General features: G+C 38.0%; 1 protein-coding gene and 1 pseudogene across 3 annotated transcripts; one reads left to right on the forward strand and one right to left on the reverse strand.

Moving 5' to 3' along the window:
• Positions 1-6,131: 6,131 nt before the first annotated feature.
• PPP4R1 (protein phosphatase 4 regulatory subunit 1) lies at positions 6,132-94,849 on the reverse strand. 3 transcript variants are annotated; one of them, XM_090285810.1, is made up of 20 exons: positions 94,302-94,849; positions 94,053-94,097; positions 74,377-74,512; positions 73,491-73,597; positions 64,232-64,374; positions 63,624-63,770; positions 60,933-61,040; positions 60,748-60,813; positions 59,644-59,802; positions 54,414-54,541; positions 44,250-44,773; positions 37,174-37,346; positions 35,780-35,875; positions 23,548-23,733; positions 20,640-20,801; positions 16,272-16,372; positions 8,427-8,547; positions 8,196-8,330; positions 7,351-7,492; positions 6,132-6,385 (listed from the first exon to the last, which is right to left on the reverse strand). In XM_090285810.1, exons 1-20 carry the CDS (start codon positions 94,306-94,308, stop codon positions 6,222-6,224), a joined length of 2,850 nt encoding a protein of 949 aa, XP_090141936.1. In that variant the 5' UTR covers positions 94,309-94,849; the 3' UTR covers positions 6,132-6,221. The 3 variants fall into 3 exon arrangements, with proteins under 3 accessions (XP_090141936.1, XP_090141937.1, XP_090141938.1); XM_090285811.1 differs by having other exon boundaries at positions 74,377-74,461; positions 94,302-94,848; XM_090285812.1 differs by lacking the exon at positions 59,644-59,802 and having other exon boundaries at positions 94,302-94,848.
• Positions 94,850-129,204: 34,355 nt separating this feature from the next.
• LOC150002892 (large ribosomal subunit protein uL13 pseudogene) lies at positions 129,205-129,714 on the forward strand (annotated as a pseudogene).
• The last annotated feature ends 14,465 nt before the right edge of the window (positions 129,715-144,179 follow it).

Raw genomic sequence — 144,179 nt, forward strand, 5'->3', positions numbered from 1 at the left:
CCCAATGTGGAGGAGGGGCCACCTTGTTCCTTCTGACTCCTCCAGGTTCTCATTGCTATTGATTAGCAAATGTTTTTCACTAGGCTGGTCCAAGGTAGCCTCCTTGACCTAAGGAATCCACATAAAGAATCTATTTCTTAAACCAGAAATCTTGTATGTGACTGACCTTCCATTAAAAACAGAATGACTTAGATTGCTTGCTTGGGCTAGAATGTAAACTTCTCTTTGCCTGAATAAGCCATATATGATGTTAAACAGAAGTTCTCAATTTTCCACTCGTCTTAGTGAAACTGCCGATGGACTTCCTATTGACAAGACTGAGCAATAGAAAAAGGAATTCCTTTTAATGATAGCTGTGATCCGCAACCCCATTTTCTTGCTTTTGCAACTTCCCTGGTGACCTGAGGGTTCTGGGAGGCCAACTCTTGGGCACCTTTGTTCACTCACAATTTGTTCTGCCTGAATAAATGGCACCCATGAGGTAGATCAACTCTCATGGCTGTGAAGACACACAGTCAAGGTGATGGAAACAAACCCCCCATGAGGGCTCTGTCCTCTCCTCCTCCTAGTTAGTATTTATTTTCATCACCTGTTTGATGCGATTTTTATCCTCTGCCTATTGCACTGTTGTGACTTGTTGGCCATTATTTGATTTTTGTACCAAAAAAAGCTTTGTTATAGAAATCAGCATACTATTTTTTTAAACCTGGAGAGATGATATTATGGCGACTGAAAATATGGTCAGGTGTCAAATATAAATGTATTAAAAAAAGCCTTCTTGCTGTCCTGTTGGTCATATTACATTTATTTTATATTTGCTGGCAACATTGGAGGTTTCTTTTTGTTTGTGTAAACTCTTAATTTCTATCAAGGTGTCATGAATTTTTAAAATTTAGTATTTCATTACAGTTGTCTCAGTGTTGGTTAACTAATTTTTGCCAGGACTATTATTGATCAAGCAAATAAATTCAACAGCCATTTGAGAAAAAAAATGCTTCTCATTTTTTGTATGATTTTTTTCTTTGAAATAGCTCTATGGCTGTCAAGGAGTTGGTTTGATATTTCTTTAGGTCCCAAAGTGAAAAAAATGTTTTAACTCACTTTGTGTTCCTCACCCAGGCAGAGTTCGTGCCCACTAGGGTTCACAGCAGCACCCTCCACCCTCCCCACCTAAACCAGTGCTTGCCACTGAATGAGCACATTTGCACAACCCAGCTGACTGGGTCTGCAACTTCTTCCATGAGTGATATCCTGGTTCCAGTGGAAAGTGAGTTTTGCCCTTCTAGCATGATGCGCAAGTGGGCTGGCCCAGCTTGGCAGAAAAAGCAGGTTGGTTACTGCAACGTGGCTTTCCTTGACAGGGATCTGTCAGGCGGATTACCTAACTAATGCTGATCTGGTGATTCCTGAGTGACTGGTTTCAGATTCCATTTCTGGGAGAGCTGGGACTGTCTTAGTTTGGTGATGAGGGGCTTTATTAGCATAAGCAACTTCACGTTGGGCTTACTGTCTTGTTTTTCACAACAGGAAACTGAGGCTCAGAGCAGTGGTGTAACTGTAGGTGGTTGTTACTGTCTACATCGTCACCACACCCCGAGACTGAAAGGGAATGTAGCAGTGTCTATGCAGGTACCCTGGAACCAAAGTTCCAATGGGTTCAAAATAGATGGACATAGGGGAGGATAAACAAGTATGATTCCCATCTGAACCAGAGTGCCACAGCTCCAACAAAAGGCAAGAAACTGCTGACAAGTCCAGCTACAATAGAGAAAGCAAAAGCCATCTCTTTGGGTGGGTGTGTGTACCCTTCTGAAAAGGTTGCACCAATAATTTTTTGTCACATGGGAATGAAAAAAATGTATCACTGTTATTCAGATTGTGCCAATGACCTCTGCTATCAGCCTTCATAAGCAGGGAGCCAGTAGTATAGAGGGAGTGGTAAATTTTCTGGATGAAACATTAACTTGGGCCTAGTTGGTGCAGTGGCCCAAACACAGCTCCTCCAGGGATGATGAGACCCAAGGAGAAGTGGTATATAGCTCCCTGGGTTCAATCTCTTGACTTAGGCTAACCTTACTTTGGGGTCATCATGTGAAATAGACACCCTGTTCTATTTGAATTTAAGAGCCACAGTGACTAACTTGAGTACAAGGATGTCCCATGCAATCCGATTATATTTGAGAGTCCTGTTTTGGGGGGTGGGGGTGGGGTTGAGGGGATTTTTGAGTCCTTTTGCCTAAAGCAACATAACCCTTTTCTGGCTTTTCTCTCCTATATCTTTATTTTTTAGGCCTGGCTATGCTGACATAGTTTCTCAGCTAGCAACTGGGCTGATAATACCTACTACAAATGCTTAAATGATTCTAAGTACTGTATACATCAGTTACTATTACTTGAGAGACACAGAATAGGATCCAGTGTAATTTAAAGCTGACTATCAAGTAGGTGGAACTGGGGAGAAGGAAGGATTTAGAATTAACCAGATTTGGCTCCTTGCCCCAGTTTAAGTATGGTGTACTTGCTAAGCACATGCACATGTTCTGATGCTGATGCCTATGGCTGCATGTTATTTGGTCACAAATTGAAGCGGCTATTAAAGACAGCCCATTGGAGCAATCTGGGCAGCTGGAGTGGGCAACTACACTAATTCTATGACCCTGCTGTACCTGGTTGGCCCTCGCTGCTTCCGGGACCTGACCTGCAGGAAAGCTTCTGCTCTATGTCCTAGGCTTTGGGTTCAGCAACTGGTGCTGCCATCACAGCTGCTGTGGTCATGACCCTGTCACAATACTGTGTGGGCAGTTGACACTGAATGTATCTTAAAGCATTCATTTGCAACTGAGGGGAAAAAAATACAAATATTAGAGGCTTTAAAAATCTTTGATTACTGTGCTGTTGAAGTTAAGATATCAAAATAATGGGCCCTGACTGGTGTGGCTAAGCAGGTTGGGCGGCGTCCTGCAAAGCAAAAGGTTGCCAGTTTGATTCCTGGTCAGGGCAGGTCCCCAGTTGGGGCATGTGCAAAGAGCCAATCAATTTGTTTCTCTCCCTCTCTTCCCCTCTTTCTAAAAATAAATAAAACCTTAAAAAAAAAGGCTAATCAGTGTGAAAGGTTCATACGCTAAAATTACTGACTAAAAACTCCAAATAACAAATCTTACCAAATTTAAATCAGCAAAATTTGATCTAAAAAATAAACCTTGGTAGAAGTAAACCTATAACAGCACTGTATAATGTCACATAAACTAAAATCTGATCATTGAATGGAATATTTGTCAAGTTTTCTAGGAAAAGAATACCTAAGGAAAGTAATTTCTATAAGATAAAACTAAAACTAGTTTAATAATTCACTATAGAAAATGGATTCAGAAATTAAATTGGTTTCATGGAGTTCACAGAAAATGTATCAAAACATCACTGCTGGAATTTTTGTGTTTACACTCAAATGTTCTCTAGGTGAAAACCTCCATCGGGTAAAAACATTCCTATTCAAGGGATCACAAAATTACCTGTTTTGGAGTTCCTGATGGAGGGATTTGAGTTGGGCCTCCTTTCCCACCGTCACCTAAAATGCCATCTGGTTTTCTAGTGGGAAGGAAATACATGAATCTGCAGGCCCTGACCTATCCAGGTCACTTGAAAACCATGAAGGGCCTGGCCACCCTCCTCGTGGAGCCCCCACTGTGTCCATCCATGGACAGGTCATGGTGTGAGGCACATTTGGACACATTAAACCCAGCCAACCCCGTTCCTCCGGCTGGCACCTCTCCCCCATGGCTAGCTCCTCCTAGTGGTTCTACTAGAAGTTCTACATCTAGCATGATGAGTTTATAACGGCTTATGGTAGAAATTCAAAAATACAACAAAAACCACAAAGTCCTGCTTACTCATGTTTATTTCCAGACTCAGCTTTTCCTCTGGTTTGAGTCAGGATTATTCAGTTTAAAGAGGCCATTTGCTTGGCTGAGTTGTTGGGAGGGTCCTTCTTTTCCACCCTTTTGTTCACTGCTTCTCTGTCTCCCATGGAATTTAAAGAAATGTTACCATACATGGAAATGATCACTTTCCTGGAGCCTGTGACACAGCGCTCCTTCCTATAGATGATCAGTTTAAAACCTTGTCACCCCTCCTCGGAGCACTGCTCCAATGCTCCCCAATACACTAAGCACACACACCTGGTGTTTCAGGCATTCCATGTTCCCCAGGACAGCTGACACTGGACGGGACAGGACATTCAGCTCGTAGTGTGCCGAGAAATACTCATACCCATAGAAAGTGGGATCTGGACCCTAAGAGGTCTGAGAATAATCAGCAACAAGCAGTGCACCCAGCGCCTGCCTAGCAGACTAAGTCGCCCAGAACAGTTTTCCCTGGCAAGATGCTGGCAGCCTGGGCATTTCTTAGAGCGCTAACCTGATGGTGCTCCCAGGATCTCGGCACTTGTCCATTTCAGATTTAGAAGGCTCTAAAAACAACAGTGGTCCGGCACCACAGAAATATCCCTAAGACCTGGCAAAAAAGGGTGAGCCTCAGGCCACTCCACAAGCGGTCAAATAGGAAGTCCTCTGGCTGGATAAATTCAGTCAGTTGGGGACACTCTGAAAGCTCACAAACAGTTCTCTCTGACAAGGGGAGGGGCAGCAGAGATCACGTGGCATCCCAAGAGCTAGGAGTCAGGCAGGATGGTGAGGAAGGAGCCTGTGTGTGGAGGGGAGGAGGGACACCTGGCAATGACCAAGTATATGGGCTGAGAAAAAGGCAGTTCTCTTCACCTTGGTTATTCAAAAATCCTAAAATATTCAGAATATTTCCTAAGATTAGTTGCCAGTCTTTAGTCCCTATGAGGACATAATTGTTTTTCTATTGTGAAGTTAATAGTTTGAGTATGAACTGTTCTGCAGTTTTTGTTTTTGCCTCCTGGGAAATATCAAGGAACTGTTGAATCAACAATTTTCTTCTATATTTGCTTGCTTTTTTAACCGCCTCCGGAAGCCCATTTCTTTTCCCTTGGAAGATTTTGTGTAACAAAAGCTGCACGTTAGCAAGGATCCAACAGCCCTTGCCAACCTCAGAACTGGCTGCCACTAATCATAACACACCTGACAAAGAACAAGCCACACCTGGACCAGCCTCAGGGAGCACAGCACCCAGGATGCCCCTGCCACCTGCCAGGACAGAACCCAGCCCAGGAGGCGTGTGCACATTTCAAAGAAATTACTAAACTAGTTAAAAGACAAAATTTTAATCTAGTTTTCCCATTTTATACTAAATCATTAATACAGGTCACAAATTGCATTTATTTGCAAATAACTATAAAATAATCAAAAGGGTATATATCTCTCTATACAGGTCTTCTTAATAAATTTTATTGGACAAGAGAACTTGTGCCACACAGTTTTAAACAGCATGATTAAAGACTGCAACACTCCTAAGAGAGGTCACAGATATGTACAGTATAAGAAGAAAAAGTTGCACCTCGGAGCTGATCATGATCAAGTTAAAAACACCTGACGTACAGTATACGTGCTAATTTCATTCAGGTCATGACCAGCATGAAAAAAATTCAGGACATAGATAACTCAGCAAATGTTCTGTAAATGCATACAGCAATATGCTGCATTTATGAGTTAAAATCATATTCTACTTTAGTGTTAGCATCAAGCCCTTAGGAAGAATTTTTTAAGATCTCCTTTCCCATTAATACACATCAAAAACTATTCATGCTTAGGGCTGGACTGGGCAGCTAACCACAGAACCGCACAAGTCCTTGCTTGCAGGGAAACGGTGAGGGCTAATACTGAAGGTGTCTTTTACATCCTGGCTCACAGCCATCTTCTGGCTATAATTCCATCTATCAGTCATTAAATAAAACCAGGAGAAAGCAACACAGGTCTCTGGGAATCTCATCCCTTCCGTAAGGAAAATGCTCTGCCAATTCAAGTTTCACTCAGTCAGGAAGACAGAAGATTTAAGGCCTCGGTGACAATTATAATCCTCTGAGAAATTATTTTCCCTTAAAGTCAAGATAAGATAATAGTGTTTACTGTACTTTCTCTTGACTCTTAAAATCCCTGGCGTTGATGTAGGCAACTTGCATCTGCAATTCAGCCTGCAAATGAGGAAGGTCTCTCTTCCCAAAGCGTCCTAGATCACACATGTGTGGAGCACGTGTCGAACCTCAGCTTCTTAGGAAGCGGGGAAGACACCAAGGTTTAAGCTTTCTAGTAGGTTGAGGAAGCTGTGCTCATGGCATCTTCAGAGATTTTGGTACTGGCAGGGTGGATGCTTGCAAAATACTTGACATCACTGTCACGATCCATCTGAAGAGCCATGATGGTTTGTTCTACAGCTTCCTGATGACAGCTGGCAGAGGTTAGGAAATAATCTGGAAATGAGAAGTGCAGATTACAAACAGTCTAATATCTCAGCTTTGTTAGGTATACAAAGTTCTTAGTAATTATAAAATGATTTTTCTACAAGTTATAAAATGATTTTTCTACAAGTATAAACCACAAGGTATGCTGAATTATAAACAGTAACTCAAAATGATTTGTTATATCAAAGATCCCCAGATGTAAGAGAATTATCAGGTATATCTTGATTGACTATCTCATAATGATCAATGGCACTGAAACTAATAAATACATTAAAACTTACACTAGTTATAGCTATTAATTAGCTCAGTAAAAGGAAAAACAATTCCAAATACTAAACACACATGGAAAACCAGTCTTCTTTAGCCATTTTTATTATAATTGCCATTAAAAAAAAATGAGTTCCAAAGGAGAAAAAAAAAAGACATATTCATTTACTCATATCCTTTGAAGTATATTAAAAAACCTTATGTGATTCATTCATGAGTTCATACATTCAAGTGATATTAAGCATTTTGGGGGGACTACAACAAATAAAACCACCTGACTCTTGAGGAGCTTATAATCTGCATCCAAGGAAATAACGTGGAGCATTTGTCATTTGCTTGATGAATGAAGAGGAGGAGGAAACAAACACGCCTCCTGCCCCCAAACAACATAACAGATGTCAAGGGGGGTGGGGAGTACTCCAAAGGCAGTCATTTTTCATAGTCATAAGTGAATGCCCAATTTTCAAACTAGTAAGTTTTAAATTATAAAAAAATTCACCTAGGACAGAAGGGTAATAATTAAAAGTGCCTTTCTTCACCCTTTAATCTTCTGTGTCCTCCCACAGAGAGAACCACTATGAACAACTTATATTATTCTATCATATTCTTTCTATGAACACATTATACTGCTTAGATTCTTATCTGTTCATGTCGTCTATGAATCTCCTTCCCACCACAGACACTTTTCCCAAGAGTTGTGTACCTACCTTTTTCTAGTAGAGTTTGTCTTAATGTCTTTGCAAGTAGCACTCTAACGTTTGGAACCCTATCATTTGCTAAGGTTAGCAAATGTGGCATCAGATGCACAGCAAACTGGTCCATGGGAAGGCAATCATCTTCAATGACAGTCTGGGGAAAAGAAGTCACTGCTTTAGATTTGCCAATGTAGTCAAACTAAGCCATAATACTGGCTAACAAAGTCTTTTTGTAACAACATAATTGCTAGAGATTTTAGTACTGTTTTTTAAACCAGTATTCCAGGGACTTGGGAACTCAAAGCAAAAATGATACAAATCCCCACTGAGATACAGAGACCTGGAGTGTTCCTGATCACATTCATTTTCACACCTGTGCTATCGTCCAGACCCCCCCGAGTGCCCTCTAGGGGACTGTTGTGGATGTGCCAGCTTTATAAAGAGCTCAGTGCACTGGCTGCTGTGGCTCAGTGGATTGAGCGTTGGCCTGTGAGCCACGTGTCGCTGGTTTGATTCCCAGTCAGGGCACATTATTAGGTTGCACGTCAGGTCCCCAGTTGGGGGCACGAGTGAGAGGCAACCACACAGTGATGTTTCTCTCCTTCTCCTTTCCCCTCTCTCAAAAAATAAAATAAACAAATTAATTAATTATTTTAAAAAAAAATAGCTCAGTGGACTACACAGAGGACTTGGTAAACCAGACAGATACGCAAATGAGGAACAGAGGGTCCTATAACAACCAGGTGGCAAAGTTCTGTCCTTTAAGAATAAGGAAGGTGTTGACAGAGGTAAGGATGAAAGAATAAACCTAGTTCTAGATATAAAAATGTGTCACAAACGGCTAAGTCTTCATTTACCTGGCAGACAAAGACAAAGGCTTGACGACCAGACCACTTGGGACATCTACCAAAATTTTCTACAAGCTCATTGATAAGGTCCAATCCAAAAGTTGGTGGTGTTGCTGTGTGAAGCTTCTTCACCATCTCACTGACCTAGGAGAATGAACATGGAGAAGTCAGCAATATCTTCATTCTGTGATCTTATTAAATACTTTGCTGACCTAAAATTGTAAAAATTTTAAGACATACCAACTTGTAAGAAATCCAACGAACAGAAGAAACTTTATCTGCACACAGATTCAGAGCAATGGGGCGTAAATAGTCATAAACATCTCTGGGACTATATAATTCTAGAAGTAAAATCAGCTGTCTACAAAAATAAATTAGAAAAATATAGTTAAAATTTTAAAACAAGACAAATGAAAATAGACTGATCATCTGAATAATTTCTAATTCTGGATACTATTTGTATGATGAACACATGCAAAGACTAGTGATTTACCTGGTCTCTCATGCATAGCGTTACCTCTAGTCTTCGTAAGTCTATGTCCATAGGGACAGAAACAGAGCAAAGTATTTAACATGAAACACATTTTTTTTCATAGTAACTGTTTAGAATGTGCTAAGAAACCTTCATCTACAATCAGTTATCTAAATAAGAAAGTTCTAGCAGTTTAAGGTAGCCTAATGTGTACTTGTTAAGGCTCTAAGCAGCTTCTAAGGGAATGATACATTAAATAGGGATAAGATAAGTGCTTCTCCACCGCCTGTTCCTATTATGATTGATGAAAACCGAAGACTCACAGCATCTAACAGGTTAATTTGAGGAGATGCAACAATGCTCATGAAGAAATAACTTGAATACAAACAAGACTTTTGCCTTTCAGATTTTATGTTTTGAGATTATTTACATTTGTAAACAACAGGAATTGAACTGTGGTCATGGTTTTGGATGCCAGCTGTCAATCATGGTCCAAAAATATGAAATGGAAAATTCCAGAAATAAGCAATTTAAAAGTTTTAAATTGCACACTGTTCTGAGGAGTGTGAGAAAATCTCAAGCCATCCCATTCCTCTGGCCTGGGACTGAAGTATCCCTTTGTCTAGCAGCTCCCCACTGTACATGCTACCTCCCTGCTGGTCACAGTAGCTGACTATCAGATCAACCGTCATGGTATCACAAAGCTTGTTGTATCCAAGTAACCCTAATTTGACTTAATAAAAATCCCAAAACATGGCACATGGATTCCTGAACTGCTACATGGAGGCTGAAAACAGCACACCCCAGATCCTGAAGGACAGAGCTGCTGCAAAAGGATGGCAACTCTGAAACCCGTAAGTGCACATTCTGGAGGGGATGGAGATGTGTTTGTGTGACTGGCTAATGGACAGATAAGGAAATGGGTAACTTCTTGGGCATGGTTTGGCTTGCAGCCTTTTGGGGAGCAAGGGAAGTTCTGGGTCTTGTGGGAGAAGAGGGCTCTGAGTAGAAGTGCTCTCAGACCCCCCAAAAGGTTGGAACCTTGTTAATAAAAACCTGTATCCTTCAACACTAATTGTTGAGTCATGTACATTGGAAGCACCAAGTGGCCTGTTTTGCTTGGTTACAGTTTCAGTCATCCACTGTGCGTCGTAAGACATGTCCTTCTTGGATAAGGAGTCACTGCCATATAACCATCAATATAGATAATTAGCAATGACAAAGGCACCTGTATATATTCATAGAGAAATGCACACTTACTGACCCTATTTTCTGACACTGCAACCTTTTTCACTAGCCTCTCCTGGGTGTCCATGAGAAAGTCTAGGGTCAGGAAAGGAAACTGGACAGGTTTCTTAGTAGGCCGAAGGTGACTGACAGATACTGGGGACAGGCATGAAACCCCATGCAATCCCGTGGGCCCTTCTCTCACACAAAGCAAAAGCCTTAAGCTACTAGTGGAGACAAACTGTAGCAGGGGGCAGAGGAGAAAAAAAACTCTATTCCAGGGATAGGAGCAGCAAAATTTTCTCAAGCTAAGACCCTACACTAATACAGAAGTCTTCTTCTGATCAGGGGCAGTAACTCTAAGAAAGCCCAGGCATACAGGGCCTCCCCAAAACTGAAGCTGAACCAAAATAACAGTAATTCTCTCATATCCCAGAATAAGCCCACCACATTGTAAACAGTCTACAGCAAAGGGGAAGGGCAAGAGAAGAGACCCACTTGTTTCCCCAGGGGGCAGGAGCAGCTGAAAGCTGAGGGTGGACTAGTAACACATGAAAAGGCACACCAGCACTTCAGCTCTCACCCTCAGCCCCAGCAAGAGGCAAAGGCAGCCCACTGACAGAACACTTACAGCTTATGGTGCACTGAAGGTAACCATAGCAACATTGAACCTAAATCCAGCTCAGTCCAGGCTAGGTGGATTCAACGCTCCACACTAATGGAGAAGAGAAGGTGTGCCATTTCTAGTCAGGAACAAGGCAAACTGGGATTCAGTGGAGGGACATCTTTAACATCCTGAAAGAAAACCTGCTGGCTCCCAATTCTATACGGCCACTATGGAAAATAGTTTGGCAGTTCCTCAACAAATTAAACCAAGGATTACCAATGACCTACCATCCACCTCAAAGAAAATGAAAGTAGATGTTCAAATAAAAACTTGTATAGGAGGGGGTTCTCTGGCTATCGGGAGGTGGGGGAGGGGTCTTCCTACTCAAGGATGCCTGGATGATTGTGCTGCAGCTGCCTGAGTTTCCCAATGGACGAGGCCATGAAGAACTGGGTATGTATTTTTAAAAAATATATTTTATTGACTTACGTTGTTACAGTTCTCCCAATTTCTTTTCCCTTTGCTTCCTCCTGCCCAGTACCTTTATTTCCTCCAGCAATCCCAGCCCCCCTTAGTTCACTGTCCATGGGTTCTATGTCTAAGTTCTTTGGCTTCACCCTTTCCTATACTATCCTTAACATTCCCCTGGTTATTTTGTTCCTATCAGTTATGCTTCTTAATCCCTGCACCATTTCTCCATTCTCCCCCTTCCCCCTCCTAGCTGATAACCTTCCAAATGATCCCCATGCCTATGATTCTGTTCCTATTCTGGTTTGCTTAGTTGGGTTTTTTTTTTTTTTTTTTTGGATTCAGTTATTGATAGATGTGAGTTTGTTGTCATTTTAGTGTTCATAGTTTTGATCTTCTTTTTCTTAAGTAAGTCCTTTTGACATATCATATAATAATGGCTTGGTGATGATGGGCTCCTTTAGCTTCACCTTGTCTGGGAAGCACTTCATCTGCCGTTCCATTCCAAATGACAGCTTTGCTGGAGAGAGTAATCTTGATTGTAGGTTGCTTTTCATCACATTGAATACTGCTTGCTAGTCCCTTCCTGCCTGCAAAGTGTCCTCTGAGAAATCAGCTGATAGTCCTATAGGCACCCTCTTTCTTCTTGCCCCCAGGACCCTTCTCTTTATCTTTCACCTTTGGCATCTCAATCATGATGCATCCTGGTGTGGTCTCCTCTGGGTCCACCTCCCACGGGACCCTCCGTGCTTCCTGGACCTGTATGTCCATGTCCTTCGCGAAATTTGGGAAGTGTTCCTCATTTTTTTCAATTCTTGCATCCTTATTCTGCACTGGTTGACTGTTTTTTTCTTCCTTATGTTCTGAATCATTGATTTGAACCCCGGTTTCCTTCCTTACAACGTTGGTTTTGTGTGGATTTTCCTTAAGTTTCACTTAGCATAAGCTTCACTTCTCTTACATGTTTGCCATACTCAAGCATATCTGTCAAGCCTGTGAGCAGCTTTATGACCAGTGTTTTGAATTCTGCGTCTGTTAGGTTGTCTATCTCCTCATCTGTTAGGCTGGCTATCTCCTCGTCGCTCAGTTCTCCCACTGGAACCTTGATCCGTTCCCCTTTTGGGCCATATTTCTCTGTCTCTTCATTCTGACAGGCTCCTGTGTTTGTTTGCTTCCACATCCCAGGTAGAGCTGTTGCTCCAGATACATTGTAAGGGTCGGAGCCTTAGGGATTCGTCAGTACAGGGAGACCTGTTTCACCAAGTTGTGGCGCTGTATGTGGGGCAGGGGTCCGAGAGAGAACAATGCCACCTGCTCAGCACTCGCCCCTTTTCCAGGCACCTCTCCCACTTCCGCACTGGACTGGCGCCCCTCTAGCTGTTGCTCTGGCCATCGTTCCCAGAGTAGGTAGGTCTGTGGATGTTCTAGGACCGTGGGGGCCCTTTAAACAAGTGGACTCTGCTGAGACAGGCAGTTTCTCCCCCCACCCCAACCCCCACTGGTCTGCACAGTCAGAAGCAATGAGGCTTGATTTTCCCCGGTGCTGGGACCGTGAGTTGCGAGGTCCAGTGAGGAGCTGGGAACCCTCCCCAGGTGTCCCTCCTGACTTTTTAAAAAATGTGACTACGCTTTCCACTGGTGCGCCGCTGCCAGCCACCACACCGCGTCCTCTCTGCCCTGGCTCCACCCCTCCTACCTGTCTGGATGAGTATTTCTTCTTTATATCTCTGTTTGCTGGACTTCCTTGTAGTTTGATTTTCTGGAACTTCTGGTTGTCTCTAGTTTTGAGGTAGTTGTATTCCTTCTTAGTTGTGGAGGAAGATGCAGTATGTCTGTCTACACCTCCATCTTGGCTGGAAGTCAAGAGTTTGTTCTCATTTTAACGTTCATTGTTTTTATCTTTTTTCATAAGTAAATCCCTTTAACATTTCATATAATAATGGCTTGGTGATGAGGAATTCCTTTAGCTTTACCTTGTCTGGGAAGCACTTTATCTGCCCTTCCATTTTAAATAAAGCTTTGCTGAATAGAGTAAACTTGATTGTAGGTCCTTGCTCTTCTTCACTTTGAATACTTCTTGCCAATCCCTCTTGCCTGCAAAGTTTTTTTTGAGAAACCAGCTGACAGTCTTATAGATATCCCTTTGTAGGTAACTCCCTGCTTTTCTCTTGCTGCTTTTAAGATTCTCTCTTTATCTTTCACTTTTGGCATTTTAATTGTGATGTGTCTTGGTGTGGTCCTCTTTGGGTCTAGGTTGTTTGGGACTCTCTGTGCTTCTTGGACATGTATGTCTATTTCCTTCACCAAATTTGGGAAGTTTTCATTATTTTTTCACATAAGCTTGCAATTTCTTGCTTTTCCTCTTCTCCTTTTGGCACCCCTATCATTCAGATATTGGCATGTTTAAACTTGTCCCAGAGTTTCCTAAGCCTCTCCTCATTTTTTTCAATTCTTGTTTCCTCCTTCTGTATTGGTTGACTGTTTTGTTCTTCCTTGATTTGAAGCCTCGGTTTCCTTCCCTTCACCATTGGTTCTGTGTGGATTTTTCTTTGTTTCATTTAGCATAGCCTTCACTTTTCCCTTTCTCCATTTGCTATACTTAAGCATATCTGTCAAGTCCGTGAACCTCTTTAACACCAGTGTTTGGAATTCTGTATCTGTTAGGTTGACTAACTCCTCGTCTGCTGGGCTGGCTATCTCCTCGTTACTTAGTTCTCCCACTGGAACCTTGATCTGTTCCCGCCATAGGGCATACTTCTCTGTCTTCTCATCCTGACAGACTCCTGTGTTTGTTTGCCTCTGTCTTAGGTATAGCTGTTGCTCCTGTTACATTGTAAGGGGTGGAGCCTTAGGTATTCGTCAGTTTGGGTGACCTGTTTCACCACATTGTGGCACTGTGTGGGGGAGGGGTCTGAAAGGGAACAATGCCTCTTGCTCAGCACTGGCCCCTTTTCCAGGCACTTCTCTCACTTCCCATATGAGACTGGCACCACTCTAGCTGTTGCCCTGGCTGTCGTTTCCAGAGTGGGTGGGTCTGCGGACGTTCTAGGACCGTGGGGACCCTTTAAACAAGCAGACTCTGCTGAGAAACCGGCAGTTTCTTCCTCCGCCCCAACCCCCAGGGCCAGCGTACCCAGTGGACAGCTGCAGACCACATCGGAGCACCACTACCCTGTCCCTGCACAGCTGACTCTCCATGGAGTGTAAAGTTTGGTGGTCAGTGGTCTCTGCCAGTCCTTGCATCTGACTGGCCTGGGTAAATCCCTCCCATTGATCTGCCAACAGCAGCCAAGGCTCAACTACAAGAGGAGGGTGTACTCTGCCCACATGAAAGGCACACCTCGAGTATCCAGTTTGGATCATAGCGGAGGCAGTGTCACAATACCCTACAGAACACCTACTATATTGGGCCATACTTGGAATCGAAGCAGCTCTACCCAATACACAGAAACAAACACAAGGAGGCTGCCAAATTGAGGTTGCAAAGAAATATGGCCTAGATGAAAAAACAAAACTCCAGGAAAAGTACTAAAAGAAATGGAGATAGCCAACCTACATGATGCAGAGTTCAAAATAGTGGTGATAAAATTGTTCAGAGAAATGACTGATTACAGCTACAAAGGAAGAAGTGAAATAAAAAATAATATACAGGAAACCAACAGTGATGGGAAGGAAGCCGGGATTCAAATCAACAATTTGGAATAAAAGGAAGAAATAAACATTCACCCCGAACAGAAAGAAGAAACAAGAATTGAAAAAGACGAGAGATTAGGAACATCTGGGACAACTTTAAACATACCAACATCCAAATCATAGGGATGCCAGAAGCAGAAGAGGAAGAGCAAGAAATTGAAAACTTGTTTGAAAAAAATAATGAAAGAAAACTTCCCTAATTTGGTTAAGGAAAAAAGACATACAATAACAGGAAGCACAGAGAATCCCAAACAAGTTGGACCCCCAAAAGGGCCACACCAAAATACATCATAATTAAAATGTCAAAGGTTAAAGTGAGAATCTTAAAAGCAGCAAAAGAAGAGAGTACCTACAAAGGAGTTCCCATAAAACTGTCAGCTGATTTCTCAAAAAAAAAAAAAAAAAAAAAAAATGTTACAGGCAAGAAGCGACGGGTAAGAAGTATTCAATGTGATGAAAGGCAAGGACCTACAATCAAGATTACTCTATCCAGCAAAGCTATCATTTGGAATGGAAGGGCAGGTGAAGCGCTTCCCAGACAAGGTAAAGTTAAAGGAATTCCTCATCACCAAGTCATTATCACATGAAATGTTAAAGGGACTTATTTAAGAAAAAGAAGATCAAAACTATGAACATTAAAATGACAACAAACTCACAACTATCAACAACAAAACCCAACTAAGCACACCAGAATAGGAACAGAATCACAGGTATGGGGATCTTTTGGAGGGTTATCAGCTGGGAGGGAGATGGGGGAAGAAATGGGGAAATGGTACAGGGATTAAGAACCATTATTTGGTACGAACAAAACAGGGGAATGTTAATAGTAGTATAGGAAAGGGTGAAGCCTAAGAACTTATATGCATGACCCACGGACATGAACTGAGGGGGCACCAGTGGAAGGGAGGGGGGTACCATATAGAGGGGACAAAGGGAAGAAAATTGGGAGAACTGAACAGCATAATCTATAAAATATACTTTAAAAAAAGAAACCTCTATATGAATGTTCAGGGCACCATATTCGTAACAGTTAAAAGGTAGAAACAACCTAAATGCCCACCAGTGGGTGAATGGATTTTAAAAAGTGGTAATATTCACGCAATGGAGTATTCTTCAATTATAGAAAGTAATAAAGTGCTCATAAATGCTACATACAATATGAATAAATCTTAAAAACATTATGCTAAGTGAAGAAGCCAGACACAGAAAGCCACATATTATATAATTCCACATATATAAAATGCTCAGAATAGGCAAATCCAGAGACAGAAAGTAGATCAATGACTGCCACAGGCTGGGGGTGAAGGCTTCCTTTTGTGATGATGACGTGTTCCAGAACTATACAGTCTTTTTGGTTGTGTAACATTATGAACATACTAAATGTCACCAAATGCAACTTTGGTTATGTGTATTTTACCTCAATTTACCAAAAAAAAAAAAAAAAAAAAAAAAAAAAGGAGAGAAATAGACTTTACAAAAAGTTAAGAAAATTCACTGCATTGAAGAAACGTTAAAGGAAAAGGATATCGCACATAACTTGGATCTACAAAAAATAATGAATGAATCTGGAAATGGTAAAGATGAAGTAAACATATACCAATCAATTGTTAGAACTTACTCAGCCAGTTCAGCTCGAAAGCGCCAATTTCTACTATTATCTGTCACCAAAAACTCCTGAAGTTGATAAAGATATTCTCTTCTTTTGTCAATATGAAGAAGCTGAAATAACAAAAAGATTAACTAGGACAAGGTACAGACATTACTTCTTTTACTAGACTGCTTAAAAATGACTACAAATAATACGGTTAATTCTTCTAAAGGAGAATTATTTAGTAGCTACACTTAATTGTCTTAAAAATAGATATTACGTTTTTTCCCCCTGATAATCCCATTTACCTTCAAGAGTCACTATTGTCTTTTCAAAGATCTGTTTCTCGAGCAAGCGACTTCCACCAAACTCTACAGTACCTCGGCACAGCTTTATTATAGCACTCATTCACTTTATTCATATGACACCCTCATTATCACAAACTCTTTGAAGACAGAAATTATGCTCTGATTCACATATATGAGCCCAGCAGATGGCAATATGATGGTAGTACATAACAGGTGCTCAAAAAATATAGGGTGGAGCAAAAGTAGTTTTAGTTGTTCATATAGAAAATAATAAAATAATTAATAAATAATAATACAAGAATAAACTGTTTCACGTACTCATAACTGTAAATCTACTCTTGCCCCCCGTCCCTGGCTGGTTTGGCTCAGTGGATTGAGCGTCGGCCTGCGAGCTAAGTGTCGCTGGTTCGATCTTCCAGTCAGGGCACATCAGAGAAGGAAAACTCTGACTCCAAAAAACCTCCGCTGCCTTGCGGCATACCTCTTCAGGGGAAAGGCTAAGGGAGTAAACCCCGACAGAAAATCCGGAGCCGGAGTCCCTAAGGTGGTTTGACGTTGTAGTCAACACTGGCAACTCCTGCGGCGCACCTGAAGCCAAGCTGTATTGACTCCGTCTTTCCCTTGGACCCTTCAGCTGCGAAGAGAGGGGGGGTCTGCTGCATGGGCAACAGCAGACCCTCCATATCACCCTGCCCAGGCTCCGTAGCTTCAGCTTCACTGGAGAGGACACTCCAGCATCAACACGGGAGGAGACAGATACCGTGTCACTCCCGAGTCGGACTGCACAACCATTCTCGGCGGTGCAGATAGACTCTTAAGAAGCTACACCATCGTCTCTCGAGACGGACGGCTGCCGATGATGATGATGATGATGATGATGATGATGACTCTTGCCCCCCCATCTCAATAATTATGCTATCAATATTTAAAATTAGTTTATAGTCAACAAGGGGGAAACCCTAAAATGTGATATAAACAGAAGTAAATAAACATAACTATACATCAAATAAATAAGAATCACACAGGAAAAACACATCTAAGTTTGAACTTAGTACTCTGACCATACATCTTCATGGCACATGTTCTAAGGATAGAAAGTGCTGAATGAAATCTTCAGCATTACTTAGTTGACTCGATGTTGCAATTATTATTGATGGAGTAATTCTGAAACTATTTCATGTACACAGGAGGTTCAAATGACTAAATATATTAATGTTGTTAACAGAATTTTACTATGAGAGAAGAAAACATATAAAGTGAAGAAAGGTACTGGATTAGAAGTAGAGAGAACAATATGAAGCCAAAAAACCAAACCAAACCAAAACAAAACAAAAAAACCCAAAACTGTAAAACAAAAAGCCTTGCCTAGCTCCTGTCTCTAAAAAAGCCTAAAACAAATGACACCACAGGAGCAATGTGCACATCTAAGAGTGCCTGGATCTTGGCTTCTAAATACCACGCTCTACTGAAAAATAGCAGGGCTCTAGGAGAAATAGCTAACTCCAGGATGGAGCAGAAAAAGAAGGTGAGCCTCATGGTAAAGATATGTTTAAAAATGAGAGAAAAAACAAAAACAAAAACACTGGAGGCAGCTTTAAGGGGTTTCTATTAGCCAAATTTGATGCTCATGACAAATGTCAAAAATGCATCACATTACATTGAATAAAAAAATAATTATTGAGATCATACTGATTTTAAAAATATTTCCAAAAATGGGGAGAAAGAAAAGGGAAAGTTACCTTTATGTGACAAAGACAATTCAAAAATGTAGGAGGAATTATAAAAAGAGAAAATCAGTATTTTATAACCAACACAGTAACAACTGATTTAGGCAAGAACTGCATCAGATGCATGTATGCAAAAAGCACTAGGTGAAAGAATTGGGGCAAAAAGGGTGTTCAGAGTTTGAAAGCCTCACCTGCATTAAGAAGTTATTTATCATAAAGGCGAGGGGAATGTTAAGAACAGTGTAGGAAATGGAGAAGCCAAAGAACTCACATGCATGAACTAAGAGGGGAGGAAAGGGAGAGGGGGAAAAGGGGAAAAATGGGGATAACTGGAACAGCATAATCAATAAAATATATCTAAAAAAATAAATAAAGGTGAAACAGTCATTTTACAATGGAGGAAGTGAGCTGAAACCACCATAACCAAGTGACTGGACTCAGCGTCACCAGTAATCCCTAAGAGATAATATTGTATTAGCCCTGATGTGATGCACTCAGAAAACACCTGCTGACCTACATAGATAGGTAATATTCCTGCAAAGAAAACCTGTTTAACCTGAATCTAATTGTGTAACACCACTTGAACAACTTCAAATTAAGGGTCATTCTGTAAATCAGCTGTCCTCTCCCCAAAAGAGCCAACCACATTAAAGACAAAAGTCAGGGGAAATGTTCTAGATTTAAGGGAACTAAAGACACATATTTGAATTCAATATGCAACTCCTGATTGGAATCTGAATTGAGGAAAGAAAAGGCTACAAAGAACATTATTGGGGAAACTAGAGAAATTTCAAAATAATATGTATAAAATATAACAACATGTTATCAATGTTTTTTAAAAAGTAGGATTACAAGGTAATCCCTCCACTCAGGTACTCTGTACCTCAAATCTTCAAACTAAGAGAGAAACCAGACTGTTGACTTCCAGAGGTGTAGGAGAAAAAAGTGAAGGATTAAGAACTTCAAATTGGTAGTTAAAAAATAGTAACTGATATTTAAAGTACAGTACTGTAGAGAGTATAGTCAACAGCATTGGAATAACTATGTATGGCAGTAATTATCAACCTTTTTCATCTTATGGATACAATAACTAATTACTAAAATTCTGCAGCACACCAAAAAAACATTTTTGCTGATCTGATAAAAAACACAGGTATAATTTTGATTAATTCACACCATATGGCTATTGTTGTGTTGGCTGTGTCATTGTTTTTGACAATCTGAGAGAAGAGAGATCAGTGCCCCTGACTAAACAGTCAGGTAATGCATGTTTTAAAAATTCTTTTGGCACACCACTGGAAAATTGCTAATGTATGGTGCCAGGTAGGTACTGAAAATATTGGGGGAATACTTCATAAAGTATTTGATTATCTAACCACTATGCTATACACCTAAAATTAATACAAATATATATTTAATACAAACTGTAATTGAAAATTAAAAAAAAAAAAAAACTACAAGAGTGCCAATCTCAAGGCTAAAGTCTAAGAAACAATCGTATTCCAGGATTAAGCAACTTGTAAAGTCAGGGCTGTTCACCTTGGACACCAAAGACCCATCAAAGGAGTGAGGACTAAGGTTTAGTAAATTCTCACTTCTGAAACACCACATGGAGCCTCTAAACTTAATGTTAATGAAAAGCTTTTACATATATTTAATTCAATAATTTTGAAAAAGTACAAATATTTACAGACATTTTAAACATCATTTGAAAATAAAATTTAGCCCTGGCTGGTGTGGCACGGTTGGTCAGAGCATGATCCTGTAAACTGAAAGGTCATGGGTTTAATTCCCAGTCAGGGCACATGCCTGGGTTGCAAGTTTGGTCCCTGCTCAAGGAGTGTACAAGGGGCAACCGATGGATATTTGTCTCTCACATCAACGCTTCTCTCTCTCTCTCCCCGACTTCTCTCTCTAAAAGCAATTAAGAAATGTACTCAGGTGAGGATAAAAATAAATAAAATTTAGAATGATTACTTTTTAAATTAAAATGACACCAGCAAAATTGATCAGAATGTGAGTTTTTTGTTTTTTTTTAAGTCACAGCTCACCATCGACTTACGGATACAAGAAGAGAAACATTGATGTAAATAAGAAACATTGATCGGTTCCCTCTGATATACTCCCCAATTGGGGACCAAAACAGCAACCCAGACATGTGCCCTGACTGGGAATCGGAACTGGTGATCTTCTACTTTGCAAGATAAGATGACACCCAACCAACTAAACCATGCTGGTCAGGGCCTGGATACATTTTCTTATAAAGAACAAACAGAAACTGACCTTAGGAGTAGCAAAAAATCAAAATTTTAGATCTACAGTGGAATTTTAGTGTGCTTTTATGCACAAGAGTTTAAAATTACCTTCAGAAAATCATGCAAGTGTTTAAGGACACCTATCCTGACTTCATCGAGGTCTTTTAAAAAGCCATTAAAAATTGGAACCAGATCTGCAGCTGTCAGCTGATCTCCAAGAATAACCGCAAGCTCATGGATGGAGAAGGCTAACGTTCTTCGAACTTTCCACTGCAGAAATAAAAATAATTGCATTAGTAAGCTCAACACAAACTACTTTAACTTTAGAGAATACAGTGGTTCCCAGTATGTGCAGTTTTGCTTTCCAAGGTTTCAGTTCCTTTGGTCAACTGTGGTCCTAAAATATTACGTGGAAAGTTCCAGAAATAAACAATGCCTAAGTTTTAAACTGAGTATCATTCTAAGTAGCATGATGAAATCTCACACCATCCTGCTTCACGACATCCTGCTCCACCCCTTCTGGGACATGAATCTTCCATCCCTTTGTCCAGCCTCTCCATGCTGTGTGCTCTTCCAGCCTATGAGTCACTTAGTAGCCATCATGGTTATCGTAGTGACTGTCATGGAATTGCAGTGCTTGTGTTCAAGTAATCTTAATTTTACTTAATAATTGTGCCAAAGCACAAGAGGAGTGATGCTGGCAATTTGGACATGCGAGGGTAAAAGTTATTGACTTAATAAGGACAGAAAAAAAAAAAAATCATATGCTGAAGGTGCTAGATCGGTGGTAAGAATATATCTCCTATCCATGAAATTATGAAGGAGGAAGAAATTCATGCTAGTTTGCTGGGAGAGAGAAATCACATTCAAATAACTTTTATTAAGAGTATATTGTTTTAATGGTTCTATTTTATTATTGTTATTTATCTCTTACTGTGCTTAATTTATGAATTAAATTTAATCCTTGGTATATATGCATAGGAAAAAAACAGTATTTTCAGGGTTTGATACTAGCTATGTTTTCAGGCATCCATTGGGAGTCTTGGAAGGTAGCCCCCATAGATAAGGGGGGAACAATACTGTAAATAATGGCTGATTAACATCTGAGTGTTATTAATCTCAAAAAATAAAATCAGAATAAAAATAATAAACATTAAGTTTTAAGCACCTACTATGTCAAAAACTCAATAGAAAAATATTTAAATCCCTGCACAGTATGTATTACCTCCCTTTCATTTATGAAGGGAAAAAAAAGTTTAAAAATTATTAATAGCATAGTTTTTGTTATTTTCTGAACACTGGCAGCCCGATTTACTGATGTCCCTCACTGACCAGAGCATGGCTAGTGTCATTCTCTTGTTTCTGCTCCCCTTCCAATTCTTGTACAGTCTACTTTGGATTAAAAAAACAACAGAACTGGTTTTTCAGGAATTTGCAATTAAAGAAATACAAGACTATAAAAATCCTTTGTGGACTGCTCTGGAAAAGAACTATAAAGAAATGCCTTACCCTGGCCGGATGGCTCAGTTAATTGGGGCATCAATCTGCGGTTGGGGAAAGTAGGGGGGACGACCAATCAATAGATGCTTCTCTCTCACATCAATGATTCATTCTCTCTCCCCACCCCCTCTAAAATCAATGAAAACATATCCTCACATATCCTCAGATAAGGATAAGGAAAAAATAAAAAAAGGAAATAGCTTGCATTTACAGGAAACTTTAAGTTAAAAATACTTTTTCTTTATATTACCTCAATCAAAAATTTTTAATGTTTAAAATTTTACCTGCTTAGAAATTGTTTAGAGCAAATGTTTTATCCCAACCCAAACATTAGAACCAGTTCTTGAAAAAAATTATACCGATGTTCAGCATATTAAACAGAAGAAGGCAGGGATGTTCTGATGGAGGGGAGGGGATAAGAGGCCTGAAATCTGCCCATCCAGGGCCTTCCTAGTCACTGCGAGCCCGCAGTACCTGTCCCGCAAGAACTGTGAAAGATGTGGGATAAGGAAGGAAAACCACTAATAAAAAAGATAAAGCATTCTATGGCAACTGAGCCTTTCTAGGGAGAAACTAAATCCTATATTCTTAAGCATTAATCTACACATAAGCCCGATTTTACCACTGAAGAAGTGTGTGAACATGGGATAAATTCACTCTGTCCAGACTCTGGTTTCCTCACCTCCTAGGTCAGAGGGTTAATGTCAACTACGGTCTCTCAAGGTTACTTTCAGGCTGTAACTTGCTGAGTCAACTGATTCCTTAAAAACTGTAAAAATTACTAAGACATTTTAAAGAAAAATCATTCATTTCTCAGTATAAATTAGTCTAACCAGACAGCTTTCTTAAAAACTGAGATTTATTCCATTGAAGAAATGGGTTTTATGGAAGGCAGGCAAAATTTTGATTTAAGGAATTCATACCCAATGTAGAGGAAGTTAAGTCAACAAAGCCTAGGAGAAGAGCCACAGAAAAGTCAGATATTCAGACCAATGACCAAGGGTCAACGTTTCACCATCTGTGCTCTTTCAAAGGGTGTGATGGTGTGCAGTACAGGGAAGAGCACACACGCACACACACTGTTAACCTTCTCCCACCTGCACAGATACTCATAGAGCTCCAAGCTCCAAATTCAGCTGTGCCAATAATACTACAGTTCTGTGAAGGTTTTAAAATAGTAGAAGCATTTGTAACATTATTTCTAGGGAGAAAACTAAATCATATATTCTTAAGAATTAACCTATACGTAAATTTTAGACAATAGCACATTTGTAAATTAGGAACTTAGACATATCAAATGTGACCATTTTAAATTTTAGATAAAAAAGAAATCATCAAATTGTGGAACCTGGACCATGTGAAAAGATAACTCTTTGGTATTACTTTTAAGCTCTTCTGTACATTATTTTCCATAACACTTGCTAGAACATGAACAGAAACTCTATTAGGTTTTGAAAGGCAAAGCACTGTGCTTTCTACATGCACATTCTGTTAATTCCTTAGCTGCTTTACTCACCTGCATGTCTGATGCCAGAGTCTCGTAAGTCTCTCTTAGGCAGTGCCAGTTCTGCCTGCCGAGTGTCAGGGCCACGCCTGGAAGGCTATATGCACAGTGCTTAGCAATTTCAGTGTCCACTGTCTGTGCACGAGAGGGGTCAGTCATAGATAAATACTGATCTAATAGAGCCTGAGGCACAACGTCCTATGATGAGAGAGACAGGACAGAGATGCAATTTGAGCAGTTTAGATATAAATTAGGTAAATTTATTTTTAAATATATGAATTTAACATAGTGTTTGAAATAGTAGAGAAAATCCAATCTGAAATTTTCAGTTATCTAATAACTGAAAAGATAAGAAAAACATGCTGAGGGTAATGCATATATAAATAAAAACAACTCCAGGAGAAAACAATAAATAAGATCTTAAAATAGAAAACAGCTTAAAGGACAATTAGAATTGATTTTAAATTTAAAAGACACATCAAGAATACAGCCAGACCCTGGCCAGGTGGCTCAGTTGGTTGGAGCGTCATCCCATACACCAAAAGGTTGTGGGTTCAATCCCCAGTTGGGGTAACCACAGGAAGCAAAGGATCAATGTTTCTCTTTTATGTAGATATTTCTTTCTCTCTCCCCCTTCCCCTCTCTCTAAAAATCAATAAACATATTCTCTGGTGAGGATTAAAAGGAATATATGACCAGCATCTTTCAATGTTAGCAAAGATTATAAAAGTTGATATAATCTAGTGAATGTGGTTACAGATACTTTTGTGCACTATTGCTAACATGTATTAAAAAAAAGACCACCTGCCTTCAGATGGAAATTTAGTAATTATCTATAAAAATTTAAAGTGTGGGGGGGGACCAAGATGGCCGCGGAGTAGGGACAGTGTTCTCAGCTCGCTCCTGTTAAGGACAGAATCCAGGAACAAATGCGGAGAGGAGTGAGTGACTGAGTGAGTGTGATATCTGATAACGTGAACGGGGAGGAGATCGTGGGAGCAGCGTGGAGGGGGGTGGAGGGGTTTATCACAAACTGCAGGCTGAGTCATTCTGAGACTCCGTGCGTTTGCAGTATCAAGCCGGAGAGCTCACTAGCCCAGAGTGAATTCTTGTAGGGAGTTAGGGAGAGGATTTGGCCGAAAAAGCCAGAGGAGGGAGAGAACAGTGAACAACCAGGACTGGGAGAAACTGTGATCTGAGTCTAGAGGGAAACATCCTCAGCTGCAACCTCCGACCGAAAGCTCGGCACTCCGGGCGAGCCCAGCACTAGCGCTAGGGCCCTACAGAACAAAGGAGCAGTTTTGGGGCAAGGAGAACAGCAGCACAGAAAAGCTGCTGCGGAACTCCGGATCGGGGGAGAACTGCGTTCTTGAAACCAGTGTTTGCTCTTTAGTCGCGCTAGAATCCCACAGAACAAAAGGCCGGTCTGGGGCTAGGAGGGAAATAGGACGGGCAGGGTGTGTAAGTAGGGAAGAGAGCGGAGGCGGAGGTTCTGGAGGGGAGACGGTTTTAGGGCAGGGAGAAGGGGCCGCAGGGAAGGGCTGCTGCCGAGCTCCAGACCGGCAGAGAGCCCGGGGGTAGGAGAGCGCTGCGCTGACCGACCACACTAGAGTCCCACAGAACAAAGGGACAGTGCTGTGGCAGGAAGAAAGATAGAGTGCGCAGGCCGATAGACAGGGAAGCCAGCGGAAGCTGTAGCTCGGAATAGAGAAAGTTTTGGGGCAAGGAGAAGAGCACACGCGGGAAAGCCACTGCAAAGCTCCAGACTAGGGGAGAGGCCCTGGGCAGGAAAGGGCCACTGGGCCCGGCACTTTGACCGACTGTGCCAGAGTCCTGCAGAACAAAAGGACCATCTTGAGAAAGGGAGAGAGATAGGGTGCGCAGGCATATAGACAGGGAAGAGAGCAGAAGCTGTAGCCTGGGAATAGAGACAGGACTGGAGGCAGGGCGGGGATTGCTGGCAGGCACAGGCTGGACCAACAGAGGGAAGGAGTAGCTGGACAAGCCTGAGGAGGGCTGAGGCTGCCTCAGGAGGGGACAACTAAACGCAGCTCACAGCAGAGCGGTGGTAGGCCCACGAAAAAAAGACTAGCAATCCCAGAATCAAGCAGAACCCTCCCACAGCCAGCCAACCAACCAGAAAAGATTTGAAACTCATGGAATTTTGAATAGGAGCGGACTCAGGAAGGAAGCAAGGAAAAACCAAAAAACAAACCAAAAATACCCAGAGACTGTGCATAAAAGTTGAATTGAGTTAAAATCCTCATTCCTTTATCTCTCACTCTCTCTCTAACTACCCATACCGTCAGTCCCTTCTTATTCTCTCTCCTTTACTCTCCTCCTCTTCCCTCCCTTCTCTCCCCTTAGCATGTCTCCCCTTCATCCTATTCTCAGTTAATTTTATAATTTTAAGTTCTCTCCCTTTCTCACCCTCTCCTTACTCTGCGCTACGCACCTTCAACTTTATTAAAATTATTTTGTCCCCCTTCAGTCTACATTAGTTTTTCTTTCATCTCTTGTCCTTATTTTCCTTCTCTCCCTATACATATTCTCTCTCTCTCCCTATTCCACTTTATATTCTAATCTCTTAATATTCAAATTATAATTCTAATCTATCCCCCTCTCCCTTTACTCTCCCATTCTTACCCCTTCTCTTTTTCTACCTCATCCCCTCACTTCTTTCTCTACCTCTTGTATTTCTCTCCTTCATCCTATCTTTTGTCAAATCTTCAATTTCAATCCTCCCCTCCCTAATATCTCCTCTTCCTCCCGATTTCCTTCCCTCCTCTGAGCCCTTTTCCTCCCAAATCCTCTTGCTTTCCTATCTCCTATTCCTCTCTCTCTATATTCACCCTTTCTCTCTATCTTGCAACTTTATATCATGTTTTAATCTCCTAATCTTTTTTATAATATATAATTTAAAAAAGAATTTTAATCCAGTCCCCTCTCTTCTACCTCCCCTTCTTTCGTTCTCTCTCCTACCCTTCTCTTCTCTACTTTCTCTCTCTCTTTCCTCTCTCCCTTCCTGTCTTGCTATTTTCTACTCTGTATTTTTATTCTTAAAAAATTCTCTCTCAATCTGTTTCCTACCTTCTAACCTCCCCAGCCCTCTCTTTCAATTTCTGGCTGTGTGTCTACCTGGATGTCTGTTGTGTCTACCCTACCTCCCATGCTAATCATATAGTATATACCGATTATATAATCCTAATACTATACACTTCCACTTTCTCTCTCCACACTGTAACCCTCCCCTCCTTTTCAAACATACAGTGTAAGTGTTAATTGCTCTCTTACATAACCTTGATCCCAATTGCTAATATTAATACTCTATCAAATTCCAGCTCAAAAATTACCCTTCCTTCATTTAAAACAACTCCTATCTGTTTCTCCTACAAAATAAGAGTCCCAGTATCTCCACAATTATATTAACACGGGCTCATTTGCAGCCTATAGTGGGATTGTATTTGGGGGAGACATTGGAGGGTGTGGGTTTCTTGCCTGGGTTGTGTGATTATGTTTTAGCAGTGCCTTCACAAAAGATCTCAAGACAAGGTGGGCAGAGTGACTCTCAATCAACTAACCAGAGAAAAAGATCCACCAAAAAGTAGCTGAAATACAACCAGACAAATTAAAGAAATATCATCAAGGACAACGCAGACGGAGATCCAGGAGGGCGGAGGAGTAAGTGGAAGCTACACTAACCCCCTCCCAGGACCAGCCAGTGCAGACTCAGCCCCAGTACAGCAGACAGACCATTCCCCTCCAAGTGGCGTCAGACTAAGGGGAAATAAAAGCCCTGCATACAGGAATTAAGTTGCCACACCCACGGTCCTTAAGACTGACGGCCAACCACAGATTGAGTATAGTAACAACTAAAGAAGAGACAAAGGCAGTAGATCACTGGAAGTCTCCAATAGGCTGCCTAGGGCCAGTCTGGTACATGATCTGACGCTACCAGAGGCAGATCCAGGAAGAACAGATCATTCTAAGAAGCACCAACAAACAAAAGGAATCACAAAAATGGGGAGACAGAGAAACAACCCCCATCAAAAGGAAAGGCAGAATCCCCATAAAGAGTGCTAAATGAAATAGAGGGGAGCAAAATATCAGATACGGAATTTAAAACATGGATTATGGAGAAGCTAAATGAGCTCAGCGGAAACTACAAAGAACTCCAGAAAAACTACAGTGAACTCCAGAAGAACTATAAGGAACTTACTGAGAATTATACCAGCATCAAAAAGGACATGGAAGCTATCAATAAGAGCCAGGAGGAAATGAAGAATACGATCTCTGAATTGAAGAACACAGTAGAAGGAATTAAAAGCAGGCTAGAGGAAGCAGAAGATCGGATCAGCGAGCTGGAGGACAACGTACACAAAAACTCCCAGACAATGCAACAAAATGAAAAAAGACTGAACAAGACTGAAGAGGCTCTAAGACAGCTGCAGGACAACATGAAACGTAATAATATCTGTATCATAGGAATTCCAGAAGGAGAAGAAGAAGAGCAAGGGATAGAAAACCTCTTTGAAAAACTAATGACAGAAAACTTCCCTAACATGAGAAGAGAAAGAGTCACGCAAATCCAGGAAGCACAGAGGGTCCCAATGAAGATGAACCCCAACAGGCCCACCTCAAGACACATCATAATTAAAATGGCAACATTCAAAGACAAAGAGAGAATCCTAAAAGCAGCAAGAGAGAAACAACTAATAACATACAAGGGAGCTCCAATAAGGCTATCCCCAGATTTCACAGCAGAAACACTACAAGCCAGAAGGGAATGGCAAAAAATATTCCAAGCAATGAAAAACAAAGGCCTACAACCAAGAATACTCTACCCAGCAAGGCTCTCATTCAAAATGGAAGGCGAAATAAGGAGTTTCTCAGACAAAGGAAGACTAAAAGAATACGTCTCCACCAAACCAGCAATGCAAGAGATGCTAAAGGGTCTGCTCTAAGAAGATAAAGAAACAGAGAGAGACAGAGAGGAACACGAGTACAAAGGGGAAAAATGACAATGAATAAGTACTTATCAGTAATAACCTTAAATGTAAATGGATTAAACACTCCAATTAAAAGACATAGGGTAGCTGAATGGATTAGAAAGAATGACCCACATATATGCTGTCTACAAGAGACATACCTTAGAACAAAAGATCTACACAGATTGAAAGTAAAGGGATGGAAAAAAGTATTTCAAGCAAATGGACATGAAAAAAAAGCTGGGGTAGCAATACTTATATCAGACAAAACAGATTTCACAGCAAAGTCCATAAAAAGAGACAAAGAAGGGCATTTCATAATACTTAAGGGAAAAATCCATCAAGAAGATATAACCCTTATAAATATATATGCACCCAACTTAGGAGCACCCAAATATATAAGGAAAATTTTGAAAGACTCCAAGAAAGATATAGACAGCAACACACTCATCGTAGGGGACTTTAACACCTCATTGTCAACAATGGACAGATCTTCAAAGCAAAGAAACACCAAAGATATTGAGGCACTGAACAACACTTTAGATCAAATGGACTTAGTCGATATATATAGAAGTTTTCACCCCAAAGAAGCAAAATATACATATTTCTCAAGTGCACATGAAACATTTTCAAAGATAGACCACATGGTAGGACACAAAACAAGCCTCGATAAATTCAAGAAAATTGAAATTATATCAAGCATCTTCTCAGATCACAATGGCTTAAAATTGGAAATCAACCTCAAGGAAAAAACTCAAAAACATTCAAACTCATGGAGAATGAATAACATGCTATTAAATAATGAATGGGTCAACAATGACATCAAGGAAGAAATCAAAAAGTTCCTGGAAACCAATGATAATGAACACACAACAACCCAAAACCTATGGGATACAGCGAAAGCAGTCTTAAGAGGAAAGTTCATAGCAATACAAGCCTACCTAAAAAAGCTAGAAAAATGTCTAATAAAAAACTTAACCCTACAGCTACAAGAACTAGAGGAAGAACAACAAGCAAAACCCAGATCAAGTAGAAGGAAGGAAATCACCAAGATCAGAGCAGAATTAAATGACATAGAGTCTAAAGTAACAATTCAAAAGATCAACAAAAGTAGGACCTGGTTCTTTGAAAAGATAAACAAAACTGACAAGCCTTTAGCCAGGCTCATCAAGAAAAAAAGAAAGAGGACCCAAATAAATAAAATCAGAAACAAAAGAGGAGAAATCACAACTGATACAACAGAAATACAAAGAATTATAAGAAATTATTACGAACAACTGTATGGCAAGAAATTTGACAACCTAGAGGAAATGGACAGATTCCTGGAAAACTATAGTCTTCCCAAACTGAATCAAGAAGAAGCAGAAAGCCTGAATAGACCAATAACAGCTAGTGAAATTGAAGCAGTAATCAAAAAACTCCCAGCACACAAAAGCCCAGGACCGGATGGCTTCACAAGTGAATTCTACAAAACATTTAGGAAAGAACTAACTCCTATCCTCCTCAGACTATTCCAAAAGATACAAGAAGAGGGAAGACTCCCAAACTCGTTCTATGAAGCCAGTATAACCCTAATTCCAAAACCAGGTCAAGACACAAGAAAGAAAGAAAACTACAGACCAATATCGCTGATGAACATAGATGCTAAAATCTTCAACAAAATATTGGCAAACCGGATCCAGCAACACATTAGAAAGATCATACACCACGATCAAGTAGGATTCATCCCAGGGATGCAAGGATGGTTTAATATTCGCAAATCAATAAACGTGATACACCACATAAACAAAATGAAAGACAAAAACCACATGATCATATCAATAGATGCGGAAAAAGCATTTGATAAAGTACAACACCCATTTATGATAAAAACTGTCAGCAAAATGGGAATAGAGGGAGCATACCTCAACATAATAAAGGCCATATATGAGAAACCTGAAGCCAACATCATACTCAATGGGCAAAAACTGAGAGCATTCCCCCTGAAATCAGGAACAAGACAAGGATGTCCGCTCTCCCCACTCCTATTCAACATAGTCTTGGAAGTGCTAGCCACAGCAATCAGACAAGAAAGAGAAATAAAAGGCATCCAAATTGGAAAAGAGGAAGTAAAACTGTCATTATTTGCAGATGACATGATAGTGTACATAGAAAATCCTTTAGACTCCACAAAAAAACTACTCAACCTAATAAGTGAATTCGGCAAAATAGCAGGATACAAAGTCAACATTAAGAAATCGAAGGCATATTTATACACCAACAATAAAAACTCAGAGATAGAAACTGAAAGAAAAATCCCATTTACCATAGCAACAAGAAAAATAAAATACCTAGGAATAAACTTAACCAAAGAGGTAAAAGACCTGTACACAGAAAACTACATAACACTGAAGAAAGAAATTAAAGAAGATACAAATAAATGGAAGCATATACCATGCTCATGGATGGGAAGAATCAACATCATTAAAATGTCCATACTACCCAAAGCAATTTATAGATTCAATGCAATCCCTATTAAAATACCAGCAACATATTTCACAGACCTAGAACAAATACTTCAAAAATTTATATGGAACCAAAAAAAGAGCCCAAATAGCCACAGCAATTTTGAGGAAGAACACAGTAGGAGGAATCACAATACCTGATATCAAACTATACTACAAGGCAACAGTAATCAAAACAGTCTGGTACTGGCATAAAAACAGACATATAGATCAATGGAACAGAATAGAGAGCCCAGAAATAAACCCAGTTTCATATGGTCAACTAATATTTGACAAAGGGGGAAAGAACATCAAATGGAGTGAAAAGAGCCTCTTCAACAAATGGTGTTGGGAGAACTGGACAGGGACATGCAAAAAAATGAAACTAGACCACCAGCTCACAGCATACACCAGAATAAACTCAAAATGGATCAAAGACTTAAATGTAAGCCGTGATACCATAAAAATCCTAGAGGAAAAAATAGGCAGGAAAATTTCAGATATCCCACGTAGCAACATTTTCACTGATATATCTCCTAAGGCAAGGGAAATAAAGGAAAGAATAAACAAATGGGACTACATCAAACTAAAAAGTTTCTGCTCAGCTAAAGAAAACATCAGCAAGATGAAAAGAAAACCAACCATATGGGAAAATATATTCGCCAATGACATCTCAGACAAGGGATTGATCTCCAAAATATATAAAGAACTCATACGACTCAACACCAAGAAGACAGACAACCCAATTAAAAAATGGGCAAAAGACCTGAACAAACACTTCTCCAAAGAAGACATACAGAGGGCTCATAGACATATGAAAGTGGCTCAACATCACTAGCCATCAGAGAGATGCAAATAAAAACCACAATGAGATACTACCTCACACCAGTCAGAATGGCCATCATCAACAAATCAACAAACAACTTGTGCTGGAGAGGATGCGGAGAAACGGGAACCCTGGTGCATTGCTGGTGGGAATGCAGACTGGTGCAGCCACTGTGGAAAACAGTTTGGAATTTCCTAAAAAAACTAAAAATGGAACTGCCTTTTGAACCAGCAATTCCATTGCTAGGATTATATCCAAAAAATCCTGAAACACCAATACAAAAGAACCTATGCACTCCAATGTCCATAGCAGTACTATTTACAATAGCCAAGTGCTGGAAACAACCTAAATGCCCATCTGTAGATGAGTGGATCAAAAAACTGGTACATTTACACAATGGAATTCTATGTAGCAGAAAGAAAGAAGGAACTTCTACCATTTGCAACAACATGGATGGAACTAGAGAAAATTATGCTTAGTGAAATAAGCCAGGCAACAAAAGAAAAATACCCTATGCTGTCACCTATTACAGGAAACTAATGAACAACACAAACAAATGAGCAAAATTGAACCAGAGGTATGTAAACAAGAAGTAGACTAACAGTAACAAGGGGGTGGGGGGGAGGAAGAGAAGGGTATAAGAAGGGGAAGGGTCAAGTAAAAAAAAAAAATATATATATATATGAATGACCCACGGACATGGGCAACTGAGTGGAGACTAAATGTGGGGGAAGGGAGGAACAGAGTGCAGGGAAGCAGGAGGGGTAAAAAAGTGAGACAACTGTAATGGAAAAACAAACAAAAATTTTTTTTAGTGGGGGAAAAATGAAAATATGAAGAATGGAAATGCCAGTTCAGTGAATATTAGGACAAAGATTTTCCTTCACGTTGTATATTTTTCTCCCTATTTGATCCCTCCAGAGTTTGGCATTCTAAACAAGTAAGTAATGACATAAGTTTCTTTGCATAGAACTAATAAGACCAGTTGTTAATAGAGGCTCCTTTTTTTTTTTTTTTTTTTTTGACCAAGTCTGACTGGAATGTCAAGCCTAAAGGAAACATACTTGGGCTCAGAATGTTACCAAAAAGCCCTGAGGAACTGGGAATGACTTTCAAAGGTAATAAAAGCCCGTGAGATAAAAGGCCTGGTACCATGGTTGGTTGTGCGGTCCACAGCAATCTTTCCAGGGAAGGAATGAAGGTTGTTTTCCTGAAAGATGGCTAGAAGGGACCTTAAGACACAATGAAAAACCAGAAAGACTTGGAAAAAACAGGTGTGTACAAGCAAGGATGAATGCCAGATATGTGGCTCAGCTTCTGTGCCCTGAAGAACAGACTGAGGGTCACCCCAAATATTCCTTGGGTACGTTCCAGCAAAGCAGAACTAAAGATCATAAGTGATCATTTGCTGCTCTTGTTATGTTTATGCAAACAAACAGGATAAATTAAAAATGGACTTAATGTAGTGCCTTTAAAGACAAGGAAGTTAACCTTAGGGAGAAAAATTATTATTCAAGGAAAATCACAATGATCAGTAGTAGACTATAAAATAGGGCAACTAACCGTCTTAAAAGTTTCTTCTCATTTAAAATATGGTTTCACTTGAAAATTAAACCATGTCTGTGATATCATCAAAGATATTCAAGTTGCAGGCAAATAGAATTTCAAGTGCCTTACAACTGGATGTCTTCCCAATAAGACAGTCTTACAGATTTAGAGACTTGTTTGTGGGTTATGTTACATAAATTAACACGTGTTTTCTGTTTTCAAAGGACATAAGCCTATGATCGCATTACCTGAGTGATTGTCTGTACACATAAGCCTCACTTAATCCTCTCTGCAGCGCTGCCTCCTGAGACTCAACGGTTTGGCTGAACTAAATGGCTGGGTTGGTGAAGAATGGGGTGGTCTGTGGGCTTCACTTTAAAACTGGTTTCTCTTTCCTATCCTAATGGCTTGGACAGAAAAGGCCCAGAGGTCTGAGAGGGGGAAAACCTAAACTATTTACCTCAGCCCAAACTAAGTATAATGGGCAAAAGGGTTTTGGACAGGTGAGATGTGCCTAGCACACCTTCTTACAAAGAAGCCCCCTTTTTTTTTCCCTAATATGGAACATTGAAAAATTAATCCCTGCCTTTTGTCATCTAGTAGTTATGGAGTGAATGATGTCTTTTAACCCTTTTCGCCAAATCTGTTGCCCCCAGAACACAACAAGGACACCAGCCTGTTAAACCAAGCACGCCGTTGACCGGAGACAGCCAACTGACCTGGAGTCTGCACGATCCTTCCACATGGGGGAAGGCCACCCTCCCCTCCACACTCCCACTCTTATTAGGGTTTTCTGGACCCAAGGGTAGGTAGGACGACGACCATGTCCAGCTTGAAGCAGCTAGAGGAGCTTGAGACCTTCGCCGATTGTCCTTTACAAGATTACAAAGGGTCCTAATATTTGAGAGGGGGGGGGATAGTTAATTTTTACGAACCAGGCGTATGGACTTGGGGGGGATTGCTGGGGGAGGGGGGTGCTGGGTGGAGGAGAGCAAGGGGGAGAAAATTGGAACTGTTGTAACAATATAATCAATAATAAAAAAAGAAAAATTAAAAAAAAAATTTTAAAGTGTATGTACACCTAATTATTTGTATAAATGTGACAAAAAGAATGTGTATACAATCTTGGTTATGTATGTATAATATGGCTTTGGAAGGCTACACAAAAGAAAGTGAAATTGGTTGCTTTTGGGGGAAGCAAAATGGATAGTGTAGGAGAAACTTTGAGAAGGAAAATCACTGAATGCCCTTGTACCTTTTGAATTTTGAACAATGTAAACTTACGATCTACTTCTAAAAATAAATTAAAATGGAAATAAGTTTATTAAAAGAATGAGAAAATCTGTATGTACTGACTTGAAACTACATCTCCAATATATGTGGTGAAAGCATATATATATATATATGTTTTAATTATTTATTTTCTTGTTTATTTATTTATTTTTAGAGAGAGAGGGAAAGGAGAAAGAGAGGGAGAGAAACATCACTGTGTGATTGCCTCTCACTCGTGTCCACAACTGGGGACCTGACATGCAACCTAGTCATGTGCCCTGACTGGGAATCGAACCAGCATGAAAGCATATTTTAAAAAACTATAAACATTTTTAAAAAGCTATAATTTCATTTTTAATAAACAGAAGCAACGAAAATAAAGAGAACATACCATTTGACCTAGGAAATCCACTTATCCCAGAAGCAAATAACATGCATAATCATGATGAATGTAACACTGCTTGAAATGTAACAACAAAACTAAACCCAGAAGCATGTAAGGAACTATTGGAGTTATAGCACCTTCTAATGGAGTAGGACACTAGGCTATTGGGGGAAGGAGTCTTTACGTTTTCAGAGGGAAAGGTCTCCCACGCAGGGCACAAGCTATCATGTTCTGCTGAATCCTTAAGCATATTTTTCATATTTAAAACAAAACCTTTAAAATTGGCATGCAACTTGTTACTGATGGCACTTTACTGAGCCTTTTTCTCCCCATATTTTCATCTCTAAAATCAAGCTGTATGTTACTGGAGAATTCTTGGTGACTCAGGCATGATAAAATACCTTGGTATAATTCCATTTGTCTTTAAAAACAAAAAGGGGTACATATACACCTACAAAAAATTTTATATACCCACAATACATTTTATATATTCACAATAAGTTTATGGAGAAATACAGAAGGAACTATGACCTGTGGTTACTCTGAATGAAAAATGGAATAACAGGTGTGAGAAGGGAAAGATTTTTGCTTATATTTTATTCTACTATTTGAATTTCATTATTGAAAACATGATATACTAGTCTTAATTTTTAAAACACTCATTATAAAAAGGACAAAATTCAGTGAGAAACTGCTTTAGAAGAGCAATTAATAACCAAATAAAGCATTTTTGGTCACTTACTTGTACTTTAGACCTCCTTTCCTCATCAGGGCTGAAACTACTACTGGTGCTCAAGTCTGAATCATTATGAATGTAACGAAGGGCAGACTCCATATTCTGTTAAGAAAAAATATTTAGTTAAGAAATTAAACCATCTAACAAGTTTCCTTCATTTAAACTATCTTACTAAGGTACTTACCTTCCGAGACGGTCAAAGATATAAATACATATAAATAAATTCTTCGTGCTTTTAAAAGTTTATATACATAAGGCCACATAAAAAGTTCCCTTGCCTTAAATCAAACCTGCTAAATAGGATGCCATATGTATGAAAAAGAATTTCAGATTAAAAATAATTTAAAATTTGGAAGTAATTTTGAAATGACCCAAATATCTAAAATTAGCTCATTTATAAAATAGTACACAGAGAGAAGGTGCTTTCAGCCAACTATATTAAAAGCCTTGGGATGTCAATGTAGTTATTCTTCTACTTATGCTAGTCTTGGCTATTCCTAATTTCACAAATACACTTTTTTAACAGTAAACAAACAAACAAAACACCCAAAATAAAACAAAAATACCTTGCAAAATGCAAAGATAACATAATATTCAAGTCTCCAATGATAATTAGTGGTCAGGATTTCATTCTGAACCACCAATATTATACAAGATTTCTAATATACTAAATGTCACCAACAAAAAAACAAAACAGCCATCCCCAATGTATGCTTGTAGGAACTCTTTCCTGAGCTTTTCATTCAAGCTACTATGATCTCTGACCATTTGATTCTGGCATTCAGTGGTATATTCCTTCTCCCTGTTTATAAAAACAAGGGATCAGAAATAGTGATACCAAATGATGCTGGCTTGGTGGAATGTGGTAGGAAATTAAGGAAGGATCATACAGAACAGCTCCAAGTATACAGTGAAGATGATGCTAGTAACAGTACCCACCCTCACACTCCAGAGTCCAGATAATGCCACTGGCCCTCCGCAACATGGCCTCAAGTCCCGATCTTCTGCTCAGAATACTGTGTGGCTTGCTGCAGTGAAATGGTCCGATCAGAAACAAAGCACCTCTCCAAAAAGAAAAGGAAAGAGTTATTCTTGATAAAGGGCTTTGTTTCCAGTAAGACTATTTCACTGCAGTGAGCTACATTAACATCGAGGCTACTAACTAAAATGGTCATGTAGACAGGATTGGGATTTACTTTTCTAAGCACTGAACATAATACTAATGTCACAAAGATAGGATGTGGTGACAATTACTTTTACTTTATGCAAAGGGAGAGCTGAGAAAACCAGCAACAAATAGAATGTACTAACTAGAAAGTAATTAGCTATAATTAATTCCCAACAAAACACTTTTGTTTCAAACTGCTCTCACTTGATAAACACTTTACTGAATTTGTTACCTCAACCGCATCGCTGATTAAAGGCAAGGAGGCATCATGATTCATTTTACAGTTTGGTAGCTCACTGATGTCCAGGTCATCTTGACCATCACTTTTCTTCTCTGCATCGCTGGCCTCTTCGTGAGCATCCAGACTGGAAGCACGCAGTGCGGCAGACAGAACGTCCACTTGTGCTATAGGCAGAATAGGGAAAGAATGATAAGTGGTAGAATTACAATGTGCTTGCAAGTTTTTTCTCCACTTGCATTATATATTATCAATGAAATGTGTACTTTTTGACACTGCCACCAAAAAGCTGAAAACAAAACAAAACAAAACATTCTATCGTGGTAAATCATTAGTCCTTCAAGAGAAAAAAAGTATAAAACTAATATGCTTCCATTAGATTAAAAATGTTTATCCACTACTGTACATTATTCTGCGTTAGTATGAAAAGAAAAATGCTATCTAGTTTTGGAGGTACCTCCAGTTTATTAAAAGGAGTCAATTTCAGTGTGAGTTAACTATGTTTTGGTAGTGCATGAATTGAACTTATAAAACTTACTTACTAAGCTATTTTAGCAGAAGAGCAGTCACTTTACAAACCCTGCCAACATAAAACAATCGTAATTACAAAGATCTTTGTTACAGTTACATTTAAACATCTAATATCTTATTCCAGTTTATTTTTCTAATTCTTTTTGAAAATGAAATAAGTGACTTGTCTGAAACACAGGAATCCCCAATGAGCACTGTGTTGCTTGCAGCAAACCAAACTAACAACTTACCAAGTTCTCAAATCTGGCAAGTAACACTGTCTCCGTTTTGAGTTATATCTCATTATAAAAGTGACTCAAAACTGAGATAAAGCATTCTTCCTTCCCCACAAATGAGAAACTTAACAAAAATATTGCTTAGCATTACTTCAAGTAACAAGCCACTTGAATACTCAAAAATATAAAAATTCATAAATTTTAACTTTGAATTTATTTAATACAAAGCTTAGAAAATGTGCCCTAAAGCAAAGTACCCATTTAATTAAGATAACCTACTACTGTACTGACACATTAATGAAATTCTAGTCTAAGTACATGGGGTACCTGGCAATAGAGATACAAGAAACATATAGGATGAGGTTCTAGGTTATTAGGTCATTATATGCTAAATCAAGTATGCAAATTGAAGGTGTTTAATCATGAAGTTACTCATGAAAATATACTCATTCTTTTGAGAATTTCAGCTGCATTGTGTTCTAATCTTTTTAACCACTTTAGCTCCCTTTATTGGAATCTTTAGTTTCAAAAACAAAATCAAAATAGTACTAAAGTACACTACACAATACGTAAAGGTTAAAATGTTTTGTGTGTGGACGTGTGTCTGAGAGAGAGAAAGAGAGAAAGAGAGAGAGAGAGAGAGAGAGAGAGAGAGAGAGAGAGAGAGAGAGAGAGAGAGAGAGAGAGAGAATCCCTAATACATAAATCAGTCTTTCACAGAAAATGCCTTATATAGATCATTTATCTCTAAATGAACTACATACTCCTCTTTATGTTAAGCTTCATCTTTAAGTTTGTACATTCATAAAAGTTTAAATAAGTAACACTCAAGTTATTTTCTTCAAAAAATTGATACGAAGATCATGAAGAGAAAGACTAATGCTGATTTCTCAGGAAACATGATGCTTAAATTCTCCAGCAGAGAATGAGGTAGAATCTATTGCTTAGCTAATGCCGAAATTTTAGTAAGCTATACCACTACAACAAATTTAAGAAAAAAAAAACTCTTTGAGTCTTTATCAAGATCTCGATTTTCTAACAATCTAGATTGAAACCCCAGCTACCAGAGCTCATTTAACCATAGATTTGTGAAAAAACATAGTTTGTAGTAATTTGTGCTCAGAAATAGGGACCACCTGGGAACTTTGAGTTTTACTCCTTCCCTGAAGCAGCTGGTACAGCAGAGCTAGACCTTTATAACCTCTAACTTTTCCCAAAACTAGATCAGTGGTTAGTTACAAATTCCTAAGAATTTATTGATTTTGATCAGTGAACAATATGATTTTTCTGACCGTGATTGCCAAAAAGGCCCAATTCTTCCCCTGAACCTAAACTGGAAACAAATCTGTATTTTGTGAGCTAGGGCTATTTTTACTTCTGTAGTCTATGAACCTAGTTGTAGTAAATCAAGTTGGCATCAATCATTCTGCTCGGGCACTGCTCAAATTCAACCCTGAATCAGCCTGGCAACACCAAAGGCCAGGGATATGAAACTGTCCTGGACAAAGACAGAAAAACCTCATATTCCCTAAGTATTTTGGAAAAGAAGATCTCTTACACCTTCATATGTTGCCACTTCCCTTTTTGGCCTTTTATGTAGTATCTATTTCTCTTATAACTCAGAAAGGGCTTTCTTTTCCTGAAAAGGAATATCTCATTATATATAGGTCTGTGGAAACACTTAAGATTTTCTGACCAAAAACTCCCAAAGGGCAGGGGGTGGGGGTGGGGGTGAATCAATGCTTCAAGGAAGGTAAGAGTTAAACCATGAAGCAAAGACTGCCTTAAAATTAAAAATCCCTAAGTCTTACTTACATGACATGTGCCGCCCAACAGTGATGAGGTGAAGAGCAGGTGGCACTGAGGGCTGCAAAAGATGAGTTCACCTTGCAAGGGATTCATTCTCTGGGCAGGGGATCTTCAAGTCCTACTGCCCAACTGTGCAGAAAAAATTTACACTTGCAACATAACTAGTTTGGTCCCTGGTCAGAAGTTAAGTTTCTAATTTTGGTTTAAAGCTCTTCCTTTCAAAAATGTAGATATTTCCTGACAATTTGAAGAAAATGACTGCCCATGATCATAGATTACAAAAGAAAAAAGCATCTAGCCCTGGCTGCTGTGGCTCAGGGGAATGAGCATCAGCCTGAGAACCAAGTGTCGCTGGTTCGATTCCCAGTCAGGGCACACGACTAGGTTGCACGTCAGGCCCCAGTTGGGGGCATGAGTGAGAGGCAACCACACAGTAATGTTTCTCTCCCTCTCTTTCTCCTTTCCCCTCTCTCTAAAAAATAAATAAAAATAAATAAATTAATTAATTAATTTAAAAAAAAGCATCTAGAACTAAGGTATACCCTGTAAAAACTCAAAACACCTTCTAACACTATAGAAAATTAAGGCATAGTAAATTTTCAATTAACTATGAAATTAACATGGATTAAACATGCCCTCAGATTTCAATAAAATCAAATGCTTAAGAATTCTGTAGCTTAAGCAGAAAATCCCCATCAATGCCAATCTATGTTTTACTGTAGAATATTTGACACACAGGCAGTTAATGGACTATCTCACCCTTCTGTGCTCTCTTAAGGCTGGAATTTTTGTCTGGTTTGTTGCTGCAATATATTTAGTACATAGGAGAACACCAGGCACATAGTATGTGCTCAATAAGTTAATGTTAACTCAATCGATCAATCAGTGGATATGTTATGAAAGTTATCATACTAATGATCAGAAAGAACATGACAAATTAAAACCAGCAGATTTAAGAGGTAAATTAGAAAGAGAAGTGATTAAATCACAATATAGTATTTGTGTTGAAATCTCTCAACTGCAGCTTATAATTTTACAATACAATTTTAAGTCAAATATGGTAACTATTAGCCGTTTTCTGAAAATGCAAAGTCATATACTGAAACTTATATATACATGTAGGTATTTTTATTTTTATTATTATATCTTTTTATTCTCACTGGAGGATATTTTTTCATTGCTTCTAGAGAAAGTGGAAGAGAAAGAGGGTTTAGAGAGAGGAAGAGAGGGAGAGAGGGAGAGAAACACTGATGTGAGAAAGAAACATCAATTGGTTGCCTTTTGTACAATGCCCTAACAGGGACCAAACCCACAACCTAGGCATGTGTCCTGACCAGGAGTCAAACCCATTACCTTTCAGTCTGCAGACGACACCCAACCAAGCCAAATCAGCCAGGGCTGTAGGTCTTTTTAAAAAACAAAGCATGCATATCACTTTTAGCTTATTTGTTTTTAAAAAGTCAGTATTTTAAAAGTGCCTACTGTGTGTCAGAAAACTAGAAGGTACTGCATGTAATGGTCCTGGCTGGTTTGGCTCAGTGGATTGAGCGTCGGCCTGCGAGCTAAGTGTCGCTGGTTCGATCTTCCAGTCAGGGCACATCAGAGAAGGAAAATTCTGACTCCAAAAAACCTCCGCTGCCTTGCGGCATACCTCTTCAGGGGAAAGGCTAAGGGAGTAAACCCCGACAGAAAATCCGGAGCCGGAGTCCCTAAGGCGGTTTGACGTTGTAGTCAACACCGGCAACTCCTGCGGCGCACCTGAAGCCAAGCTGTATTGACTCCGTCTTTCCCTTGGACCCTTCAGCTGCAAAGAGAGGGGGGGTCTGCTGCATGGGCAACAGCAGACCCTCCATATCACCCTGCCCAGGCTCTGTAGCTTCAGCTTCACTGGAGAGGACACTCCAGCGTCATCGCAAGATGTCGATTCAACACGGGAGGAGACAGATACCGTGTCACTCCCGAGTCGGACTGCACAACCATTCTCGGCGGTGCAGATAGACTCTCAAGAAGCTACACCATCCTCTCTCGAGACGGACGGCTGCCGAAGACTGTATGTAATACAGTAAGAGCTCCCAGAGTAGGCTTAAAGCACTTTTTCAAAAAACTAGAGTGTAAGAACAAAAAGTATCAAAGTTACTGAAGTTTGATCAACTGAATAAAACTGAAGTTTATAAATAATAATAAAACTTAAACAAAAAGCTGAAAGTTGTAAAGACAAAAATTTATCAAGAATTGACTATCCCAGCCCTGACTAGTATGGCTCAGTGGGTTGTCCCACAAATCAAAAGGTCACTAGTTTGATTCCCAGTCAGGGCATATGCCTGGGTTGCAGGCCAGGTGCCCAGTTGGACATGCAAGAGGCAACCCATTGATGTTTCTCAAGCACACTGATAGCTCTCTCCCTCTCTTTCCTTCTCTCTAAAAATAAGTCAATAAAAAAGAATTGACTATCTTCATCTATGAACAATTTTACTTTTAGGTGTAATTCTGTCTCTCAGTTTTCCTCACCTGGGGGTGACAGAGAGTGCAGGGGATGGAGGGAGACTACAATATCAAGATTTTGACGAATATTTTAATTTGTCAAACAAAACAAAAACCTCAGTACTTGTTACATCATAAGTTGTCCAAAAATGCAGAATGCTGTTTCAATGGGGTAAAAAATAAATAAATGACAGAAGCCACAATTGAGGAATAAGCAAGGAAGTGAAGTTCTAAGGTAGTCAATAAAATAATCCACCATGCACCTGGGTCGGTGTGCTCAGTTGGTTGGATCATCATCCTGTAAACCAAAGGGTCGTGGGTTCGATTCCTGGTCAGGGCATATACCTAGTCTGAGGGTTTGTTCCCCAGTCAGGGCACATAGGAAAGGTAAGTGATCAATGTTAGTCTTTCACATCGATATGTCCCTCCCTCTTTCTCTCCCTCCATTCCCCTCACTCTAAAATCAACGAGCATGTCCTTGGGTGAGGATTAAAAAAGAAATCTTTCATGAGAGATAAAAAATAGGATATGCTATTGAAAATATTCACTCCTCTTCTGTTGCCCTTGTTTCAGAATATAATAAAAAGGAACGAACTACTGATACATAAGACAAGGATAAATCTGAAATACATTACGCTAAGTAATAGAGGTGAGACTCAAAAAGGTTTATGGCTTGATTCTAGGTATGTGGCATACTGCAAAAAGCAAGATCATAGGGAGGTAAAACAGATCAGAGGGTACTAGAAGTTGGGCATGGAAGAAAGGATTGACTGTAAAGGAGGGGCAAGGGAATGTTCTGGGGTATCTTGACTGTGGTGGTGGTTAAACACAACTGTAGGTGTTTGTCAAATCTCACAGGACTGTCCATTCAAAAGGCTAAATTTTACTGATATAAATTATGTCCCAATAAACCTAAAAAAATGAAACTATCTGCCAATTAAATTACCTTTCAACAACCAAGGATATGAAATTTGCCTTAAATCAAATCATTTTTCTCCAAATGTAAAATTATAATAGAAAATCTTTTAAAAATATGATAAATTAAAGCCAAGTAAAGATAACTACTAACTTAATCACCATTAATACAATTTTCAAAGTTTGAACACAAGGTTTTGTATGTTTTAGAAGGACACGGAAGGTTATTGCTTTATCTGCTTTAAAAATGGGTATTTACTTACACTGAACAAACCAATAGTTTATAAATTTTAGCTTTTAGAACAAGTCCCAGAGATATAAATCCTAAATACTTCTAATTATAGGATTTGTCAAATTATTTTTGTTTTAAATAGCATCTCAGATTTCACTGAATAAAGTTATAAGAGTCATTAGGAAGACCATAGTCTTCAAAGGAGCAGAAAGATACCATTTGTCTCAGGCTCTGGCTCCAGGGACTTGAATCACTTCCCAAACCCCAGCAAGCAGAACAATGGCAACTGCTTCAGGACCTCTCATTTCCCACACATTCAGAACACATATTCCACTTAATAAGAGGCAACTTTTGAGTTGAACATAGAACAACTTTCATCCAGGCTGTCATTCACAATGAAAGAAATCTAGGTGATCTACAAGTCAGAACTGAAAAGTAATCTAATCGATTCTCACAAACATCTACAGCTCTTAAAACACATCATATTCCACAGGAAAACAAGTATCTTTGTCTATTGTTAATAAACCATGGTCCTTCCTTGAAAAACATTGCATCCACTGCTATTTTATAAAAAGGCTAAAGAGACCCAGAGTAAAATCGTTAAGGCATGACAAGATTAAAATTGTAAATGTAAAACACTGTTTGAATGATTGTGAAAATTTCAGAGATTTGTAAATCAACAATCCTGTACCTGAGACAGTTAGGAACACAGTGATACATGTATCTAAGTGAAATTTCCTAAAAATCATATCATATTTATTAAGGTAAGACATGATGACAATGGTCAAATTTATATTTAATAAGGCAGCTATTCTGGAAAAGAAAAGGTTAGAAAATAACATTTCATACAAACTTTAGAATAAAGAACTTGAATGAATCTTCCATACCTCTAACATCTGGATCATCAATATGCGGCTCTAGATTTTCTATCATTTCTTCGAGTTCCTTCCTGGTCGCCATAGTGATGTTTGAAGAACCTGGTATGGTTACTTCAGGTGTTTCTTCTGGTCTCTCTGGGTTGAGTTTATTCCCTGAGCCCTGCTCAAGCTCTATATCTAGATCTATGTCAGGAAGAGGAGTCCTCCAGAAATGGAAGGAGTTGTACAATTCCTGATCTAAGACAGCTGAATGTTGTAAACTGGTGTCAATCTCTGGCCGTAATGTAGATTTGTAGTTACCAGGATTTTTATCATTCTCATTACTAGCTGCTTCCTGATGAGAGTCTGAGGACAAAGTACAAAGTAAAGAACTGTCCATGGGAACATTTATTTCACCTGGAGACTTCCTAGTAGTGTCGGCACGATCTTCCATTGTGTTTTCCAGTTTGACACTGGAATTACTAATATTGGGATCTGAAGGAATATCCTCTGGCCTGATTTGTACATCCTCTGGGACTTCTTGATTTCTGATCCTTTTAGTTTCATTTGGGGGAAAAAAATAAAAGTATAAAAATTACTGAAAAGAAATGACATATTACATAAAGCATTTAGACAAGCTAAATATTAAAAATTACAAATTATCCACATATATTGAGTTTATGTAAATTACTGATGTTTCTTTTTCCATCAGTTGTTCTATGTTCAGAGATGTAAACATCTGTTAAGCCTAAGTCTAAATATTAAAGCATTAGTTATTAGTTGGAGAAGATAACATTTAAGAATCCTGGGATTCTACAATACCATGATAATTTCGATAATTTAATTTTTTAAAAAAACCTAAAAAACAGTAGAAAGATACATTCCTACAGGGCATTTTAAGATAGACACATTTTTTAAGTCATCTGATTTTTAGGATCATGGTACTGCCACTCTCCTCCAATGATATATTTGCTTACATAAAACAGAAAAGAAGAAACCTCTGCACAGCATTACAAAAGATCTTATTTACTATGTCACAAAATATGTAAGAATCCACTCAACTGTCAAGTTACTTTTATTTCTTCCAGCTCTTCTCTTTCTAGCTCTACTCCCAGAGGTTTTCCCAAAATGGAGCCATGACTTAATTGATAAGGACAGACAGTACAAGTTCCTAAAGACCATTGATCACCACCATCCATTATGTAAATGTTTATCCCCTACATTTTATTAGAATCATTTAGTTGAACAAATATGTATTGAGCACCTACTAGGAACCAGGAAATAAAATGGGTATTGAGAATTCACATATGAGTATGAGCTGTAGCTCTTACTCGTGAGATTACAACTAGAAGCCAATTTAAAAAAAAACAAAGGAAAAAACAAACTTCCGGTCAAAATGGTGGCCTAGACAGACATGCTGCATCTCCCTCCACAACTGAGAAGAAATACAACTACCTCAAAACCAGAGACAACCAGAAGTTCCAGAAAATCAAGCTGCATGGAAGTCCAACAAACAAAGAAATAAAGAAGAAATACTCATCCAGACAGGTAGAAGGGGCAGAGCCAGAGCGGAGGGGATGTGGTGTGGTGGCGGTGGCAGGCTGCCGGAAAGCACAGTCACATATTTTAAAAAGTCAGGAGGGACACCTGGGGAGTGCTCACAGCACCAGAACAGATCATGCAGCTCACGGTCCCAGTGCCAAGGAAAATAAAGCCTCATTGCTTCTGACTGTGTAAACCAGTGGGGATTGGGATAGAGGAAGAAACAGCCAGTCTCTTGGCAGTGTCCGCTTGTTTAAAGGGCCACACAGCCCTAGAACATCTGCAGACCCACCCACTCTGGGAACGACAGCCAGACCAGTCCCATACAAAGTGGGAGAAGTGCCTGGAAAAGGGGCAAGTGCTTAGCGAGTGACATTGTTCCCTCTCTGATCCCCCCACATACAGCACAATGTGGTGAAATAAATCGCCCTGTACTGACGAATACCTAAGGCTCTGCCCTTAAAACGTAACAGGAGCAACGGCTTACCTAAAACACAGAGGCAAGGAAACAGAGGAGCCTGTGAAGATGAGTAGACAGGGAAGTATGGCCCAAAAGGGAGACAAATCAAGGTTCCAGCGGGAGAACTGAGTGACGAGGAGATAGCCAACCTAATAGATGCAGAATTCAAAACACTGGTGATAAAGATGCTCACAGGCTTGACAGATATGCTTAAGTACGGCAAATGCATAAAGGGAAAAAGTGAAGGCTATGCTAAATGAAACAAAGGAAAATCCACATAAAACCAATAGTGAAGGGAAAGAAACTGGGGTTCAAATCAATGATTTGGAACATAAGGAGGAAAACAACAGTCAACCAGTATAGAATGAGGAAACAAGAATTGAAAAAAATGAGGACAGGCTTACAAACCTCTGGGACAACTTCAAACATGCCAACATCCGAATCATAGGGGTGGCAGAAGGAAAAGAGGAGCAAGAAATTGAAAACTTATATGAGAAAATAATGGAGGAAAACTCCCCAGATGTGGCGAAGGAAATAGACATACAAGTCCAGGAAGCACAGAGTCCCAAATGAGCTAGACTCAAAAAGGACCACACCAAGACACATAATTAAAATGTCAAAGGTTCAAGATAAAGAAAGAATCTTAAAAGTAGCAAGAGAAAAGCAGAGCATTATCTACAAAGGGGTGCCTAGAAGACTATCAGCTAATTTCTCAAAAGAAGCTTTGCAAGCAAGAAGGGACTGCCAAGAAGTATTCAAGATAATGAAAAGCAAGGACCTACAACCAAGATTACTCTATCCAACAAAGCTATCATTTAGGATGGAAGGGCAGATAAAGTGCTTCCCAGACAAGGTAAAGATAAAGAAGTTCATCATCACCAAGCTGTTATTACATGAAATGTCAAAGGGACTTACTTAAGAAAAAGAAGATCAAAGTTATGAACATTAAAATAACAATAAACTTACACCTATCAACAACTGAATCTAAAAAATAAAAACAAAATCCAACTAAGCAAACCAGAATAGGAATAGAATCATAGGTATGGGGATCGTTTGGAGGGTTATCAGCTGGGAAGGGGAAGGAGGAGAAATGAGGAAATGGTGCAGGGATTAAGAAGCATAATTGGTTGGTACAAAATAGACAGAGGGAAGTTAAGAATAATATAGAAAAGGGTGAAGCCAAAGAACGTATATGCACGACCCATGGACATGAACTAAGGGGGGGTTGTGAGTGCTGGAGGGAAAGAGGGGGGAAAGGGTACTGTGCAGAGGGGAACAAAAGGGAAAAAAACTCAAACTATTGTAACAACATAATCAATAAAATATACTTAAAAAATAAACAACAAAAACCCTTAAAAGCAAATAACTGCCAGACAGAATGGTAAATACAGAAGTATGCATACTGAACAGAGGAGACAAGAGGTAAAATTAAAAGGCTTTAGAGAAAATGATATAAATTGTATTTAGAAGACCCAATAAATGTTTATGAGGCTAAGGAGAAGAAAATGTATAGGAAGAAGAAACATATGCAAAGGTAAGGGCGATAGAAGAGGTATAACAATTAGAAAACAGCAATGAGTTTATCATTGCTAAGAAAAGGGAATGACAGACAACAAGAATGAAAAACTGCAGAAATCACTGTACTCCATAACACATACCTCTGGAATTATCCTATGGGCTATTGGAAACAATGTAGGAATTAAGAGACTTACATTTTTAGATGTGTTATTTCTGAAAGACCATTCTGGAAGCAGTAAAGAAATTGTCTGGAGGTGAGAAAAGAGGCAGGAAACATAGAAGAGCAGGTAAGAGACAGTGATGACTTTCTGAATGAAGGCAGTGTCTTTGTGGCTACAGAATAAGTAAACACATTAAAATGATGGCAAAACCAGTACGATGTGTTCACTTACTGCATGCTGGGGAAACAAAGGGAAGAATCTGAGAAGATATCCAGATTTCAGGCTAGAGCAACTGATTAGATGCTGGTAGCACCAACTAAAAGTGAAAAATGCAAGAACAATTTAAGGAGAACATTAATGAGTTCCAGTTTGGATAGGCTAAATTGGGTATCTAGGTCAGAGGTGGTGGTGATGTGCATGGAAACTGATCAGACACCGGACACCGACCTGGAAGTCATCAACTCAGAGAGACGTATGTAGGGCTTATATGTGAGGCAAGAAATATAAATGAAGGAAAACACAATAGTCATATAGAACAAAGAGTGAAGGCCTTTTTCGTGTATAAAAGGATGGTAAAGATGAGCATATTTTTAGGCTTAGTGAAAGAGGATCATAAAAGATGAAGGAACTGGAGAAAGGAGACTACTGAAATAACAGATAAAGCAGAAAGAATAGGTGTTGAACACAGATGGGCATATGAAGAGATACCTCTTTTTAAGAAACATGAAAGAGAAGTAAGGATGGATATATACGCAAATTTGTAAGGTGCGTGTGGGGGAAAAGTTGAAGGTGCTCCCTTGAGTCCTGGCTAGTGTGGCTCAGTGGATTGAGCACTGGTCTGTGAACCAAAAGGTCACCAATTCAATTCCCAGTTTAGGGTACATGTCTGGTTGCAGGCCAAGTCCTCAGCTGGAGGCGTGCAAGAGACAGCCGATTGATGTTTCTCTTCCTCTCTTTCTCCCTCCCTTCCCCTCTCTTCAAAAATAAATAAATAAATCTTTAGAAATAAATAAATAAATAAATGTGCTCCCTTGAAATATTATGTGCCTTTACATATACACAATAAAAAATATTAAATAGGAGGCCTAGAAGGACTGTGTAAAAATGGAAAGTGACATTAATACCTATGTAATATCTCATGCATGCTAAATAGTCACCATATAAGAGGTCTGTCCAGAATGTATCCAGCCATGTAATATGAAAAAGAGACATTTATTGAAGAAGATACAAGATACAAAAAAACATTTTATGTTAGACAATGATATCTCAATCCCCTTCAACGTAGTCTCCTTGGGACCTCACACAGTTTTCCCAATAGCTATCAGCTGCTCTGTTGTATTTTTCCTGAATCTCATCGACAATTTGAAATCTCTTCCCTTTCAAAGGTGATTTGGGTTTTGAGAAGAACCAGTAGCCACAGGGCACCAAATTTAGGATGTGGGGGGCTGAGTTACCTGGGTGATTTGATGTTTCCCTAAAAAACTCCACAAGACATGATGCATAAGCGGGCACACTGTTGTGATAAAGCGGCCAACCACCAGTTGCCCATAGCTGCAGCTTTCTGAATCATTGGAATAGTTTCCGTGGAAGACTGTTCAAGATTAATGCAAAATCTGATGCAGATTCATTGCTCTACTCGCTTGGTCATTTTGAATGCAACGGCCACACAGTACACATGCTCACTCAATAGTGTCTACCGCCCCCACTGACTAGTCATCATCAGTGCTCATACATGTGCTTTCCAGTCCACTCTCCTTGGGTACCAGGTTACATCAATGTCATGTAAACTGTTCTTGTTATATTAACAACAGCTGGACTTTTTTCCAGACAGACCGCATATGTTTCCATGAAATTATCAACTTTCCTCTGATTAGGCTCTATCTAATGGTATGTCCACATTATTTTCAGAAACATTTTTTAAAAACATAATTATTTTTAAAAAGTTTTTAAATACAGATAAAAATATTTATTAAGTCATATGAAAACATAGCAGTGATAGCATTTTAAATTCTGGTGTTGTCCTTCCATTCTTATAACTGTAAAATATATAGTATGCACATGTAATAAAATTTAACAACAGTGAAAAGACTGAATTACAAGTACTTAGATTCTTATTCCAGCATTGGCACTACATAAATATAAAACCCAAAGCCTTTTAGGGACTCAAGATTCCACATTTACTCATTATTCATAAAAATGAGAAATTGTCCTCAATACCCTATAAGATCCTGTCCCTCTCCAAAACAGTGCTTGAAGCTAGTGCTATTACGCAAAACAAATATCTTCTATATGTGTATGAATTATATACTTTGCGATTTTGTTGTTCTTATTAGAAGTTCTTTCTTCTTTTGTTTTAAAGAACATTAGTGGAATAATTGATAAAATCTGAATAAAGTCTTTAGATTAGACAACAATGTTGAATCTATGTTAATTTCTTAATATTTGTAATTGGACTGATTGGTTATATATTAACGTCTATGTTTTGAGGAAATACAGTCAAATATTTTGAAAAGTAAAAATATCACGTCTAAAACTTGTTCTCAAAGAATTCAGAAAAAAAAAGAATAAAGCAAATTGGTAAATGTTGGCATTTGGAGAATCTGGGTAATGCATATATGAGATGCTTTGTGTTATTTTTGTAGTTTTTCTGTTATCACACAAACTGAATTTTAAAAATTATAGTAACGGTATTGCTTTGTGGGGGTGGGGAGCAAATGAGTAAAACTTGTAAGGTTTCATCTATTATCTGATAAATTTTTGAAAGCTTAATTTAAAATATACAAAAACAACTCAATTAAAAGGCCATTCGTATGTAAAACTATTCCAAGGACCTGAATTCCCTGATCACTATATTCACCTTAGCATTCAGATTAAATTTTAATATTAAAATTAAGAATATTAAATATTAATACTCTTAGCAGAAAAAACAAGTAATGGCCAAGTCATTCTATTTGACTAATGTAAAATTACTAGTTTGTTCAAACTTAAAACTCCTAGTACAGTTTTAAAGAGATAAAATAAAATTCCCTAGTATTTAATTCTGGGAAGAATTATACATGTATGAATAAGAGTCGCTTCAAAGTGTCATAAATATAAATTCTCTAAATACTAATATTTTTCCTGAAACTGGATAATAGTCAATCCAAGATCAAGCTGCTAAATGTCAAAAATTCTGATATTCTTAATTGTCAGACTTCCAAATGCCATGACGCAAACAAATATTGCTTTGAAAATTGAGGACACAGGATTCTGCATCGTGAGAATTATATCCTAAGAGATTGTAGGCAATAAGAGCACCAGACTGTAAGCCAGAAATTTTTCTCAAAAAGAACGCTATGTTTCCTTTAGTTTATAATTCATTTATAATTAATCTTCAGAGTTCCTGAATAGAGACCATGGATCAAGGACATAAGTACTCCTTCATGTATTTCAAGGATAAAATGACCTATAAATATCTGCTTAAAGAAGCACTGTATCCTGAAATAAAAGCAAAGAATACTTTCCAAGATACATCTTTCAAGAACTGTGAATTAACTAAATAAAGTTTTAACATCAGTGAAATACTTCTGAATTTGTAGCAATTAATTACAATTTTACTTTCACATACTGGGCATTAAGCTAAATGAACAAAAACTAGCATAAGCAGCTCAGTAACTTAAGGCTTTTGAAATTAAATCTATTTCTTTACAATAATTTATTCAAGGTTTACAATGTGCAAACCATGTGCCAGGCCCAGTGAAGGTATACAAAGATAAAACACTAGATTGCTACACTGGATAGCTTGTAGTCTACTGCAGATATACACAAACACACAAATGAAAAGATAGGATTAAAAATTAGTGTTCTCATTCCAGTTCTACTGACAGCCAAGATGCAAAAACTATGAATTTCCTTGAAAATATAGGGAAATATCCTTGGAGGTAGTGAGTTTAGAGACAGCAAACATCCTGACACTGATTTTGTTAAATGAGGTATGAATAGAACAGCAGGGCTTCCCTAATAAAAAGCAGGAAGAATAAAAAGAACAATGTATTCAGAGAATAACATATTGTTGGTTTGGCAAAATTTAGAAATGCAAATTTGAATGTTTAACTCTGCTTCTGGAAGTACCCTTTATTAACACCTTCAAAGAACCATTAATAGCCTAATCTGGGGTAAGTGAAAGATAAATTTTGTATATAAAGCCAGATATTTATAATCAATAAATGCTTCAAGCATGTTAAGTGATATAAAAAGTTTCCAGGATCAGATAAAACAATATACAATAAATAAGTAGCAGGCAGATATATTGCCAAAAACTGGCTTATTTTTTAAGATACTTGAGAAATCTGAATTCTAAGAAACTGAGAGGACCTTGAAAATAGGAACTAAGTTGCCTATTTCTATCTACAGTAACTGGTTCTTAGTAGGTGCTCAATTAATTTTTGCTTAACCAATCTTAAGTAATAGCAGTTTCAACAGCTTAAAACAAAAGCCAGTGCAATATTTAAGAGAGGGCAAACAGACTAATGGTTATAAGATTAATAATATATAGAATGACTCTTTTTGAAGCCAGAAAGTAAAACTATACAAAAGTCTTTACAATGTTTAACACAACTCCCTTACCAGGAACTTTCCCTTCCCTCCCCTATACCATTAACACAATTCAATAAAGTCAAATAATATAGTGAAAATCCAATGCTACAAATAGTACTGACTTGACATTAAGACATACCTCATTACAATGGAAGAGAAATTAAGGTTTCTAGCTAAAAGATAACTAACTTTAAATAGCTCTTCCAATAATGTCCTATACCGACCAGCAGTCCGCAAAACTACTAGCCCTGATAGCCACACCGACTGTTTTTGTCAATAAAGTATTACTGGAAGAGAGCCAAGCCCACTTGTTTATATATTGTCTATGGCAGCTACATATTGCAGAGGCAGAGTTGAGTAGTTATGATAGAGATTGAAAACATAATTATTTGGCCTTTAATGGAAAGTTTGCTTACTCCGTCCTATGCAATTCTGTAAATTTTTATTTTCATTTTACTAGACTAGCTCCAGATTTAAAAATAAATAAAAGTTACATCATAGCCTTTGTAAAATTAGATAGTGAAAAGATTCACTGACCTTAAAAATGAAAAACAGATAATATCCCCCCACCCCCAAGTCAGTATTTTTGCCAAATTTCTTGCAGCAGCTGTTTTTCAAAAGAATTCACAGACTGTGCTTGCTAGGAAGGCAGGTTTAGAGTGATTTTTCTTCCTTTACAAAAAACAGTACCTCATGTTTGTTTGGCTATTCAGCAGGACAGTAGGAGAACGGGCAAAAAGGTAAAACAAGGCAGCAGAGAAGAAAGGAAGAACTGCCAAATCAAAACACCAAGAAAGCAAATATCACAGTATCAAGACCTACAGAAGAAAATGTCCATTAGCATCATGATAAGGGAGGGACAAGACACTATGGTAAGTCAAGCATTATAGTAGGGACTGTTTCAAAAACAGGTATTCAATTATTTCAAGTGCACACCTGCAAAAGTTTGTGCTTATTTCCCATGCACTAAATAAGGTTTGAATTGTTTTTCCTAAGTATATATTATAATAAATTTTAAAACCTAAAATTCCATTTAATTTTTTAAATGCAAAAAAAATTTAAAAATAAAAATCAGAGTTGTCTTCTAAGTTTCATTTTAAAACCTGTTGCCCTATTAGATTAATATACTTAAAACTGATATTCTAGCCCTGGCTGCTGTGGCTCAGTGGATTGAGCATCGGCCTGCGAACCAAGTGTCGCTGGTTCAATTCCCAGTCGGGGCACATGACTAGGTTGCACATCAGGTTCCCAGTTGGGGGCGCGAGTGAGAGGCAACCACACAGTGATGTTTCTCTCCCTTTCTCCTTTCCCCTCTCTCTAAAAATAAATAAACAAACAAACAAACAAATAAATTATTTTTTTAAAAATTGATATTCTGGTTAGTAAGTAAACTAATTTGGAGCTAACCATTAAAATATGTTCCTCCTCAACTGAGATTACAATCATCATTTTGTAGCAGAGAATCCAAGATCCACAATTAAATAATTGACTGGAAGGAAAAATAATAGTAAGAAATGGACTATATATACTAAAACATATTCCTAAACTAGGTTTTAATCCTTAACAAACCACACCCTTTAAATTGCATAACCATTACCTCATATATTCTAAGTGTCAACAGATGACTTACTAGGTAAATAATTTATTAAGTAAATTTATTCTAAACTGTTATTGTAGCTATCATTTTATTTTACAGTGTTTTATGTGCCTGGCATCAAGCTAAGTGTATCTTATGCATCTCCAGCTAATCATTTACTATACAACTAACCAAAACAATGTTTAACAAATCTATTTAAAATAAAACTATAAAAATATTTACCCATTTATACAAGAGAAATAATAAACTCTCCAAAAAGAACACACTATAAAATAGTGAAAATGAAAAATAAAAGGTTCCCAAGCAGTAAAACTGGAAAGCAAAGTTGTAAAAAAGTATACCTATTTTTGTCTTCTACTGATGTATCTTCTGAACTTTTACTTTCTTCTTTAAAATATTGGCCTGAGCTAGACGGATTAGCAAAAGTAGATATGAAAGGCCCCAGGGACTGAAAAGCTGCTTGGCGAACCTAGGAAGAAAGAACCATCGTAAAACATAAAAACACAGGTTTATTCATAATCTACTTTCCATATACTGAATGAAGTTATGTTTAAGTCAGTAATAAAGTTTTCCTAAAAGAAAACCAGATTCAGAACTAAAAATCATTTTTCAGCTGGAATTTAAAATTCTTTTTAAACTATTTTCTCTTTTTTACTTTAAATATTTTTTTTCCTGGCTTGAATATTTAAACCATGAGAGTATGAATATGAGAGCCTATAAAACACATGGAACAAAACTAAAGAAAGTCGTGTTGTGGACTTATAATTATTATTTGTTTGTTTAGGGACTGGTGGAATACTTTAGTGGACTTTTATTTCCCCTTTCCAGGAGGCACAGCTTTGGGAGTGCCCACAGTCAGAACAAGATGCCAAATTGAAAATATAAAGCAATAAAATCCACAAAATGAGATAAATCAATTTAATGATTTCAGATAGGAAAGACTGTATATCCACACAAGGAAGCAAGAGAATTACATAGACACTCATCAGAAATGTAATATTGAGTTGAAGTATGTTTCACAAAAATCTGGAAGCAATAATTACTGTTATCAATGAATGTCTGAAGTAGGAGAGCTGAAAAGGTTATAGAATTTTACTTCATACTATGTTCCTGTTGTGTTTGTAATCAAGATTAAAAAACACAAACATTTAGAAAGGAGAGGTTTTATGACAGGAAGTAGAAGAATGGACAAAATCTAACATAAGCAACTATGATGGGAAAAACTATAAGCCAATTTCTCTGAGATTACACCTCTTAGACATAACAATACCTTTTCCAAGTTTAAAAATGAAGACTACATGCTGTGTATAAATTTTACAAAGGTAAATACATGTAAAGAATGCCTATTTTTGATATTTACCTGCTTGAAGAAGTTATGATTCAACTGATTTTTTTTAAAGGCTAGAATTATACATGTGATAGCAAAAAGATTAACGTATATATATTAACTTACAGATTTCTCCCCTTTATACTTCCATAAAAGCGTAACTTTTAAAATTATATGCATGCGTTCAGTATACTCTGAATATTGTTAAAACTCTGAGCTTGTCTCAAATAGGCATAGGATTTATATATAACTCCAACAACTGAGATTTAAGGAATCCTTCAGTTTAATATAGATCTATTCCCAAATTAACAGGAAATACTGCATGTCACTCTGCCAAAAAGAAGGTAAAGTAGTTAAAACTTCAAAATGAAAATTTCAAATAAGCTAGTCTTTTCCAATAATCTTATACAAGATAATACAAAAACATTAAAATAGTACTACAGCTCAACAGTCTTTTCCTTTACATAATTTTATTTTGAAAATGAATATGGTGATATCCTGAGATCAACTTCTGCACAACAGCATAAGAGCTCCACTGACCCGCACTCCCCAGTGAAATGTTAAACAAAACACACACACACACACACACACACACACACACACACACACACCCATCGTTGAATACCTCTGGAAAAGGCCCTAAGGGCAAACAATAAATTAAGGAATACCTTGTTAAGAAAATTCACAAATGTTCAGTGTCTGTGGTATCTGAACCAAGACCACAGCTTCCATTCCAGACTGCTGTATCCAAGAACAGTGGGCTCCCTCTCCTCATAATCTCAGATGGAAGCTTTCAGCATTTCTCCTTTTGCCCTCAACTACCTGTTGCTGAGGCCAGGTCCTGGGAAAGTGCAGAGGAGTGGTAGGGGCCTGCTTCTTCTACATAAGGCCACTAGAGTAATAGAGGCTGTACCTCAGATATGGCCCCAATAGCCCATGCCCCAGCTGGTGAGGCCAGGAGAGACAAACCAAGAGAACCTCAATTGGTGAACCTCCCACTCCTGCTAAAATGCTCTCATTCCAGGGTGACTGTGGGCATACCCAAAGCTGTGCCTCCTGGAAGGGGGAAGTAAGAGTCCACTAAAGTATTCCACTAGTCACTAAACGAACAAATAACAATTTTAAGTGCCCAAGAAGGGTACCAGTACCCAAATTTGCTACAATATATTAGCTAAAGTGTTCAGTGTCCAACAAAAAAATTACAGGGCATAAAAAAAGAACAGAACACACTGGAAAAAAAAATTAAGTAACAGAAATTGTGTGTTCAGAGTATAAGATGTTGGATTTAACAAAAACAGAAACAACTTTAAAGTAGTCAACACAAGTTGTTCACAGAACTAAAGGAAAGCATGATTAAAGAAATAAAGGTATGGTACTTCCAGCCAAGATGGAGGTGTAGGTAGACATGCTTCGCGTCCTCCCACAACCATAAGGATTACAATTACCTCAAAACAACAACAAAAAAGCACAACTAGAACTGCAAGAAAATTGAATGATATGGAAGTCTGACAACTAAAGACTTAAAGAGGTAATACTCATCCATACAAGTAGGAGGGGCGGGGACAGGGAGCCAGGGCAGAGAGGACACAGTGTGGCAAAGGCAGTGGTGGTGGTGGTGGTGGCACTGCTGTGGCCAGAGGAATGAGCTGTCACACATTATAAAAGCCAAGAGGAACATGTGGGGAGCAATCCCAGCCCCGGGTGAGACCACACAGCTCACACTGGGAAAATAAAGCCTGAACGCTTCTGGCTGTGAAAATCAGTGGGAGCTGGGGCAGCGGGAGAAACTGCCCATCTCTCAGAAGAGTTCATTAGAGGGCCTCCATCATCCTAGAACACATGCAAACCTATCCACTCTGGGAACCATCACAAGAGCAACAGCTAGAGGAGCACCAGTCACATACAGGAAAAGGGTTAAGTGACTGGAAAAGGTGTGAGTGCCAACCAAGCGGCTCTGTTCCCTCTTTGACCCCTCCCCCACATACAGCATCATAAAGTGGTGAAATGGGTCGCCCAGCACTGACAAGACATAAGGCTCCGTGCTTACAATGTAACAGGTGCAGCAGCTCTACCTAATACACAGAGGCAAACACAGGGAGGCTGTCAAATTGAGGAGACAGAGAAGTATGGCCCAAAAGAGGGAACAGATCAAGACTCCAGAGGGACAACTAACCAAGGAGGAGTTAGCCAGCCTAACAGAAGCAGAGTTCAAAACAGTGCTGACAACAATGCTCAGAGAAATAATTGAGTATGGCAAATGCTTAAGGGAAGAGGTGAAGGCCACACTAAGTAAAATGTAAAAAAATCCACACAGAACCAATAGTGAGGAAAGGAAGCCCAGATTCAAATCAATGTATTAGAACATAAGGAATAAATAAGCAGTCAACCAGTACAGATGAAGAAAAATAAATTCAAAAAACCAAGGAGAGGCTTAGGACAAATTTAAATGTACCAACATCCAAATCACAGGGGTGCCAGAAGGAGAAGAGGAAGAGCAAGAAATTGAAAACTTATGTGAAAAAATAATGAAGGAAAACTTCCCTAATTTGGTGAAGGCAACAGACATACAAGTCTAGGAAGCACAGAGTCCCAAACAAGCAAGACTCAAAGAGGACTACACCAAGACACATCACCATTAAAATAAAAAAGGTTAAAGATAAAGAGAGAATCTTAAAAGCAGCAAGAGTAAAGCAGAGAGTTACCTACAAGGGAGTTCCCGTAAGACTATTGGCTGACTTCTCAAAAGAAACTTTGCAAGCAAGAAGTGACTGGCAAGAACTATTCAAAGTGATGAAAAGCAAGGACCTACAACCAAGATTACTCTATCCAGCAAAGCTATCATTTAGAATGGAAGGGCAGATAAAGTGTCTCCCTGACAAGGTAAAGCTAAAGAAATTAATCATCACCAAGCCCTTATTACATGAAATTTTAAAGAGACTTATTTAAGAAAAAGAAGATTAAAACAATGAACATTAAAACGACAACAAACTCACAACTATCAACAAATAAATCTGAAACATAAAAAAACAAACTAAGCAAACAACTAGAACAGGAACAGAACCATAGATATAGAGACCATATGTAGAACCCTCAGAGAGGGGGGTAAGGTGGACAACAGGGGAAAAGGTGCAGGGATTACGAGGCATAATTGGTAGGTACAAAATAGACAGGGGGACGTTAAGAATAGTAAAGGAAATGGAGAAGCCAAAAAAATATATGCACAACCCATGGACATGAATTAAGTGGAGAGGATTCTGAAGGGAAGTAGGGTACTGGGCAGAGGGGAGCAAAGGGGAAAAAGACTGAGGCAACTGTAAAAGCATAATCAATAAAATGTACTTTTACAAAAAGAAGTAAAGATATGAGGCCAATGTCATAGCAAATAAAGAATATTAACAGAGACAGAAATTCTGGAATCAAAAAGTACAATAACTGAAATAAAAAATTTACATGAATTCAATAACAGACCTGAACTGGAAGAAAAGAAATTGTAAACTTAAGGTATATAAATATAACATAAAGATGAAAAACAAAGTAAAAAGAATGCGAGGAAAAATCAACACAGCCTCAGAATAATGTGGGATACCATTCAAGCACCATCAATATATTGTATGTGTAATGGGAATATCAGAAGAACAGAGAGAAAAGAAAAGACAAAGTATCTGGAAGAAATAGAGATGAAATTAGTAATAAAAAAAACTATACCCACAAAGAAAAGTTCAGACTCAAGATGATTCACTCCTGAATTCTACTGAACATTTAAAAGAGAATTACTACCAATTCTTCATGAATTCTCCCAAAACACAGAAGAATTAAGAAATGCTCTTCTACTATGCCAAGAGCAAAACCAAGCAAAAATTATAAAAAAGGCATCAACAAAAACTACAGCCCACTTCCTCATATATATATATATATGAATATAAAAATCCTTAAAATACTAGCAAAATCCAGCAACATATAAAGAATTATTACACTATGACCAAGGTGAGACATCCAAGAGATTGAAGGTTAATTTAAAATCTGAAAATTAATATACTACATCATAGCAATGGAATGAACATGTCTTATATGGGAACAGAAACTTTTTCCAGTTAAAAAAACGTTAACAGTTGTCTATTGTCTACTCCTAGAAGTACTAAAAAATAACATGCCTTAAGTTATAAATTATTTCTTAAATTATGAAATCCAAATCATGTTTGCTGTAAAATGTATTAATTTTACAAAAATGATAAACAAAATCCTACCCAACGTGAAGGATCACTGATCAAATTAATAAATAGTGCTGATAATTTAGTCCGTCGAATTTCTTGACATGTTGCACATGAAACCGCCATGAAGCATTCAGCACAAGCTTTCCGGACTCCCCATACATTATCAGAACAAAGCTGGAAAAACCTGGGAAGCTATGCAAGGATAGTGTTTTGTTAGGCAGACCTCATTTTATTGTGCTTTGCTTTACTGTATTTCTCAGATACTGCATTTTTTTACAAACTGAATGTCTGTGGCAACCCTGCAACAAGCAGGTGTATCAGTGCCATTTTTTCAAGGTTCAGCTGATGGTTAGCATTTTTTAGCAATGAGGTATTTTTAATTATGTACATTATTTTAGATACAATGCTAACGCACAATTAATAGACTACAGTATATTAAACTATACACAACTTTTATAGGCACTGGGACATCAAAAAACTCATGTGATTCTCTTTATTGTGATAGTTACCTTATTGTGGTGGCCTGGAACCAAACTTGCAGTACCTCTGAGGTATGCATGTAGTTTTATTTCATTTTCTACATCTACAATATTTCCAGGTACTAAACTTCAACAAAACTTAGAAGAATTGTTTAGTATTAACACTCAGTAATTTAAAATAAATTACACCTAATTCACAATACTATTGGCTATGAAAAGGGAAAGCAAATATAGTTTAACTTATGTTATCCAAGAGTTTGTACCTAAACTTATTTTGGATGATAAGATGGTTTTAGAAGCTCCTAAAGTATGTTAACTTGTACATTAAGCATATACATTCCATGAATTAACCATTAAAAAAAAACAAACCCTGCTATGGATTTGTCACTAAAAGACTTCAGGTTTGCTAATAAAGAGTAACTTGGATAAACAAGAATTGATTTGTTTAATAAAAATGGGATAGATAAAAACTGTATCAAAAACAGTTCAGATTACAGAAATTTAAACTGCAACTCAAAGTCCTATTATCTTTCTGGTTTATATTCATTAAATTGTGTTAATAATATCTGGGGGTAAATGTATGCATATTAAACTTTATGTGCTATTTTGTAATGTATTGCTTACTCCTTTACTACTCCTCTGTTTCTGTAATACTTACCAACATTTCCTCAGTAGCTTGCTGGCCAACTACACTGCAAATATCTCCAAAATTGGCAGCACAGACCTAACAATAAAAGCATCACTGAAATTTCAAAATATTAAAACATTATCTTTTAAATTTCACATATCAATATAATAACCACTAGAAATATGTGTTCTTAAACAAACAAAAATACTAAATACCTTTCGAACATGAAACATTCTGCAATCACAGCACATCTCACAAAACCTTGGGAGGATCAGGCGCTCTGTAATGTCCTTCCCAACCATGGGAGCCATTTTGCACATTATCTAAAATAAAAACAAAGACACACTGAAAATATCTTTAAAGCTTTAAAGAAGACTTTTCCAGTTAAATGTGCTAACTTACTAGAAGTATATAACTTAAGGATATTAAAATATGATATGGCATCATTATATCATATACATTACAAAGAAATTCATTTTATTATTTGAGTGAAAGACAGAAAAGATATTAATACCATCAATAAAATCAACCAATAATTACTAAATGTATAGTAAACTTAGGGGAAATTCTTAAAATTTCACTTTGTCTACAGTTTCAATCTTATTAAATGTTGACAGTTTAAAAGGAAAGATTATCCCTAAGAGGGATCTGGGTTTATCTGTATTGCTAAGAAAAGACTATAGGGGCAGTCCTTACCTTACAAAGTACTTTTAGTGAACTTGTACACATTGGAACCCTGTCCTTACTCTCTGCAAAGCCTAGGTTCCAAGGCAGGCAAGGACATAGTTTCAACAAGCACTCGTTTCAGTTAACACAGTACTAGGCAAAGTGAGGATGAACTGTTTGAAAACCAACCCAATGTTATTTTAAAAAATTGCCCCCACAGCTAGTATATAACGAAATCCTCAACGGTCACAGTTGGTATAGAAAGAAACCTGATGATTTATCATAATTAATCTATTCCATCTACTCCCAGGTGTGCAGATATGACAAGTAAAAGGCATACAGATTGGAAAGAAAACTACTCATATATGACTTGTCTGCACAGAAAATCCCAAAGAATCTACAAAAAAGCCACTAGAACAAATAAAGTCAGTTGAGGAACTTTGCAAGACATATGTCAGAATATAAAAATCAAATGCATTTCTGTAAATTAGCAACAAACAGAAAAATTTTTAAAGTTATTCAAAATTGTTAAAAAACATGAAATCTAACAACACATACATAACGTCTACTGAAAACTACAAAGCACTGATGAGATAACTAAAAGACCTAAATAAAAGGAGAGATCTACCATGCTCATGGACTTGTCAAGCTGGCAATTATTCCCTCATTGATCTATAGATTCAACACAATCTCTATCAAAATCCCAACCTCCTCAAAAGTGGGATAACACCTACATCTCCTAAACCTGAAAGCCAGTTTTATGTTTTGACTCTATACAGTTCTAAGGATTTCCAACCCCTAGGTTAAAGATCCAAAGTTATTCTGTATTACTGATCTATCGTAATTAAATTTACTAGCATAAATTATTCCTCACGTAGAGAATAACCTGGAAGCCAGGGAGTGCAAACCATGACAAAATAAACATAAACCAATGGTAAGAACATCACAGGTTTTATACTAGTGCTGAATATAGTCTTTTTACTGTAATTATGTTTTACTATTGTTAGTTCCCATTAAAAGTTGTAACAGCAAGTTAAACTCTGCTCAAGATAAACCAATAGTGATGCCAAAACTGTTTTCCCTTAATGAGGAACTTGTGAAATTAAATAAATAAAAAACTATGTTTTAGAACTTGTCAGAGGTGGTGGTTGTAAACCTTGTGAAAATATTAAATGTTATTCAATTGTATACTTTAAGTGGTTACTTTTATATTACGTGAATTTCACTTCAATAAAAATAATATTACTGGAAAAAAGTATCTAAACTTACTAACTGATCCTCAGTATATAAAAATAAAATAATAAAATCAAGAAATTTCCAAGGGAAATGGACTAGAAAGATTATCAAATGCATCCTAATGATTCAGAAATACCATAAAATTTTGATTCAATTTTTTTCATTTCAACAAAGATGCAATTTTATTGTTTTAGGTTTAAATACTAAACTCTCAGTACCCAAAGAGATTCGAATAAATTTTCAGATGGATTTATCAGTTTTCTAATTTATTATTAGAATTATTACCTCAACTTAGGAACTACAGATGTGAAGTACAACAGATATTACTATATATTCTAATTCATGCTTTATTTTTGATGGTTCTCTATAAAAATATTTGCTAACCATGTCAAAAAATAAAAACCCCAGAAAATATACTATTATACTTGATTTTATTATGTGTCCAATGAATTAATCTGCATATTGTTAATAATCACAATTTATATATCATATCATTGTAAAATTACTTGTCTATCCTTCCCCCAAAGATCATACTGTCAAGGGCAGGAGTCAAGCATTACCATTTTTTTCTACTGTGCTTACACAATGCCTAGAAAAGTGTTCAATAGCAATTAAAGGGGTTCAAAGGTTTCTTCATTCAATAGAGTTGTTTTTAACCGCACTGGTTATTTCTTTCACCTTATTTTTTCATTTTGACATAACAACAAGTTTGCAGTTCCTTATTCTCTTGCTGTATATCTTGCTTTTCCGAGCTCAGTGAGAGTCATCTAATTTCCAGTTGCTTGGCACAACAGAAGGCTCACAGAATACACAACTTTTCACTGTGAGCCTATGTCCCTTTCTAGCTAGTCATCTATTTCCAATTCAAAAATCTGTGGCTACTTTGAAATCTAATAGGTATAAACCCTATAGGACATAATGTAACATAATACTTACTGAGTACCACCTATTAATCAATATAGTGACTGATTTTTACCTAAACTGAAGAATCATATTCTACTTACAGCCACAGCTTCTGTTTTCACATCGTCATTGCTATCTGGGGCAGTTAGCTCTATGAGAACTGGGCACACTTTGGTCTCCACATCAAATCGCTCAATTAACTCTTGCTCCAACAGAGCCAGCAAAGCTGCCTGACTTGTTTTTCTTACCTAGGAAAAAATTAGCAGTATAAACAAAGTACATACATAATATAGCAAAACTCTATTGACTTTCACAAAAATGAAGACTTATCTCAACTGGGAAAACCATGCATATAAAAATTTGTGGCTATTTTCTTCAAGTATTGCAAAGATAGAACCTGATAGATTGTGGTATACCAGAAGTGTAACAAAGAAGCCATCTTGTAAAATGTCCCACGAAGAAACTTTTTGAGGGACATCTATGAGGGAGCCAGGTGAGGCTGCAGCTACGAGACACTATCTACAATGGCATTAAGGAAACCTCCTAGATTTGCCAAACTAAAAGCATTTTGTCTAAGACAAACAGTCTTTTGAAAAACAGTAACAACCATCAAACAAAAAACATTCAAACGGGACCACCTTGGGTATGCCATTCTATACACGTCATACTACATAAATTTCCATTAAGAACATGTAAATGGGACTCTTACCTGATTATTCTGATCTGCGAGATATCTAACCACAATAGGTAGTAAGTATTTGGAAAAAGCATATGGGATTGAAGGCCGGTTTTCTTGACAAAACAATGCAATATGAGGCACCTGTTCCATCAGCTCTGCTCTCACAGTTGGTTCTATTGAAATAATAGAAATGTGAGCAAACATTTCTCACAATAACAAAATCTTTCCCTGGGCTTGAGGCTATTTAGGAAAGCTTTACGCTTTCATTCTCAGTGTAAAAAGGGCTTACAAGATGTTCTCTTAACTCTGTGATCCTTTCCACCATCACACATAGGTCAACCCCATGATTTAAAGAAGGACTTTACCCCATACTATCTTCATAGTATACTTAGTATACATCATTTCTTACAATAACTGAATGAATTTATTCATCACCTACATCGTGCCACACCATGCTAGAGGTTAAATATGCAAGTCATATCAACTACAATGTGGTGTTACCTATAAACTCTACTATTTAAAAACCTCCTAGGACAAGTAATAAGGACTAGCTTCTAATCTAAGTTTAGTCAATGAATGGAGGATTTATAGTTAGACTTGACTAAGACTAAAAAGGGTATGTGAATATTAAAGGAGCAATAGATTTTTTTAAAATAACCTGAAAAGAATAGGGTATATATGGCATATTTAAATGTGACAGATAGGGCATTTCAAATCTCTAGGTTTCAAAAGGGACCTGAGTAATGGTAGAAAAATCAGTTATTCAGAAAAAAAGGATAAGATTCCTATACTGAACACCACACATTAATACCAAATGAACTAAAGTTCCAGAAGGTTTTTTTTAAGATCAAAATCACTAAAAGGCAATATGTTTTTTAAAATGTTTAATCTTGAGGCTGGAAGTCCTTTCAAGACGAACAGATCCAAAACCAACTAAAAGGCCAGCACGTTTCAGTTTATAAAGGCTTTGTTATAAACAACAGATACTACATACTCAGTTAAAAGGCAAAATCGCCTGGAAGAAAACACATGTACAACAAAGTTTTAATAGCTAAATATACAAAGAACCTATTGTTCAAATGAATACAAGAAAGAAAATAAGGATACAAACAGGCAATTCATAGAAGAAATGCAAGTGACTGACACACATATAGACATGATGGGTTATCAATACAAGTCATTATATCAGAACTAATTATAACTTTGGCACCTATTACTGATATTACCTTAAGGTAAATATGTTTGAATGTCTCCCAGAAATAGTTTGAAAATGCCTCTCTCCTCTCCACTTTCTTCCCAATTACAAAGAGGAACACACAAAAAATTAACATGAAATTACTCCTAGTTGCTAACCCTGAGCCTGGTAGACAACTCAAAACCACTTGAGGAGGGATATTCCCATAATACCAAATACCTATGAAGAACCACAAAAGATGAGTTCAGAGTCCAAAACTATGAAAAAATGACAAGGAAATGATCCTTCAATAGCAAAAATGCTAAAACACAACAGAATTATAACACCAAGAACTTTAGCTACTGTAAAAATCTTTAGAATTTAGAAAATTCTATTTTAAAGATACAATAAAAGAAAATATACTAAAAAGGAACATAATAGAGAAAGAAAGACAAGAAGAAATTAAAATAAAGCACTTAAGAGTCTTGAAAATGAAAAATGGAATTAATGGCAATGAAATAAATAGGAAAGTGAACAAAAAAAAAATGTAAAGTATGGAAATGCAATTTTAGTGATATTAGAAGGACAAGGATTCCCTTCACGCTGTATATTTTTCTCCCTACCTGATCCCTCCAAAATTCTGAAGAAGTAATGACATAAGGTCCTATGCATAAAACTAATAAGACCAGTTGTTAATAGAGGTTTTGTTGACCACGACTTTGACTGGAATGTCATGCCTACAAGAGACATGCTTGGGCTATGGTTGTTACCAAAAAGCCCCAAGAAACTGGGATTGACTTTTGAAGGTAATAAAAAGCCCACGAGAAAAAAGACTTGGTACCTTGGTTGGTTGTGCGGTCCATGGCAATCTCTCCAGGGAAGGAACGAAGGTTGCTTTCCTGAAAGATGTCTAGAAGGGACCTTAAGGCACAATGGAAAACCTGAAGGGCTTGGAAAAGACAGGTGTTTACAGGCAAGGCTGAATGGCAGGTATGTGGCTCAGCTTCTGTGCCCTGAAGGGCAGACTGAAGGTCACCCTAAATGTTCCTTGCATAAGTTCTAGCAAAGCAGACTTAAAGATCATAAGTGATCATTTGCTATTCTTGTTGTGTTTATGCAAACAAACAGGATAAGTTAAAACTGGACTTAATGCAGTCCCTTTTATGACAAGGAGGGTAACCTTAAGGAGAAAAATCGCAATTCAAGGAAAACCACAATGGTCAGTGGTAGACTATAAAGTAGTGCAGCTAACCATCTTTAAAGTTTTTTTCACTTAAAGTTAGTTTTCATTTGGAAGTTAAACTAGGTCTGTGGCATCATCAAAGATGCTTAATTTACAGGCAAGAAGAATGTCAAATGCCTTGCAACTGGATGTCTTTCCAATAAGACAGTGTTGCAGATTTAGAGACTGGTTTGTGGGTTATGTTGCATAAATTAACTTGTGTTTTCTGTTTTCAAAGGGCATCAGTCTATGATCTCATTACCTGAGTGACTGTTTGTATGTATAGGCCTCACTTAATCCTGTCTGCATCACTGCCTCCTGAGACTCAATGGTTTGGCGGAACAAAGTAGCTGAGTTGGTGAAGAATGAGGTGGTCTGTGGGCTTCACTTTAAATCTGGTTTCTCTTTTCTATCCTGATGGCTTGGACAGAAAGGGCCCAGAGGTCTGAGAGGGAAGAAACCTAAAATATTCCCCTCTGCCCAAGTAAGTATAGTGGGCAAAAGGGTTTTGGACAGGTGTGACATGCCTTGCACATCTTCCTCTAAAGAAGCCTTTTTTTCCCTAATGTGAGACATTGAAAAATTAATACCTGCCTTTTGTCACCTAGTGGTTATGGATTAAATGATGCCTTTTAACCCTGTTGCCAAATCTGTTGCCCCCAGAATACAACAAGGATGCCAGCCTGTTAAACCAAGCACGCCGTTGTTCGGGGACAGCCAACTGACCTGGAGTCTGCACGATCCTTCCCCATGTGGGAAGGCCACCCTCCCCTCCACACCCCCACTCTTACTAGGGATTTCTGGACCCAAGGGTAGGTAGGACAATGACCATGCCCAGCTTGAATCAGCTAGAGGAGCACGAGACCTTCGCCCATTGTCCTTTATAAGATTATAAAGGGTCTTAAGTCTGAGAGTGGGGGATTGCTATTTTTATTAAGAAATCAATTAATTTTTTTAAAAACAGAGTAATACAGGAAAGGGTGAAGCCAGAGAACTTGTATGCATGACCCATGGACATGAACTAAGGGGGGTGGGATTGCTGGGGGAAGGGAGTTACTGGGCAGAGGGGAGCAAAGGGGAAAAAACTGGAACTATTGTAACAATATAACCAATAAGATATACTTTAAAAAATTAAAAAATAATAATTAAAAACAAGCAAAAACAAAAACAATCGGCTTACAGGTTAGAATTTGTAGCAAATATGCTATGCTGAGAGAAATGACCAAAATGTAGATTGGAGATAAAGGACTGGAAAGTAAGAACAAATAACAGCCATGGAAAATAACATTTATATAACAAAAGTTCTATATTCGGAACCATGTACAAAATATATACTCAACAAAAAAATAACTTATATAACAAAAACTCTGTATTTCTAAACCATGTACAAAATATGTACTCACAAAAAATAAACTGGAATAAAAAGAAGTTTGAGATGAAAAAGAATGTTAAAGGTTGAAAATTTCCCCATCTGATGAAAAGATAAGAATCCTCAAATTCAAGAAGCAGGGCCAAGCCCTGAGTAGAATAAAAATAAATCTGTACCTAAACACATAACAGTGAAAATGAAGAATGCCAAGAAAAAGGAATCTTAAAAGCAATCAGGAAAGAAACAAGATTACCTACGAACACCAAACTATTAAGCAGGTTCTCAACAGTAACAACAGTAAGATGAGAATGCAATAGTATTAAAACTATCAACTAGATTTCATACTTAGCTAAATGATAATTTAAGAGTAATGGTGATATTCAGGGATCTTCCAGTCAAGATGGCAGCACAGGTAAAAATGGCTCAACTCCTCACACAACCACATCAAAATTACAACTAAAATATAGAACCACCATCATTCAGAACCGTCAGTTATCAAGCTGAATGGAAGCCTGACAACTATGTTATTAAAGAAACCACATCCATCCAGACTGGTAGGAGGGGAGGAGATGCAAAATGGTATGGTTGTGTCGTGGATAAAAATTCAGGAGGAATATCTCAAGAGCAAGGAGTCCCAGCCACTCACCAGGCCCCCTAGCCCAGGGTTCCAGTGCCAGGAAAATAAGTCCCCATAACTCCTGGCTGCAAAAACCAGTGGGGATTGAGTCAGGAAAGAAACTGTTGCAGGTCTCAAGCAGTTCCCTTTAAGAACCCACAACAGACTTAATCAGACACACTCCCTCTTAGTTCCAACACTGGGGTAGCAGCTTGAAAGATAACAGTGGCATACGGGGAGGAAATGAAGTGCCTGGCATCAAGGCGGGAGCTGGGGAACAGCTTTCTCCCAGAAAGGAAGGTGGCAGAGGCCATGGTCCCATTTTTGAACCCTCCACCCACAGAGCCACAGAGTTGACAGACAAGTGCCATATCTGAGACTCCATCAACCTGACTAACACACTATATGCCCCATCCTGGAGATCCCCTGAGACTCCTTCCCACTCAACTTACTGCCCCCCACTCCCCCAAAATGTTAACCATGTCTTTTCCATATGAATGGCTAGTCTAGGCTCATGCTTCACAACTTCATAAATCCTATCCAACAAGCAACTGCTGGCCTCAGTGAGCCCCCAGGCCCTGCACCACTTGTTAAGTGGCCCCATGCCTGGCACTAAAAGCAGCCAGCCTAGATTCACAGCTTGGCTTCATCTAGGAATCTTGAAGCCCAGCACAAGTAGCAGCCATCTCAGATTGCTTGAGAGCTCAGGTAAGGTGCCCCAGACAAAACACAGGTTGGGATTGACCCTGTCTTTCACTACCCAGGAAACCCCAGAGCCTGTGCATCCAGTGGACAGCTACATACCATATTGCAGCAGCACCACCCTGCCCCTGCACAACTGACCCTTCATGGAGGGCAGAGGTTGGTGGTAAGTGGTCAAAGCCTGGGTAAATCCCGCCCATTGACCTGCCAACAGTAATCAAGGCTCAACTACAGGAGGAGGGTGCAGTCAGCACACATGAAGGGCACACCTCGGGTACCTAGCATGGGTGATAGGGGAGGCTGTACCTCTGGACCCTACAGGATACCTACTACTTTAGGTCATACTACCAATACAGGGAGTCACAGTAGCCCTACCTAAGACATAGAAACAAACACAGGGAAGCTGCCAAAATGAGGAGACAAAGAGACATGGCCCAAACAAAAGAACTGAATAAAATTCCAAAAAAAGAACTAAACAAAATAGAGATAAGCAATCTATCAGATGCAGAGTTCAAAACACTGGTTATAAGGGTGCTCAAGGAACTTCGTGAGACCCTCAACAGCATAAAAAAGATCCAGTCAGAAACAAAGAATACATAATTGAAATAAAGAAAAATTTACAATGAAACAACAGTAGAATGGATGAAGCCAAGAATCAAATCAACAATTTGGAACATAAAGAAGCAAAAAAACAACCAATCAGAACAAGAAGGAAAATTAATAAAAAAAACTCGAGGATAGTATAAGGAGCCTCTGGGACAACTTCAAGCATTCCAACATTTGTATTATAGGGTTGCCAGACAGAGAAGAGAAAGAGCAAGAAATTGGAAATCTATTTGAAAAAATAATGAAAGAAAACTTCCCAAACCTGGCAAAGGAAATAGACATACAAGTCCAGGAAGAACAGAGAGTACCAAACAAGGTAGATGCAAAGAGGCCCACTCCAAGACACATCATAATTAAAATGCCAAAGATTAAAGGCAAAGACAATCTTAAAAGCAGCAAGAGAAAAGCAGTTAGTTACCTACAGGGGCATTCCCATAAGACTGTCAGCTGATTTCTCAAAACAAACTTTGCAGGTTTGAAGGGACTGGCAAGAAATATTCCAAGTCATGAAAAGCAGGGCCTACAGCCAAAATTGACCTACCCAGCAAAGCTATCATTTAGAATTAAAGGGAAGATAAGAGTTTCCCATACAAGAAAAAATTACAGCACTTCATCATCACCAAACCATTATTATATGAAATGTTAAAGGGACTTATTTGAGAAAAAGAAGATCAAACTAGGAAAAATAAAATGGCAATAAATACATATCTATCAACAACTGAATCTAAAAAACAAACTAAGCAAACAAGAACAAGAAAAACAGAGACAGAATCATGGTTACAGAGAGCATTTTGATGGTTGCCAGATGGGAGGGGGTTGTGGGAGAATGAGTGAGGAGATGAGGGGATTAAGAAGTACAAATTGATAATTACAGAATAGCCATGGGGATGTATAGTATAGGAAATGGAGTAGCCAAAGAACTTATACACATGACCCATGGATGTGAACAAAAGTGTGGGGATTGCCTGTGGGACTGGGGGGTGTTAGGTAGAGGGGGGCAAAGGGGAAAAAAGCTGTAACAATTGTAATAACAATCAGTAAAATATAATTTAAAAAACAGTTATGGTGAAATAAAATCATTTTCAGACAAAAGAAAAGGATATGTCATTGTCGGACCCTCATTAATGTCTTTTCAGAAAGAGGAAATTGAACCATAAGGTAGTCAGATGAAAGATGAGGGGAAAAAATTAGAAAATTTAGTAGTAAATCTAAACAAAGTTACTATATAAAAATCATAAAAATATAAATGTTAAATTTAGGGGAATAAAAAAACAAGATAAAAGTTGATAAAAATAAGGTATAACAAAGGTTTAAAGATTCTAAGCTCCTTATTTGTTTAAGAAGATGGATTATATGCATTAACTTTGAAGTGGTGTTTTTTTAATGTCTTTATCTTACTTGAACATCACAATCAACCCAGCCTACCATGTTAGAAATCTTAGGGTCAACTTCCTCCTTCTCTCACTCTCCTCAACTATCACAGTAGCATTGAAATCCCTCCCTAGCACTACTAATTTCTCTTTGACAACTCCTAACAATTACTAGTCTTCCTGTCACCCATTTTTTTACATCAAGTCAATCCATTCTGCTGTATTATTATTCTAAATCTCAAAAAATGCAAACTCTCTAAGAGGGCATAGTATAACCTTTACAATCTAGCCTTCAACTACCTTATTATATAACAGCCTCAGTTTTCTAAACTGTAGAGTAAGTAAACTCACTGTGGATGAAGTGGACCAACATCTTGAATTCCTCAAGCCTCTAGCTATCTTTTACTCCCTTGAATATGATTTCCCCTCTCTGCACCTCATCATTCTGTCAAATCCAACTCAAATTTCATTAACTTTCTGAATCCAGCTCTAATTCTTTCCATTATAATTTATTGTTGATGTGTTGATTGTATTCATTAAACTGTTAATTTGATGACAGGAATCTTATTTATTTTAGTAACTGCTCTAACATTTAATGTAGAACCTGGCATATAGTATGCACTGTTTTCTGTTTATTGAGTGAACGGAAGCATAAATGTCAATAGGGCTATTTACCATAAACTCAACAACTTGAGAACATTTAAAAAAATACATATACACATATATTTATAAAAACCAGCACTATAATTAATAAACAGGTAATAAATACAAATTCCTCCTTAAAGAATATTTATGTTTCTATGAAGAAAGGAGTAATCACGATGGGATGCAACATTACCAAAAATTTAAGTTAAATTGTGTCCATGCCAAATCAAAAAATAAATTATAATTATAAATTACAGTTGATGAGACTCTCCTAAAACTGTTCTGGAACAAGTGTATACATGAACAATTATGTACACAGAACCTCACAATGAAAAAAGTTATTAGTAAGTTTACATTATTTTTTCTACCTTAAGATAAAAATTATTTAAGGCTTATGTTATTAGTAAATAGATATTCCCATAAAATGAACTGCTTGCCAAAAGATGAGCTCAACTAAAAATTAAAAGGTATGCTGACATGCTAAAAAGTTCATTGGAAATTGAAAGGTAACACATTTTAATAAAGTTTTTAAGAAAAAAACTAATTTATTTTTGAATTGTTTCTAAAGTCAAATATAAAACTATGCTAAAACTTAGTGTTAGATTAAAATGGTAAACTTTATGCATATTTTACCACAATAAAAATATTTTTAAGAAAACTTAATATAACTGTTCTAAGCCTCAAATCAAGTTTACCTCTTTTAAGCAGACCCTCCTCTTTTTACTCTGGAGATAAAGAGCTATAGTTTTACAATGGGTGATTCACATTTTTTTGCAAGTGAGAAAGCATACAAAAAGAAAGTATTTTATATATGCCTAAAAATATTTACAGCCCATTCCATGCTTTTTATTTGAAATTATTTTTAAAGTTTATATTAATCCTAAAATATTAACATACATGAAGCAAGACGTTAAGATAGTTCCTTTTTTTAAAAATGGTTTTAAGTGGGACAAGTGTAATAGAAAAACAATAAATAAATTTTTAAAACTTGTTTTTATTTATTTAACAGAGAGAGAGGAATGGAGACAGAAAGAAACATCAAGTTGTTCCACTTATTTATGCTTTCATTGGTTGATTCTTTTTAAAAAATATTTATTTATTTTTAGAGAGGAGGAGGGAGGAACAAAGAGAGGGAGAGAAACACCAATGTGAAAGAGAAACATCAAGCAGTGGGGCAAATCCACAACCCAGGCATGTGCCCTGACCCAGAATGGAACTGACAAGCTTTTGCTTTGCTGGATGACACCCAACCAACTGAGCCGAGCCGGTCAGGGCAGATTATTCTTGTATGTGCCCTGACCAGGGATTGAACCTGAAACCTTAGCATATCGAGATTATGCTCTAACCCCCCGAGCTACCTACCCAGAGCCTAAGATTTTCCTACTGAGAAATTTCCAAAATTAAACTACACGCGCCTACCATAAAAGATCTGGATTTTAATAACAGATTTTTATTTTCTTGTTACTAATGTGTTTGATAATTGACTTAGAAAAAAATTTTTTTAACTTCTTATCACAGTAAGTTTTTCATTAGTTTTCAAAACACGAACTTGGTAAGAGAAAACTATCTCTGCATAAACATATACCTGAATCATCAGCTAATCTGCTAATTCTTTCCAAAACAGCAATACAATCTCTTTCATCATCGCAGACTTCCCTCAATGTATCCAGCAAACTCCGGGCCACCATTTGTCTACACACACAAAAAAAATATAGTGTTCAGTGGCTTCAACAGTTAATATTCAGAATTTCAAAAGGCACAGTCCATATAGTTTTAAAGAAAATGTTTTCTTATACATTTAATAACATATACTAAGCTTCTAATTTCCTAAGTGACAAATGCCAGTATGGATTTTAACAAGATGAAATTGAATGTTTACTAAAATATTTTTCATCTTTATCTAATTGATTTAATAAATTTCTAAGGTTAATGAAATTCCTTTTCAGTAATCTTCAATTATAATAATGGGAAAATTTACTCATTCTTTATTATATAAAACATCTTATTTTTACTAAATGAATTTAATGTCTATACTCAAAAGAGTTTAAGCCAAGACTTTCCCAGAAAAGTCTGATACAGGTGGTCTTGTGACTATAGGAGAAACAATGCATTAGAAAGAATATTATCTCTTAGTCAATGGCATGTCACAGTCCCCTTAACATCACCTGGCACACAGTAGGTATACAACATCATTTGCTGAAAGAGTAATATATCCCCCTCAGTAATCATTTTACACGAATATCAAAATTATGTCTAACAGCAAAAAGGCAAAGAAAGAGTGCTGTATAGTTAATAGGATCGAGGAGAAAACACCTATAAAAGAGGCTGCATTTTGAGTGTTAAGAGAACTTGGTGACTCAGACTGCACATGTTAATAATACCTACTTTAAATTGGGTAATATTATTTTCTCTCCTGAAATTAATGTAATAAAAACCACCCTTCCACTTTAATGAAAAGAATATGCACATACCTGTTAAATACGTTCTCACTTGCAGCATACTTGTCCAATCTCCCCAGTGGCGTCAACATTTCATCTTGTGAGACAAAGTCCAGGGCTGAAGGTATAATAATCACATCAGACTCTGAGCTGTAGTCATCCACACCAACTATCAGAGACATCAGAAATACTCCTTATAACACTCTGAAACTAAAAAGTACCCCTTGCCTATCTGAAGCAGCATAAGTAAAACTGCCCTGAATGAGTCTGGAGTGGTACAAAGAATCAGAGGAGAATCTTAGAATCAATTCAGAAACCATGAACAACTGAAGGATGCATCCTCTGCTTCTTTTACAGGTATTTTCCAAATTGCCTCTAGAAGCACAGGAATCAGAGGTTGTAGAAATTCAATATGGGGTGATCACAGAACAGAGTGATCAGAAAAGAGTGATGATCATGGAGACCTGAGAACTTACATGTTCAATCAAAACACAACCTGTAAATAAATAAAATGTCAAACACTGGTAGTTAATTCTGCAATGCAGTCAGAGAAAAACATAATAAGAATTACGGCAAACTTCTCCATCAGAAACAATACAAGCCAGAAGACTGAAAGAAAAAAGTGTCAACCTCCAACTCTACATTCTGTAAGTAGAAATCTTTCAAATATCTTTGATATTCGTATTTTTCAAATGCAAAGGTGAAATAAAAGACTTCTTCATTCATACAAAAGCTGACAGGTATCACCATCACCAGACCTGAACCGTAAGATTAAAGGAAGTCCAAGCAAAAAAGAAAATTATACCAGGTGGAAATCTGGATTTACAAAAAAGAAATGAAGAGCATCAGAAATGGTAAATATGCAGGTAAATACAAAACCTGTCTTGTTTAAAGTAAAAAATATGTACTATAAAATAAAAAGATAAAATATATATTGTGAGATTTACAACATATATAGTATGACTACACTAACACAAAGACAGGAAAAAAGTACAGTATACTGTCTTAAGGTTTCTTATACTGTATGTGAAAAGATACATATTACTCGAAGGTAGACTGTAATAAGTTAAAGACAGTATATACTATAAACTCCGTAGCAACCATTAAACATCAAAAACCAACCCAAGACATAGAGCTAGTAAGCCAATAAAAGCCATAAAATAAAATCATTAAAACATACTCAATCCAAAATAAAGCAGAAAAAGATAAAAAGAAGAAGGAACTGATACAACAAATAGGTGGAAAATAGTTAAGATGAGAGATTTAAACCCAATCATATCAATAATCACTTTAAGTACAAATGGTCCAAATAGCCCAATTAAAAGGCAGAGTGTCAAACTGAATTAAAAATAACACCTAACATGAAATAATTACTTACATAGTATGGTAAAATTTATACAGGTTACTCTGAGCTACAATTCATAGCACAGTACCTTAATTATGAATCCAAGAGCTGTAAAAACCAATCACTTTCATTTAGCCTCCGTTTTCTCCTCTGTAACTGAACACTGAAGAGCTAGCAGGACCTCAAAGGTACCTTATGCAGGCTCTAGAATTCTATGTTTATGACCAAACTGTTTGTCTCAACTCACACCTATTAATCTTAAAGATAAACATTAATAATATTGATTCTGATCTATGGAAATTAAGGGGCCATGGGGAAGACTCCTAAAGTGGTGATTGTCAAATATAACTGTGTTTAAGACAAGCCTGGAGCACTTACCTCTATAATGCACATTCCCAGATCTTATATGTAGACTCTGATACACAGATTTGGAGAGAGGCTCAGGAGCATTCATTTTTTAAAAATACCCCCACCTCATACTTGTATTACACACATACCTCTCCTCTCCTTGATAATCCACAAGTCCAACAATCAAATACAGATTGCTGAATAACCATATCTGAGAAACATACTCCTAGAGGGTAACAGAATCATATTTTGATTCAACTTTTGACACCCCTCTATCAATCATGGCTGATGATTATCTCTACATGAAGGAAGTATTCCACTCTGGCAGAGGCACTGGCAAGAAACATTCATTTTTATTTCCTAGTACTGCCCCATCACCTGTCAATATCTGTGGAATCATTCCGGCCTCAACCATCCTCTACAGATTCAAGATTTCCTCAGCAATTCTTGATCAGACTAATAAGGCTCTAACTTTCATCTTTGTGGAGGCCACGAAGATACTTAAGTCTTACCCAGGCACACCCTATAAATGCTTACCACAGGTTACAAAGACAAACAAAAAATATAATCAATAAAAAACTGTCACCGTTAATAAAAAAAATTCTACAGTGTATACTCTAAGTGATGGTACAGACAATAATATCCACAGATAAAATAGCACAGAGGGAGTAAATGTAGCTATATACTGTTATAAGGATTCTATAGCTTATGTAAAGTTGTACATTAATTTATGATAAGTTCAAGATGCAAATTATAATCCTTAGGAGTAGTCTCTAAAGCATGCAAGAAAGGATACCCTGACTATTGTGGGTTAGATGGAGCGTCAACCCATAGCCAAAGAATTGTGGGTTCAATTTCCAGGCTGGGCACATACCTAAAGTTGAGCGTTTTGTTTCCCAGTCTGGGTTTGCATGGTCTCCAGTCCAGGCACATAAGGGAGGCAACCAATCAATGTTTCTCTCTTACATCAATGTTTCTTTCTGTTTCTCCCCACCCATCCAACCCCCCCCCCCAACCATCTTCTCTAAAAACAATGACAAAATGTCCTTGGGTGAGGATAAAAAAAATTTTTTTTAAGCCAAAGAAGTATTAAAATTGCATACTAAAAAACAGAATGAGCAGGAAATCTTGCACTGTCCTTCCCGCATGCCTGGAAAGTGAGTCATCCCTTTGCCCAGCCTGTCCATTCCCTATCATCAGGTCAATAGTAGCTTAACACTAGGCCACAATTCACCTCACTTCATCTCAGCACGTAGGCCTTGTATCATCTCACATCATCACAAGAAGGGTGAGTACAGTACAGTAAGATGTTCTGAGGAAAAAATGAGAGACCCTCACGTTCACATAACTTTTATTACAGTATATAATTATTGTATTTTATTGCTAGCTATTGTTGTTCATCTCTTACTGTGACAATTCTCAGAAAATAAAGGAGTTTGCCAAGGAGGACAGAGGGCAAGAAGAGGATATTCTAAGCAGAGAAATCCAGAGACAGGGAGTCAAGAAAAACCATGTCATATTTATAAAACTTACAAGTAATTTAGTACAGGTGGGGCACAGCGACTTGTAGCTGGAGCAGTAGTGGAATGTGATCAACCAAAATCAACTTACTCTTCTAATTTTTAAAGAGTAACATTATTACATTTTGCAAAATCCTCCTGCCTAGCTAGAGAAATCTCATTACCATCCTGTAGTTAGAAATGGCACTTGAGATTTTCTAAGCAATAACTTAGCTAAATTCAACAATTATCTCCTTTAAGCAAAAGACAATTCCGGGAGTATCAACTATTAATTAAATCCATCATTTATTTTTCAAACATTAAGAAAAAGCAAATATTGTGATGGCTTTTCCAAGCTCAACAACCTCTCTGTCTTTACACAGCATTCTAAAGAGAACCTGAGGTCTCATTTCACTCTTCTTCCAATGATCCTACTCGTAGTTGTCAAAGAGCAGAGGGAAGGTACAGAGAAACCTAGTCCTCTCAAGAGCACAACATTCTAACTCAATGGAGATGGTTCTAGTTCTACCTGCATGAATGTTGTTAAGTAAGCCTCTTTTCTATTCCTCCTTAACAATGCTTGATATACTACAAATTCATGATGACTCAGTAAGAATTCTGAATCTATAATTGTCAAAGTGTGTTTCAAATCCCTATTCTAAGTCCCAAAACTACCCTCAAAACATCAACCTCCAGTCCTACCTTACTATCATACATGCTTTTAATGTGCTCTATAGTGCCAAGTCAGGGGGAAAAGTGCCAGCAACCAGGGAAACGACAGCAAGGAAGAGGACAGTTTCGTGGTGTATCTGACCACCGTTCTACTGCACAACCATACGTACATGCTACGGCATGAGGAGGAGAATAAAAAGGGCTGCAGCTGTTCTCATATGCTTCTCAAAATGGAGCATATCACTACCATTGCCTAAAGATGTATTTTCCAACGACATGGGATAACACCAACCACCTCATCTAGGAACAAATTACAGTTACAATGGTGGAAGAAAAATATGACTGTTACACTTGTACATAAATATAGTCATGTAAACCATACTTTATGAGCAATATATTGATAAAGGTGATAAAGGGCAATTACAACATGGGTGTTTCCCTGACACAATGAATCTGGAACTTAAGCTTGCTATTGTCAAAATGACTTTTTCATTAAACTTCTTAAAGGTATAGTTCATTTTGCAGCCTTTCACCTCTCCATCAACACAATTATAACCTGTCTTATTTTTCACTCTTGGGAATCTCTTCTCAAAGATTAGCAATCATTTGCCAAAATTGAGGGGCCCTGCTTAGACCTAATGCCTTAAATTCTTTATAGTATTTGACAAAGCCAACTCTATCCCAAAAGCCTCTTCTTACATTTTCTTTTCTTGTGTTCTCTGGAAGTACACAATCCTGAGTATTTTTCTACCTTTCTGGACTATTCTTGCTTTCTTCTTTCTGACCATTTACGTAAAACAGATAGCATAGAGGGAGTAATGTAGCTAAATTTCCCTCTACTTTTGTTCTCATACATGCATTACACACACACACCTCTCCTCTCCTTGATAATCCACAGCTTCAACAATCACTTATGATGCAGAAGACCACCAAAGATCTCCTGCCCTGATCCCCAGATCCACAGTTTCAAATACTTCACAGAATCGCCACCTCAATGTTACATTTGTTCTGAAAATTAAACTATCCAAACTGATCTTATAAAAATAAGATCTCCCTCATGAATTCAAATTACCATCTTTCTCCCCAGTAACCCTGAGTTCTCAAGCATGAGGTTTTCAGTTACTTTTTTGTTTTTTACCATACCTTTCTTGCCCTCATATCTTAATTAGATGCTAAGAACTATAAATTCTACTTTTATAAGTATTCTGTATTCCGACTGTTACAGAATAGGGGTCTCCAAAAATCCCCAGAGCCGCAGGTTGAGGGATGGGGCAAGGAAACAGCTTTTAGGATGCCTTCACATGCCTGGGGCTAGTGGTTAGTGTCTTTGTTACACAAATGGCTTTGATACTTCCAAGGCCCCAAGAAGATGGGAAGGGTTTTGACCATGAAATGGTAATGAAAGAGCATACAGAGTCTGTGCAAGGTTCTGTGAATGGTCAGAACTGGTTACCATGCCCACTGCATCAGAGGACGCAGTCAGGGATTTAAAAATAGGTGGCAGACATTTTAGGGGGGTTCTCCATTCAGTTTTGAGAAGGGAGAATACCATGCGGCTTTGAAAGGGCAAAGGGAGAACCATGCGTGATCCAGTGCAACATGGCACATGTTTTCCTGGACTGTATACGAAGGCTGATGACATTGTACCCCAGATCCTGAAGGAGATAGCTGACAGATAAGGATGGGGAACTTCTGGGCATGTTTTTGGCTTCTAGCTTTTTGGGAAGCAAGGGAAGTGCTGGGTCCCGTGGGAGAACAGGGCTCTGAGCTGAAGTGCTCACTGTCCTCCCCAGGTTGGAATATTATAAATAAAGACGTTTTCCTCAACACTAGTTGTTGGGTTTTACACCAAGGCGCCATGTGAAAGAACCCCCTTTCGCTCTGTAACACCACCACTCATTTCCCAGTATCCTAATTCAAAGGCTCTGATATCCTTTGCTTAGAGCAAATTGGGGTATTCAAACCCCCTGAGGTAGATGAAGGTTTTTTTGAAAATAAATCATATAGCTAACTTTACAGTGTATTCCAGTAGTCCATCCAAAAATGTGCCGGGGGATTTGGATCACAACCTCCGCCTTACTTTAGACAAAGAAAGGTATATCTCTAAACTATCTCAAAACTACATGCCAAACACTTGACATAAAAGGATACACTTGATGCACAGTAACATGGCAAAAAATGGCTCTAATGCCAAACAAAGGGACCCTTGGACCTACTTATCAACGTGTTAAGAAATTAATTCTCTAAAGACTGTAATAAATACTTCTGCAAATCAGGTATTTTTCAATCTGTTGCTTAAAAAAAAAAAACTGAAAATAACTTTTGGCACATAAGTTGAAAGAAGTGCAAGGAAATTAGCGGCAATGCTAGCAAGACCCTACATCAACTTATTTATGTCAAGAGAATTTCTCAGTGCTTATAAACCTTAAAATAAAAAATAGAAATCGATGCTAAATAGTCTCATTCTAGCAATAAATTATAGTCATCCATAAGTACCTAATTATTTGTTAAAGTCCTATCCACTTCATTAATTAATGCTTATTGAAGGGAACCAAGGTTTTTTGCCTTTTGTGGATATTGATTTTAAGCTGTTAAGAAAAATAAGAAGCAGAAAGAACTTCTGACCTTCCCCTCTTTCCTACTCAAGAGATTTAGACAGAGAAACCTGCATCAGGAAGTAGATTTAGGAAGTTTGCCTTAGCCTAATTTGAAATAAGTATGGTACATAAAAGGGTTGCAAGCAGGGGGCTGTGAGCTAAATAAGCACCCCCCTCCCCAAGCCCCATAGTTTCAGAGTTGCCTACCAATAATTTTCCTCTCGGGTATGCTCCACTCTTTCCTTAAGGAGTAAATAGCCCATTCTCACTTCTGAAATCTAACACCGTGCCCCACCCTTTCTCCTTTTTCCAAAAATGTCATATATACCCAGTCTTTCCTCACTGGCTTTGAAGTTTTCATGCTTATATTATTTTCTCCTGTAATCTGTCTGTTAATTTGATTAGCATAACTAGAAGAATTTAGAAGGTGGAAGGAAACGTATGTTTTTTAGCCCCCACACTATTCAAAATTTTTGTTTTCAATGAGTTTATCATCATTTGTAATACATTCTGATTCATCAACTGAGTAAATAATAGAAACCAAAAAATGTTTTATGGCCACAGAAAATTAAAATTTTCAACTTCTCTTTATATACATATTTTTGGTGCAAAGAAATGTCATAGGGTAATAATTAAACTTCTAAGCAAAAAAGTATATTGTAAAATTTTTGTATAAAATGAAAAGAGACTAAGTAGGAAAAAGAACAATGTAAAACTCCCAATTTAAAGAGTATATTCTTAAATTTTCGAAATTGGATGATATTGGGTATAAAACTGCTATGGTATTTAGATTCCATTTTTTAAAGTAATACAACAGTATTACTATTTTTTAATAACTTTAAATGTTAAAGTATATGAGAGAGTTTCCAAACTTATTTTAGGATGTATATAGTAATTAACTTTGAAGACCACTGCCCTAGACTATTACAACTGCCTCAATCCACCTACTCCAGTCTCCGTGTTACAGAATGGGGGTCCCCAAGGAGATGGGAGGGGCTTTGACTGCAGAATGGAGACGAAAAGTTTATGGGGCCTGCACAAGATTTCACAGGTGGCCGCAACTGGTCACCCTGCCCACTGTGTCACAGGCCGAAGTCAGGGATTTAAAAATAAGGCAGCGGCCATTTGCAGGGGAAGAACCATGTGGCTCTGAAAGGGAAAGGAAGGACTCCAGGCAGTTTGCAAGGAGGTAGAAGTGGAGAACCACGTGGGCTGAGAGAGAACCACATGGCTCTGGATTAAGAACTGAAAAATACTGCGACACAGGCAAAAACCCCCGATCAGGCATGAATGACTGGGAGCTGTCAGCAAAGCTGAACTGTGGGAAATCCACGGACTTCTATTTTCCTAGAGGGAAATGGTACCCCTGACTTTTCTATTCTAAAACTAGCCTGTTTCGGCAGGGGGAGCCAGAACTATGTGCTTCTGGGTGTTTTAAGGAAAGTAAGACTTAATAGCAGAAATCTGCCATTAATCTAAATCTGTATAACCTTTAAATAAACAATTCCTTTTCTTTTCACCAAACTCTGGTATTGAGTGTTATACTTTCTGGCAGCGGGCCATCGAGCCCTTCATAACTGAACAGCCCGTGGGTTGTTTCACCTCATTCAATCAGGTTTACATACCAGAAGCACATCAACCTCCCTTAAGTATTACTCTGCGCAATACTTTCCCTGCCCTTCCTCCCTCTCCCCCAACCATACCCCAAAACCTCCAGGATATATAACTTAGGATACAACTTTCTCCTGCTGTAATTCAAAAGTCTCCATGGTCTAACCCCAATCTATTTTCCTCCACTGCTTGCAGCCCCTGCTGGGATCCATTTTCTGCCACATGCCCCACTACTTGGCTGTATTATGTGATTCCACCTGTCCCAGTTCTGCCCTTTTTAGCATCATCTCAGTTTAAATTTAGCTATTTACAAAACCATCAAGGAAGCATTTTCTATTCTTTCTAATTAAGATAGCTTCCTCCTTTGAATTCCCTGTAGTCTTGGGGGCCCTTGCTTTTACTCTGCCAATAATTGCAGTGTTTGAGTTTTCTCTTTTTTTTTTTTTTTCATTTTCTTCTACTTCTCCCACCCCTAAAACAGATATATTCTCTTTGAAGGCAAAGACTGTCTTGCTAATCTTTTTATTACCTAAAAACCAGTTTAAGGCTTCTCTGAAACACTGCAAATTCATTAATATTTGTTAATGAAAAGGTAGTCCCTAGAGATACTTGAAGAGATAGGGTATTTTAACTATGCTTTATCCTCCCAAAATATTCACAGTATTAGCATATGAGAAGTACACCAAAGAGAAATGATCAATTTGTACAACCTAACTTTTCACCAAGCTTGATCAAAACAATCTTCTATTCCACACAGAGCCGCTAATAATGTCCTCTAAAGCAGGAAAATTCTGACAGTCTGACCTCCCTTCAATTTTTCCCTTAATATTGTTCAGGCCATATTAAAATTGCCAAAAATTCTTTTCTGTTTCCCAAGTCTTCACATCTTAGAAAATGAAAGACAATTAGATACACCATAGAGATTTAATCATTTTTATAAGATTTGGGACTTTAAAATAATGTTTTAATAAATAAACCAATACATGAATAGAGAGAAGACAAGATCTTCTGTAAAGCAGAATGCCAGCCAGGTTAAGAACCATCAACAACACATTCTAACACTACTGTATAGAAGTTCGTTTGGGAATGGGCTATTTTCCTAGTGTCAAATTATTTATTTCCCTTACTAATTACAAAAAGAAAAAACAGAATCTTGAAGTGCAGAAATCTGGATGACATCACCTTTAACCAAGTGGTTACAGTTACCACCACCAATAATGGATAAGAGACATCAGGTGCATTTTAAGGAAGCACTCATAATATCACAGTATTACAAAGTATTCCTGTCCAAAAAAAAAAAAAAAAAGCATAAACTGACACTTCAGAATATTAATACTGTGAAAGATAAAGGCTGAGAATTGTTTCAAATTAAAGATACGACAACTAAATGCAACGCAGAAGTCTGAATTGGGAATATGGTTGCTATAAAGAACATTATTGGACAACTGGTCAAATTTGAAAATGAACTACATATTGCATAATTCAACTGTATCAATGTTACCTTTTCTGCATTTAATTGGTGACTGTGAGGGTATGATCTTGCTCTTAGGAGACACAGACTAAAAGATCATGATCTCTACCACTTATTTTCAGAAGGTACAATGAAGAAGTTAAGATTCAGAAGAATGAATATGTAGCGTGTATGTGTATAAATAACTGTAGAGAAATAGAGCAAATTGGCAAAATGCTAATGATGGCTGAATTTTTAGTGTATGTTTGAAAGTTTTCAAAGTTTAACTTAAAGTAAGTTATTTAATTATTTGACTACTAGTTAGATTTATGGCCTTATTTAGTGTGGCAAGAAATTCAACATTCATCTCAGCAAGTATGTAGTGAAGGCCTGCTGTGCACTGGGTACTCTGTGATGGGTAAAGAATAAAAATGCTATTAGACCTTGGACTTACACTATAGTGCAGAGTCAGTAAACCATGGCCAGCAGGTTAAACTGGTCCATACCTGTCTTTGTAAATAAAGTTTTATTGGAAGACAGCTACACTCATTCATTTATGTATTGTCTATGACTGCTTTCATCCTACAGTGGCAGACCTAAGTAGGTGCAACAGAGAGAACGTGACCCACAAAATCTATTGTTAAATAGTTAGTATCTGGCCCTTTACAGAAACTTTCAAATCCCTGGTCTGGTGATGTAGCAGAAATGCAATTAAGTAATTGCTTGGGAACAAAAATTAAGAGAAAAAGAAAAATAAATTTGAAGGACCTTACAGTTCAAGCAAACAGGTCAAGTTTCAATTTGTACTTTGTGACAATATGTTAATCAGAAATCTATCCTTCAAATAGAGTTTACTAAATCCTTAGAAATAATCCTTTAGTAATAAGTATAAAATTGTCCTATAGCATATTTAATCTCACAATTTAGTTTAAGCAAGAAGAACTTGAAAGAAAAAGAGTATATACAAGGTCTGTTTGGAAAAAGTCCAGCCACTGTTAATATAATGAGAATAGTTTGCATGACATTGACGTAACCTGGCAGCCAAGGAGAGTGGACTGGAATGTGCACACATGAACAATGATGACTTCACTGTACTAATCAGTGGGGACTGTAGACTCCCTTGAGTGAGCACGTGTACTGTGTGGCTATCACATTCAAAATGACTGAGCGAGTAGAGCAACAAATCTGCATCCAATTTTGTATTCAGCTTGAACATTCCTCCACGGAAACTATTTGGATGATTCAGAAGGCCGCAGCTATGGGCAACTGGTGACTTGCAGCTTCATGACAACGTGTGCACTCATGCATCATGTCTTGTGCAGTTTTTGTCAAAACATCAAATTACCCAGGTGACTCAGCTCCCCCTACAGCCCAGATTTGGTGCCCTGCAACTTCTGTTCTTTCCCAAAACTAAAATCACCTTTAAAAGGGAAGAGATTTCAGACCGTTGATTAGATTCAGAAAAATACGATGGGGCAGCTGATGGCAAATGGGAGAACTGTGTGAGGTCTCAAGGTGCCTGCTTTGAAGGTGACTGAGGTATCACTGTTCTATGTACAATGTTTCTTGTATCTTCTTCAATAAATGTCTCTATTTTTCATATTACACATCTGGATACATTCTGGACAGACCCTGTATTTTGTGTCTAACATTCCCATAACAGAAAGGCTATGTAGAATAAAAAGTATTTTGCTCACCAAATACTTAAAGAGCATGCTATTACCTTTATATCCCCCTGAAAGTTTAGGAGGTTAAATTATCTAAATAAGTTATAAATCTAGGGAAGCCAAAATTCGAAGGCATTAAGAACGCAATAATAAAAAATAATAAAGAGGTAAATAAAATAATAAGTATGTCAGGTTTTAATTTAACCTACCAACTTCAAGTTAGGTGACTGAGCAAATTAACTGTTAGATAAGTCTCATGAAGTACCACTTTTATAAATTTGTGGGACTATATACCTCTCAGGGAAAATATTATAAGGTTACAGCACAACGTCCAATATACAATATGATAATAAATGGTGGTTTAAAAAATTTTTTAAATCCAGAAATTTCTCCCATCTTCCTTTTGTAGCAAGTTAAAGAGCTATGTTAGATAAAACCTAGGAAAAGAATATTAAAACTTACAAGGTGTGAGTTGTACTCTAGCCTCTGCCACCATTCCACCTTTATATTTGTGACACCTTGGGACCTAAACTTCCTCATGCTTAAAATGAGAAGATAAATATATAATCTGTCCTCTAGCTCTTGATTTCAATAATTCTGAAATAACTGGCTCACCAGAGGTATAGCACACCTCAAGTTTTAAAAGTTTATGTGATCCTATAGATGATATAACCAATGTAAAATATAAAATTAAACTTTTGTTTACCAATATTCCTTTGTTACCATTAAGGCTAACCCAAAAGGGTGAAATGTGCTTTAGGAAGATAAAAATAAGCAAGATGTTGCTTCTCTTAATCTGGTGATCAATATTATTAAAATAAAAGTGGATTTAGTAATCACACAGATGTGCTTTTACAGCAGAACCAGCGAGGTAAATGTCTAAAAAACTTAATCATTTAAATTTTCATAAATTACCAGACCTTACCATAACCTTAGATATCCTTCTGTTTATAGACTGTAACATCACACTTCAAGTATATCCTTGTGAAATATTTATAGTTAAAATAAAATGACACCTGGGATGTCTTTAAAGTACTATAGCTACACCCTCCCTTGCCCCTTTCCCCCAAAAGTTAGAAAGGGACAGGTAAAAGACGAAGCTAAGTGGTGGGTATATGTTGGCTCATTAGCTTTTGTATATATTTGAAATTTCGTACTAAAAAGGTAATAATATTTACTTTTAAAAGTCAATGTAATTCATCATATTAAAAAACTTAGTTTTTTTTAGATAAAAAATCACAGATACAGAAAAAGCATTGACAAAATCCAACATCCATTCCTAATTTTAAGAAAGCTCTCAGTAAATTCAGGGAAGTTTCTCAAACTGACAAAGGGGATCTGTGAAAAATAATTAAGTTGAACATCCAATTCAGAACTTCTGCGCTTTGAAATACACTGTTAAGGCAATGAAAAGACAAGTCACAAACTGGAAAATATTTGCAAATCACACATCTGAGAATAGACTTGTATCTGGAATATAAGGAACCCTCAAAGCTTAACATGATAACAACCCAGTAGAAAATGGCCAAAAGATTTAAATATTTCACCAAAGAGGATATACGGATGGTATATGAGCACATAGAAAGATGAGCAGTATTAATCATTAAAGAAATGCAAATTCAAACTACAGAAAAAACCCATTACACTCCTAACAGAATGCCTAAAATGAAAATTGCCCACACCAAGTGCTAAAAATGGTGTGGAGCACCTGGACCTTACACACTGCAGGTGGGAGTGTAAAATGGTACAACCACTTTGGAAAAAGTTTTGCAGTTTCTTAAAAAGATAAACAGCCATTCCACTCCTAGGTATATACCAAAGAGAAAGAATGTATATATATCCACAAAGACTTGTACATGAATGACCATAACAGTATTATTTGTAATAGTCAAAAACTGGAAACAATCCAATAGCCCATCAAACATTTAAAGATTATACAACGAATAACTGGCAAGGGTCAGAATTTGAACTCTGGTCTGATGATTTTATGAAGTTCAGTGCTCTTTCCCTCTACACAAAACTATATCGGAATATATACATATTTCATAAATACAGCATTATAAATGCTCAAATGTCAACCAAAATGGTATCAATTAGGCCAGAAAACAAGTCTGCTCCTAAATCTAGGGGGATAAGGAGCTAAAACTTAGGAGTCAGGGGATGGCTTTTGAGAGGGGGAACCCTAGATGATCGGCAAGCTGAAAGAACTGTACAAAAAGAGCTTCTCAGAAGTTACAGGTATTGGCAGTGGGGAAAATGAAACCGGCTCCAGGTGTTAGACCAGTGGAGTCAGACCAGACCTCAGTTCAGCAACCTCAGTGCTTAAGTTCTAAGAAAGACTTCAGAGCTAAGATTCAAATTATAGGAGAAAGTTTATTTAGAAAGTCACAAAGGTAAAAGATGTGAGCTGTAGAAGAAATGGGCTTAGGAAACAAGTTACAGAGGCCAAAAAATAAAAAATAAAATAAAGGGCCCTTGGAAGTTAGGAGAGAGAAAGGTAAAGGTAACCTTTTTATGGGGAAGAGAGGGAGGGGAGGTGGGTATGCTTTCCCCAGTACGCTGGGTCCTCGGTCCTAACAGCTTTTAAGGGTGGAGATTTTAGGGGAGGTTTCAAGGGGAGAATCCCAATAGAATATTTATCAGTTTCCCAGGTGTGTCCTTTCAGGGTCATGGTCTCCACTGATTGGCTGGCACCAGGCCAGGGGTCATTAGTCAATGCAGCTGGTCTGAGGCAGCCAAGGCACTGTTTATCTGGTTTTGCTGCTTTTCTGGGCCTGGAGCTTAAATACAATTGAGGCCTAGATGTATCTGATGTGGATCAGAACCTCATTGTCCTGGGTTCTTAATTAGTAAGGGCTATTCTCCAGCCCCCTTTTTCATTCCTTCTCTAAGAGTGTCTGGGGTCTAACCTGAATGACAAGCAGCCCACTAGGGAAGGAAGGCTACCCTGGGGACGGGGCCCTTGTTCTCCCAGTTTTTCGCAATGCTAGGCACCCAGGGCTTTCTGCCCTGGTGACCTTCTGTATCTGGCCTACTGTCCTTGCTCTGCTCCTGTCTAACTGCCTACTGCATAGGGAATGCAGGCCTTTCGACTTCCTTAGTCAAAATTCCATAGATATGCCACCTCACTTTTCTTCCCAAAACATTAAATTAGGTTTATTTTCAGATCCAAGCTAAAAACAATACCCTAATTTAAGTTTAGGGACTGCCCACTATATTATGTAATTGATGGCAAAAACTGTTAGCTATCAAGAAAGAAAAACACCAAAATAAAAAGGCAAATGTAGGTGTGCAGTAATAGTTTAATAAATTCTTTGTTTTGATGAGGTGAGGAACAGAGGTAAAAGGACCAGACATAAAATAACAAACCAGTGATCAAACAAATGTACCAGATTAATGAACTTTATCTAAATAAGAGCTAAGTACTTTCATAGGCAGGAAAAACAAACAAAAAACTATGTATTTAGATGGAGTTGCTTTTTGTGTGTGTGCAGTTACAATCCCAGGCAGCCAACATGTATATTTATTTACAAAGGGTTTCCCCTGCTTTTTCCTTTTTAAAAACAATTCTATATGGGGAATTGTTACTTAAGACATCATTAACTGATTCTTTACACATGTGGGTACCATGAAAACCATTTAAGCACTCTTCTGTAGGATATCAATTATACTCTACCTAAATAAAGATTTCTTCTGTTCAGTCTTGTTAGTAGCATTAAAACATGCTACTGAGTACCAAGACTCACTTTTCCAAATAATCATATAACAAAATATATAAATATCATGACTTCCAAGAATACCTTCCTAGGGTTTTTGACCGATTCCCACCCTCACTGGTACTTACCCATGTGGCAAGAACTCAATAAGGAAGTTTACCAAAATAAGTTGGAAGGCCAGAAACTCCTTGAAAGGAGTGCAATGTAGGTAGTTACATCCAATTAGTTCTGGATCCATGTAAAAGGATTCCAAAAATTAAAACAAATATGGACCATTCTGTGGCATGGCATATTCTATAATATAGCCGCCAAAATTCTTTAACATCATGCTAGTTCAGCTGAAAGAAAAGTTAACATAAAAATGAAATAAGCTATATTATATCCAAGCTCCATTCTAATTATTTCTATCTAGAATAAATTAAACCATATGCAGCATACTAATCTTCAAGGGTATTTTAAGCATGGTTCAAACAAATTACCTACACAAGAAACTTGGGCTGCTCAATGTTATAAACTGGGCAATTTAAGAAGAGACAATATTTAAAATACAATATTGAGAATCAGGAGGCCTACCTTAAAATTCTGGCTGGTACTTAGGAGTTTTCCATGAGAAAATAATTTTGTCTCTTTGTGTTATCACTTGACTTATTTATTAATATCACAGCCTACATACCACAGGGCTGCTATGAAGAATAATCCGTTTATGAAAGCTACTATAAACTATTAAGTGTTATATAATCATTCTTTTAAAATATTCTTCAATGTGTTCTTTTCATAAAAATTTGAATTTTAATCAAACTCCTTCCATGAAATTATTTTAACAAGCATTAAGCCTATCTTACCTCTTTTAGAAATTTAGCAACTTAAACGTAAATCAAAATTGAGTCTTTGGGAGATTGACAATAGAAATTTAAAATATCTTTCGCTCAAAGTATATTTGTCATTTTTTCATTGCCTCCCATTATTCAAGGAAAAGAAAGGGTTTACCCAACTCTGAGGTCATCTATTCAAATGAAATCACTGGCTTGCTTTTACTTCAAAAGCAAAGTCTGTTTCATGACAGACTATCACTTTTAAATCTTAAAGTTAATTTTAATAGTACCTAATAGTGATTTTACTTACATACCTTTATGATCTTTTGATATGTACATACAGGATGGGGCTAAAGTAGGTTCAGTTATTCATATGGAAAATAATACAATAACAAATAATACAAGAATAAACTGTTTCACATACTCAGAACTGTAAACCTACCTTTGCCCCAGCCTGTACAATGCACCATTTTCTACAGAGTAGGATTTTGTTTCTTTTTCTCCCAGCGGTATCAGTCAAGTCAGTTTTTGACCAACCCTTTCCCCTATTCTACTAATCTATACATAGACTTTAAAATAAAATCAAAACAAAAGAAGTAAGACTCTTACCAAGGTCTGGCAATTACCCCCTTCAAAGATCTAACCCTAACCAGGTCCTCTTAAGTCTCCATAGCTGCAGATTACCTGTACGATAGTATTTACCCCTTCTTCTGCTTTAGTCTAGGTTCTGTATTTAGGAAAGACTAATGAGATTCTACAGCTTGGCTAGAAAATAATTTCTTTCCACCTCCAAGGCCAATTTAACCTAACTTGGATGAAGTGGCAGGACCTGGTGCACAACTAATCTGGAGGCTGGCCTCTATACCAGAGTTGCCTGAGGCAGAAAATTCGGCTCATAAGATACAGTTTAGTTTTAAGGGGAGTCCAAAGTCCATTCTTGCTGACATCTCTGGTTCTCTATCTTCTTCAGTTTCTCCAGCTTTTTCATTCCCTTACCAAATATCTTGCCCATGTTGGCACCATGGGCAAATTTTTCTCTCTTCACAAAAGAAGATAAGTGATTCTTCAACTGGCTGTATGTTCAAAGATCCCTTGTTTCTGAATATCCTGAGCTCTCCCTGGGATGTGCCACCCTGGCATACAGATTATTTCAAGGTGTAAACAATTAAAGCCCAACAAAGTCAGGAATATTTTGTTTGTTTATTTTCTCCTTTCCACTTTAGCACATACAAATTAAGAGTGGTATAGAGGGGAAAGATCCATGAAAAAAAAATCTGTGCCCTAAATTTCCCTCTGTCCCATTGTTTGATAGGTAGCAAGAATGTGTTTGTCACATTCTCAGCTAAACTGTGAGTTGCCTATTTCCCTTTAGAAATCCAGACCCACTCCCACTTTTCCCCCCTTTCTCCAAAATGACATTTATACCTCCTTTTGCCTCACTGTCTTTGGAATTTTTATGTTACCATGCGCATGTAATAAAATTTGATTTTCTCCTGTTAATCTGCTCTATGTTTTTGACTTATTTGACCAGTCAGAAGAACTAAAGGGATAAGGAGAAAGTTTCCCAGGTAGTGACGGTATCATCTATAAAAACTATCACCTATAAAAACAACTGAGAAAAATAAGCAATTATTCTAACAAGGTCTTCAACAAAAGTACACATATGCAAATAAACCATTTGTGCTTTCAAGTGTCTTTTATCCTGAATTAAAACACAATGGGAACTAAGAGAACCTGTAAAAAGTCAACTGCAAGCATTAGAAACATTTATAAATATATAGTAATTCTGTAGTATAATGCTCAACATCAGTATCTCCCTCTCTGCTCTTTCTCATTTCTTCTTTTTTTTTTTTTCTTGAGAGACAGAGAGAAACAATCTGTTTCTCCACTTATCCATGCACCCATCAGTTGCTTCCTGTATATGCCCTGACCAGCGATGGAATCTGCAACCTTGGTGCATGAGGACGACGCTCCAATCAACTGCACCACCCAGCCAGGCTCTGCTCTTTCAAGCTTTCCCTGCACTTTATTCATAAAAACAAACACGTAATAGTCTCTATTTACCAGGTGCTATTCTAAGTGCTTTATATGCATTAATTTATCTAAGGCTCTGAACAACTCAATAAGCTATGTAATATTTATATACATATTTACAAATAACAAATCTTAGGCATAGACAGGTGGAGTCAAAGGAGTCTGTCCAAAGTGACAACGCCAAGATTGGAACAAAGCAGCCTGGCTCTAGAGTCCTATCCATTAACTACTGTGCTATTATGCCTCTGATACTTTCACTATCACATTTAACATTAAAATTGCTTATAAACCACTTGAGGGCATGGATTGTGACCATCCTTTGCACAGCTCTATCCTCAGTATGGAGCAGAAGTCTTGAGGTTCATGAATAAATAAATCATTGCTGAATTCTTCACAGATAGGTTTCCCCCTCTAGACTATGTTCCCTTAAGAGTCAAATACGACAAAAGTGATATTGCAGCTCATCCTTTAAGAGTGCACGGCATCTAAGTGAAAACAAATTAATACAAATAAAGTTCTTGCTCCAGACATTCCTGAAGTTCTTGCTCCAGACATTCCTGAACACCTGCTGAATGAATATATCTTCTATTTACAAAGTCTTGAAGCAAAATACAATGAGAAGCCCCATTCTGAGAGATAACAGAGCCACCCCTCTAAACCTAACTTTGCAAGAAATCAATAGCTGCCTTAAATAACATTTTAAACTTACTAGTAGGCAGATTAGCAGACTAAGGTAAAACATCAAACGAAATGTAAAAGCTGTCCTTCATTACATGAGTACTCCCTTTAAGAAAACTTTTTACTTAAAAACCATACTTAGCAAAGGTAAGATTAAATTATTTTTAAAATAACTTTTTGTAGAATCCTTCTATAATTGTAAATTCTCTTGATTTCACTCAAAACACCCAGGAATTAAAAAATGAAGCTTAATTTGGGCAAAGGAAACCAAAATAGACAATACTAAGGATTAATCACACAGTATTTAAAAGAGCAATTTCAAACTGTAGCCATCACTGGATTACTTATATTGGTATTAGAGAGAGTAAATCTCAGCATCAGGCAGGCCTTCCCCTAAATACACTAGAAATTCTACCGTGGCTATCATTTCAACTCAGAACAATTTCCAAATTACCTTCTGATGCTAGAAAAGCACTAGGAAAAGAACAATTCCTTTCTGACACTATTCTGGAAACAATGTCAAAGTTTTTGCTTAAACAAAAGTATCAACTCTTTTAAAACTTCAGTATCTCAAAGAAAAGCTGAAATTATAATACTTAAGGAGGTCTGGGTAATTCGTGAATATTTGCATTAAAGAAATACGTTCTCCAAATTTAGTAATTCCTGCCAATGCCACACCTTCTAACCTTCCCGTAATCCACAAGTAAAATGGGCACGGAGAAATGCTAAGAGCTAAAGCGAAATTACAGGTAAGTAAGCTCCATACAATCAGAAGTGGCGCAACTGAACCGAGGCGCTGGCAGGGACCAGACTGCCCTGCAGCTGGCCGCTGTGGGACACTTGCGAGCAACTACAAGGAAAAACACCTTTCTTCATTATAGCTTCTTCCTTCCTCAGGAGGGTTGAGGGGAGGGTGGAGGACTCTGGAAGGCACCCAAAAAGAAAAACACACCCCAAATACCTATTTCAAATTTCTGCCTAATAGTTTCTATTTCCAAAACGGACGGCTGGGCAGTTCCCGAGCACACAGGAGATTTGGGGGTGGTGAGATGGGTGGGTGATGGGGCAGAACCCCAACTGAAGCAATACACAGGGCATCTCTCTCCACCAGCGGAAAGCGCAATTTTCCCTCAAAACCGCAACCCTGGCCGGCCCAGGGCCACGCCTCGCCGAGCCTGTCCCCACGCCGGGCCGGGCCCAGGCCGACGACGCCCGCCCTCCCTTCCCGGCCGCTCCCCGCTGGCTGCCGGCGACAGCGACAGCAGACCGGACGCACTCACATCCGTCCGTGTCCTCCTGCAGGTCCTCTTGGAGCAGCGAGAGGTCTGCACCGTGGGGAAAAAAGAGAGGCCTGGTCAGCGACTCGCGACCCGGCACGCCGCCCCCGTCACCCCCTCCACCCACCCTCCCTCTCGGTCCCGCGACGCCTCCCGGCGCCGGCCTCTGCCGCACCCGGGGTGGTGGCGGACTGGAGGACGCCGGGAGGGGCCGCCGCCGCCGCGCCGCTCGAAGAACGAGGGGTCACGTACCCGCCATCTTGTGGTCGCCCCCTCCTCCTCAGTCTCCCGGGATCCGGGGCTACATGGAGCGGCGCGAGCCGGGGAGCCGGTGGACGCGCGCGGGAGGGGCAGCGAGGAGGAGGGACTGGCCGGGGGTGCCGCGCGCACGCGCGCGCGCGGGGCGGACCGTGGGCCTGGGACTGGGCCTCGGGCGGAGAGGCTACGGGACGCCGTGAATAGGCGGGCGCCGTGGGCCTCTGGCCTCGCCCCGCCTCTTCTGTCCGCTCCTTGCGGCTCCGGGACGGCTGGCGCTCTCTTCTCCCACCTCCCTCGCTCCCAGCCCGGCCCGGCGGCGCGCGCTCACACCCTCGGCCAGAGGCTCCCTCAAGCCGAGAGCAGCGGACGGAAGCGCGCAAGCTGCCGCCGGCCGGGGACTGTGTAGCTTGTGCCCGGAAACGGAGCCGGGCAGGGCCTCCCGCGGCCCAACTCGCTTTATTGGGTCACCGGCCTCGCCCACCACCTCGTCGGCCGCAGCCCTTCTTCGCGGGCGTGCCGTTCGCTGTCCCTCACCCACTCCCCAGGGCTGCACGTACGTCGGCGGCCATTCGAAGCCCGGCAGAGGCCGAGGATTGCACCCTCCGGATGGAGGAAGCACCGCCTCCCGTCGCGCTGGTAACAAAGCCCAGGGCTCGGCTGCCTGCTCTTGGAGTGACAAAATCATCCTTGTTCAGCCGGCACACCCAGCACCTTTAAGGCCTTAGATTCAGGTTATTATCCCTATGTCCTCCTAATCCTGAGCTGACAAAGCAGAAATCCCCGAGCAAGTGCGTTGGCAAGCCTGAGTTCATATTAATTCTGCCATTTACTTAGTAGGTAGGTGGCCCATTTGTGAAATGAATTATGATAACTGCCTCTTGGGGTTTTTGGAATTAATGAAGAATGTAAGGAACCTAGCACAGTACTTGATATCTAGGAGGTGTTCGATGAAGGATGCCTATGATTAGGTTTTTTTCCCTTTAAATAATTAATTTAAATACTTTTGGTAGCACATGAGGTGCGCAACTGAATTCTATATCACAGATCCCCCCCCTTTTTTTAATGTGTATGATCAGCTCAAGCTCCCAAGTGCAAAGTGGGGGCTAAACTTAGGGTTTTTTAATCCATTTCACACTGTCCTATCTCTACCTTCAATTCTATCCAAAGCCTCCAAAATGGTAATGTGAAGTGGAGAACAAAACAAAGACAGTTGATGCCACTTTGGGGGTCTGGTCTCTTGGGGAGAAGGGGGAAACTCTAAATGGTTAATCAGCTTGTTCTTCCTTTCTGCATGTGGTCTTAATCAAAGAAGGATCAGTCTAAAAAATCAGATTCACTGAAATTCATACTTCCCTCTCTGATAATGGGACACATTGTATAGTAAGTATTAAACTTCTGAAAGTACTAAAAATTGGAATACAGTCTGTAACTCCAGGTGTGTGTCTAATTTTCTCAAGTATAGAATAATTGAAGTCTAGACTCTCATATATCATTTTTCTTCCCTTGCAGAATGCCCTTATAATGAATTCAGCTGACACCAACTATCAAAATGACAAGGAGTTAGAAATTCACAAACTATCAACAGAAACCAGTCCCAGTTGATTCATCTGTGATAGTTTTGCCCTGCTGTGATACTTGTTGACACCTATCACTTCGGCAGTTCTGGGTGGAAGGAGGAGGGAAGAGGATTTGGCTCTTAACACTAACTGATGATCTCTATAGACAACACAAAATTTACAGAGTGCCAACTATTCTTTAGTTACATACTAAGACAAAACTGTTTGAACCATGTACCCGGTATAATTCTCAGTGACATGACAAAATAAATAGAGGTTATGTACCAAATGCTGGGCTGGGTACAGAATAACTGCCTTTGGTAGGTAGGCCTCAGTAAATTTTACCTCACTGTTCTCTGGGAAGGCAGGAAAGAGGAAGTCCTGTATAACTATACATATTGTTCAAGAACTATGCAATTTGGTTATCATCTTATCTGCATTAAACACCTCAGTAGGTTCCTTAGGCAGTATGGTTTTTAGACATTTCAGTGAGGGTATCTTCATTCCCAATTCAGCACAAGTACCCGTTTTTTACATTTGATTTTCTCTCCGTTTATACTCCTTTTTCAAAGATAAGATCAATGGTGTTTAAACCAGTATTTACTCTATGAAATGCACTCTGTTCCCTCTGTATAAAAAATGATACTTAAACAAAGAATAGCAATCATTATTCTATGTACCCTTGCTCCAAGTTCACTTACAATGTAGCCTGTGGATATACCAGAGGCTATGTGTTGTCTAGTGGTCAGAACACAAAACAATATCTGAATTCTTATCCTGTCTGCCCTGAAATCTGTAAAATAGAAGGATTGTCATAAGTCAACTTTTAAAAAAGTATTATCCAACTATGTGTCTAGTAAGGCCTGAATTTTTCAGAATAAGTCCTCTTTCAAATTATAGTGAAACATTTCATTAGTGGCCAAGAAAACTTGGAAATTAACTAATTTGTTCTTTAAACACAAACGTAATATCATGGGAAAATTATTGCTAATAAACAAAACCTACCTGGCATTGCTTGATGCTGTCCTATTTATTAATGTTTACATTGGTAATGGAACTCTACTTTTTTCTTCAGAATGATCATTCCTGAAGCTGAAAGTACATAAAAGGAAGATTATCAATTACTGTTTTGAAAAATAAAATCAATCTGAAAATGAAGAAATATGATAAAAATGCTTTTTAAACAAAATTTTAACATTTATTTACCTTGGTGTTTTTGTTTTGTTTTGTTTGAGACAGTTTGATGAGCTGTCCCTCACAGACTTTTATCCCCAAGTAAAAAGAACAAATATTTTTCTTTTTAAAAAATTTATTGCCAATCTCTTATCTAAACTCTCTATATAGTTTTCAGTAAATTTTATAAAAGTAAATATTTATGTGAAATTTGTTTTATCTTTCCTTTCTAGGCTGCTTCTAGCCCCTTTTAAAGTTCCATGTCAAGATGACATTCCAAAACATGAAATCTTAGCCTTTTGTAGAGCTTTCATAGTTTGGCTTTGTTTTTAAAAAACACTGGATCTCTTTTTATTGGCATCAACTAAAGATACATTTTCTCACAGCGTACTAGGAAAAAGAAAGGGAAGTGAATAAAGAAAGGGAAAGGAAGGAAGGAAAAGAAAGATAAGAGAGAAGAGAAAAGATAAGAAAAGAAATAAGGAGGAAAAATAGCTGCAGAACTGAGCTTTATCCAGAGTTATCCCTATTCAGGCTATTCTTTCTCCATTTATAGGAGTTGAAAGTGGCCCATAGAATGCAGCAGAACATAAGCTCTGTCTCACTTTCAGCCAAGGCTGCAAGTTTCTTAGCATAGGCTTCTTCTGAGCAGAACAGTTTATCCCGTTAGAGGCACCGCTATAAACTGAGTATAAAGGAAAATAAACCCTCTGTTCCTTATATACCACCATGTTAAGAACTCTAATGTTTTTCACTCTGCTCCAGGTTAGCAGAGCGAAAGGGATTCTCCACTGAGCAATTCTGTAGTTGTTTCAGCAGAGGTAAGTCATCCTATACAACTTGTTCCATGCATTTTAATTTTATTTTTAAAAAACTAAGATGTGAAAATAGTAAAGGTTAAATGGATTACAATGGCAGTGTTAATTTCTTTCTACCTTTCTCTTAATGCAGAAAGCATTAGTTGCAATCACATTCAAAGAAGGATGCATTTCTGGTTAATTATTGGAATGGGGAAGGAAACAAGACTAGGAATGGGCTATATAAAGCTTCAAGTTGTTTTATATAAAATTATATTTGAAGTGCGTTTAACAATGTTAAAAAGAAGTTTGTTACATTATTCTCTGCACATATTAACTTATGACTCAAAAGAAAATAATCTATAATAACTATTTGATTTTAAGTTCTAAAAACACTTTAAGCTAAGATCTTTTTTTAAAAAGTCCTATTTGAAAACTCTTGCCATCTCAATTTCATGGAGAAAAGAAGCCCTAAACAACATAAAATAAATTCATGATGAACTGTCTTTAATCCAAACAGATACACTATAGTGTAAAAACAGTAGGAAAAAAAAAGAAATAGAGAAAAAGTAGGTCTCCAAATTATATTTTGTTCCTTCTAATAAACTTAAAAATAGATGCCACAAGAACACTTACAGGAAAACAGTTTCTTATAGGTTTGTTCCTATAGACACTCAACATTAAAAGTGAAGGGGATCAAAGTTTTGCCACCCTAAAACTGCATTTTGGGATGTTGACTTAAAGCAGTTTATTAAGAAATAAAGGAATTGGAAAGAACGTTTGACTCATCCCCTTTCCTGTCCAAAGATTCAGATGGGAAGACCTGCTCCAGGAAGGAAATCTTAGCACATTCACCATAGCCTAATATAAGTTGAGAATGGTAGATAGGAAGGCTCTAAGAGGGGCCTGTTAATTAGGTTATTAGGTGCATCCCATTGTTTCTGGGTTGCCTAGCAAGAATTTGCCTGCGATGTGTGTTCAGCTCTTCCTCAACTACCTATAAATTTCCTATTTTCTTTGAAATCTCAGACCCCTGCCCCCTCACTCCTTTGTCCACAATGATGTGTAAACCTCAACTGCCCAGTGCATTTCAGGATCTCATATATTATGACACCCCCACCCCCGCATGTACATCCATAATAAACTTTGGACATTTTCTCCTGTTAATGTTTCTGTTAATTTGATTATTAGCTCAGCTAGAAGAATGTAGAGGGTGGAAGAAAAAGTGGTTTCTTAGCCCCATAAAATAAAAAAGCATGTCAGAATGTTTACTATGGTCTGCCAACCATTTTTTGGTAATTGAAGACATAGGTGTGGTGCTTTTTAAAAAAAACTATTTATTTATAGAGAGAGGGGAAGGGAGGGGGAAAGAGGGGAAGAGAAACATCAATGTGAGGGAGAAACATTGATCAGCTGCCTGTTTTACGTGCCCTGATTGGAACCAAACCCTCAAGCTAGGCATATGCCCCCACCAGGAATCCAACTGGCATCCTTTCATTTTCCAGGACAATGCCTAACCAACTGACCCACACTGGTCAGGGTGAAGACATAAGTATTTGGGGCATTTTTCTAGGTGCACAATTCCTTCAAGGAAATATGGTACTGAAATAATTTTCCTGAATTATTTTGTTATGCACAAAAGATGAGTGCCATTGTTCAATGTGCTAGTGATAGTTTAGTCTCATAAATGTGCAGTAGAACAACTACAAAAATGATTTCACAAATGAATAACATTGACAAATTTTGTTCCTGCACAACAATGTCAAGCTTTAAAATATTGATTACTAGAAAATTTAAGGGTAAAATTACAATCCTAACTAAATTTTTGACAACATACCATTTATTTCTGTATTCCAGAAGAGTAATCTGTGATATTCAACTTCTGCTTCAGCTTTAAGTGAATTTGGAGCTCTCCCATGTTTGGCTAACTATTGTATATAAGATGTGGTAACTTGGCATATATTCAGTGTGCTGCTCAAATGTACATCATTAATAAGTATGTTATGTATATGAATGTCACACGACTTATCTACAGTTTCTTTATATTTTTCCTCAACATCTCCCAAATCAATGTGGGCTGATAAGGAACACTAACCTGTGATAAGATAAAAATATTTTTATATATATAAAGGAACTATAAGAAATGAGTTTCCTTGAATGACAGCAAAAATTATTTTATATATTTAGTAGGCAAAGGACTTGAATAGACATTTCTGCAAAGAAGATATCCAAGTGGCAAACAAGCACTTGACAAGATGCTTAATATCACTAATTATTAGGGAAATGTAAATCAAAACCACATAAGATACTATTTCACACCCATTAGGTTGCATGTAATTTTAAAAAAGAAGAAGAAAGAAAATAACAAGCATTGACAAGGATGTGGAGAAATTGCAATCCTCGCATGTTGCTGGTATAAATATAAAATGGTGCACCACTATGGAAAACAGTACAGTGGGTCCTCTAAAAGTTAAATACAGAATTACCATTATAATCCAGCAATCCCATTTCACAATAGCCAAAAGGTAGAAGCAATCCAAATAGGCACTGATACATGGATAAGCGAATTATGTTATATATACAATGGAATATTCAGGCTTGAAAAGAAAGGAAATTCTGATACATGCTACATACAACATGACAAACCTTGAAGACATTATGCTTAGTGAAATAAGCCAGTCAAGAAAGCACAACTACTGTATGATTTTAGTTTCATTAGTTACCTAGACTAGTCAATTCATAGAGACAAAATAGAATGGTGGTCACCGGGAGCTAGGGGAGGGGAAAATGGGGAATTAGTGTTTAATGAGTGTAGAGTTTCATCTGGGAAGATGAAAAAGTTCTGGAGATGGATGGTGGTGATGGTTGCACAACTATGTGAATGTACTTAATCACTTTAGGTGATCCAAAACTGGGATGTCTTAGGGGTTCCACACAAGAGCCTTCAAGGGGGGTTTCCTAAACTGAAAAACTCGGCCACACTCTAATATGAAGGCCAAACAGGCCTTGATTGAATCAAGATGATAGGGAGTTAAATTGGGGGCTGGAAGGGAAATGGTAGACTGAAATGGTAACAAATCCAATCACGTCTGTGGTATATGTCAATGTATTAGTTCACTGTATGATTTTTTCTCAATCCTAAAACAACGGAATGTACTGAGAACAGTCATTAAAACCTAGCTGGAATGCCGTATTTGTCACCTCGACCTGCAGCTGAATCATGAGATTCTGCTGAAACTCAAAAACAACTGTACAATAATAAGCAGTCAATGAGGTAAGGACTATGGTTGTCCACATTTGTAAGATAAGGAAACTGAAGCTGAGAGACCATATGTAACTAGCCTCAGGTCTTGTTGGCCGTACTATTTAGTTCCTAAGGTGCAGCTAGAACTGGTAAGTCCTCCAGGAGAGCGTTGCCTGATTGCATAAGGGGGGAAGTGTTGCAGCTTTCTGCCCCTCCCAACAAACAAGACACAGAAAATACCAACCTTTCAGGTTCCCTCAAATTACAAGCTCAAATGTCAACAGAGAGCTGTAGCTGCATCAAAAATTTACGCAGTTTTTCAGAGTCACAGTCACCTGACATTTCTGAACAAGGGAGATTGAAGTAACTGAAGACTCCAAGCCAGATTCAGATGAGCAGGTAGGACAAGTACAAGAAAGGCCCTCAAAGCCACTGTGAAAGATGCTGTCACATCTCTACTTTATCAGACGGATGGTGTGTGTGGGCACATAGAGCTGACTTAAAGGAGTCAAACTGGGCTGCTAGAAATTATATAGACTTGTTCTAATCACAGCTCCCCACTTATTGTGTCACTGATCAACTTGACTCGGATGTAAAATGGCAATGCTACTGTTATTAGAGTTGCTGTGATAATTAAATGACCTGATTTATGAAAAGAGTTACCTGGCACCTGGTACACAGTAAGTGCTCAATAAATGCTAGGTTTTGTATTCACGTGCTTCTGTTTCTGCCATCTCTCTAGTAATGGTGTCAGTGTTGTAGTGTTACCTAGAACAGAGAGGGTTACAATCTGTGTGAGATTGTAATTTGGTCGATGTTTCACTTCCTCATTAGCTTCTTCTAGGCACTACCTACAAAGGACATTTAATACATATGACTGCCTGAGTCCAGAACTGCCAAGTACCCATTAAAATAATCCTGTTTTTCTTTTTCATTTTACAGTTTCTAAAGTCCCTTCATAAGTTATTTCCTTTATTAATCAAAACAGTCTTGTGAGATCAAAGGGCAGGTGTGAGTTCCAACTTACCAATGATGGGCCTGAAGCTTTGAAAGGGTAGAAACTTAGGTTAGGCCAGCTGTGTAGTCTGTGGCAGAGTCAGGGCTGAAACCCAGTCCTTCTGGGCTTCAGACACCCAACCCTTCTGACTCAGTTGGTACACAGGCAACATTGATGAGAAAAGGAATCTTGTAATTTTGAATTTTAAATAATTGTTATAATTTCAAATTTACTTTTAATGTGTGTTCAGTGTACATGGACCCATGAACCCATTTGTGTGTGTATGCATGTATGTATGTGTATATATATATATATGTGTGTGTGTGTGTATGTATATATATATATATAAGATTTTATTTATTTATTTTTAGAGTGAGGGGAAGGGAGGGAGAAAAGAGGGAGAGAAACATCAATGTGTGGTTGCCTCTCATGTGCCCTCAACTGGGGACCTGGCCCACAACTCAGGCTTGTACCCTGACTGGGAATTGAACCAGAGACCCTCTGATTTGCAGGCCAGAGCTTAATTCACTGAGTCACACCAGCAAGGGCTACATATATTTTTTAATGTGATTTTTTTCACTTTTGTTTCACAAACCATTTCCATGTAAGCTAATTCAAAGTGACTGAATGGGATTCACTGAGGGCCTGAATTCTTTCCCTGTCTATAGATTTGCCTCTAGGAAAACAGTTCAGCAAAATGAACAGATTCCCTATTAAGACATCTCTGTTAATCCATTACCGCTGACTTGTAGTCACAGCCCACTGTGAAAAGTCTACTGAAAGACCACACCTGGAGTTTGTCTGCAGGTCTGGCCATGCAATGAACCTGCATGGTGGATCACTGGTCCTGGGCTCCTATTTCTGTGTCCAGCCCTGCATCTGCTGGCCGCTCTGCCACTGACCGTTCTATCACAACTGTCTTTGGCCAGAGGAGTGGGACAGGAATGTGTACGAATGGTTTCTGTAGCATATTTACTTAAATTGCATTTGTTGACTACAGAGATGATGTTTATTTAAGAACATAATGTCTTTCTACAAGTATCATCTTGAGAAAATAACATAATTGACCTTTAGTTTACCATGAATTCAATTGACCCCTTAGGGTTTAGGGAGTTTAGCTGCCTGCTGAGCATGTTGCATGATACTTCTATCAGTGCTTCCCAAACCAGTTTACCAGCTTTCTTCTGAATCCCCTGGAGGGCTTTTCAAAGTACAGGTTGTTGGGCCACACTCAGAAGTCTCAGATTCAGGGACCTGAGAATTTTTATTTCTGACAAATCCCAATGCTGCAGGGATGGAGACAACACCTGGGGGACCACTGACATAGATAAAACTTATAGTGCAAGCATGTACAGATCTCACAAATTTGCATTAAATAAACATTGCTTCTTTTCAAATCTCCTTAAATAGAATACACACACACATATATATATATATATATATTACACTGTAATGAGAAAGTTTAGAAATAGAGGGGGTAGCATTTTGAGAGATTTTCAAATTTTATTTAACAAGAATTTATGATTGTTTCCACAGAAGACAATAAACTGAGAGGCCTACGTTCTGAATCCTGTGACCCCGGCTAAATAGCCCCCAGATCAGACAAGGCTGGAGAGAGGCTGTGAGATCTGGTCAGGGCACTGTGACCAGTACCTTCTTCTTTCCTGACTAGCAACAGTGTTTATAGCATGACATCAAGAATTCTGGACTTGCAGCCAAGATGGAGGCCTAGACTGACATGCTCTGTCTCCCTCCACAACTAAGAAGGACTACAACTACTGTAAAACCAGAAATAACCAGAAGCTCCAGAAAATAAAGCTACATGGAAGTCCAACGTATGAAGTTATAAATAAGTGCTGCTCGTCTGGACGGGTAGGAAGGGTGAAGCTGGGGTGGAGAGGTCAAGCTGTGCTGGTGGTGGCAGCTGCAGCGATGGTGGCGGGACTGCAGTAAGCACAGACACCCATATTTAAGGGGAGGCGAGAAGCGCCTGGGGAGCACCCCTGGCTGCAGACCAAACCCGTCAGCTTGTGATTCCAATGCTGGGGAAGGCAGACCCCCATTACCTCGGACTGTGGTGGCTGGAGTGCGTGGGGATGGAGGAGTAGGCTCCCGGTCTCTCAGCGGAGAGTGAATGGTAGGAATCCATCTTGGACCCCTGCCCCCAAACAAAGCACCACTGTGTGGTGAGAAGGGTCACCTGGTGTTGACAAGTGCACGGGGCTCTGCCCCCTATAGCGTAGGAAGTGTGACAGCCCCTCAGGAAGCAAAGGTAAACACAAAACTGTCAGGATGACACAGATCATGATAGAGATCCCAATCACGCAGCTGACCAGACAGCAAATATATGATATATCAGACCAGCAGATAGATAATCTTTCTGAGGCACAGTTCAGAGCTCTGGTTATAAGAAAGCTTATAGACCTAACAGGGACCTTAAACAAGACAGGGAAGGAAAGAAGGCTAGTCCTGTTGAAAGGAATGAAAACACATATGAAAGAACAAGTGGGGAGGGAAGGAAAACCTGGGACCAAATCAACAAATCAGAACATAGGGAAGGAACAAACAGTCAACCAGTGCAGAAAGAGGAAACAGAAAGTGAGGAAAATGAACAGAGGCTCAGAAACCTATGGGACAGCTATAAGCGGGCCAACATCCGAATCATAGGGTTGCCAGAAGGTAAAGAAGAACTAGAAACTGAAAAATTATGTGAAAAAATAATGAAGCAGAACTTCCCTAACTTGGGGAAGGAAATAGACTTACAGGTCCAGGAAGCACAGAGAGTTCCAAATAAAGTGGACCCAGGGAAAAACACACCAAGACACATTATAATCAAAATGTCAAAAATTAAGGATAAAGAGAGAATCTTAAAAACAGCAAGAGAGAAGAAGAGAATTATGTACAGAGGGGTCCCAATAAGACTATCTGCTGATTTCTCAAAAGAAACTCTGCAGGCAAGAAGGGACTGGCAAGAAATATTCAAAGTAATAAAAAGCAAAAACCTATGACCATGATTACTCTATCCAGTGAAGCTGTCATTCAGAATAGAAGGGCAAAGAAAGTGCTTCCAGGACAAAGTAAAACTGAAGGAGTTCATCAGATCCAAACCGCTGTTACATGAAATGTTAAAGGGACTGGTTTAGGAGAAAGAGGATCAAAACTATGAACATTAAAATGAAAACTGTATCACAACAACCAACAACAGAAGCTAGGGAATCGAAACAAAGGCAAACTAAGTAGGCAACGAGAGTGGAAAAAATTATAGGTATGGGGAAAATTTGGGGGGGGAGGTCAGCTGGGAGAGGGGAGAGGTGAAAGGGATGGAGATGGTACAGGAATTAAGAAGCATAGTAGGAGGGAGTGGAGTAGATAGGAAGATGTTGAGAAGAACCATATGCACAACCAATGGGCATGAACTAAGTTGGGGGGGGCAACTGGAGGGAGTGGGTTCACTGGCTGGAGGGGAACAAAGGGAGAAGAAATTGGGACAACTGTAATAGCATAATCAATAAAGTATATTTTTAAAAAAATTTTTTTAAAAAGAATTCTGCATCGTCACCTCCTGAGACTCAATGTTTGGCTGAACTGAGTGGCTGGGTTGGTGAAGTATGGAGTGGTCTGTGGGCTTCACTTTAAATCTGGTTTCTCTTTTCTATGCTAATGGCTTGGACAGAAAGTCCCAGAGGTCTGAGAGGGGGGAAACCTAAAATATTCCCCTCAGCCCAAATTAAGTATAGTGGGCAAAAGGGTTTTGGACAGGTGTGACATGCCTTGCACACTTTCCTCCAAAGAAGCCTTTTTTTTTTCCTAATGTGGGACATTGAAAAACTAATGCATGCCTTTTGTCACCTAGTGGTTATGGATTGAATGATTCCTTTTAACCCTGTTGCCAAATCTGTTGCCCTCAGAATACAGCAAGGATGTCAGCCTATTAAACCGAGTGTGCCGTTTTCCGGGAACAGCCAATTGACCTGAAGTCTGCAAGATCCTTCGCTATGTGGGAAGACCACCCTCCCCTCCACACCCACGCACTTATTAAGGGTTTCTGGACTCAAGGGTAGATAGGACGATGACCATGTCCAGCTTGAAGCAGCTAGAGGAACACGAGACCTTTGCCCATTGTCCTTTATAAGATTATAAAGGGTCTTAAGTCTGAGAGGGAGGAACCGTTACAGAGTGGAGCCTGCCCCAAAATAAATAAATTAATTAATTTAAAAAATAAAATAAAAAAAATAAAGAATTATTATTCAATTTTTACATGAATTCAATGTTAAACCTTAAAGACAATTAGAAAAATTAACAGAAATTATTAAATAAACACTATTAAAAGAAAAAAGAATGCCAAGTAGATGGAAAGGACAGCAATTAAAGACACTGAATTATAATTCTAAAAAGCATCTGTATTTTTGGGAATGTTTAGGTAACACCTAAGATATGTCTTTTCTGATCTTTTCTCCTTTCTTGCAGGGGAGGAATAAAGTAATCTCCATTTTTACAAAATTAAAAAAATGATATTGAGTTTTTTGGTAAGGTTCAAATGTCTGAATTGAATCAATAATTTGTGGGTTAAGTTCTTAAGTCAAGGAAGGAGAAAAGTCCCTGGAAGCTCCCCAGATGGCTTATCTTATCTTTGATTAAAAGCCTTCCCTTGAAGTCCTGCAAATAAACAAATGGAGGTGAGTTATTTGCTATTTAAATAAAACAAGCAACCTTCTGATATGCTCATTTATAATAAGCATGGAACAAAGAAATATGGTAATGAGAGGTGAGCCAGAATGTACCTTATCTTTGCCACCTATTAGCTGTGTGACCTTAACGTCACTCACTCATTAATTCAGAAAACAATTATTAAGGGCTCATTATCTGCCAGGTGCATAGCTTACAAAAAAAGACTTAAGTTTTTTTCTTTTGTGAAATAGTGATCATGCTAGCCTACTTCCCCATGCCAGGGACCACATCCCCAGAACCTCCAGGGACTCTGTCTCCTGACCACATCCACCTCGTGAGAACCACATCTGGGGTGCTAAGCTTATTCTGTGTGGCATCTGGTGATTGTTGCCTTCTTCACCTAGTGGGACCTTCCAAACTTGAGGTGCTTTGAGAACCAGATGAGAAACAAAGTAGTGAAAGTGTCTGGAAACTGCTTCCTCAGCTATAAGACATCAAACACATGAAGCCATTTTAAAGAACTCCATGCACCTAGAAGGTGCTACAAAGAGTGCTAAGCAAGAAATATATGCTTGCTTATTTCGTCTTCACCCTTGCTTTTGCAATGAATCAGCTGAGCATCATTACATAATTAAAGCCCTTTTGCAGGCTCTGCCAATGCCCCTAACAAAGTACCTTACTTAGTGGGAGCTCAGTTCCTTATTGAATTGAACCAATCATCCTCACATTTCATACTCTTAAGCGGTTGTTGTCGAAAGGATCTTGTTTTTAAGAAGTACCTAATTTTCTCTCCTGTGGCATTTCACCTCTCCATATTTGAAACAAATGAACAAACAAAAACATGTCTCTTGAATTAAGCATAGAATAAACATCTTCCATCTCATGCTGACTCCATCTTTAGAAGTAAAATTACAATAGAGAAAAAATTATTTGTAGTGGTACAATTAAGGGGAAAGATGTGAAAGGTTAAATCCTTAAATTCCAGAAATCATCTCTTTTTAGTAAGTTTTTTTTGTAAACAGTGGTCAACTCAGCTGATTGGAGAATAATTTTAATAAAACCAGACCACAGGTTTCACCCTTACACAGTAACTTCTCACTTAACGTTGCCAATAAGGTTCTTGGAAACTGGGACTGAAGGTGAAACAACACATAATTAAAAACCAATTTTACCACAGGCTAATTTATATAAATAAGAGTTAAGCTCCTATGGCATATTTCTGGCCACCCAAACACCAAACTTCTAAATAAAGAACCAAAACATTTCTAATATTAAACATCAAAATAAATGTGGGATATACATACACTTAAGAAAGATTAATGCAAACAAATAAAATAATGATTTTCCGATCTGCTTATTCCAGCACAGGGTCATGGGTGGCCAGAGCACACCCTGGCATCTTGGGGTGAGAGAAGGAACCCACCCTGGACAGGACACCCTTCAATTAAGAGCCACTCTCACACCCACATTCCTGTAAGACAATGTAGACACACAAATTTATCTAACTGCATCACACAGACAGGCAAATTCTACATAGACTGTGGCTCCAGCAAGTAACCATTTTTTCCCCCTTATCAACATAATAATGATAAAACATTGAATGGAACGATGTTATTCTAGGACCTGCTCTATAGGGTCCATGCAGCTATGCAGTGGTCACAGATGCTTCTTTACCCTGAGCAGCTGTCAGTCACTGAAAGAGCCAGGCCAAAACTTGAGCCTGCAGCTATGCAGACCACCATGAATGTTTGGAAAAAGGACTAAAGTTCTTTTGGCTGGCAAATTAGTAGCACTTTCTTTACATCCTCATAAGTGGAGCCTTATTCCTTTAATACATAAAGTGATTAGGAAGTGAGTAGTCTTCAGATACTCACTAGGTTGTTCAGCCTTGCCTTGTGCATAATGCACCAAGAGGGAGAGAGCCCTTCTGATGTGAGTCTATTTAACCACTGAAACCTGCCGTAGCATGCCCAGTCTTCAGTAAGAATTATTTCCTGGTTTCTCAACTTCCCAAAACAAAAAAAGTCACTGACAAAACTAAATGAATAAATATCATGGATAAAATTTCTCTACAGAGAAATCAGAGTGATATAGTCAAGTGAGAATATATTTAATCTGAATATAATCAAGTTTTACATTTAATTTCCAGATTACAAGAAACACAGGGGAGAAAGGAACAAGCTAACCAGCATGTCAAGAAAACAGAGAGTTCTTGAAAATGGAAATTAAAAGAGGACAGCAGGTCACCTCAAGTCATTGTCAAGAATAAAAGTAGAGCAGAGGAGTACTGTTCTAGATTAAAAGAAAAAAATTTAAAATGACCAAATTTTAGGCATGATCTCAATTAGAGATTGGTTTGAATAAACCAGTTGTCAAAGTCAATTTTGGTGCAATTGGGGAAATGTGAACATAGATTGGATATTCACTGATGCTAATTAGGTTTGGTGTTATGTCCTTATTTTTCAGAGATACATTCTAAGTATTTAAAGATGAGAGAACATGTCTGTAATAGAAAACTTCCCCAAAAAGAAAAAAGAAAACATGTTGAATATTAATTGTTAAGTCTAGGTAATGGGCAGCTTATATTATATTTTTCTTTATAGTTTTCTGATGCTTAAAAATTTGCAAAATAAAAGGTTAAAATTATTAGATTTTAAATTTTTGTTTAAAGAATTTGTTGGCTTTTTCATTTATTAGCTGTATGAACCCGTGCAAGTCATTTAAATTTTGAGTAGAGACTAATTTCTAAATTAGAGATAATAATAAATTCAGGGGAAGGGTCTAGCCAAGAAATAAATATAAACGATCCATGGACATGGACAACAGGGTGGGGATTGACTGTAGGGGAGGGGGCAGGGCAGGGGAGAGCAACATGGGAAAAATTGGAACAACAGTAATTGAACAACAATAAAATAAAATAAAATTTAAAAATAACAATAAATTCAAAGTTGCATGAAGATTTAATAATATGTACATGAAAATGCTTAATAAGTAGGCAAAGCTCACAAGTTTTGCTCCTTCTTGTTTTTATACATTGCTTTTTAAAGTCTTCAAATAAACTCTGGTTTATCATCTCTCAAAGTGGTGTAGGTGCTTGAATTAATCAGGGTTCACCAGAGGAACAGGACCAATAGGATTCATATATATATAAGCACATACACAAATGTGTATGTATATACATATGATATCTGCACAGTTCTATGTGAGTTGATTGCTAGATTGAGTTGATTATTGCTGAAATACTAGAATAACAGTTTTAACATATTATTCTTTGTGGTTGCTAGGGTATTCACCATCGAATATAAATAAATAAATATAGAGAGACAGACAGACACAGAGAGGCAGAGAGAGAGAGAGAGAGGGAGGGAGAGGGGAGGGAGGGAGGGGGGAAGGAGAGAGAGGGGGGAGGGGGGAGGGAGGGGGGGAGGGAGAGAGAGAAATAGAAATTTATTTTAAGGAATTGGTGATTATGGAGCCTGGCAACTCCAAAATCCCTGGGACTGGCAGGCTGGAGACCCAGGGAAGAGATAATGCATTTTGAGTTTGAAGGCAGTCTGTTGGTAAAATCCCCTCCTCTCTAGAAGACCTCAGTCTGTGTTCTCTAAAGACCTTCTATTCATTAGACGAGGCCTACCCACATTTTGGTGGGTTATCTGCTTTACTCATCTATTGATTTAGATGTTAAGCTCATCTAAAAAATACCTTCACAGTAGCATTTAGAACAATGTTTGACTGCCTGGGTACTATGGCCTATCCAAGTTGACACCTAAAATTAGTTATCACAGTATTTAATAAATAATTGATTAATGAGGTATCTAGTGCTTTGGTCTGCAGAATTCTTTGCAGTTACACAAAAGTGATTTGCTGTTTGTGCTATTCTGAGTCATTTGATGTCATAGCTTTTCAACCAGCAATAAATATTTAGAGGTTTAAAAAATACACCTAAATGTAATTGATGTCTTTCTTAGAACTGCCTGTCTAAAATTTACTCTCAAACAGAATACAGTAAATTTCTTATTTTCCATGATAATTAAAATGTAAGACTCATGAGAATAAGGGTCTTTCTGTCCCTTTACGGTTATACGCTTGGTAACCAGGACAGTGCTTGGCAGAGGTTGGGCACTCAGGAAATATTAATGAATGAATCCATAATGATGAAACTGAGAAGATATCAAAGGTGTAATTAGTGAAGTGTAATCAGGATATCATATGTATGCATTCTATGATAAAATTTAGCATCAGTTCACATGCATAGAAGAAATACCACTTCAGTTTAATCTTAAACATTTTACTTTTTCCCTGGACATTTGGAGATCAGGCTTACTGACTTAGCAATTGTTAAGTAAAATATAAAGATCACACTCAAATATATTCTGCATGGGATCTTTCACACGGATGAAATGACATGCCAGACATTGAAATCGTTTAACTGTTTCTAGTGAGAATTTTCAGTGGAGAAAGCCCTGGGGCTTATTAGTAGGAAACTATGGGGTGCGGGGCTGCCTTTCTCAAAATATTTCTCTGTCATCTCAGAGCATAAAATGCCTGAAGTGCCACCCTTTGGTGTGTATTACTTTTAATTTTGAGGAGATTTTTAACTTTGCAGCATTCTCAATCAAAACATAAATACCTTACAAAGGATATTAAAACTGTCATTTTAGTTCTTCAGCAGGAATTAACTGAATCTAGGGATCAACCCATCTGTTAGTGGTTGTTCTGTGTTTCTTTTCCTCATTGATGACTTTTCCCAATTTTGACAATTCAGAAATAACCATAATCAATTCTGCTCTTATAATTATAGAGGAATCAAATCCCATGAAAGCCATAGAATTTATATTTAGTGTATTCCTTTTCCCTCCTTGCACATTTTATGTCTATTTACATTAGAAATCATCTAACTGTTTCCACATTTATGAAAGGGAAGGGCAATGTTGCAAGCTCCTGATGCCCAGGAGGAGTCATAGCTGTGGAATGCTGTTGGGTGACTTTCTGCTGACATGCTCACTCTCTGCAGTTGCTACGGTATTCACCCATATGTTTATGTCGTCGTCGTCGGCGGCGGCGGCAGCCGTCCGTCTCGAGAGACGATGGTGTAGCTTCTTAAGAGTCTATCTGCACCGCCGAGAATGGCTGTGCAGTCCGACTCGGGAGTGACATGGTATCTGTCTCCTCCCGTGTTGAATCGACATCTTGCGATGACGCTGAAGCTACAAAGCCTGGGCAGGGTAATATGGAGGGTCTGCTGTTGCCCATGCAGCAGACACCCCCTCTCTTCGCAGCTGAAGAGTCCAAGGGAAAGACGGAGTCGATACAGCTTGGCTTCAGGTGCGCCGCAGGAGTTGCCGGTGTTGACTACAACGTCAAACCGCCTTAGGGACTCCGGCTCCGGATTTTCTGTCGGGGTTTACTCCCTTAGCCTTTCCCCTGAAGAGGTATGCCGCAAGGCAGCGGAGGTTTTTTGGAGTCAGAGTTTTCCTTCTCTGATGTGCCCTGACTGGAAGATCGAACCAGCGACACTTAGCTCGCAGGCCGACGCTCAATCCACTGAGCTAAACCAGCCAGGGCTTATGTTTATGTACTTATATAAAAATGACCTAAGAGATGAAGAACGAGCACAAGTACTTCAGGGATTTGGTGATCATTTTCGCAAACCTCTTAGATTTTTCTTTCATCAGTCCTTCCAAAGTCAAAACTGTATATTTACTAGAGAACATGGCCATGAAGTTTTGTATAAATTCATGGTCATGCTATTGAAGAAATATAACACTGAGAAATGTAATTTTAAAAATAAGTAAGGCAAAAACATATAGGTACAGTTTAATGCTCCCCAATCATATGTTAAGGACTATAATGAATGTATCCAACTCATAATACCTGTCATTCAAGTTATATATCAGTTGATACACAAAATATATTAAGATTTACAAAAAGATGATACACAAAAACTTGCATTTTGACTAGAAAAACTCCTGTTTGGGTCCTTTTTTGGATAATATTTTACAATATTATATTAGTATTAAAATCACTCAAGGTACAGGTGATTTAACAATGATACAGTCATATTCTCTGAGTAAAGAATTTCCATGCCCTAATTCTGTATTTTTGGTAACAGACATTTATATAAACAAGTGCCTTATCTTTGATATATCCAGAAGCAGTACAACACGTTCTCTGTGGTAGCTTCTAACCACATATCTCCTAGAGTTATGGTGAAAATTAAATAAAACGATGTGTTAAAGTTCCCAGCAAAATACCTGGCATATTTTCCACACTCTCCAAGTGCTAGTTTCCCTTGCTTATCCTAAGGGATTTTAAATTTGTATGTAGAAGACTTGAAAAGTCAAATGTTTATAAATCCAGCAAAATTCTATTATAGGGCAAGTAGTTTTCTTGTGTTTATATTTTAAATCAAATCTATTATAGCATTTTTTTTAAATGAAGAGACTGAAACCCTTTCCCTCCCTCTTCTAAGAAAGCCAACATTGTTGTGTTAAGATGCTGCGCTTTTGTAAGGATAAAGAATACCATGTATGTTACATGTTCAACAGTGCATCCAGAAAGAAAATGTGCCTGTAATTAGTATGGCAAACATTATTTGGTAGGCAGAAATACCACTGTTTTGTCTTCTAAACTGATACTCAGTTGTTTTGGGAAAAGATGTGTTTAGAAGGTTAATAAATCACTCACAGAATTATATACCCATTTTAAGTCAACAAGACTGTCTTTAAAAATTTAAAACAATTTTAAAGTAGAATATCAGAATTCCTAATTATATTCATACTTACGAAAAGCCACAGGTATTTGAGGAAATCTCTTGCCCTTTGCAATTCTCTTCTCATACTTCCTTTTACGCTAATTTTTGGTGCGATTCTGTTCTGATGGATGCATAGTCTCCTAAAAACCTACTCCGACTCCTAACAATTCATTCCACTAAATAAAGATTTGAAACCTTATTGGTTACTATGATTTTGCCTCCTGTTATGGAGACAGCGAGCTAGCTATCAGTGCCCTCTCTTTTACAGATGACCATTGTTTCTCGCTGTCCAACCCCCAACCTCTTCTTCCAGAATTCAGGTCCAACAGTGTCGGAACTGTACTTACTTGTAGTTACCTAGGTAATTTCAAGATACCCGTCTTTTAGAATGTTCAAAAATGTAAATTCCTAATATGAGATTCTCTCAAATAACAGATAAAAAATTAAGCAAGATGCACCTTCTCAATTTCTGTAAAATAAAACTTAGGCATTATCATGGTTGGTAGACTGGCACCAACATGCTGTAACCTGGGACAGCAAAAACAAGCCATTTATATCATCCATAAAAGAATATTGACTCTTGTTCCTTTAAAATGCATGATACTATTTGGCATGCGCACTATCTGATTTGTCCTCTGTGTTGAATTTTTCTTTTGACCTATTGCACTTGTTTATGCATCTTTGTCTCTTTTAAACCCTGGTTGATAATGGTTCTTTGCACAATTTTATCAGGTTTTTGCTGCTCCAAATGCGTCAATGACAGAAGACTGCAAAGGTTCACTGAGCTTGGGCACCAAGGACAATTAAGTTGCTGGATATCTTTTGTGCCTCATTTACTTCTTTCCGGCCAGGAGGATATAAATGCTTGGCACTAAGTGTGTTCAGGGAAATTCTAGTCTGTTAGGAGCAGTACTGAAGGCCATCAGGCTGTGCCATGTGTTGCTGTTCTGTGAAATCTCAAAGTCCAGGGCAAATAATATGAATGAGCAACATTGTTACTCCTGCATCTCTTATCAGAAAGTCAAACTTGAAGTGACTCAGAATTGGCAATGAACAATAAATGGGCTGGAGAAACTGAAAAGGATGATGGAAATGAAGGGGAAGTCACAGCAGCTGTTTCAGTCCCCTCCTGGCTCCCACAAAGGGCAACTTGTGCTCATGCACTGAAAGATGTGATTCTGGGGCTGTGCGCCACTTCTTGATACCCTGGAACCAAAAATCCTTCCAGGCTAAAGATTTAATAAAAAATATAGAAAGCTAGATGCTATAGGATGTATAATCCCAATTTGAAATATCATTTGGACATGACAAGATAGAAACATCAGTTACTGAGTCTTAATTGTAACTCAGACTCAATGCCTATTACATTTAGTGCTCATAATAATACTGTAAAATGTACTACCTCCAATTATAGAAAACTGATGACAAAATTGAACCTTAGAAAGACTTAAGTAGCTGGTCCAAGGTTTCAGAGTTATCAAGATTCTCACCCAAATCTGTCTAATTATGAAACTTTAATAGCTTTAATCACTATGAACATGACTAGGAAGATGGAAAAGGCAAACCTCAAATGAACAGAATTTAGGTGGAGCTCCAATTCCCTCATCCATCATTTATCCTTCGTCCCCATATCCTCTTGCCCTTCTCTAGCATCGCCAATGTTCAAGCAAGATCTTGAGCCATGACTTGTGTTTTCTGGGCCTGACTTTCCTTATATATAAACTGAGGTGATGGGATGGCAGCACTAACCTAAGGGAAGGCCTGCTGTGTTGGGGTGCACACACTGTTTTGCTTTGATATGGAAAAGCTACTGCTCACACTCTGTCTGTGCACTGATTCAAGGGTTCTTTTTTCTGATTTGACTTCATAGAGACCCTCATATGGGTCACTAAACGTAACCCCTGGAACACTAATACAATCTGAACTGGATAATTGTTTATCTAGCTCTGATCTTGTTTGTAAAAATGCAGGGAATTTCTCTCTTTAAAAAGAGCCACTTTGTTCCAGACCACTTTAAAGCAAAAGAATGTTCTGGTAATGGATTTGAGACCAAGTGATCCAGCCCTATGGTCACAAGCCCTGTGTGCCCTTATCTTGCCACTATAACTAAGAACCACACCTGTTCTTGTTCAAACAGTAGGAGGAGGAGCCTCAGGCAAGAACCAGGACTTCCTGTGCTGTTTAAGATTAATAAGACACGAAAAGGAAATAACTTCTGTCAACTCCTTACCATGTCTATGGGGATGAAAAACTCAAGTGTCCAGCCCTTACAAGAAAAGTATCAATTCCCTATAAGAAAAGCTTCCAATCTAAGATAATGCTATAGACCAATATAAGTGTTCTTTTGCCTAAAAGTTTCTTGATGTTGGATTTTATTTGCTTTTTTCATTTTGATTTCATTTTATTCAATTTTTTCCAGCTTTGATTTCATTTTCATTAAAGGAGTTATTACTCTTTTATTCTTAGCAGTTCAAGAGGTTCCAGGGCAAACTTGCAGCAGAACTGGTAGTAAAGATATTTAATTAGGATGGGAATACTCTCATTATACCAATCAATATTAAATTTCTGGTAGCTCATTTTTCCTGAGAATGAATGAATGACTGATATATCAAGGACTACTTATGTTAAATAATTATATGATTCTACATATTCTAAAGTACCAATCAATATATACCAAACTCCTACTCTGCACAAACCCTAGTGTTCATTACTGAGGAATAAACAAAAAATGGAGGTCACGATTTCTTGTTAAAGAAGCTTAATTTCTTCTTGGAAAAAAAAAGTGAACAAACCAAGAGCTATCATAAGGAATACGTAATAAAATTAAATGCTGAAGGAAAAATGCAAATGTGTTTTGGAAGTTTAGAAGAGAGATGGACCCCTGACAAATTTCATTCACTCAATCACCAATTTATTTATTCACTCAACCAATGAGTGTTTATGGACTCTTTTGTTTAGGTGCCAAGGGGATTTCAAGATAAATAAGAAAGGGACCTTCCCATTGGACTTGTAGTGAAGTAGACAAGCTATGTCATGTACACAAATAACTATAATTCAAGGAAGAATGTGATATGTAACACAAGAGAAGTAGAGATAAATGTGTTGGAATTTCAGAACATGAAAAGATAACTCAGCCTAGAGCCATTCCAGGAAGGCTCACAAAGCAGATATTTAGACTGAGCCTTGAAGAATGAGCAGGATCTGTACATGTGGAGTTGACAAATCATTTCCATTAGTGGTGCATAGAGAATTTTTTTCAAGTTGACCATTGACATTTGGAACATATTTTGCATACAAACAATCTGGTCTTCGGTTTCTTTGGTCATTGAACACTCATGCTCCCAACACCACTGATTTTTTTCACACAGCTTTTCCATAAACTCCAGATTTCCAGGAAGAGCACCTGGTAATTTTGAGTGAACTCCTGATTCTTATGATGCTGCCTTTTAATTTACAGAATAAATGACATACACTTATTTATTGCTGTTGGCCCAGCACAACTCTGGACTTTGTCTCTGTTCAGCCCAGGGCACCAGCTGTACTGTGTGAGGGCATGCGTTCCAGGGACATGATTTCAGTGTCCAGCATGGTCTAACCTAAGTCATAGTGTCCAGCACTGTGATGGGTACAGCAGACCCATAGGCAGAAAAGAGAACTTTGAAGCTATAAGGAAACCTAGAGATGATTTTTTTTCCAGCTTATCTTATAGTGGAAAAGAATGAAATCTCAGGATGCTAGGTAACTTTAAAAAAATATATAGGTAGTGTCAGAGACCAGCACCAGAAGCAGATCTTTGAGAGGCCAGAAAGAAACCACCCTATTTTCTTCCCAAATCACCACTGGTAATATCCGTAATTCTTTTAGAAGAATACTTTCTTTTAACAAGAAAGTCAATATCATTTATGTGTTACAAGACTAGAGCTCTATAATAACAGAAGGAAGAAAGTGCTTTGTTCCAAAAGTACAAATGAGATAAGATGTGATAAAAAGTAACACAGTGAAGATTATGATTAAACCTGTATTTAGAATAAGCTACTGTCATATGCTCAGGCCAAGCTTAAGAAGGTGGTACATCCTCCTAAGAGTTTTCCCAGATGTGGCAGTGGGGCCAAAAATGGGTTTGTTCCTCCCCGCAGATCCTGGTATGAGGTGGTACCCCAGCACTGGTGTTCCCAAATGCTGGCCCAAGGAAACAATGACACGCAGATTATCCAAGTACTTCTCCCCATGCCCCTGCTCATGCTGTCTTAATTCATTCATTCATTCATTCATTCATTCCACTCATTTTTAGTCAAAAAACATGTAATAAATACCTGCTCTGAGAGTCAGTGCAGTGGAGACTGAAGAGAATGACAGGACAAGATGAATCACCCTGTGGGCAATGACTTCACAGAGCCTACTGTCCAGTGAAGCTGTTCACTGTATTTAACTTTTATACTGCTGAGTTCCATCAAATAATCCACAGAGGTAAACACAGCCTCAGAAGTTCTGCAGTTGGAAGAGTTTGAGTGTGCAGAAGGCAGAAGGTCCTCTCCAGGGTAAACCGAAAGAAAGCAGACACTGGCTCAGACAAATACCCTGAAAGAATGTATCAAGTAGACCAGGGCAGAGGCAGGAACATTGACCCGATTTTTAAAATTTGAGTTTGTCATGCTGCTTAGGGCTACTTCATGGTCCCTGGAAACAACTCAATGACTATTTTATAATCTGTTCATTTTGCTTTTTTGAATGAGTAGATTCTACCAATCCTTAGGCAAGCAATCAATAAATACATGTTTACTGCTGTATTGGGTCCTGAGTTTGGAATGTGCAGGGTACCTCCTTGTTTAACAATTCCATTTGTAAATTAACCCAAGTCTTAACAAAAGGGAAAAGGAGTACATTTACTTTGTGGCATTTTTGAAGGAGAAATTCATGGCACAACTTTTCTTCTTAAGTTGTGTACTTCATTGTGAGGCATTCTCCCTAACAGGACTGGCAATTTAATTCAACAGCATTTTGTCAGTTAGTTCTCCCATGATCAGACATCTGAGTAAGCTATGTGTTATATAAAGAAAGAGAAATATGTTTCCTTCAAAAAGGATATTTTGATGATTTATATGTTTTTAATGCATAAAAGTGATGTCTAGTTGAACAATGTATAATTTTATGTATTAAACAATACAAAATGGATTTTGAAAAATAAGTGTCAGATTTAAAAAATATGTAGGCTATGTGATTCAGTTTTACATCATTTGGCCTTGATATTCTAATTCATTGCCACATAAAAGGAGCTCTCATGAGAGGAACTGATTATTACTATTACTTTTCTTCCTATTTTTTTTTTTTTTTGGCTTTTCCTTTTTTATAGTACTCCTGAAAAAGGTGTAGAGAGTTATTTTGAAAAACAGCTCTTTATCTGTGTCTGTTCAACATCAAAATAATTCAGAATTTTAAATGAAGTAAATTTGAGGGTCCTTACAAACCTCACCAAGGAGACCAGGGAGTGAATTGTTACCATGGAGACATTTGTAAGTCCACCTCACCTGGAGTTATGATTACCACATGTTCGGATATTAGCATGAATCAGCATGTGCAAAACATTTTAAGTTCCTCACTGAAAGCATGGTAATGAAGGAAATAAATATTAAATAGAAATCAATGCACTAGAAGTTGCCTCATCCCTGGTACAGGAAGAGGAAATCCATGGCTCCCAGACCTCACCCTAAGTCCTGATTCAGTTTGTAATGGAGGCTGAGCAATCCATATTTTAAATAAGATGTTGAGAATCAGCGCAGTGTGAGAATCTCACAAACAGGAGTTTCTGGGCAGTTAGTCATCATGAATGCTGTCTTGGTTAAATAAGAGCTTTTGCTGATCTTTCAGGTGTTTACTCTGATGTTAAAAATCATAAAATTTGTAAGACATCTAGTTCTTTCTTAAACATTTACATTCAATTTGCATATTTTACTCTATTAATTGGACACAGTATAACCATTACGTTTAAAAGAGCTTTTGTAAATTTAACTCCCTTAGATATTTCAATCTGTTTAATAAAAATATACTTGATTAAAAAATATATATATATATATACTTGATTTTTGGAAGTACTTCAAACTTTAATGAAACAAAATTTTCTTAAGTTCTTAAATAGCTAATAAAACTTGAAAAACTAAATTTATATTTCCTTTGACATTCAGATAATAGAAAAGCATAGTGAGATTTCAAATAAATAATCACAACTCAAATAATTATACATTTTGAATTTGGCTCACTATGCTAACTTCTCTGACTCTAATAACATTAATTTAAAGCTTTGGAAGTATATAAAATTAAAATTCCATAACATAAAAATACAATACACTTAAAAAACTCCGCAGATTTGATTTTCTTAAATATTTTAGACTTAGTTCTAAATCTTCTCAGGGAGAAAATTTCCTCCTTATCAATTGGATGGGATATGCTGGGCACAAGTTTTAATCAGTCTGCATGTGTGTATGTATGTGTGTTTTAGAGTTTTTACCCAGAGCTCTTAAGTGGCAGTCTTCATTTGGCCAGTGATAATCACCATTGCTGAAGATGGTGATTTGAAGACTTAGAACCCAGGGTTTGGGTATACATCTAACAGTGGGGCTGTATGTCTGAGCCACCTGATCTAGGTACAGAATATTATAATTTTTCAAATTGTATATAGGTTATCTTTTTATTTTGAAACAATGCTAGACATTCAGAGATGGTATTATAATTTTAAACCAGAGCTTTTTAACATGGTCATACATCTGAATTCATGCCTGGGGAATGAAATGGGGAAAGCATGAAAAAGGGAGGGAGGGGAGAGACACTAAGGGTCTCACCTGGTAAATGCATCTTCTCAGAGAAGATAATAAAATGTAAGATTTCAATAGGCAGCTGATTCCCAAATAACCAGAGTCTGAGAAGCAATTCCCAACTTCGATTTGGTGAAAGAGAGACATGAGTTTATGAATTCACCTATTGGTGGTCTCCATTAATTAGGATAGTCTAAATTGCTATAACAAAGAGACCTGAAATAGGATGACTCATCAAAAATAGAGGTTTATCTCACTCTCACTTAATAGCCCTGTGAGACATCGGCCAGACTGATAGAGGCCCTACTTCACATGGTCATTCTGGGATCCAGGTAGTTCCATATATTTGCTCCACCATCCCTCAGGGCTTCTTAACTTCTGTTCTTGGACCTTCAAAGATCCTATGGATAGAGTTCAGAGGCTCCATAAATTTGAATGGGAAAAATATTACACCTTTATTTTATATTTAGCATTTCCTTTAATTATGAACGTAGGTAATAAACCATAGTACTATTGGCAGTACTTGTGAATTTATCACCAAAACGAATAAGAGATATTTTATCTCATTTTCAATTGTCTTGAAATATCAATTATATTCATCATTACTTTGAATTATGGTAATTATTATACCTGCTGCTACTTATTTGATACATCACTGAAGAAGAATATATGAGGTCTGTCTGGAGAAAGTCCAGCCATTATTAATATAACAATGATTTGTGTGACATTGAGGTAACTTGGCAGCCAAGGAGAGTGGACTGGAATGCACATGTGTGAGCAATGATGACTTTAATGGACTAGTCAGTGAGGGTGGTAGACACTGCTGAGTGAGCATTTGTGCTGTGTGGCCCTCACATTCAAAATGACTGAGTGAGTAGAGAAACAAATCTGCATTAAGTTTTGTGTTAAGCTTGAAGATTCTTCCACAGAAGGTCACAGCTATGGTGATTGGCAGCTTCATCGTGACAACACATCCGCTCATGCATCACGTCTCGTGCAGAGTTTATTGATGAAACATCAAATCACTCAGGTGACTTAGCCCCCCTACAGCCCAAATTTGGCACCCTGTGACTTCTAGTTTTTCCCCCAAACTGAAATCGCCTTTGAAAGGAAAGATATTTGAGACTATTGATTAGATTCACAAAAATATGATGGGGCAGCTGATGGCAATTGGGAGAACAGTATGAAGTCCCAAGGTGCTTACCTTGAAGGGGACTGAGGCATCATTGTGCAGTGTACAACATTTATTATATCTTCTTCAATAAATGTCTTTATTTTTCATATTACATGGCTGGATACCCTCTCGACAGACCTCGTATATTACAATACCACAAATTAGCTTTTAAAACGTTTGTAATAAATATACAAGATTTGGAAGCAGCCCAAGTGTCCATCAGTAGATGAGTGGATAAAAAAGCTGTGGTACATTTACATAATGGAATACTACTCAGCTATAAAAAAGAAGAAACTTTTAACCTTTGCAACAGCATGGATGGACCTGGAGATCATTATGCTGAGTGAAATAAGTCAGTCAGAGAAAGACAAGTACCATATGATTTCACTCATATGTAGACTCTGCTGAACAAAATGAACTAACAAGCAAATAGAGGCAGACTCATAGATAGAGAGCAGGCTGACAGCTACTTGGGGGGGTGGTGAGGGGTGGGCTGGGCAGGAAGAATGGAGGGACTGAGCAAAAAAGTAAAAAAAAAAAGAGGAAGAAGAAGAAAGAACTCATACTCATGGACACAGACAACAGCATGGGGTAAGAATGGGTAGGAATATTGAAGGAGACTGGGGGGTGGGGGCAGATACATGATGATGGATGGAAACTTGACTTGGCATGATGAACACACAATACAGTGTATAGATGATGTGTCATAGAATTGTGCACCTGAAACCTTTATAATTTTGTTAACCAGTGTTGCCCCAGTAAATTCAATGAAAAAGAAAAAATATAACATCTGTACTATTTTAATAATGTATTTAAAAATAATTTCTTTATAATTGTAAGAATTTTATTTTCTATTTATTTGCGTATTCTACTTTTTCACTGAGTTGTAATATATACACAGTAGGGTGAATAAAATACACACAAATTTTAAGTGTACAGCTAGGTAAAACTATAGTTTTCAATGCCATCAAACTGTACAACTTTTTCATCACCCTAGAAAGTTTCCTGTGGTCTTTCTCAATTCTCTTGTGGTGCTTCTCTCATAAGGTAATTACTATTTGGACTTCTGTTATCAGTAAGTGGTGTTATCGGTTCTTTATATCCATATAGATTAATTATATCATATAGTGTGTATACTTTTTAAAAAACAACATACTTTATTTTTTAAAGAACTTTTAGGTTTACTGTATAACAAAATTCAGAGGGAGGTACAGGGATTTCCCATATACCCCTGTTCCCACACATACATAGCTGCCCCATTCCAATCTCACTCTTCAAAATGGTACATTTTGTACTAAGGATGAACCTACACTGACACATCATAATCACCCAAAGTCCATAATTTACATTATGGTACACTCTTGGTGCTATACATTTTATAGATTTGGACAAATGTATAATGACATATAGCTATCATTATAATATAGAGAGTATTTTCATTGCTTTAAAAGTCCTCTTTGCTCTGCCTATTCATCTTTCCCCTCAACTTCGGAATATTATTTTTATTTTTACTTTTATTTTATTTTTAGAGAAAAAGGGAAGGAGAGAAAACAAGAGGGAGAGAAACATCGATGTGAGAGAGAAACAACTATTGGTTACTTTCTTGTATGTGCCCTGACCAAAAATTGAACTCGCAACCTGGATATGTGCCCTGACTGAGAATCAAACCCAGGACCTTTCAGTCTAGGGACAATGCTCCAACCAACTGAGCCACACCAGCCAGGGCATATTATTTTTTATTGAAATATAATTGACATACTTGTATAATGGTTTCAGGTATACAACATAATGAGTTGATATTTGTATATATTGCAAAATGATCACCACAATAAATCTAGTTAACATATGTACACTTTTGTGTTATCTTCTTTCAGTCAATATAATGGCTGTGAGATTCATCTAAGTTTTTATGTGTATTGGCAATCCCTTCCCTTTATTGTTGGGTATTAACAGCTGATTTATCTATTTTCTTATTGATGGACACAAGTTATTCCTGTCTTTGACTATTACAAATAAAACTACTATAAACATTCTTGGGTATAAACCTATGGGTGGGATTGCTTGGTCAATATATGTTTAGCTTTAATAGACACTGCCAAACTTTTTCAAAGTATGTGAATGAGATTATACTCTTACCAACAAGCAATGTGTAAGAGTTCCAGCTGCTCCACATTCTCACGAATATTAAAGATTATTAATCTTTTAAACTTTAGCCACTCTAGTGGGTGTTTTGTGGTATGTTCTATTTTATGCACTTCAAAATATTTTTCTGAGAAGGGATCCATATATATGTCAATAGGCTTTTAAAGGGCTACATGTGACCTCGGCATTAGATCACAGTCTTGGTCAAACTATGACCTGTTCAAATGCCTGGTCAAATTCAGGCACTTTGGTTTTACAACTTGAGGTCAGAACAAAATGCATAAGTTCAAGACAGCAATTTCCTCCTCATTGCATTTCCTTTCAGGCAATGAAGAGGAAGTTGCTTATGGCTTAGTCACTTAGTAAGTTAGTCACTTGGCCACACCTAGCCTCATGGGTATCTGGGAAATGTAGTTTCTAGTTGGGCAGCCTTGTGCTCAGTTTAAACTCTATTAATATGGAAGTAAGGGTGATTGACTAATAGCACTCTCCACCACAAGATGCTATTGACAGTCATGGTGATTTTTGGTGGGGGTAAACATTCACAGCCGCATAAATGGACACCCACCAAGGTGAGGAACTACTGAACCACCTAGCTGTTTTTTCCTACCTTTCAGCAGTCTATTTCCAGGGTGTTAGATAATCTCCTGGGAGAAATAAGACATCGGTTTCAGGCCCTCATGCTGAGCTTACACCTTAGGCAAATATGAAAGGTGATCAGGTCCTTGAGGTTCTCCAACAACAGAGATATAAGACATGATATTTTAGATGTGTCAATAAGTAACTGCATGAGCCAAGGGTAAGAGGGGTAGTTTTACTGGGTCTTGGAGAAGAAGACTTGGTGTAATGGTGGTATGAGCCATGCCTTTGTTAAATACATTGTGCGTCATTTTACTCTTCAACAGGATTGCCAAAAACGTATTGAAACTTTTCAGGAAGTTGTCATAGTGTCTCAATCAAGGCCTCTTGGGTCAACTATGAATGTGGCTTTTACCCACTTCTCAGATTGGTTACAGAGGCTACCTAAAGACATCTGTGGGCTAGAGTCAGCTGCCTCAATTTCTTCACTCTATGCCCTCAAACAGCAGTCATAGAAGGGAGCAAATGATGATGTGAGAAGAAGTAAGAATATGTCTTTTAGTGGAAATATATGAACAGCATCAAAATTATGTGGTAGAATTACTCAGGAAATAGGGAAGGGTCTTTTGGCCTGGTTCCTACCAAGGCCGAATTGATAGAAGAAGCTCTGTTATATAATTCAAGGTCAGAGTGGAACCAATACTCTTTTCACAGTAAACTCACACATGCTAGCAGGGGTTGGGATGGAGATTTGAGTCCACAGAAAACCCAAAGAGGGCAATGATAAAGAAATTAAAAATTGCAGTGTGAGCTATGTGTAATTAAATATATATATATATACCCTCCCTGGCTGGTTTGGCTCAGTGGATTGAGCATCGGCCTGCGAGCTAAGTGTCGCTGGTTCGATCTTCCAGTCAGGGCACATCAGAGAAGGAAAACTCTGACTCCAAAAAACCTCCGCTGCCTTGCGGCATACCTCTTCAGGGGAAAGGCTAAGGGAGTAAACCCCGACAGAAAATCCGGAGCCGGAGTCCCTAAGGCGGTTTGACGTTGTAGTCAACACCGGCAACTCCTGCGGCGCACCTGAAGCCAAGCTGTATTGACTCCGTCTTTCCCTTGGACCCTTCAGCTGCAAAGAGAGGGGGGGTCTGCTGCATGGGCAACAGCAGACCCTCCATATCACCCTGCCCAGGCTCTGTAGCTTCAGCTTCACTGGAGAGGACACTCCAGCGTCATCGCAAGATGTCGATTCAACACGGGAGGAGACAGATACCGTGTCACTCCCGAGTCGGACTGCACAGCCATTCTCGGCGGTGCAGATAGACTCTTAAGAAGCTACACCATCGTCTCTCGAGACGGACGGCTGCCGACGACGACGATATATATATATATATATACTTGAAAACAACCAAAGAGAAGCAAAAAGCGAAACTACATCTGGGAAGTGGAGAATCACCCCAAACCCCTTCTTTCCCACACTTTTTAATCTTGAGCTCGTGTTTGTACTTTCCCTCTATATAGCAGCAGATATAAGCAGAGATGAAAATAGCTTTGATTTATAACTCATGGAGGGAGCTGGGAAAATTTCTGACATCAGATGAGGTTTGGCATCTGCTAACAACTTGGGGGTAAGGGGGAATATGGTGCTACTAAGAAATAGGAAGGTAAAATTTTTGGAGAAGAAAAGGAATTAAAAGAACAAATGGGACTAAGTGAGGATAAGTGGGGCTCGTGGAAAGAAAGTGTGTTTACCTGGTAAATTTCTATTAAGGGAAGTCTGGGCAGTGAAGTCGGCTCTCTAGTATGAAAAAAGGGATGCATTTGTGAAAATAGCTAGATCACACTTCTCTCTAATGCTTCCAAAACTTTGTATCATGTGCATTTTGATACTGGAGATCTTGAGTTGCTTGAATCCTGTGTGATGTGCATGAATGCACTAGACATTTCCCCCATATGTGCCCTAACCCAGGAGGACTCAGGACACGATTTGTGGGTTCTCAGGTGTGCTTTGTGGAAAACTAAGTTCTGAATGTTATGGCTCCTTAGTTGGTTACAGGGGTTGTTTAGACCATACCTCTGTGTTGAACCTGTGAATTCCATTCAGATATATTCAGAAATTCTAGTTTGGAAAAAGTTATAAACACTCATGAATACTTATGAGGAAAAAACACACAAGTAAACCATATCCATTGGTTAAGGCTCTGCAGACAGATCTGAACAACAACTTCTTGGTTGGCACAAAATACACTGGAATCTTTTGAAATAAGCTTCATGCTCACTTGGCAAAACATGAATGCTGACAGTGTATTAAAAAGGCATATTATCCTCACTTGGCAATACACACAAAAAGTGTGCTTATTGGACAATAAAATTCTTAACTTAATACTCCTCCCCCACTTACAATATTTGGTTTAATTAGTAAGTGTAATTGTGAATGTTTTCTTGGCAATTTGATAACAAACATGGATATCTCTTTGCATTTAAAGTTTAATTTGGTATTTGGGGGCAAAGTTATAAGTTCATTAATGTAGGGCTAAGTTTCTTGGAAGGTAAATGAGGGTCACTGTTGGGATTCAGCCTTTTTCTTAGACATGGCAATGTGCTGGGCTTGGCTGAAGGGAAGCAGCACAGGTACTTGGTCAAAACTCTTCATCAACTGGGCAAGAACACTTAAGAAGCCCATGCACAGGGAGGAAATTTTTGATAGCATCAGAAATCATTTCTAAGCAATGGTTCATGAGCAGTCTTCCTACAGCTGCAGACATGGAAGGAACACAGCCTCCATTAAAAACATAACAGAGGCATAGAAAGTAAAGGGAGGAATAGAGACGAAGCCAAAAAACAGTATTTATTCATTTGTTTCAAATTCTTCACTAAAAATGAAGTGCATTAGAATTAGAAGTTAAGAAAAAGATGGCAACCATAGGAAGAGTAGAAGAAAATAGAACTGCATGTTAATCAAACCTCTGGTGTATGCACAATACGTAAAGGGGCATTTTAAGTTTAGGAGAAATTACATAGAAAAAAGATAGATGTAATTGTATGATGTTTTGAAATTCTGCATCTGCAAGTAACAAAAAAGGCAAAAAAGGAAGAAAGTAAGAAAGAAAGAAAGAAAGAAAGAAAGAAAGAAAGAAAGAAAGAAAGAAAGAAAGAAAGAAAGAAAGAAAATGGAAAATAATCACAAGTCAATGAGAAATTAGGTTTCCTGGCAACAGGCTCAGATGAAGCTTTGTGCACTAGAAGATTTTTAGCTCTAAGTGTCTGTCAATGGATGATTAGATCAAGGAAGTATAGTATACACACAATAGGATATCAGCATCAACAGAAGAAAAGTGTCATTTGCAACAATATGGATGAAAGTGAAGGGCATGATACCAAGTGAAATAAGCCAGAGAAAGACAAACATTTCATACTATCACTTGTGTATGGAACTTTTAAAAAAGTAAATCAAACTCAGAAATGGAGAGTAGAAAAGGGACTACAGGGTGAGAAAATAGGAAGAGGTTGCTAAAAGTGTCTAAACTTTCAGATATAAGGTGAATAAGGTCTGAGGATATAATACAGGGTGTAACAAAAAAATGTATCCACAATTTTAACGATTATAAAGTCTGTATTTAGTAGCATACAGTTTCCTTTCAATATTCACAATAAACTACATAAGAGTACTTTTTTATACTTAGCACCTGTTTTCAAACTGATGACCATTCTGGTCTAGACATTGCTGACAATGTGAAGCAACAGAATCACAAACATCAAGAATCATTTCATTTGGTATTTGGGCACATTCAATGGCTACTCGTAATTCATTAATGGTTTCAGGTATTTTAGCACAAATATTATTCTTTAGAAATCCCCAAAGGAAAAAGTCTAGTGGTGTGAGGTCTGGTAAATGCACAGGGTAATCTGTTTGGTGGGTTCTTATTAAGATAAGCCCTTACATCACAATGGTAATGTGGAGGTGCACCATCTTGTTGGAAATAAAATTTTTTATCATGAAAATCTTTGTGAATATGTGGCATGGCTGATTCCTGCAGTAAATTCAAGTAAGTGGCACTAGTTACATACCTGCAAAAAAGAAAGGGCCAAGTAATCCATGCATGATGAACCATCAGTCCTGTCTCTGCACTTCTACTGTGTTTTCGTACTTCCAGTAGCACTTCAAAATAAACTTTCTTTGTTCAAAACTTAATCTGGTTTTAGCCATTATTTCTTAACAGTTAAATCTAAAACAACAACAAAAAAAATTCAGCAAGTTACTAGCTATTAAACTGTGGATACATTTTTTTTTGCAACACCCTATATGTAAGATGATGACCATAGTTAATAACGTATTGTATGATTGAAATTTGCTGAGAGTAGAACTTAAATGTTCTCATCCAAAAAGAGAAAAAAAGATAAATATGTGAGGTGAGATGAGATGTGTTAATTTGATGAGGGGATTCTTTCACAGTGTATTCATATATAAAAAAAAAAAACATATCTTACAATTTTATTGGTCAATTATACCTCAATAAAGCTGGGGAAAAATGTTTATTAAGAAGGGTTCTAGAAACAGCACCCATGAGGGAGAGAGGGTGGCAGGCCTGGGCAGAGGGAGAAGCTGACTGGTGATGCAGCAGCAGCTGAGGCCTCAGATGGCCCGTCAGAATTGTCTCAAATTATGACAAGGAAGCTGGTCTCCACTGCACTTATTCTTTGGTGGGCCAGAGAAGAGGCTAATTTCAGGCAAGGCATTACCTTCCCTGAAAACCAGAGAGGGAAGCAATTGCAAAGTGTTAGCAGCTAGGCTGCCTCACAGTGGGCAAACGAGAGTTCCCATCTTCAACGGGGTTCTGGGTGGTATACCATAGCATGTACTATCAAGAGCTAAACACTCAAGAACTCCCAAACTCAGGCTTTTCCAGGTGGCTGCTGAAGATGGCCTACCAGCAGGTCTTTGCGCTCAATGGCCGAGGCCATCGCCTGGCCAGCTGGCGACCATTGTGGCCAAGTAGGTAATTATTGGGTCGTAAGGTTGTGCTGTGAGAGCGTCAATATTTCTGGCATTTCATACAAAAACAAGTTGAAGTACCGGTGCCTTCCTCCGTGGATGAATACCAACCCATCCGACAGGCGTTACCACTTCTGAGCCCCCGGGCGCATCTTTTGGCGGACCCTGCGAGGCATGCTGCCCCACAAGACCAAGTGAGGCTTGGTCTCCCTGGGCCGCCTTCGGGTGTTGATGGGATCCCGCTGCCTTCAGACAAGAAATAGCGAATGGTGGTTCCTGCTGCCCTCAAGGCAGTACGTCTGAAGTCTACTCGGAAGTTTGCCTGCCTAAGGGCTCCTGGCTTATGAGGATGTCTGGAGGTACCAGGCAGTTACAACCACTGTGGAGAACAGGAAGGAGAAGGCCGAGATCCCTTACGGGAAGGAAAAAATAGTTCCTGAGACTAGGAAAGAGGTCTTAAAAACGTGGAGAAGAAAATTAACAGATACACATGTGTCCTTAAGACTCATGGGCTCCTAGTCTGAGTCCAATAAAATTGACTGTTAATTCCTAAACAAACAAACATACTTCACAAAGTTAGTAATAAAGATTTCAATAAATTAATAAAAAACAGGAGTAGACAATCCATAATTCAGAGATGGTAAACTGTCCAACATCACTAGTAATCAAAGAAATACAAATTAAACTAAAATATAAAATAAAGTTGTTTGCCAATTAAAATGTATGAAATATAACAGGCAGTTCTAGAGTAACCGTGATGTTATCTGTATACATTACTAGTGGGGAGTGTAAGTTGATATAACTTTTTTGGAAAGAAACTTGGCATTCTGTACCAAACCCCTAAAAATGCTCCTACTACTTTGACCCAGTAATTTTCATCTCAGAAAAATTACCCTAAAGAGGTAATCCACTATTTGAAAAGATTATTTGCATAAAGATATTTGTTATAGAAATATTTAAATTGAGAAAAAATGAGATAACTTAAAGCTACAATAATAGAATTTAAGTAAATATAATCATGAAACTATGTAGCTATAGAAAAAAGTTTTAAATATACTATTTAAAAAGATTTTAAGATTCTATATAAACATAGTTACAACTATAGTAATAGATTCTAAGAAAAGAAACTAGAAAGAAGTAGGAATGGAATGAAATAATTCTAAAATTTGTGGGATGAATGAATAGATGAAAAAAGTAATGGCAATTACAAGAAGAAATGAAGGACTACTTAAAACATATTATAAAGTGTTCTGGTGATGTATTGCTGCAAAGTAAGTCCCCTCAAATACAATAGTTTAAATAACAAAAATCATTTTATTATCATCTCATGAATTTCAGGGTTGACTAGGTTCAGACAGACGGTTCTTACTTGGGGTTCTGCATGGTGTTGTAGTCAAATGGTGGCTGCAATGTCTAAAGAACTCACTGCCAGGTCTGGTAAGTGCTTGCGCTGGGAAGACTCAAACCTCTGAGGTTGGGACTGTGGGGCTCCTGGGCATTTCTATCTGTCTCCATGTGGTCTTCCCAACCTGGCACTTCTTACATATGACTCAGACTTCCCAAGGCCAGTGTCTCTAGAGAGCCTAGAAAAAGCTTCATGGTTTTCTCTATTCTATTCTCAGAAGTCACTCAGGGTCGCCTCCATTGCACAACATTCTTTGAGGCAGTCACAAGAGTCTGCCCAGTTTCGAGGAGGCAACCTAGCTTCTACATCTTAATGGAAGAATGCTAAGGTTCTAAAGACAACACTATGGTGATCACCAGCGGGTAAGGTGGGTGGCGAGAGAGAGAGAAGAGGGTAAAAGGGGGATAAAGGATGATGAAAGGAGACTTGATTTTTGGTGATGAACACACAATGCAATATACAAGTGATGTATTATAGAATCATACACTTGAAACTTCTGTAATTTTATTAATCAATGTCATCCCAATAAATTCAATAAAGATTTTTAAAAAGAATACTAAGGCTCTAGAAGACCATGTGTAATGGGAAATATTATTGCAACCATTTTTTTCACTGCAAAATGCACTCTGCCTCATAAAAGTGCAATAATTAAGTAGGATTGTAGTGATGTACGTAAAACAAAACACCCTAATCAGTGGTACAAAATAGAAAGTCGAACAACTGGATTTATTGTACATTTTAATTTATTATAAATTAAAACTGTTAATATATGATTAAAGAATCATCTCAAGTCAATAAGAAAATTATTCAGTTGATTTTGTTGTGCCAACTGGTGAATTAATTAAATGTAAAAAATAAACATAGAAAAAGCTGAAAAAAATATCTAAACACTGAGGGTGGTGGGACACTTCAGAACCTTAAAATTGTGGGAGAAATCTCAAAGGAAAAAATTTAAAAACAACCACATAATTATGATAAATTTCTAAGTTTCAAAAAAGATCTCATTTCCTAACTAAAAAGAAAATAAATTATTAATTTACTTTATAAAAATATGAAAGAAAAATATTTAATATACCCTAACATATAAATAGTTTATTCAAATGAATGAACTAATGGGCAAAGACAAGAAGATGTAATTTCCAAGAGAAGGAATACAAAAATAAATTATTTTTTAAAAAGTTGTGATACAATACATAATACATAAACTTTTTGGTTGACCAAAAAGTCTGTTTAGTGTTTTCTGTAAAATAAAAGACATTTTTTATTTTCACCAATAGCTATTGATTTGGATATTTTAAGTATGTCGGCTATCTCCTGCTATTGGCTTCTAGTGGGTAGAGACCAGGGGTGCTGCTAAACATCTTCCAATGCATAAGACAGTCCCACAGCGAATAATTATTTGGCCAAAATGTAAATAGTACCAAGAAACTTTGCAAACCACTTTTGACAAATTCAATCAGTCACAACACCTTCTCTCTACACTGCACAAATCTCTTTTTGAGTTTCAGTTGCGTTTTTACCTTTCTTGAAATAACATGCTGAAAATGTTGTGTGTATTCTTCTATCCTCTATATTAAAATTGCTGCACAAAAATTCACCGATTTTGATATTAAAAAAATGCATGGTGGTATGACAGCTGTCACAACACAATTTAACAAAATGGTTTCAAATGAAACCAAAGACAACTAAGCATTACTGGAGCCATCATACAGAAAAAACTTAACAAACTTTTTGGCCAACCCTATAAAATTTACCATTTTAACTATTTTAAGTACATTCACATTGTTGTACAACCATGACCAGTATCAATCTCCAGAACTTTTTCACCTTCCCAAACTGAAACTTTGTACCCATAAACAACAGCTTTCCATTTTTCTTTCCCCAGCCCTGATTACCACCATTCTACTTTATGTCTATAAATTTGACCATTCTAGGTACCTCATATAAGTGAAATTATGTAATATCATATTTTTGTGTGTGTGTGACTGGCTTATTTCACTGAACACAATGTCTTCAAGGTTCATCTATGCTGTTAGCATGTGTCAGAATGTCCTTTTTTAAGGCCAAAGAATATTTCGTTTTATGTATGTATCATATTTTGTTTATTTGTGCATCTTCAATGGAGAAAACATTTTGAAAAATTATGAAACTAATACATATTTATGTTTAGAAGTTAAACAATTGAGAAAACATAAAAGAAAAATAAAAGTTTTCTTTCACACTACTCTTTGTTCTTCACATTCACTGTAATAACTCTTGTTTGCACTCAATTGTGCATCTATTCAAAAAGTTTGTGTTTGTAGAAACACACATAGATGCTTACCTTGTCTTTCCTTCTTTGGTCACAAGACTGTCCTCTAAGTCTAGTGCTGAATCCTGAAGGCTTTAAGTATAAAACTGACTGATGCAACCTGATTGTAGTACAATGTTAGTAGTACTATGTTTATAGTACTACATATGTAGTACTGTTTGCAATGTTTCAGAAAAAATATATTTGTGGGGTACTTGTCCTGATCAATACAGACTTCTGAATGCTTGCCTATGCTTTTTTATTAAACTTCGGAACATTAATTAATTAATTAATTAATTAATTTTAACCCCCTCAGAGTCAAGAAATTCTTCCCATTGATTTCCAATCCCTTTTGCTGCCATTTTCCCCTTTAAAAAATTTATTTATCAATTACTGTTTACTTTCAATATATACATTTTGTATTAGTTTCAGGTGGATGGTGTAGTGGTTAGGCAATTATACATTTACAAAGTATTCTCTCCGATATTTCCAGCACCCACCTGGCACCATGCATAGTTATTACAATATTTTTAAGTTATATTTTATTGATTATGCTATCACAGTTTTTCTGATTTTTTTCCCTTTTGCCACCCTCCACCCAGCACTGCCCCCCTCCCCAATTCCCTCAGGTAATCCCCACACAAATGTACATGTCCAAGGGTTATGCATAGATGTTCTTTGGCTACTCTATTTTTTTTAAGTATATTTTATTTATTATGTTGTTACAGTAGTCTCAATTTTATTCCCTTTGCTCCCCTCTGCCCAGTACCTCCTTTCCCTCCAGCAATCTCACCCCCCTTAGTTCATGTCCATGGGTCATACATCTAAGTTCTTTGGCTTCACCCATTCTTACATTATTCTTAACCTCCCCCTCTCTATTTTGTACCAACCAATTATGCTTCTTAATCCCTGCATCATTTCCCAATTCTCCCTCTTCCCCCTCCCAGCTGATAACCCTCCAAATGATCCCTATACCTATGATTCTGTTCCATTCTGGTTTGCTTAGTTGAATTTTGTTGTTTTTTTTTAGATTCAGTTGTTGATAGTCGTGAGTTTGTTGTCATTTTAGTGTTCATAGTTTTGATTTTCTTTTTCTTAGATAAACCCCTTTAACATTTCATATAATGGCTTGGTGATAATGAACTCTTTTAGCTTTATCTTGTCTAGGAAGCAGTTCATCTGCTTTTCCACTTGAAAAGATAGCTTTGCTGGGTGGAGAAATCTTGGTTGTAGGTCCTTGCTTTTCATCATACTGAATACTTCTTGCCAGCCCCTTCTTGCCTGCAGAGTTTCTTTTGAGAAATCAGCTGATAATCTTATAGGCACCCCTTTGTAGGTAACTCTCTGCTTTTCTCTTGTTGCACTTAAAATTCTCTCTTTATCTTGAACCTTTGGCATTTTAATTATGATGTGTCGTGGTGTGCTCCTCCTTGGGTCTAGTTTGTTTGGGGCTCTCTGTGCTTCCTGGACTTGTATGTCTACTTCTCTTGCCAAATTTGGGAAGTTTTCCTTCATTATTTTTTCACATACGCTTTCAATTTCTTGCTCTTCCTCTTCTTCTGGCACTCCTATGATTCTGATGTCAGCATGTTTAAAGTTGTTCCAGAGGTTCCTAAACCTCTTCTCAGTTTTTTCAATTCTTGTTTCCTCATTCTGTACTGGTTGACTGTTTTTTTTCTTCCTTGTGTTCCAAATCATTGATTTGAACCCTGGTTTCCTTCCCTTCACCATTGGTTTGGTGTGGATTTTCCTTCATTTCATTTAGCATAGCCTTCACTTCTTCCCTTATGCATTTTGCCATCCTCAAGCATATCTGTCAAGCCTGTGAGCATCTTTATCACCAGTGTTTGGAATTCTGCATCTGTAAAGTTGGCTATCTCCTCATCTGTCAGGATGGCTATCTCCTCATCGCTTAGTTCTCCCAATGGAACCTTGATCCGTTTCCTCTTTTGGGCCATACTTCTCTGTCTCCTCATCTTGACAGGCTCCTGTGTTTGTTTGCTTCTGTGTCTTAGGTATAGCTATCGCTCCTGTTACATTTTAAGGGGCAGAGCCTTAAGTATTCATCAGTACAGGGCGACCCATTTCACCACATTGTAGAACTGTTTGTGAGGGAGGAGTAAGAGAGGGAACAATGCTGCTTGCTCAGCATTTGCCCCTTTTCCAGGCACTTCTCCCATTTTCGTATGGGACTGGCACCTCTCTAGTTGTTGCCCTGGCTGTCGTTCCCAGAGTGGGTGGGTCTGCGGATGTTCTAGGACCATGGTAACCCTTTAAACAAGCGGACTCTGCTGGGAGACCAGCAGTTTCTTCCTCTGTCCCAACCTCCACTGGTTTGCACAGTCAGTAGCAATGAGGCTTGATTTTCACTGGCGCTGCAACCTGGAGCTTTGCGGTCTGGTCAGGAGCTGGGAATGCTCCCCAGGTGTCCCTCCCCACTTTTAAAAACATGTGACTACGTTTTCCACCAGCCTGCCACTGCCACGGCTGCCACTGCTACCAGAGCCACCACACTGCATCCTCTCCACCTGGGCTCCACCCCTCCTCCTTGTCTGGATGAATACAGTATTTCTTCTTTATATTTTTGTTTGTTGGACCTCCATGCAGCTTGGTTTTCTGGAACTTCTGGTTGTCTCTAGTTTTGGGGTAGTTGTATTCCTTCTTAGTTGTTGGGGGAGACCCAGCATGTCTGTCTAGGCCTTCATCTTGGCTGGAAGTTTGGCTACTCTATTTCTTATGCTGTACTTTATATCCCTGTGACTATTCTTTTACTACCAATTTGTACTTCTTAGTACTGTCACCTTTTTATCCCATCCTTATGAACCCCCTCCCATCTGACAACCATCAAAACATTCTCTGTATTTATGATTGTGTTTCTATTCTGCTTCTTTGTTTATTTTGATTTTTAGATTAAATTGTTGATAGATATTTATTTGTTGTCATTTTATTGTTCCTATTTTTTAAGTTTAGTCTTCTTATTAGAGTAGACCCTTTAACACTTCATATAATATTGGTTTGGTTTGATGAACTCATTTAGATTTTTCTTGTCTGGGAAGCTCTTTATCTGTCCTTTGATTCTAAATGATAGCTTTTCTGGGTAGAGTAATCTTGGTTGTAGGTCCTTGATTTTCTTCAGTTTGAATATTTTTTTCCAATCTCTTTAGCTTTTAAAGTTTCTTTTGGGGGCTCCCTTGTAGGTAACTAAGTGTTTTTATCTTGTTGCTTTTAAGATCCTCTCTTTGTCTTTAACCTTTAGCATTTTAATTATGATGACTCTTAGAGTAGGCCTCTTTGTGTTCATCTTGTTTGAGACTCTCTGTGTTTCCTGAGATTGTATATCTATTTTATTCATCAAGTTAGGGAAGTTTTCTATCATTATTTTTCCAAATAGGTTTTCAATTTCTTGTTCTCTTTCTTCTTCCTCTGGCACCCCCATCATGCAAATGCTGGTATGCTTGAAGGTGTCCCAGGGGGTCCTTACACTCTCCTTATTTTGGGGGGATCCTTTTGTTCTCGCTATTATGATTGGGTTATTATTATTATTATTTTTTTTTGCTTCCTTATATTCCAAATCGCTGATTTAATTATTGGCTTCATCCACTGCACTATTGATTCCCTGTAAATTGTTCTTTATTTTAATTAGGATTCCCTTTGTTTCTGACCGGATCTTTTTTATGCTGTTGAGGTTCTCACCAAGTTCCTTCAGCATCCTTATAGCCAGTGTTTTTGAACTCTGCATATAGTAGCTTGCTTCTCTCCATTTTGTTTAATTCTTTTTCTGAAGTTTTGTTCTGTTCTTTCGTTTGGGTCATGTTTCTTTGTCTCCTCATTTTGGTGGCCTCCTTATGTTTATATCTATTACTGGGTAGAGCTGCTATGTCTCCCAGGCTTGGTAGAGTGACCTAAGGTAGTAGGTGTCCTGTAGGGCCAGTGGCACAGCCTCCCCTATTATTTAAGCTGGGTACTCTAGGTGTTGTATTTGAGCCTTGATTGCAATTGGCACATCCAAGTTCAGCCATTGTCTTTGTTCTGTCCAGGGTCACACAGCATAAGATATAAAGCAATCTGCAGATGGCTGCTATTTGTGCTAGGCTTGGAGGTATCCAGATGAAGCTAAACTGTGAACCAATGCTAGCTGCTGCTAGTGCCAGGCCTAGGGAAACTTCAGAACATTTAATTGACACAATAATCATGAATATTCTTAGCTTAAATCACTATATACTTGTAAATTTTATTATTATTTTATACATATATCTTTATTTAAAAAACTTTGTCAATGATCAAAATTTAAACTATTCCATATTTCTTACTTCCACAATGTGTTTGTTAATTTTTTTACCTTAATATTATTATCTTATATAAAGTTCTTGTTAATTTCACCTTTGCTCCAGTCAAGAAATAGAAGGATATATACATAAAAACTCACTCGATGTGCATGCTTATAGAGTAAGAGGTGACAAAATTAATAGAATACTGGGCCCTGTTTGGAAATCTGATTCCTATCCTCAATTTGGTAAAGGATTAGCGTGTGCAAATTTGGTTAATTCACATCAAGACTTTGGTTTCTTTTTTCTTTTTCTTTTTCTTTTTTTTAGGATACCACTCTACTCAAAACAAGCTCCAGTCAAGATGGAGGTCTAGACAGACATGCTGCATCTCCCTCCACAACTAAAAGGAATACAACTACCTCAAAACTAAAACAACCAGAAGTTCCAGAAAACTGAACTGCATGGAAGTCCAACAAACAAAGATATAAAGAAGAAATACTCATCCAGACAGGTAGGAGGGGTGGATCCGGTGTGGAGAGGACGCCGTGCAGTGGTGGCAGCAGCAGCAGCAGCAGCAGCAGTGGCAGCGGCAGACCATCGGGAAGCACAGCCACATGTTTTTAAAAGTCAGGAGGGACACCTGGAGAGCACTCCCTGCACTAGATCAGACAGTGCAGCTCATGGTCCAAGTGCCGGGGAAAATAAAGCCTCATTGCTACGGACTGTGCAAACCAGTGGGGGTTGGGGTAGAGGAAAAAACTGCTGGTCTCTCAGTAGAGCTTGCTTGTTTAAAAGGCCCCCATGGTCCTAGAATGTCCACAGACCCATCCACTTTGGGAATGATGGCCAGGGAAACAGCTAGAGAGTTGCCAGTGCCATACGAAACTGGGAGAAGTGCCTGGAAAAGGGGTGAATGCTGAGCAAGCGGTATTGTCCCCTCTCAGACTCCTCCCCCACATATAGTGCCACAACATGGTGAAACAGGTCACTCTATACTGATGAATACCTAAGGCTCTGCCCCCTACAATGCAACAGGTGTGACTGCTCTACCTAATACATAGAAACAATCAATCACAGGAGCCTGTCAAGATGAGGAGACAGAAAAGTATGGCCCAAAAGAGGGAATGGATCAAGGTTCAGTTGGGAGAAGTACATGATGAGGAGATAGCCAACCTAACAAAATTAGAGTTCAAAAGCTTGACAGATATGCTTGAGGATTGCAAACACATAAGGGAAGAAGTGAAGGCTATGCTAAATAAAACAAAGGAAAATCCACACAAAACCAAAGGTGAAGGGAAGGAAACCGGGGTTCAAATCAATGATTTGGAAAAAACGGTCAACTAGTACAGAATGAGGAAACAAAAATTAAAAAAACTGAGGAGAGTTTAGAAACCTCTGGGACAACTTTAAACATGCTAACATCCAAGCCAGAGGAATGCCAGAAGGAGAAGAGAAGGAGCAAGAAATCGAAAGCTTATGTGAAAAAATAATGAAAAAAATAACTCCCCAAATTTGGTGAAGGAAATAGACATACAGGTCCAGGAAGTACAGAGAGTCCCAAACAAGCTAGACCCAAAGAGCACCACACCAAGACACATCATCATTAAAATACCAAAGACTAAAAATAAAGAGAATCATTTTTTAAAATATGTTTTATAGTTTATGCTGTTACAGTTGTCCAAATTTCTTTTTCCTCTGCTTCCCTCCACTCTGTGGCCCCCTTCCCTCCAGTTGTCCCCCCTTTTTAGTCCATGTCCATTGGTTGTGCATATAGTTCTTCTCGACCTCTTCCTGTCTACTCCATTCTCTCCTACTATGCTTCTTAATTCCTGTACCATCTCCCTCCCTTTCCCCCTTCCCCCTCCCTGCTGACCTGTCCCCAATATGTTCCCCATACCTATAGTTATTTTTTCACTATTATTGCCTACTTAGTTTGCCTTTATTTTGATTGCCTAGCTTCTGTTGTTGGTTGTTGTGATGCAGTTTTCATTTTGATGTTCATAGTTTTGATCTTCCTTCTTCTAAAGCAGTCCCTTTAACATCTCATATAATACTGGTTCGGATCTAATGAACTCAATCAGTTTTTCTTTGTCGTGGAAGCACTTTCTCTGTCCTTCTATTCTGAATGACAGTTTTGCTGTAGGTTTTTGGTTTTCATTACTTTGAATATTTCTTGCCAGTCCCTTCTTGCCTGCAGGGTCTCCTTTGAGAAGTCAGCTGATAGTCTAATTGGGACCCCTTTGTACATGATTATTTTCTTTTCTCTTGCTGCTTTTAAGATTCTCTCTTTATCTTTATTTTTTGACAATTTGATCATAATGTGTCTTGGAGTGGTTCTCCCTGGGTCCAGTTTTTCTAGAACTCTCTGTGCTTCCTGGACTTGTAAGTCTATTTTCTTCTCCAAGTTAAGAAAGTTCTGCTTCATTATTTTTTCACATAATTTTTAAATTTCTACTTCTTCTTCTTCGCCTGTTGGCAATCCTATTATTTGAATGTTCATTTGCTTATAGGTGTCCCAGAGGTTTCTGAGCCTCTCCTCACCTTCCTTACTTTTTGTTTCCTCTTTCTGCACTGGTTGACTGTTTGTTCCTTCCCTATGTTCCGATTTGTTGATTTGATCTCTGGATTTTATTTCCTCACCACTTGTCTCGTATGTGTTTTCATTCATTTCAGCAGGACTAGCTTCCATTTATTCCCTGTCTTGTTCCAAATCTTTTGTTAATTTTGTAAGCCACCTTATGACTATAGCTCTGAACTGAGCCTCAGAAAGATTTCCTATTTGTTCGTCTGTCAGGTCCCACATCGGCTGCCTGGTGAGCTGAGTCACTGGGATTTCAATCGTTGCCTGCTTCATTCTGACAGTCTTGTTTACCTTTGCTTCCTGGGCAGGATATAGGGGGCGGGGCCCCGTGCACTCTTCACTACCTGGCGACCGGCAGTGATCTGCGACCTTTTTTGCCGCATTATGGCACTTTGTGTGCAGGTGGGGATCCAAGATGGATTCCTGCTGTTACTCTCTGCTGAGAGATCGAGATCTGTCCCCCCACCCTCTGGGCCTCACCATCCAAGGCAAGGGGGGGGAGGCTTCCATTCCTAACTTTGGAATCACAAAACTGCGGGGTCTCGACTGCATCTGAGATTGCTCCCCGGTGTTTCTCGCAGTCCCACCACTATCCCCACTGCTACCATAAACAGCACCATGGTTTCTCACCCCTCCTACCTGTCCAAATGAGCACCGCTGGTTTATAACTTCGTATGTTGGACATCCATGTAGTTTTATTTTCTGGAATTTCTGGTTATCTTTTGTTTTGAGGTAGTTGTGTTCCTACTTAGTTGTAGAGGGAGACCAAGCATGTCAATCTAAGCTTCCATCTTGGCCTGAAGTTAAAGAGAGAATTTTAAAAGCAACAAGAGAAAAGCAGAGTTACCTACAAAGGGGTGCCTATAGGACTATCAGCTGACTTCTCAAAAGACACTTTGCAGGAAGAAGGGGCTGGCAAGAAGTATTCAATGTGATGAAAAGCAAGGACTTACAATCAAAATTACTCTATCCAGCAAAGCTATCATTTAGAATGGAAGGGCAGATAAAGTGCTTCCCAGACAAGGTGAAGCTAAAGGAGTTCATCATCACCAAGCCATTATTATATGAAATGTCAAAGGGACTTACTTAAGTAAAAGAAGATCAAAACCATGGACATTAAAATGGCAACAAATTTACAACTATCAACAACTGAATCTAAAAAAAAATCCAACTAAGCAAACCAGAATAGGAACAGAATCCTAGGTATGGGGATCATTTGGAGGGTTATCAGCTGGGAGCAGGAAGGGAAAGAAATGGGGAAATGGTGCAGGGGTTAAGAAGCATAATTGGTTGGTACAAAATAGAGAGGGGGGAATTAAGAATAATATAGGAAAGAGTAAAGCCAAAGAATTTATATGCACGACCCATGGACCTCAACTAAAGGGGGTGGGATTGCTGGAGGAAAGTGGGGTAATGGGCAAAGGGGAGAAAAGGGAAAACAATTGAGACTACTGTGACAACATAAGCTTAAAATATACTTTAAAAAACACAGACTGGTGTTCATATTTTTAAAATTATTTATTTATTTTTAGAGATAGAGAAAGGGAGGGAGAATGAGAGGATGAGAAATATCAATGTGCAAGAGAAATATCAATTGGTCGCCTCTTGTATGCCCTGTGCTAGGGATCTGATCTGCAACCAAGACATGTGTCCTGACTGGGAATTAAACCAGTAAATTTTGGTTTGCAGAACAATGCCCAGCTGAGCCACACAGGCTAGGGTGAGGTCTCTCCTTTCAGAGAAAACCAACCTGCCTCTCTGGTATTAGGTGGTAGGTCCTTAATCATTACTTATTACACAGTCAAAGTGAAGTTTGCAGCAGGGACACAATGCTGATTACATTGAGTTAGAAGATGAAATGGCAATCTAGAGATTCAATGCAATTCCTGTTAAAATATCAGTGACAGATCTAGAGCAAATATTCCAAAAATTTTTATGGAACCAAGATAAACCCCAAATTGCCTCAAAAATCTTGAGAAAGAAGAACAAAGTTGGAGGGATCACAATACCTTATATGAAACTATAGTATAAGGCCACTGTAACCAAAACAGTCTGGTACTAGTGTAAGAACAGACACATAAATCAATGGAACAGAATAGAGAGCCCGGAAATTAACCCATGCCTCTCTGCTCAATTAATATTTGACAGAGGTGGCAAGAGCATACAATGGAATAAAGACAGTCTCTTCAATAAATGGTGTTGGGAGAACTGGACTAGTACTTGCAAAAACAATGAAACTAGACTACCAGCTTACATCATACACTAGAATAAGCTCAAAATAAAAGGCTTAGATACCATAAAAATTCTAGAGGAAAACATAGGCAGTAAAATTTCAGCTATCTCATGTGACAGTATTTTTGCCAATGTAGCTCCTAGGGCAAGGGAAACAAAGGGAAAAAATAAGCAAATGGAACTACATCGAATTAAAAAGCTTCTGCACAGCTAAGGAAACCATCGGCAAAATGAAAAGGAAACCCACTGTAGGGGAGAACATATTTGCCAGTGATATATCAGTTTAAGGGGTTACTCTCAAAAATATGTAGAACTCATACGACTCAACACCAGGAAGACAAACAATCCAATTAAAAAATTGGCAAAGGACCTGAGTAAACACTTCTCCAAGAAGGGCATACAGAAGATCCATAGGCTTATGAAAAAATGCTCATCATCACTAGCAATCTGAGAGATGCAAATTAAAACCACAATGAGATACCACGTCACACTTGCCAAAATGACTATCATTAATAACTCAACAAAGAAGTGCTGATGAGGATGTGGAGAAAAGGGAATCCTAGTGTACTGTTGGTGGGAATGCAGACTGGTGCAGCCTCTGTGGAAATCAGTGGAGTTTCATCAAAAAATTAAAAATGGAACTGCTTTTTGGCTGCTGGGAATGTACCCTAAGAATCCCAAATCACCAATTCAAAAGAACTTAAACACCCCTATGTTCATAGCAGCACTATTTACAATAGCTAAGAGTTGGAAACAGCCTAAGCGCCCATTAGTAGATGAGTGGGTAAAAAAGCTGTGGTATATTTACACAATGGAATACTGTGCACCACAAAGAAAGAAGAATGAATTTCTGCCTTTTGCTACAGCATGAATGGAACTGGAGACTATTATGCTAAGTGAAATAATCCAGGAAATGAAAGACAAATACATATGGTCTCACTTATAACTGGAATCTAAGGAACAAAATAAACTAATGAGCAAAATTGAATGAGAGGCACAGAAACAAAGCACAGACTGATATCTGTAAGAGAGGACTGGTTGAAAGAAGGTGAAGGGATTAAACAAAGATCATATATGTGTAACCCATGGACATGAAGAATGGTGTGGGTATTGACTGTGGGAAGGGGGATGCTGGGAGAAAGGGGGCAAAGGGGGAAAATTGGGACAACTTTAATAGCACAAACAATAAAAAATTATAAAAAGAAAACTGGGTAACATATCATGTATTATGCTTAAAGAATAAATAATGGTCAACTTAGGTGAAGAGGGGACAGGAAATAAGATAATTGTAAAACCTGAACTCAAAGAAAGCACTGGAATAAACCGTGGGAGAATTATTTTTGTAATGTCAAAATGTGGCAGGATTTCCTAAGAAAAATTGACATTAGTCTTCTAATGTAACTATATTTCTTTTGTTAACAGTTACTTATTGTTTTGCTCCTATCATAAATGATATTTTATGGTAGTTTAGTTTTTGTGTTTTGTTAAGTTTTCATATTAGGATTAGGATATCTTCATAAAATGAATTGTGAAGTTTTCTATCTTTTTCAAAGCTTGGGATTAAAGTATGTTTTTTAGAGAAAATTTTCTAACAACTTGTTCATTTTTTTTCCAGTGGAATCCAATAAGTTGTTGTACGTTATGTTTTTCTTCCTTATTTCTCATCATCACAGTGAACTATGAATTTTTATATATTTACTGTGTTTTAATCTTCCCTTTAAGTTATTCCTGTGTTTTTGACATTAACCTCAAAGTCTCTGATAGCTTCCTTACTTTCTGATAGAAGATATTTAATACTCATCTTGTACTTTTCCTGCCCCAGACCAGTAAACAGCCATTTCTCCAAGAAGCCCCAGTTCGTTTTAGTGGGAAATGGTCTTTAGAGACCACAGAATGGATGCGAGGTATACTCATTGCTACTGTGTTGCTGTTGCTTCAAGGCTTTTTCAGCTTAGAGCTAGGAAAAGCATATTAATTTTTTCAAAAAATAAAAATACATCATGAGTTTATACTTATCATTCAGTTCAATTTGAATATCTCATGGTTTTTACTTAACTTTCTGATTTTATATTTGTATCTTTTTTCTCTTACATTAAACAGCTTTGTTCCTAATAAAATAACACAATTATATATATATATTAAAATTATATATGTATATAGTGTATGTATCTGTGCATAGTGTGTATGTGAATGTATAATATGTGTGGCTTAAT

This window comes from Furipterus horrens, unplaced genomic scaffold (genome assembly GCF_987537825.1).
Source record: "Furipterus horrens unplaced genomic scaffold, mFurHor1.1.pri manual_scaffold_8, whole genome shotgun sequence".
NCBI lineage: Eukaryota > Metazoa > Chordata > Mammalia > Chiroptera > Furipteridae > Furipterus > Furipterus horrens.

Excerpts from the sequence above, each read along its gene's own strand:
- PPP4R1 (XM_090285810.1), bottom strand. Across the intron at positions 44,774-54,413 it reads TCAGTAGAAGACAAAAATAG|GATCAGAAATCAAGAAGTCC; the intron begins GTATACTTTTTT and ends TGAAACTAAAAG. Across the intron at positions 35,876-37,173 it reads TAATCAGCGATGCGGTTGAG|AATATGGAGTCTGCCCTTCG; the intron begins GTAACAAATTCA and ends TTTTCTTAACAG.